At 41.2% G+C, this 144179-nt stretch overlaps 3 protein-coding genes, 1 long non-coding RNA gene and 1 other non-coding gene across 24 annotated transcripts in view; 4 read left to right on the top strand and 1 right to left on the bottom strand.

The window, feature by feature from the left end:
• The window catches only part of tspan6.S (tetraspanin 6 S homeolog), a 21194-nt gene extending 19052 nt beyond the window's left edge, over positions 1 to 2142 (top strand). For both annotated transcript variants that reach the window (XM_041574409.1, XM_018233009.2), the window contains one exon: positions 1 to 2142. This exon is cut by the window's left edge and continues 328 nt beyond it. The gene's annotated coding sequence lies outside the window, so the exon portion shown is untranslated.
• Positions 2143 to 6025: 3883 nt separating this feature from the next.
• On the top strand, positions 6026 to 15631 carry thrsp.S (thyroid hormone responsive S homeolog). 11 transcript variants are annotated; one of them, XM_041574648.1, is made up of 3 exons: positions 6033 to 6129; positions 10734 to 10809; positions 15063 to 15631. In XM_041574648.1, exon 3 carries the CDS (start codon positions 15077 to 15079, stop codon positions 15548 to 15550), a length of 474 nt encoding a protein of 157 aa, XP_041430582.1. In that variant the 5' UTR covers positions 6033 to 6129; positions 10734 to 10809; positions 15063 to 15076; the 3' UTR covers positions 15551 to 15631. The 11 variants fall into 11 exon arrangements, 9 of the variants coding, with proteins under 9 accessions (XP_041430583.1, XP_041430582.1, XP_041430581.1 ...); XR_005963796.1 differs by lacking the exons at positions 6033 to 6129; positions 15063 to 15631 and adding exons at positions 9668 to 10553; positions 13852 to 13892; XM_041574645.1 differs by lacking the exon at positions 6033 to 6129 and adding an exon at positions 10057 to 10298.
• A 24669-nt stretch (positions 15632 to 40300) lies between these two features.
• trnav-uac lies at positions 40301 to 40373 on the bottom strand. The gene has a single exon. It is a non-coding gene; the product is annotated as a tRNA-Val (tRNA).
• A 10253-nt stretch (positions 40374 to 50626) lies between these two features.
• On the top strand, positions 50627 to 52861 carry LOC121397609. The gene is made up of 3 exons (XR_005963798.1): positions 50627 to 50711; positions 51854 to 51906; positions 52716 to 52861. It is a non-coding gene; the product is annotated as an uncharacterized LOC121397609 (long non-coding RNA).
• Positions 52862 to 77305: 24444 nt separating this feature from the next.
• bcorl1.S (BCL6 corepressor like 1 S homeolog) lies at positions 77306 to 131246 on the top strand. 9 transcript variants are annotated; one of them, XM_018233000.2, is made up of 15 exons: positions 90143 to 90575; positions 91470 to 91540; positions 96447 to 96614; positions 96819 to 96909; positions 98716 to 101337; positions 110089 to 110233; positions 113501 to 113581; positions 114924 to 115313; positions 116175 to 116398; positions 119665 to 119892; positions 120297 to 120463; positions 123746 to 123891; positions 125475 to 125552; positions 125715 to 125874; positions 129619 to 131246. In XM_018233000.2, the coding sequence occupies exons 3-15, from the start codon at positions 96529 to 96531 to the stop codon at positions 129887 to 129889; spliced, it is 4689 nt and encodes a 1562-aa protein (XP_018088489.1). In that variant the 5' UTR covers positions 90143 to 90575; positions 91470 to 91540; positions 96447 to 96528; the 3' UTR covers positions 129890 to 131246. The 9 variants fall into 9 exon arrangements, with proteins under 9 accessions (XP_018088493.1, XP_041431200.1, XP_041431201.1 ...); XM_041575268.1 differs by having other exon boundaries at positions 90145 to 90575; positions 96722 to 96909; XM_018233002.2 differs by lacking the exon at positions 90143 to 90575 and adding an exon at positions 90602 to 90779.
• Positions 131247 to 144179: the final 12933 nt, after the last annotated feature.

Raw genomic sequence — 144179 nt, 5'->3', positions numbered from 1 at the left:
TTTACTTGTATATGCTGTTTGGTTGTCGGACAGGACAGGAGTTAGTAAGCCATATGTCACAGTGACAGGTTTGGGAGGTGATGGTAGGTATACAAAAAATAACTGACACATCTGTAAACTGTTAGAATGATGGAATTACCTTGCAACACTAATATAAATTGCAATAGTTTATTACAGTGAGGAAATTGAAGCATTTAAAAAATGTAATGCTCCTTTAAGTAACACTATAGTCACAAGCAAAGATGTTATCAGAGCTAAAAGGACCAAGGATAAACTCCTGACATCATAATGTGTAACTGTCCTAACAGTAGCAGTGTGTCTATTAATGGATAACTTCAGTTCTTCAGTTACCTTTTATGTGTATAGCAGTAGGAGTTACACAATGGCTCATTCTAGATTACATTTGTTGTCAGACTCTTGTTTGAACTGTCAGTGACGCAAGTGTTCACTGTGACTTATTTTTTTTGTTCATAAACAAAAACAGAAAGAGCCGTATCCTAGTCGCACCGTGTGGTGTTATGTGTTAAATGTTCCCCCAGCACAGCACAATGATATTGATGGTGACAGGAACCACTCAGAATCTCCATGGCTTTCTGTACCCGCCTCTCACTACCAGTGTCTACCACAGGCAGCGAGTTTCCACAATTTTATATGTTACAGCTATACTGTATTTCCATGAAAATGAAAATCTTTCCTAAGCAGAAGAACATAAGAGAAGCCTTTCTTTATTTCTCCTGACAACTTCCTTTTGACTACTTGGTGGTCAGACTAGTGGGAAACTGACCAGCAGGTGGTGCTGTTGTATCAAAATTCATTCATATTAACAGTAGATGTATCCCTTAATATCTTGGAATTAAAAGAAAATAAATAATGAATGTAAATTACATGCTTACAATAGCCCCCTCATCAGTTTTACATTCACTTATTTTAAAGGTTTACTTCTCCTTTAAGGGCCTTTAATCAATTTGGCTTTCACAGAGACCACTGCAGCAGTAACAAATCACCACATGTGCTATGAGCCTCTGATAGGGCAGAGGCACACAAGGTGATTTCTGTGGGGGTTTTTTTTTGTTATCTCAGGAGGTAGCACTAGTTTGCCCAAATTCCCTCCAAGTGCTTTTATATACTGGTTTTTATCTTAGAAATGGAGTTTGCCATGTTTCAAGGCAACAGCGACCTGACCAACTCTTGCACTAATGTGTTTAGGTGATTGCCAGAGCAAGCAATAGCGGGGCCATTAGTCTCCATGAGTCTCTATGAGCTGCAAAACTCAAGGCTACCACAGCTCCTGAGACTTCCATAGGTGTAATTTCTCATAGCTCTTTCTATTGCTTTTGGGTCCTGACTGTCCATACGCCCAGAAGAAAAGCTGTCCATCAAGGGAAGTTCGTCTGTAGTTATTGGTGCTGCCTGTTAATTAGGACACAATGTGATGCCATTCAAAGAGATTTGCTTTATACTTTGATGCTATATCCATATAGGGATTCCATATGAAATGAACAAGCATTGTACATTGACTTCACTGGTTGTGTGTGCTTAGCTTTTGTAGCCCATCTCTGATGTGTGAGCAAGGCATCTACCAGATATGAAGCGGTATAAATTTTGAAAAAGGGACACTTTATAAAATAACCCAATATAAGCTAATGCTAAATACTTTTTTATTCTAACAGTTTTTTAATGTCTGTTCATTTTTAGCTAGTGCCTTTATACACTTGACTACCTTAGACTGTACAATCTGTGGTGGTACAATCTTCTGCTGGCCAAGGCCAGAACAAGGGAAAGGTTTATATGTATGTGCAAAACAAGGGAGCTTAGCATTTCTAAAAGCCTAATTGCAGAGGTTAGGTGATCAGCTCCTAATGGTTTAGCAGAATGTTGCCAACTAAATATGAAATTGTGTCTACAGATTTCCTTTTGTTTTTTGTGTATTTTTATGTGATGTATTTTTATGATCTTTTGACTATTTTCTATTTTACAACGGAGATATATATAGTGTTTACCTAGTCAAGCAGGAATGCTTTTCTGACTTGCACGACAAATGGTTTGTCAGTATTATATGCTGCTTTAATGTAATATTTTCTTATTTCTAATATAACAATGAACTCTTGTCTTTATATACAATAAACGTGCCTTTTTCTTCTTCTTTGTGGTTTCATTTTTCAGTATAAATGTCCTGATCTAGTTATTTATATTCATATAGAAGGAAATCTTTTTCTCTGGTTCTTTTTAACTGTGGGAGGAGGAAAGGTAGTTAAAGTTTCCGGTCCAAAAATAAACCCTTAGTATAAAGAGCTCCTCATTGTATGAAAGCCTGGCACAGACCTGTGTGAGAGAAGGGAGGAGTTTGCATATACAGAGTTCATTATGTCTGTTTAAAATTTGGTGGTAGTTATAAAGGCAGTTGTAGGAGAGATGAAAAAGTAAAACAAAACAATTAATGTTTTATAATAAAAAAAGGATATATTGATTCTTATTAGGCAGACTGTTTACATTATTATTACTACATAGCTTCAATTAAGTTTTCAGAGATGGAGCTTTGAAGGTAAAAAGTGGAGGGAATGATAAAGAGCATATGGATACACAGGTTTTGACTGAATTTTTCTTAAAAAAAGTGAAGATTTGATTGTATATCTTATAAAAACAGTACACGTTTAAAGTATATTGGAGATTGGAGGTTTCTTTTTCAGTAGTATGTATCCAAAAAAAGTTTACAATTAATAATATTCATGCCATATTTATATTTATTATCAATTAAGGGTGGGGGGTGGGCACAGACTTCACCTCTTGCTGCCTTTTGCTGAAGAACCTGTTCGCTTGCCAACACAGGTATTTATATCCCCTGACCCCAATCACCCACTCCTGGACCTCACCGGCCAGGCACAAATTTTAGTCGTGTACCTGCTCAGCAGGGTCATCCACCAGCCCATGATTGCTCAGGGGTAATTTCCTGCGCAACACATTATCAGTCATGGTGGGTGACTGGGTGTTTGTCCGGATAACAGTTGTGGTCATAATTCACTGGGTCTGAAATTTTAGTGGTAGAGAAGAAGGTTAAGTATATCTGGATATTGTTGGTAAAGGTATGGAGAGTTAATATTTCAAGACAACCAAATGGTTGAGTCCTCCAGAATACAAAAACTGCAGATGACAACACAGAAAGAAGATGCATGATGAACCTCAACATTAAGCTGAACTAGAGGAGCGGATTTGTTCTCATAAGAGACATAGTAAATGTTTGGTTTGTTTGTGTGCACAGTGAATTGTACGATCCCAGGAGGCGGTCCTTATTTTTTAAAATGGCAATTTTCTATTTATGATCAACCAATGGCACATACTATTAGAAAAGTATATAATGAAAATGGTTTGGTTACATGAAGCAGGGTTTTACATGTGAGCTGTTTCATGCAATATATTTTTAAAGAGACCTACATTGTTTGAGGGGTATTTTCCTTTAAGATCATTTGGAACTTTACTTAAGACTGTCTAGTTAGTGCACAGGCCAAATATCCAATCATTTTGTCTGCACCCAGGCCTGCCAGTGCAGAGACAAAAACGATTGGAGTTCAGTAGAGTAGTAGTGCCTGTTTCTCAGTAGCCTAAAGTTGACCATACAATGAAAGATCCACTTGTTTGGCGACCTGGCCAAACACCTTGAGGTGGGCTGATCCAATCATTTAGCCCTTGGATCACAACAATGGAGATACAGGCCATCGGTGTTTGGACTGCATCAATGAGCTGATATGGCTGTTGCCCAGATCAGATTTTTAAAACTGTCTGGTGAGGTTGGGAAGGCCTGTCAGAGTGCCCCATACACAAACAAGCTGCAGAGACTAAGGGGCACATTTACTTAGCTTGAGTGAAGGATTAGAATGAAAAAAACTTCGAATTTCGAAGTTTTTTTTGGCTACTTCGACCTTCGACTACGACTTCGAATCGAACGATTCAAACTAAAAATCATTTCACTATTTTACCATGCAATAGTCGAAGTACTGTCTCTTTAAAAAAAAAAACTTTGACTACCTACTTCGCCACCTAAAACCTACCAAGCACCAATGTTAGCCTATGGGGACCTTCCCCATAAGCTTTCTAAGCAATTTCTGATCGAAGGAAAATCGTTCGATCGATGGATTAAAATCCTTCGAATCGTTCGATTCGAAGGATTTAATCGTTCGATCCAACGATTTTTCCTTCGATCGTCCGATCGTCGATGTCTGTGCCACCATGCTTCACTGTCTTCCCACAGTACTGTTCACACAAAGTGCTGTACCATTTCTCTTTAGGCCAGTCAATGTGTTTTTCAACAATGGGACTTTGTGAGGGCTTCTTGCTGATAGTTTGGCTTCACATAGACGTCTTCTAATTGCAAACAAGACAGCTGAGTGTATGACTGAACCCTGGGGGCCCACATTGAGGACAGAAATGCTGTGACAGGGAGCCTCACAGAGCCCCACAAGTCAGAGGTGTGACTAATGTAGCCCAGGCCCTGGGGCAGGATAAGTATTCGTCTCCCCCCTTCACTGGACACATGCCGCTTGCACTGCACGCATGCAAAAATGTCCTGCCCTCACGTTTAACTGTCGGTCTACAAAATGCTGCACCAGTCAGTCAATGTGTTTTTTCAACAATGGGACTTTGTGAGGGCTTCTTGCTGATAGTTTGGCTTCACATAGACGTCTTCTAATTGTAACAGTACTGACAGGTAACATTAGACCTTCTTGAAGCTGATCTTTGCCATTTTGACTATTCTTCTGTCCATTTCAATGATAGTTTTCCATTTTCTTCCACATCTTTCAGGTTTTGGTTAAATTCCACACTGCTATTATTTGGAACAAGCCTCAATTAATGATTCAATTACACAGAATCAGCAGCATGCATGTCATGACTGTTGGGTCTGTTGGTTTACTATTACTCTGCTACACCTACTAGTAAATTATTTGCCATGTAGAAATACAATTTCTACCAAAGCAGTGATTGATCAGGTTAGTGATGTCAGACTGAACACAACTGTACCTGTATCTCGTGCCATTTAATTTTACTTGTACTATGGACTTGACTGGGTATCACTAGACACACTAACGGTGTGTGAGCTCTATTCTTACTTTGGTCTTAATCCAGACAAGACAGCTGAGTGTATGACTGAACCCTGGGGGCCCACATTGAGGACAGAAATGCTGTGACAGGGAGCCTCACAGAGCCCCACAAGTCAGAGGTGTAACTAATGTAGCCCAGGCTCTGGGGCAGGATAAGTATTCGTCTCCCCTCTTTCACTGGACACATGCCGCTTGCACTGCACGCATGCAAAAATTCCCTGCCCTCACGTTTTACCTTTTTTGTAGCTCCGGTGGGCTCCATGTGGGTGCAGGCCCAGGTACAATTGAACTGCTAGTAGATACACCTCGGACAGCACTAAGGCAGTAAATGTCCCATGATGGAGATCAGGGTTAGACTGGGCCAGTGTGACACTAAGAAAAAAACCTGATGCAGAAGCCTTGTGGGCTGCTCGCCCCCCTCCCTCTTGTGGGGATGGGGTCCCAGGATCCAATTTTGCATAATTTATGAAAAGGGAAACTGATGTACTACTTTAAAATGAACATCCACCTAACCTGAACAACCTGGAGCAAATCCACTTGTTAGGATGGGCCAAAAATCATTCCAGGGCAATGTTTGTAGTTTGTTACCCTTAAACTCATTTGGAATTTTTTTGGAAATATCTGAGAAACCATGCTTCAGTGTAGAATTTATTTAGTAAAAGAAGAGAATGAGCAAATAGAACCAGAATGCTGTCGTAAGGCGATGTAAGGATTGTTTTTATTTTCACACGGGAGAGGCTCTGGAGCTATGATTACAATGACAAGCATCTAGTATGCCTTTTAACATCAGGATTAGGAAGTAAACATTACAATTAGGACTACTCCTTAATTGACCAGCAGAGGGCGCTCTGAAATCAAGAGTCACGAGCATTGTTCATAAAGTGGACCCTGCCTGTGTGGAGCAATAAGTTTAGGAGGGGTAAAGGTGCGCAGTGTGCTGTCAAGGCTGCATCCTACAGGCTCAGTGTGTGCTCAGCCCAGATGGAGTTGGAATTCTCCCCTGTCCCAGTGAGGCTACATGCGTCTGGCCGCACAAAAGGTAATAGCAGATTAGTGTGCTTCCGCGTCTCTGTACCATAGAAGCAACTTGTTGGTTTATCACTCAGTGGGGGTCACTTATTAAGTTTGTGCAGTGCATATTTATTCGCAAATGGTTGTTTTGCCCTTCCTTTTTCCTGAACGCTAAAATATTTCACTGCTGTGCCCATCTTTCTGTTTTTTGCAAATTCGCATTGGGAAAAAATTTGCAAATGAGATGTGTCTGTGCGTGAGTACAGGCACTTTGCGAGGTTGTTGTGCGCGAAAAAAGCGTTGATAGTAACTTAAATTCGCAATTTGCTGCAACTGTTTTGCGACTATTTTCTTCACCACCAAAGTTGTGACGTAATTCAAACGCAGTGTTTGCATAAATTGCCATATTTAAAAAGCTCTTATAGACATTCGCAGTATGAAAAAAACATTCGCAAATATTTTTGCACACTCTCATTCAACTTTATTAATATAACCAGGCGCAGGGCACATATTTTCAATGTGCGAATCATTCTGCCCTGCGCAAAGTTTATAAATGAGCCCATGTGTGCTTCTGCCAGTGCAGGGCAATGCCGGCCGGGCGCCCCAGACAACCCGGTTGGCCATGTCGTGGGCCTGTCAAAACCCGCTTAACTTTTTCCAGTGGCAGACTAGGGGTAGTTGCTTATGAAGTAGGTACCTTGCCCCAAGCTTTCGAATTTACTTCGACTTTGATTCAAATTAAAAATCATTCGAATATTCAACCATTCGATAATCGAAGTACTGTCTCTTTAAAAAAAACTTTGACTTCATACTTCGCCAAATTAAAGCTACCGAAGTGCAATTCCACAGCACTTTTCTAAGTTTTTTTTATCGAATAGAAATCCTTTGATCGATAAAAATCGTTCGAATCGTTCGATTCAAACTATTAAGTCGTTCGTTCGATCGAACGATTTCTATTCGATCGTTCGATCAATTGAATACGCTAGAAATCTTAAGACTTCCATATTCAAAGTCGAAGGATTTCAATTCGAGGGTCGAATTTCGAAGTTTATTTAAGTTCGAAATTCGACCCTTAGTAAATCTGCCCCATAGTATAAAGAAGAGACTGATGTTCTGAGACAATTTGTAATTGGTTTTAATTTTTTATTTGTGTTTTTTGTGTTATTTAGCTTTTTATTCAGCAGTTCTCCAGTTTGCAGTTTCAGGATTCTTGTTGCTAGGGTCCATATTACCATAGCAACCATGCATTAATTTGAATAAGATACTGGAATATGAATAGGAGAGGATCTGAATAGAAGAATGGGTAAGAAAAAGTAGCAATAACAAATATTCTGTTGTGTTACAGAGCATTTGTTTTTGGAAGGGGTCAGGTCATTTGAAAGCTGGAAAGAGTCAGAAGAAGAAGGCAAATAAAAACTATAAAAAAAATAAATAATGAAAACCAATTGACAAGATGTTTAGAATTGGCCATTCTATACCATACTAAAAGTTAACTTAAAGGTGAAGCACCCATTTAAGTGGTAGACATGCAACGGTATTGGTACTGAAAACAATCATTACATTTTCAGGCTGAAAAGGGCAGTTTCAGCATTGTCATGTTTTTTTTTTTTCTAGTGGGTGATGGTGTCAATTTAGGATGGTGCAATTTAGGATGGTTGTTTGTGCATTAACCACTATATTGGAGGGTTTTTATTGAACCCCCCTCCCCCAGTTATTCTAACCCCAGGCCAGTGCTCCTCTTATATATACCAGGCTGGAGTATGGCATTACACAGCCATAATATTCCAGTTTCCCAGCATCGCCGACCCCACTCGGTTCTGAACATATACAACGCAGAAATTCTTTACCCATTTCAGTATTGCGTAGTGCAAGTGCAGGGGATGCCTAGGACACAATAAAATATGGCAGTGCCTCTATGAGTGTAAAATTAGCCAATGCTGGTGCATTTATCCAGAGGAATACTGGCACAGGGTCAGAAATAAGCAAACCAAATCACTGCGAGGTGCCTATTGTGAAAAAGCTATAATCTAGCATGACAAGGTACAGTATTAAATTATTATGGTTTACTAATTTGCTCCTCCCAAAACTGCGTGATGGAAAACTATACCCCAAAAATGAATACTTAACCAGCTGATTTATTTTATATTAAGTGGCATATTAAAGACTTACCTAATTGAAATATATCTATATGTATATATCAGTAAAGATTGCCCTTTTATATCTCTTTCTTCGAGCCCCCATTTCGTGAGTGTGCTCCCCAAAGATCACCTGATCGGAAACTGTAACAGGAAGAAGTGTGGGAGCAAAACACAGAACATTGTTCATTCATTGGCTCATGTGACCTAACATGTTTGTGTGCCCTTGGTTTGTTTGTGTGCACCATGAATCGTAGGATCCCAGGGGGCGACTCGTTACTTAAAATGTCAATTTTCTATTTAGGATTACCAAATAATACATATTACTAAAAAAGTATATTTTATGAAAAGGTTTCATTTTCAAGAAGCAGGGTTTTACAAATGGGCTGTTTTATGCAATATATTTATAGAGATATAATACACAAGAGCCACGAATATCCTGTAAATTATATCCTTTTAAACGGTGACTAGTGATGTCATCAGTTATAGTGAGTAGTGATGTCATTTTTGTCACATGACTTACTAAAACTTGTGTATTATAATAAGTACCCCTTGTTGGAAAATATGAGGATATTAGAAGTAACCTCGGAATTCCATGACCTGTATAAAAGCACTCAGCCGATGGTCATGGAACTCCTCTGTCACTTATAATATCCTTATATTTTACAATAGGGGGTACTTTATTCACTATATAAAGATCTACATTTTTTGGGGTATAGGGATTCTGTCATGATTTTTAATTTCTAAATTACACTGTTTACACTGCAAATAATTCACTCTACCATATAAAATTTAATTCCTGAACCAGTAAGTGTATTTTTTTTAGTTGGAATATTGGTGTTTAGGCAGCCATCTCAGGTCATTTTGTCTCATCATGTGCTTTCAGAAATGGCCAGCACTTTAGAATGGAACTGCTTTCTGGCAGGCTGTTGTTTCTCCTACTCAATGTAACTCAATGTAACTGAATGTGTTGCAGTAGGACCTGGATTTTTACTATTGTTCTTATATCGACAGGCAGCTGTTATCTTGTGTTAGGTAGCTGTTATCTTGTTACCTTCCCATTGTTCTGCTGATGGGCTGATTGGGGGGGGGGGTGATATCACTCCAACTTGCAATACAGCAGTAAAGAGTGACTGAAGTTTATCAGAGCACAAGTCACATGACTGGGGCAGCTGGAAAAATTACAATATGTCTTGCCCCATGTCAGATTTCAAAATTAAATATAAAAAAATGTGTTTGCTCTTTTGAGAAATGGATTTCAGTGCAGAATTCTGCTGGAGCACGCATATTTTCTGATGCATTTTGAAAAAAAAAACATTTTTCCCCATGAAAGTATACTTTTAAAATAACAGTAAAATCACAGGGGCAGTGGCAATGTTGTACTTTACTAAATAACGTACCATGGTCTGGCTGCTTAATTCATCATTCATCCCTGCTGTTCATTGCACTGAATTTGTGTAAGAGGGCACCAGCTTGGGGTAGAATGTAACCAATTTATGTCACCAGGGGGTGCCTTATTCACCCCCCATGTTTTTTTCTTTCATTCTCTTTAAATGTAAAGGTATATTTAGAACAAAATAAATCCTGTATATTCTGGCTTAGTTTACAACCTGTTTATTTACTCTAGCTGCACTTAGTGGTTTCTGTCTCAGTGAGCATGGCAGCTTTAAATGAGGAAGCATTAAGATCATATTTCCTGATGTTTTCCAGCACATAACACACATCAGTCAATACTAAAACAAACAGGAAATCAGACTGGCACTTTGAAACAGGTCCTTTTGCTTCAGAGTCTATGGTAGAAATGGAGCTGCAGCACAGATATTTTCAGCTTCACAATTATCTCTGGCGATGAGCAAGTTAAGTGAAATGAAGGGCAAGTCCCTGCTGCAGATCAGCCAATAGGAAAGCATATGGCAAGAAGAGATAAAGCTAAGCCATGCACATTTTGCCATAAATAGGCCAGTGCTGGTAGCAGCTGGAGGGAGGAGCAGAAGTTTAGAAAGGTTTGTGCTTAGCAGCTCCTTCTGCAAACTGAAGAGGAAGGAAGGATGAACATCTAATGGTAACACACAGAAACCCAATTGTGAGGGAGGGGTGCAACGTTTATTAGGGGTGAGAGAAAGCGAGACCACTTAGGTGCCTTTTTTCAGCGGAGCTCTTTGTGAAATGTGGTGTGATTTCTAGCAATCCCTCTCATTTTATTTCCTTGCTTCTTGTGACTTGAAGGCGTTTTCTCTTTTAATCTGTTTGGTTGTGTAACCTGCTAGTTGTGTCTTCAGAAAGCAATTTGATCGCTGAACAAGGAAGCAACTATGCTGTAAGTGTACATGTTGGGGGTCACTTTGAGATAGGGTTATTGTATCCAAATTTGCCAGGTATCATTGTGCCAGTTTGGAAGTGATTGTGCCAGTGTAATATTATGTTGGGGTCATTTACTGTCTTGTCTACATGCTCTACAATGCCTGCATTCAATGTTTTTTGTTTAATATATAAACAGGGTAGCACTCCATGGGCGATTTCGGCACAATCCGACGCAAAAGCGCAGGCATCAAGTCGGGTGCAACGGAAATAAGGTAAGCAACAGGAACGTCGGATGGTGTGGCAGCATTCGTCTGACACAACACGACTGACGAATGTAGACGCTGCATGCTGTGTTTGCATCCAACAGTCGTGTCGCGTCCGATGAACGCTGCAACTTCATCCGACATTTCCATCTCTTCCCTTATTTCTGTTGCATCCGACTTGATGGCTGCGTTTTTTTCGTGATGGTCTTAAAACTCAGAATCCAAAACCCCGGCATCTAAAAGCTCTCGAGGTCCTGTATAAGTCAATGGGGAAGGTCCCAGTGTCCATACCGATATCCTATAAGTTTGTGGTTTCTGCGCAAAAAACTCCGAAAACTAAGATTTTTTCATAGATTTATGAGTTTTTTGCGCAGAAACCACAAACAATTCAGAGTTTTCGGGGGAAGGCTCCGAAGTTTGCCCAACCCTATTTTTTCAGGATTTTTACTTTATAAATAAGGTCCATTCAGGCAATCGGAGTTGCTTGGATTTCTAATTTAGAAATATTCTGATAAATTCGGACCTTGATAAATTCGGACCTTGATAAATTCGGACCTTGATAAATTCGGACCTTGTCATCCAAGGGCTCCATGGACTTCTTTGTATAGCATAATTATTCCAATTAAATCTGGCCCTCAGATAACAAATTATCATGCCATACTCTTGCACAGCACTGATGTAGACAATGTTATTCTAAGACAAATTTTTTTATATATATTCCTGTTGTTTTTCAGTTATTCATATGTTTCATATGTTTTATCCTCCATTTTGGAATTAAATTGTTATATGTCAATGTCATGCATGTTGTGTGTTTAAACGCACCAGCCATGGGGATGGCATATGGCCTACAGTAAAGATCCGCTCATTTGGGTGTGCTAATCTGATCATTGGCCCTAGGGCCAAATGATCGGATTACAATTAAGAGTGAGGACTGCATAAACTAGCCATTGCAGTCCTCGATCTGGTGGGAAAAATCAAACCTGCCAATTTTCGACAAGATATTGGTCATATGAGCCTATCAAAGGGCCCTATACACAGATTGTGATGCCACCGGCCCAGCCAAGAATGGGGCCACTATTGCAAATTTACAGGCTAGGTATTAGCCGGTAAATTTGTAAACCACAGCCCATCTCAAAGCTGCCCCCACATCCCTCTCTCAGCTCCCCCAAACCCTGCCTACTCACCTAACCCAAACTGCCTACTCACCTAACCCAGATTCTCAAACTCCTCTCTGGCCCAACCCCACCATGTATGTCACCGGCCAGTAGGGCCAGAAGATAAAGGTGGCACTGGCAGCCCTAATTGTGACTGGTGGCCCTTGGTGCAATAAAGCTGTCTTGAGCTTTTAGCAAAGATGTCTGACTGCTTTCAATAGGGCATGAAGTGTATTTTTGACTGCTGCAGTTCTCCAACTGGTCAAAAAGTCCATAGTCCAAAGAAACACTGCATTACAACTTTATGGTTCATTTGTAGCCCAAATGTACTTAAAGGGATCCTGTCATGGGAAAACATATTTTTTTCAAAACGCATCAGTTAATAGTGCTACTCCAGCAGAATTCTGCACTGAAATCCATTTCTCAAAAGAGCAAACAGATTTTTTTATATTCAATTTTGAAATCTGACATGGTGCTAGACATTTTGTCAATTTCCCAGGCTCCCCTGGTCATGTGACTTGTGCCTGCACTTTAGGAGAGAAATGCTTTCTGGCAGGCTGCTGTTTTTCCTTTTCAATGTAACTGAAGGAGTCTCAGTGGGACATGGCTTTTTACTACTGAGTGTTGTTCTTAGATCTACCAGGCAGCTGTTATCTTGTGTTAGGGAGCTGTTATCTGGTTACCTTCCCATTGTTCTTTTGTTTGGCTGCTGGGGGGAAAAGGGAGGGCGTGATATCAATCCAACTTGCAGTACAGCAGTAAAGAGTGACTGAAGTTTATCAGAGCACAAGTCACATGACTTGGGGCAGCTGGGAAATTGACAATATGTCTATCTATGTCAGATTTCAAAATTGAATATGAAAAAATCTGTTTGCTCTTTTGAGAAATGGATTTCAGTGCAGAATTCTACTGGAGCAGCACTATTAACTGATTCATTTTGAAAAAATGTTTTTTTCCCCATGACAGTATCCCTTTAACTTTTTGGAAAATTTTGGATGAAAGGAAGCCCTGTCTCTAGCTGGGAAAGTCGACATTTAGCCCAGTTGTTATACCTTCAACTATTCTGTTGGGCTTGTTTATGTTCTGGTTCCAGAATATTTTTCCTTGTCTGCATCTCTAAAACAGCTCTATACAAAGGGATTCTGACACCTAGGGGCCTATTTATTATGCTGTGTAAAATTAAATTTGTCAAAAAATGGTGTAAAAAGCTGTGTAAAATAAATACCTGAGGTGGCTCCTCAATATGCCACCCCCCTCGCCGGCTTACCTATCAGGAGGGGAGGCATCCGAGGCAGGAACACTAGTGCGGACTAAAAGTGAATTTCTGGTTTCAAAGCAACTTTCCAACATTTGTTAATGTCCTCTGGTTCTGACTCCTGAAACAACAAGTAGAAGTAATATCTTCTCCAGGGCTGTTAATCAGCGCCTTGCTACATTGTTTTCAGGAGCAGCAGACAATATAATAAGAAAAACACTTCGCTGACAGCTGCATTTTAAACACCACTGCAAATGAATACCTCCCAACATTTTGGAAATAGAAAGAGGGACAAAAAATGTTTTGGGCCACTCCTGTTTTTGTTTGGCAGGTTATGAAAGCTTGAACACATTTCTGTGGTTTTCTGTGTTATTACAGTTTGCTAATAAAGGTTAATTGCCCTTTAAACTGAAAGTCAGTTTCCCCAAGAGACCTGCTTATCTTAAATTGTTACAATTGTTTCTTTGCTTATCTTAAATTGTTACAATTGTTTCTTTGCTTATCTTAAATTGTTACAATTGTTTCTTTGTTTATCTTAAATTGTTACAAATGTATTCAAGTGCACCTGCCACATATTCTGGGCTTTCTGCCAAAAGCCAATTAAGTTTTAGAAATGTATCTTTTTCTGACTGTTCCGTGCAGGAGATCATAGTGAAACTCTGGACATTTCAGTAACAATCTGGGACTGCGGGTTGAGCTGTCAAAATTGGAACTGTCCTGTGGAAAACAGGACAGTTGGGAGGTATGCAGATTTTTTTCAATTACTTTCCATTATATATTTTTTACCATTTTTCCAAAATCTAAGTTTAAAGTTGAATGTCGAAGGATTTCAATTCGGCAGTCGAATATCGAAGGTTAATTAACCCTCGATATTCGACCTTAAGTAAATTTGCCCCCTAAATGTATCCATTTAGAACAGTTTACAGGGTCGTCGACCCCCCCCCCCCCGGAGCTAGTTTAGAAGGTGAAAATTACACTTTACACTTCAATATTAGAAAAACGGTGACACATAGAAAATAGAAAGTAATTGTAAAAAGTCTTTATTGCTGGTGATCTATCTGAAAACAACTAGTTATTTGAAGGTGATCAACCCTTTTAAAATATTTGGGTTTGGAATAATAACAGAATTATTGAGTTACTTTGGATATTCAGTCAAAAGGTGATATGTGTATGCCATTGTGCTCTTAATTTATCTGTGTATATTAAAAATCAATTATTAGTTTACTCACCTAAAGTCTACTTGGCTCTGCTAGAGGTCTATTTGTCTTATCCTCCTAAGATTGATGTCATACTAGATAACTTCCCAGCTGTAATTAAACATGGAGTAATTTTTCCCAGAGTGAGATAATGAGTGAGCAGGTGCACAGATCAAATCCATTATTATTGTAGAAAGATGTAAAGATTATGTGGTTCCAGGTTGGCTGATGGATGTGGCAGTGAAATACATCATCCAACCTGATTTTTTGTTTAGGCAGATACTACAACATCATTAAAAACTGTCCCCATTGGCACTGCGGTGAGTTGATTTCTAGACCTGAAGATGGGGACCTGAAAGCAGCCACAAATACAAACAGCCCATGCTATTAGCTGGTTAGGTACACATAAACAATAATAAAGATTTTTTTGTGTTTTCTAGCACCTGGAGCTATTCTAACTGATGCATTGTTTAAAATGAAAGAAATGTGTATCCATATTGTAAATAATCATAAAAATCATAAAAAATTTGAACTTTCTTTTATTCTGCAGCATGATACAAAACAATAGCTTAGTAATAAACTGATTCAGTTTCATCGCATTAGAAAAAGCCATTTGGGTTCTAGATGTAAAACAGTTTATCCCCATTGATTTTGCAGTTTGAAGAAGACAAATGCACAGAATGGATGTATCTGAGCTTAGCCCTCAGCGGCAGTCTCTGTTGGATGCAATCCATCGCTTTAACACTGCCACAACAATCATGGATGAAACCATCATGGTTCCTAGCATGTTGCGGGATATCTCTCCCGTCAAGGAAGAATGTGGAGAACATTCAGACTCTAACCAAATTGCTGAGCAAAAAAGCCTCTATGAATCCTACCTACTTCTGAAATCTCTCCGGCATGACATGAAATGGGGGATTCACCAGGACAGTAAAGCTACACCAGAACACTACAATGAAAAAGAGGAATCTCCTGAGGATGAAACAAGTGATCTAGTAGACCAATTTCAGAATCACTTGAAGGGACTTTTGTCTGTACTTACCAAACTGACAAAAAAGGCCAATCTACTTACAAACTCTTACAAAAAGCAGATTGGCATTGGTGCTCCAAGTAGTAAGCATTACTCCAGAAGCATGTCTCACTAAGAGCTCTTACAGATGAGCGTTTGAAGCTGCGCTCCATTGCATTCCGTTTTTATGTGTTCAGCCGCAGGGGAGCGCAGGAGTAGATGCATTCAGTTCTTTTCAATGGGGCTGTTCTCACACAGGCGCATGTAGACGCCGAACGCAGGTTGAGACGCAACATGCTGCATTTTTCCTGCGTTCGCCGCCTACATGCACCTGTGAGAGTACAGCTCCATTGAAAAAAACTTTTTGTCTACTCCTGCGCTTCCCTAAGGCTGAATGCATAAAAACGGAACGCTGGGGAGCGCAGCTTCAAACGCTCGTCTATTAGAGCCCTAAATGCCATATTTGACTGCAATACCAACAAAATCACATCCAAATGCTGTCTCTCTCTTCAGGGAATGTTTATGGCACAATTCTTGTGAACTTTTGTATCTTTTCAGGAGTACAATACCATTTTTATTTTGCTATACATACCAGATATTTTCATAGAGATATATAATGATGGTAAATTGAAATTGTAGCTAACATGACAAAAGTAGAAATGGATTTACTAAAAAAAAAACTGAAAACATTGTTCCATACAAATATTACAATCCCCAACATAATGGATGGAATATAAGCTGTTTCTCTGTTTTTAGAAAATATCAGGCACAATTTGACATAATGTTTATATACAAATACCTATTAAACTAACTAGAAAAAAATACTATTAGCATATTGCATGTTTTGGTTTTCCCTCATGCAGCAGAGTTTGTTGCTTGCAGCCAGATGCCGGCAGCACCCCTTCCCCATGCTCATCTTACTTGCATCCAGTAATAATAACAATAATTACAGCACTTGTGCCATCTGCATTAATGGAAACATATACTCTACTTTTTTATATAAGCTCATTTAATTGGATTTATGTAAAAAAGGCTGGTGATTACAGGTGCTGCAAACTTAATCAATTGTTCCCTCAGGCGTCTCACAAAATAATTAGTGTATAACATTCGGTTTTCTTTTAGACACTCACCAAATTAGTTAGATGTTCAGGGTCATTATGGACACGCACGTCACACATTTCTCAGAGGTGGTAAAAATCAACAATGCTTTATTTCACATAGAGTAACAGACACATAACGGGTTTCATGTGTAAACATATCATATGTGTGTGATTACACACGAAACGTGTTAGGTGTCTGTTACTCTATGTGAAATAAAGCATCATTGATTTTTACCGCCTCTGAGAAGTCTGTGAAGTGCGTGTCCATAGTGGAATATTTATGTAAAACAGGCATTTAAATACTATTTAAAATTCCAAAAAAATATACATTTTTTTGTACAGACACCTGATTTCATGGACTGAAAGAAACCCAGTCTGCCTCTGCTTGCAGGATCCATTTCCTTAGTTTCATGTAACCTCCTGCCTAACCCATTGTGAAGTAATGGATTCTGTTTCTCATAGTGGATGGATTCTCTGGAAAATGGGGTGAGCTTTATTTCCAGAATCCATTACTTCACATTGAAAAAAGGTGATTGAGGGGTTGCATTACACTGTGAGTTTATGGGGGTTGGGAAATGGTTCATCGTGCTTTTATACAGGTTATGGAACTCCGAGGTGACTTCTAACATCCTCATATTTTCCAACAAGGGGTACTTTATTTATTATAATACACAAGTTTTAGTGAGTCATTTGACAAATGACATCACTACTCACCGTTTATAACTGATGACATCACAAGTCACCATTTATAAGGATATAATTTACAAGGTATGCATTGCGTTTGTGTATTATATAGTGAATAAAGTATCCCCTCTTGTAAAATATAAGGATATTATAAGTTACAGAGGAGTTTCATGACCATATAAAAACCGGAACTCCAAGGTAACTTCTAATATCCTCATATTTTACAACTGGGGGTACTTTATTAATTGTAATACACAAATTTCAATGAGTCATGTGATAGAAATGACATCAGAACTCACCATTTATAAGAGTATAATTTACAAGATATTCATGGCTTTTGTGTATTATATATATATATATATATATATATATATATATATATATATATATATATATATATATATATATATATATATTTATATATATATATATATATATATATTTTATATATATTTTTGGAAGGTCAGAGTTTATGCACTTTATTTACAAAAGCCAAACTGACTGAGCTCATGTCAAAAAGATGGGTATATTTTAATTTTAAAAGAGCCAAATTTCTGGTAGGGTGGCTGTTTGCCTTACCTGGTGAAGTGACTTTGGGCGAAGACACATCAGTGTGACTTGCGATTTATCACAGGATGGTAGCGGTATGACGATCAAAAGTCGTGGCCACAAATCGCAAGGTGTGTCTCTGCCCCTTTTTGGCAAATTTCTCACCTTGCTTGATGGTATAACTGCCCTTGCTCTACATTTTTGGGCTGTTCAATTCGGGTTCATCCCAACATTATTCCAGTTACAAACAGTAGTGATCATTTTGCTATTTGTAGGCTTTTGGAGTATAACTTTTTACTAGTTTGGCTGGAAGGTATATTTTTTTTCTTCATTTTTTCTTCTTCATTCAAGACGTTTCAAATGGAATAACTTTAAAACAAACCATCTTCCACAAACTGTTGTTTTTATCCAGTATAATGTACCATTCATATTTGCAAGGCAGTGCAGTTATGTCTTTCAGTACGATACAAGTATGGGACCTGATATCCAGAATGCTTGGAACCTGGGGCTTTCTGGATAATGGATCTTTCTGTAATTTGGATCTTTATACCTTAATTCTACTAGACAATCATGTAAACATTAAATAAACCCTATAGGATGGTTTTACTTCCAATAAGAATTAATTGTATCTTAGTTTGGATCAAGTACAAGGTACTGTTTTATTATTACAGAAAAAAAGGAAATATGTTTTAAAAATTTAGATTAATGGGGTCTATGGGAGACAGCCTTTCCGTAATTATGAGCTTTCTGGAAAATGGGTTTCTCGATAACAGATCCCATACTAACTTCTCAATGTATTCTCTTCCAACTGTTAATTAATACTGTATATTTCACAGACTTTGCACATTATTATAATGCTAGAATGCACACAGGAGCATTTATTTATGCCTTTTACCCTTTTATTAAGCAAATTTAAAATGTGAAGGCATCTTCAAAACTGTATAAGAAGTGTGTGTGTGTGTGTGTCCGACAGCAATTTCCTTTTTGTTTAAACACAATATCAATTTTAGCTGACTATTCACAATTGGTTCCTTGGTGTCTGTTTACCCAACAGCAGGAAAGTGCTGCTGTGGCAGAGCAGGACAGGGATGTGTTGCAAAGAGAAGAGGAAGTTCGAATTCTGCCTCTGATCCGCCTAGCAACATCTCTCAGCTCGTAGCTATGGTAATGCTTCCTACTTTCCAATGAATATTCAACTTTTCTAATTAGTTTCCTCTGATTGGCTGCAAACGTCTTGCCATTTCCTTATCAGCTGTAGCCACTCATGTCTAAACTTGGTGTGTTTATGCTGCACGATTATTTTATTAACCCTTTAATATCCCAGACCACACTGTGCAGTCATGCAATGCCATTTTTATCCAGTTGTTTTTAGCTAACGATAGTTAATATGCTGCCAAAAGGGAATTGGACCGGCTTCATATTTCAAAATAAAGTGCAGAGTTTTTAGAATGCTGTGTGTGTTCTGCTCATGGGCAATGGAACCTTTGTACTATTTATCTCATGTTGGAAATGGAAACTTGGAGAATTTTTTTTTCTTTTTTCAGAAATGATCTTATCGTCTGTAGACTGTAACAGCTAATTATTTAAAAGATGTTTGGACAAATACAGCTAGTGCATTTAAGCTTCCTGAGATATGAGATATCAGTTATTGAGAGGAGGGTCACAGTAGGGGATTAATTATTTAGTGAATATTAGGGTTTGATTCTTTTTTCTCCCAGTCTGCATAAGACAGGTCACAGGCTTTTGCTTGGGTTCATCATGTTACTACACGCACTGGTGCATTTTAAAGGAAAACTGTGCCCCTGAACAATGTAGGTCTCTAAAAAAAAAAAATTGCAGCTCATATTTAGAACCCTGCTTTTAACCGTGTTAAAGGGATACTATCATGGGAAAATCATTTTTTTTCAAAATGAATCAGTTAATAGTGCTGATCCAGAATTCTGTACTGAAATCCATTTCTCAAAAGAGCAAACAGATTTTTTTATATTCAATTTTGAAATCTGACATGGGGCTAGACATATTGTCAATTTCCCAGCTGCCCCAAGTCATGTGACTTGTGCTCTGATAAACTTCAGTCACTCTTTACTGCTGTACTGCAAGTTGGAGTGATATCACCCCCCCCCCAGCAGTCAAACAAAAGAACAATGGGAAGGTAACCAGATAACAGCTCCCTAACACAAGATAACAGCTGCTTGGCAGATCTAAGAACAACACTCAATAGTAAAAACCCATGTTCCACTGAGACTCCTTCAGTTACATTGAGAAGGAAAAACAGCAGCCTGCCAGAAAGCATTTCTCTCCTAAAGTACAAGCACTTAGAAGATGTACCAGTCCTGTTAGATCTCATCAGTGCAAGATCTGTGTAAAAGCACAGGCCTAGAAACAGCACCTTCACACGCATACATTTGTGCATGTTTAAGGTTGCCACCTGGTCGGTATATTTGCTCCATGTGTGCGGAGCCCCATACTTCTAGGTTAGCAGTGTCCATCGCACCAGGGGATTATACTGCTAGCATCAGACCATTAAACCATTTGTTAACTGGTTCCCTCGTCTGGGCACCCTGCCAAAAGTAGAATAGGACCTCAAAGAAAAAAAATTTCCAGTGGGCATGCCCATTTCCCAAATTCACTACAGTCATGTTTCATTATGCTAAACCTTGAATATGATCCACCAAAAACTGCCCACTAAACTACACCCCACCCCTGTAAATTGCACTTTCATGTTACTTGCTGCCCCCCCCCGGCCACAGGGCCCCTTGAATACAGTACCCTCTGTGTCCCCTCCCCCACAGCAGCCTTAGGTAATTAAAATAATGATATGTGAATATCTGCTCTTTTAAGAAGACACTTTCAGTATTCTGTTTGATGGTTTGCACTCCTCTAAACAACAAACTTATAATCATCTGGGAAGTGAAAAGTATAGATTAAAGGGGTTGTGCACCTTCAAATACACTTTTCAAGTCAGTTATATTCAGATAGTTCACCATAAATATTTTTTTTTCCAACTTCTTTCTATTCCATATGTATTTGTGACCGTTTTTCTACTATCGAAGGTTTTCATTTTTCAATTAAAAAAATGGCTTAAAGGCGCAGGCGCGCTGACGTCAGTGAATTTCAAATGTATTTAAAGGTACAGTTTTACTTTATGCATTGCCCGTGATAGGATATTGTTTCCTGGTGCTTCTGAGCCTTGTGCTATATTCTGAACCTGTTTGATTCCTGTTTTTGACCCCTGCCTGGCTATTTTGACTATTCTGACTTCTGGATTCTGTCCCTTGCCTGATTACCGACTACCTCCTCTGATTAACCCTCTGATTGACTTCCTGGTTTGACCCTTGCCTGCCTGATAACGTTTATTCTCTGCCTGCCTCGACCCGGCCTTATCTGACTACTCTTTTGCCTAAACGCCTTGTACTACGATCTTCTGTCCAAAGACTTTTGCTTTACTGTCGTGCCCCTCTGCCTATCCAGAACCCTCATCTTGCACCTCTCGTTTAAGTCCAGGTGGCATCCAAGTAAGCCGAGGGCTCCTCCCAAGGCCCAAAGGCGGTCACACTACTGGTGAAGCACGAGCCGAGACCAGGGTGCCTAGTGTTTGTTCTGGTGTTGGGTGCCGACCGTGACATTATCCCGGGCCCAAGATGGACGAAGAAGGTCGAGCTGCAGCTGCTCCGTCCACCACTGAAGCGCTTCTTACCACACTGTTACAGCGCCTGGAAGAACATGAGCAGAGGCAAGATTACCTGATGCAAGGTTTCCACAATTTGACCCGTCGACTGGATGCTTCTGTTCAGTCTCCAGCTCCAGTAGTCACCCCTCCTGTGGCCACTCCTGTGGGTTCTCCTGCTCTGTTGGGTAATGTATCCAAAACCCATGAACCCAAAATTGTGTTTCCTGATAAATTCAATGGGGACAGGTCAAAATTTTTCGTGTTCCAAGAGGCATGTAAATTATACCTCAGCTTTTTCCCCCATTCATTCACTACTGGCGAGGAAAAAGTGAGGTTCGTAATGACCCTATTACAGGGTGATCCCCAAGTTTGGGCTCTCAGATTGCCCCTCTCAGATCCTGCCCGTTTTTCCCTTGATTCATTTTTTAAAACCATGGCTGTACTTTATGATGACCCGGATCGTGCATCTTCTGCCGACTCCGCGATTCGTAAATTGCGCCAGGGGAAACGGGATGCGGAGGTGTATTGCACCGAGTTCCGCCGGTGGGCAGTGGAGACTGGGTGGAACGACATGGCGCTTCGCAGCCAGTTCCGTATTGGGCTGTCTGATTCTGTCAAAGATAGCTTGGTAAATTACCCTTTATATTCCAACCTGGATGATCTCATGTCACTTGCCATCCAGGTAGATAGGAGGCAGAGGGAAAGAAGGGGTGAAAGGGGTTCTCCTTTGCATTCTGGGTTTACCAATGTTAAGTATAACTTTTCTAATATGGTGTCCAATGTTAAGTCCCCTAACCCTTCCATGGTTCAACCTCAGGAGGAACCCATGCAATTGGGCATATCCCATCTAACCCCTGAGGAAAAAGCCCGCAGGCGTTCCCTTGGTCTTTGCATTTACTGTGGGGAAAAGGGTCATTTCCTGAATTTATGTCCTAAGAGGCCGGGAATCTTCCAAGCCTAAATGGAGAAGGGGAGCTCCATTTGGGTGCAGAAGTTTCCTCTCCCCAGTCTACCTCTAGGATTTTGATACCTGTTAAACTCACCTGGCCTACGGGCTCTGTCAGGGTGTCCGCTTTTGTGGATTAAGGGGCGGAGGGAAATTTTCTGGATGCCACCTTTGAGGCAAAATTTGGTATTCCCTTAACCCCCCTAATTCCTCCTATGAGGATTTTGGCAGTTGATAAAAAACCCTTAGGGTCAGGCCTGGTAACTAAAAAATCTGTGTCCCTTTCCATGTGCTCTGATAATCATCACAGTGAGAGATTAGCCCTTTTTATCATTGAGGGTGCGTCTTCTCCTCTTATTTTGGGGTTACCTTGGCTTCAGACCCATAATCCTCATATTGACTGGGTATCGGGGAAGATTCTTCAATGGGGTCTTAAGTGTGGTGGTTCATGTATTCCTCAGGTGGTGGCAACCACTTCTTTAGAAGGTTTACCTGCAGCATATGCTGAATATGCTGACGTATTTTCTAAGAAAGCTGCAGAAACCCTACCTCCACACAGGCAGTATGATTGCTCTATAGATCTAATTCCTGGGTCTATTCCCCCTCGGGGTAGAACATGGCAATGAAAGAGTATATAAAGGACAACCTTGAAAGAGGGTTCATTAGGCCTTCTAATTCCCCTACGGGGGCGGGCTTTTTCTTTGTTGGAAAGAAAGATGGTGGTCTACGCCCCTGTATAGATTATAGGGGTCTCAATAAGATCACCATAAAAAAACGCTATCCCCTCCCGTTAATTTCTGAATTGTTTGACCAGGTTAAGGGTGCTAGGATCTATTCTAAACTAGATCTCAGGGGCGCCTATAATCTCATACGTATTAGGGAAGGGGATGAATAGAAAACTGCATTTAATACCAGGGACGGCCACTACGAATATCTTGTAATGCCCTTTGGTCTCTGTAACGCAGCCGCCGTGTTCCAAGAATTTGTTAACGACATCTTTCGGGACCTGCTGGGGATATTCGTAGTGGTCTATCTTGACGATATTTTAATTTTCTCCTCTAACTTGGGTGAACATAGAAATCATGTTCATCAAGTCATCCAATCATTACGTGCTACCCAAAGGTTCCTGGGGTTTGCAAATTACTATCGTCAGTTTATTAAAAAATGTTCCTTAATTGTGGCCCCCATTACTGATTTGACTAAGAAGGGTGCTGACCCCAGCATCTGGCCTCCTGAAGCGGTACAAGCTTTTGATTTCCTCAAGAAGGAAATCAGTTCTGCCCCCATTCTTCGACACCCCGACACTGCGCTTCCTTTTATAGTAGAGGTAGATGCTATGTGTCCGATAATCAGTCTACATGGTCCGAACTGTTACCCTGGGCGGAATTCGCATACAATAATGCTACCCATTCCTCCTCAAGAGAATCTCCATTCTTTATTGTCAACGGGTTACATCCCAAAGCATTTTCTTTTTCTGGCTCTGATTCCCCTGTACCCTCTGCCAATTCCTCTCTCGTTAAATTTTCGGAAGTTTGGTCCCGGGTGCACAATTCTTTGTCCGCAGCCTCCCTAGCTCAGAAAAGAGCTGCTGATAAATCCCGTAGGGAAGCACCCCAGTACAAGGTGGGGGACTTAGTATGGTTTTCTACAAAGAACATCAAGCTGAAGGTTCCCTCTCCCAAATTGGGTCCCAGGTTCATTGGTCCATACCCCATCATTGGAATAATCAATCCATCCTCTGTACGTCTTCAATTACCTGCTAATTTTAAAATTTCTAACTCCTTCCATGTTTCTCTTTTAAAACCTGCCACTAATCGTTCGTCACTTATCTGTTCCTCACCCAGTGTTGGTTGAAGGTCAGCCTGAATATGAGATCCAAGAGTTCCTCGACTCCCGCCTTGTGCGAGGTAAGCTACAATACCTCACTAGGTGGAAGGGCTTTGGTCCTGAGGAGAACTCTTGGGTCTCAGTTGAAGACATCAAGGCTGACCGCCTCAGGAAACTATTCCACAACAAATTTCCTGTTAAACCTGGGGGTCCAGTGGCCCCCCCTAGAGAGGGGGGTAATGTAATAACTTACCCCGGTAGGGGTGTTGGGGGTCGGCGGGGACGCCCGCCGCACTCCAAGCGGGGACGCTCGCAAGGTTCTTCGGCGCCTAGGGCGCGCGCGACGCGTCCGGTTGCGTCCTAAAGGCGTATGACGTCAGCGCGCAAAGGCGCGAATTTCAAATGTATTTAAAGGTACAGTTTTACTTTATGCATTGCCCGTGATAGGATATTGTTTCCTGGTGCTTCTGAGCCTTGTGCTATATTCTGAACCTGTTTGATTCCTGTTTTTGACCCCTGCCTGGCTATTTTGACTATTCTGACTTCTGGATTCTGACCCTTGCCTGATTACCGACTACCTCCTCTGATTAACCCTCTGATTGACTTCCTGGTTTGACCCTTGCCTGCCTGATAACGTTTATTCTCTGCCTGCCTCGACCCGGCCTGATCTGACTACTCTTTTGCCTAAACGCCTTGTACTACGATCTTCTGTCCAAAGACTTTTGCTTTACTGTCTTGTCCCTCTGCCTATCCAGAACCCTCATCTTGCACCTCTCGTTTAAGTCCAGGTGGCATCCAAGTAAGCCGAGGGCTCCTCCCGAGGCCCAAAGGCGGTCACACTACTGGTGAAGCACGAGCCGAGACCAGGGTGCCTGGTGTTTGTTCTGGTGTTGGGTGCCGACCGTGACACCCTTAGTTGATACATACTGCCATTAAAGGAACAGTAATACCAAAAGATAAAGTGTTTTAAAGGAATTACATTATAATGTATTGTTGCCCTACACTTCTAAAACTGGTGTGTTGCTTCAGAAACACTACCATAGTTTATATAAACAAGATGTTGTGTAGCCATGGGGGTAGCCATTCAAGCATAGAATCCATAGTAGATAACAGATACATTCTGGAAAATCCCATTGTATACTATAGATCTTATCTGTTGCGTATCTTGTGCCTTTTCTCCTTTTTCAGCCTTTAAAGGAGAATTCAACCCTTAACTTAAAAAAACCCTACCCCCCTACCCTACATAGACCCCCCTCCCTCCTCCCCCAAGCCTAAGTGTTACCCCGGGCAAATTCCCCTAACATTTTACTTACCCCTCGGCGCAGATGCAGGCATTGGAGTTCACGGGCACCATCTTCAGCCACTTCGGTACTCTTCATAATGATACCATTGCTTCGCCAATTTTTGTGAGTTTCGGCACATGCACAGTTGTTGCAAAACAGAAAATTGCTCCAACTGCGCATGCATCTCATTCCAAAGATTTCAGAAGAGAAGAAGATGGCGTTCGGTTGGGTCTGGGTCAACAACAAGATATTATATTTTTAATGCATTATATTTTTAATGCATGTTTAAAAATAGGTTTGAGCGCAAATAAATGCATTTGCTAATTGATTCCATTATATTCTGCCTGGTCATACTCATACTCCATTTGTCTTTCAGTGCGTTTGTTTAGATGCAGCATGTGACAGAGGGCTAAGTTTGGAACATAAAAAAACATGTTTAGACGCAATACTTGTGTTATTTTCTGTGCTCAGCATGTGTTTAGAAAATGTAGAGAAACCAACCGTGTGTAAGAACCCTTAGGCATCATGAGTGATTCCTTACATACATAGCTAGTGCATGCCATAGAAAGGCTGTTTCCCAATTATTTGAATAGGTAGCCAAGTGAAAGGAGTTTTGATAACATAGTAGTGATTAAAACAAACCTGGTATCAGGCCTGGACTGGCAATCTGTGGGTTCTGGCAAATGCCAGAGGGGCTGCTGTATGGTTCCATAGAAAGTTACCATATAGGGGCTGTTTGGGCCTCTGTGTACTTTGAATGGCAGGGCCTATTTTGACTCCCAGCCCAGGCCTGCCGGTATGGATTAGGCCTTAAGGTGGCCATAGACGTAGAGATCTGCGTGATGTCGCCAAACGAGCGGATCTCTGCCTGATATGCCCACATTGAAGTGGGAGATATCAGGCTGATCCGATCGTGGACCCAACAATAGGATCATAATGCAGATGAACTGGCGGTTGGATTGCAGGACCACATACACGCAGAGATGCGGCCGCGATCCAACGGGATTTTTTTAGCCCACCCAAACGAGAGCTGCCCGACTTTTGGCCAGATATCGATCGAGGACGCCCGTCGGATGGCCCCACACACGGGCCAATAAGCTGCCGACTCAGTCTGTCAGCAGTCAGCAGCTTTTATTGTCCGTGTACGGGGGCCTTTAGAGATGCAGAACATGGTGGTTAGGAAAGCAAAACCATCATCAAATATAAAGCAATGAATTGATATGTGGACAGTTATGTACATTATCGGTAGGGATGCAACTATTTTGGATTTTGGCCGAATACTGAACCGAATCCTAATTGGCATATGCAAATTAGGGGTGAGAAGGGGAAAACATTTTTACTTCCTTGTCTTATAACAAAAAGTCTCGAGATTTCCCTCCCCATCCCTAATTTGCATATGCAAATTAGGATTCTGATTTGGTTCAGCCTGGCAGAAGAATTCAGACGACTCTGAATCCTTCTGAAAAAGCCAGAATCCTGGCCGAATCCCGAACTGAGTCCTGGACAGGGATGTAGCGAACGTCGGAAAAAAAGTTCGCGAACATATTCGCGAACTTGCGCAAAAATGCGAGCGGTTCGCGAACCCCATAGACTTCAATGGGAAGGCGAACTTTAACATCTAGAAAAGACATTTCTGGCCAGAAAAATGATTTTAAAGTTGTTTAAAGGGTGCAACGACCTGGACAGTGGCATGCCAGAGGGGGATCAAGGGCAAAAATGTATCTGAAAAATCTGCCTGTGTGTGCTTGGAAGAGATAGTGTAGGGGAGAGCTGTTAGTGATTTCAGGACAGATGATAGTAAGTTTGCTGGCTAGTAATCTGCTTGATACTGCTCTGTATTGGAGGGACAGAAGTCTGCAGGGATTTGAGGGACATTTTAGCTTAGGTAGCTTTGCTGGCTAGTAATCTACTGTTCTCTTTAAACAACTGCCATACGTTGACCTTGTAGGCATTGTTTGCCCAGTTTTTTTGGACGCAGCCACTGAAGCACAGTTGCCATAAAAAATATGCCATATAAATGCTGAAAATAGTAATTTTTCGCCATACGTTGACCTTGTAGACATTGTTTGCCCAGTTTTTTTGGTTGCAGCCACTGAAGCACAGTTGCCAGAAAAAATATGCCATATAAATGCTGAAAATAGTCATTTTTTGCCATACGTTGACCTTGTAGGCATTGTTTGCCCAGTTTTTTTGGCCGCAGCCACTGAAGCACAGAGGCCAGAAAAAATATGCCATATAAATGCTGAAAATAGTCATTTTTTTGGTCGCAGCCACTGAAGCACAGTTGCCAGAAAAATTATGCCATATAAATGCTGAAAATATGCATTTTTTGGTTGCAGCCACTGAAGCACAGAGGCCAGAAAAATTATGCCATATAAATGCTGAAAATATAAATTTTTTGGTTGCAGCCACTGAAGCACAGAGGCCAGAAAAATTATGCCATATAAATGCAGAAAATATGCATTTTTTTGGTCGCAGCCACTGAAGCACAGTTGCCAGAAAAATTATGCCATATAAATGCTGAAAATATAAATTTTTTTGGTTGCAGCCACTGAAGCACAGAGGCCAGAAAAATTATGCCATATAAATGCTGAAAATATGCATTTTTTTGGTCGCAGCCACTGAAGCACAGTTGCCAGAAAAATTATGCCATATAAATGCTGAAAATATGCATTTTTTTGGTTGCAGCCACTGAAGCACAGAGGCCAGAAAAATTATGCCATATAAATGCAGAAAATATGCATTTTTTTGGACGCAGCCACTGAAGCACAGTTGCCAGAAAAAATATGCCATATAAATGCTGAAAATAGTCATTTTTTGCCATACGTTGACCTTGTAGACATTGTTTGCCCAGTTTTTTTGGTTGCAGCCACTGAAGCACAGAGGCCAGAAAAAATTAAACCAGTAGGGTTTGCACCCTAGTTTGTAACGGTGGCGGAGGGAGGAGGAGGACGCTAAAGGACAGCTGTGTGTGGAGTCATGAGGCTTGAAGAGAAGGACAGCTGCATAGAAGTCAGAACAAGTCTTCCGGCGTGCAGTAACCCTCCGAGATCCACCCCTCATTCATTTTAATAAAGGTCAGGTAATCGACACTTTTGTGACCTAGGCGAGTTCTCTTCTCAGTTACAATCCCTCCTGCTGCACTGAAGGTCCTTTCTGAGAGCACACTTGAGGCTGGGCAAGACAAGAGGTTCATGGCAAATTGTGACAGCTCTGGCCACAGATCAAGCCTGCGCACCCAGTAGTCCAGGGGTTCATCGCTCCTCAGAGTGTCGATATCTGCAGTTAATGCCAGGTAGTCCGCTACCTGCCGGTCGAGGCGTTCTTTGAGGGTGGATCCAGAAGGGTTGTGGCGCTGCCTTGGACAGAAAAACATTTGCATGTCTGACGTTACAGACTGGCCAAAGGGCTTTGTCCTTGCAGGTGTGCTCGTGGCAGGATTACTGGCACCTCTGCCCCTGGAATGTTGATGAGTTCCTGAAGTGACATCACCCTTAAAAGCATTGTACAACATGTTTTGCAGGCTGGTTTGTAAATGCCGCATCTTTTCGGACTTGTGGTATGTTGGTAACATTTCTGACACTTTATGCTTGTACCGAGGGTCTAGTAGCGTTGCGACCCAGTACAGGTCCTTCTCCTTAAGCCTCTTGATACGGGGGTCCTTCAACAGGCATGACAGCATGAAAGACCCCATTCTCACAAGGTTGGATGCAGAGCTATCCATCTCCGCTTCCTCATTATCAAGGACTGCATCATCCACGGTCTCCTCCCCCCAGCCACGTACAAGACCAGGGGTCCCCAAAAGGTCACCACTAGCCCCCTGGGAAGCCTGCTCCTGTTGGTCCTCCTCCTCCTCCTCCACAAAGCCTCCTTCCTCCTCTGACTCCACTTCTGGCACCTCTCCCTGCGTTGCAGCAGGTGCCTGGGTTCGTTCTGGTGATTCCGACCAGAAATCGTGCGCTTCCAGCTCCTCGTCACGCTGGTCTACAGCCTCATCTGTCACTCGTCGCACGGCACGCTCCAGGAAGAAAGCGAAGGGTATTAGGTCGCTGATGGTGCCTTCGGTGCGACTGACCATATTTGTCACCTCTTCAAAAGGTCGCATGAGCCTGCAGGCATCGCGCATAAGCACCCAGTAACGGGGGAAAAAAATCCCCAGCTGTGCAGATCCAGTCCTACCACCCAGTTCAAAAAGGTACTCGTTGACGGCCCTTTGTTGTTGCAGCAGACGTTCCAACATAAGGAGCGTTGAATTCCAGCGAGTCTGGCTGTCAGAAATCAAACGCCTGACTGGCATGTTGTAGCGCTGCTGAATGTCAGCAAGGCGTGCCATGGCTGTGTAGGAACGTCTGAAATGGGCCGACACCTTTCTGGACTGGGTGAGAACGTCCTGGAATCCTGGGTACTTGGAGACAAAACGTTGGACTATTAAATTTAACACATGTGCCATGCAGGGCACATGTGTTAAATTGCCTAGTCTCAACGCTGCCAACAGATTGCTTCCATTGTCACACACCACTTTTCCGATCTGCAGTTGGTGTGGGGTCAGCCACCGATCGGCCTGTGACTGCAGAGATGACAGGAGTACAGATCCGGTATGGTTTTTGCTTTCCAGGCACGTCATCCCCAAGACAGCGTGACAACGGCGTACCTGGCACGTCGAATAGCCTAGGGGGAGCTGGGGGTGCACAGGTGTGGAGGAGGAGAAGGAGGACCCAGCAGCAGAGTAAGAAGAAGAAGAAGACGAGGTAGAGAGCGATGGAGGAGTAGAGGTGGTGGCAGAACCGCGTGCAATCCGTGGCGGTGACACCAACTCCACTGTTGTTGTTGAGCTACCCATTCCCTGCTTCCCAGCCATTACCAAGTTCACCCAGTGGGCAGTGTAGGTGACATACCTGCCCTGACCATGCTTGGAGGACCATGCGTCAGTAGTCATATGGACCTTTGGCCCAACACTAAGTGACAGAGATGCGGTAACTTGGCTCTGCACATGTTGGTACAGGTGTGGTATTCCCTTTTTAGAAAAAAAATTGCGGCTGGGTACCTTCCACTGCGGTGTCCCAATTGCTACAAATTTGCGGAAGGCCTCAGAGTCCACCAGCTGGTATGGTAAAAGCTGGCGGGCTAAGAGTGCAGACAAGCCAGCTGTCAGACGCCGGGCAAGGGGGTGACAGTCAGACATTGGCTTCTTACGCTCAAACATGGCCTTCACAGAAACTTGGCTGGTGGCAGATGACTGGGAATGGGAACAGGTGGTCAAGGTGGAAGGCGGAGTGGAGGGTGGTTCAGACGGGTCAAGGAGAGCAGAGGTAGAGCAGTAAGATGCTGGACCAGAAGGAGTGTGGCTTTTAGTTTGCCTGTTGCCTTTGAGGTGTTGCTCCCAAAGTGCTTTGTGCTTGCCGCTCATGTGCCTTCGCATAGAAGTTGTACCTATGTGGCTGTTGGGCTTACCAAGGCTCAGTTTCTGACTGCACTCATTGCAAATTACAATGCTTTTGTCAGAGGCACACACATTAAAAAAATCCCACACTGCTGACTTTTTGGAAGTGTGCGATCTGGCGGTAACAGTAGAAGTTGGCGGCATTGGCGGCAATGGCGGGTGCGTTGGCCGGCTGAACACAGGTGCCGATACATGTTGTTGCCCTACTGATCCTGCGGGCTGTCCTCCCTGCTTCTTCTAAGTCTTATTCTCCTACTGCCTCTCTGACTCTCCGTCTCTCCATCTGAACTACCCTCCTCTTGCTCTCTTCTACTAGGCACCCACAAAACATCAATCTCCTCATCATCATTCTCCTCAGATGCATCAATTTCTTCTGACACATCACAGAAGGAAGCAGCAGCGGGGACCTCCTCCTCATCACTCATTATGTCCATCTCTATCGTGTTCTCTGCCAGAATTAAATCTGGTGTAAGGTCCTCATCTCCTTCATCTTCTTCTGGCAATAATGGTTGCGCATTACTCAGTTCAAGAAACTCATGGGAAAATAACTCCTCTGACCCCAGTGAAGAAGGGCACCGGTGGTGGAGGAAGTGTTACGTGGGGTGGCCATAGCAGTGGAGGATGAGGAGGATGTTGTGGTAAAGTTAGAAACGGTAGAGGATGGGGTGTGCTGTGTAAGCCAGTCAACTACCTCTTCAGCATTTTGGGAGTTCAGGGTCATTGGCTTTTTAAAACTGGGCAATTTGCTAGGGCCACAGGATTGCATAGCAGCACGGCCCCTAGCACGGCCTCTGCGTGGCGGCCTGCCTTTGCCTGGCATTATTTTAAAAAAAACAACAACAACAACAAGAACTCAGTTGGTTTTTCTGGAAACGATAATACACACAGCTAGATGGCGGGTTGAAGAAAACAGTGTGCAAATAATGCCTACAAGGTCAACGTATACACTACTACAGCGGTGGATACGGATTACGTAAAATATATGAATGCTGCTTGAAAAAAAGTAACTCAAGTGGTTTTTCTAGAGACGATAATATTATCAATATTTAGACAAAATGTGAACAAGCTCACACAGCTAGATGGCGGGTTGAAGAAAACAGTGTGCAAATAATGCCTACAAGGTCAACGTATACACTACTACAGCGGTGGATACGGATTACGTAAAATATATGAATGCTGCTTGAAAAAAAGTAACTCAAGTGGTTTTTCTAGAGACGATAATATTATCAATATTTAGACAAAATGTGAAACAAGCTCACACAGCTAGATGGCGGGTTGAAGAAAACAGTGTGCAAATAATGCCTACAAGGTCAACGTATACACTACTACAGCGGTGGATACGGATTACGTAAAATATATGAATGCTGCTTGAAAAAAAGTAACTCAAGTGGTTTTTCTAGAGACGATAATATTATCAATATTTAGACAAAATGTGAACAAGCTCACACAGCTAGATGGCGGGTTGAAGAAAACAGTGTGCAAATAATGCCTACAAGGTCAACGTATACACTACTACAGCGGTGGATACGGATTACGTAAAATATATGAATGCTGCTTGAAAAAAAGTAACTCAAGTGGTTTTTCTAGAGACGATAATATTATTAATATTTAGACAAAATGTGAACAAGCTCACACAGCTAGATGGCGGGTTGAAGAAAACAGTGTGCAAATAATGCCTACAAGGTCAACGTATACACTACTACAGCGGTGGATACGGATTACGTAAAATATATGAATGCTGCTTGAAAAAAGTCACTCCGGTGTTTTTTCTGGAGACGGTAATATTATGGATATTTAGACAGAATGTGAACAAGGTCACACAGCTAGATGGCGGGTTGAAGAAAACAGTGTGCAAATAATGCCTACAAGGTCAACGTATACACTACTACAGCGGTGGATACGGATTACGTAAAATATATTATGGCTGCTTGAAAAAAGTCACTCCGGTGTTTTTTCTGGAGACGGTAATATTATGGATATTTAGACAGAATGTGAACAAGGTCACACAGCTAGATGGCGGGTTGAAGAAAACAGTGTGCAAATAATGCCTACAGGGCAAATAATGCCTAAAAGGTCAACTTATACACTACTACAGCGGTAGTAAAATAAAAAAAAGTAAAATAAAAAAAAAATGAATATTAAAAAAAAAAAATTAAAGTTGGTGCTGCTGAACTACTAGGAGCAGCAGATTAGCACACCAGTCCCACTCCCCAACACTGCTAGACTAATAGCACTGGGCTCTTATAGTAGTAGTAGTAGTAGTAGTAAAACAACAAAAAAATAAATAAAAGCAGTCCTTACAAGGACTACTGTTATTGCAGCAGTCAGCAGATGAGATCAGAAGCAGGACAGCTGCCCACTGCAGCTACATACAGAGCACTGCAGTAGAAGGTAGATTACTAGCCAGCAAAGCTACCTAAGCTTAAATGTCCCTCAAACCCCTGCAGACTTCTGTCCCTCCAATAACAGAGCAGTATCAAAACGATTACTAGCCAGCAAACTTTCAACTGTCCCTGAAATCACTAACAGGCAGCAGCTCTCTCCCTACACTATCTCTTCAGCACACACAGGCAGAGTGAAAAAACGCTGCAGGGCTTCGGTTTTTATAGGGAAGGGAGTGGTCCAGGGGAGAGCTTCCTGATTGGCTGCCATGTACCTGCTGGTCTGGGGTGAGAGGGCAAAAAAAAGCGCCAACAATGGCGAACCCAAAATGGCGAACGTCGCGCGACGTTCGCGAACTTCCGGCGAGCGCGAACACCCGATGTTCACGCGAACAAGTTCGCCGGCGAACAGTTCGCGACATCTCTAGTCCTGGATTCGGTGCATCCCTAATTATTGGTGATACTTTTTTGGCAGTTTCTAGCAAATTGGATGAACATACTGAATATTTACACTGATATTGTACACCACAGAAAAAGGAGTATTTTCTTGTTGTGTCAGTTCTAGCTGCAGTTCAGAAGCATGCTGCAATAGATGTAGCTCCTCTGGATTGCTTTATTTTCTACGCTTCTTGTCCAAGTGAGTTTTGTTTATCCTCTTCCCTGAAGGTTTAGCTCCAGGTTTAGCTTAATGACTCCTCATTCCTACTGACTCATTGGCAAACTGGTGCATTGTGGGGCATTCTAGAGGCCTTCAAGACAGCAGATCTGCCGTCTTACGATATGCAGATCTCATGGGAATTCTGCCTGGGAAATTTACTGTGTAGTTAAAAATAAGAACTAGTTGATAAACATAAATATTCTTCTTTGTATGTGGAAACATTGCAGGATAAAGTGTCTATGTTGCCACCTACTGGCCTGGAATCGAAGGAATGTTGCTTTCTCTAAATCTTTCTATTCTAATTAAGGAATGATTGGGGGTAATATTAAAATGTTCAGTAAAGAATTGTGTAAATGGTAATTAGTTTGCAAACTTTCTCTGCCAAGTCACATTATATAGGGCATGTCACACAAGGGTCTGTCTCCTGCTTATTTTAAATTTATAAATATATATTTTATTTTAAAACTGATTTATTATGTGTGTGTGTGATATCAGGATAATGCAGTTCAAAGAATCAATGGACAGGAATAAAGAAACTTACAGACACAATATACAGTATTTACCAATAAAAATGTTATAGCATTCCAGATGCACTGCCAACTACAGTTTGGTTGCTATGCTACAATATTAGTAGTAATCGTTATATAGTCCTACAACCACATGAAGTTTGTCCAGAGCAATCTTCTTGATCAGTTGCACTTTCATTGTATTTGTGTATTTTACTTAGCCTTACTTGATACACAACCTTCTGTGTTTATTTCTGTATTCGAGCATAGTTGCTCTGCAGGTAGAATGGCCAAACTTCCATGTGCTTGTAACGCCCCCCCATTGCCATATTTATATATATAGGCACCCAGAGGGCCTAGGGTGGCAGCCTCAAAGGGGCGGTTCTCGGATGCCTACATAACAAATTAAATATTTTTTGATAAATAAATAATCTCCACAGCCAACTTCCTGGGGGGAGGGGAGTGAGGGGTTTGAGCACATTTTTGTCGCTCGTCATATGAAGTGACATTATAAGATGCGCTTGTGATTTCACACACAGACATCACACAAAAATATTTGCCCAGCAGAGCTGCTTCTGCCTTGAGACAAGAATTTCACCGCAGATTGCATTTTATTATGTGCATATGAACACCCCTGATAATTTTTTTTTAACCAGAAATGTTGCTTTTTTTAATATATCTTAGACTGATGACCCAGTCCTCTCCACTTGGCCCACTGTGATGCACATTATTCCATTGCCGGCTGCTGTGCTCTTTGCCTCCTTACCGGCAAGCATTTACGACCGGCAAGAGTTCCTCGACTCCCGCCTTGTGCGAGGTAAGCTACAATACCTCACTAGGTGGAAGGGCTTTGGTCCTGAGGAGAACTCTTGGGTCTCAGTTGAAGACATCAAGGCTGACCGCCTCAGGAAACTATTCCACAACAAATTTCCTGTTAAACCTGGGGTCCAGTGGCCCCCCTAGAGAGGGGGTAATGTAATAACTTACCCCGGTAGGGGTGTTGGGGGTCGGCGGGACGCCCGCCGCACTCCAAGCGGGGACGCTCGCAAGGTTTTCTTCGGCGCCTAGGGCGCGCGCGACGCGTCCGGTTGCGTCCTAAAGGCGTATGACGTCAGCGCGCAAAGGCGCGAATTTCAAATGTATTTAAAGGTACAGTTTTACTTTATGCATTGCCCGTGATAGGATATTGTTTCCTGGTGCTTCTGAGCCTTGTGCTATATTCTGAACCTGTTTGATTCCTGTTTTTGACCCCTGCCTGGCTATTTTGACTATTCTGACTTCTGGATTCTGACCCTTGCCTGATTACCGACTACCTCCTCTGATTAACCCTCTGATTGACTTCCTGGTTTGACCCTTGCCTGCCTGATAACGTTTATTCTCTGCCTGCCTCGACCCGGCCTGATCTGACTACTCTTTTGCCTAAACGCCTTGTACTACGATCTTCTGTCCAAAGACTTTTGCTTTACTGTCTTGTCCCTCTGCCTATCCAGAACCCTCATCTTGCACCTCTCGTTTAAGTCCAGGTGGCATCCAAGTAAGCCGAGGGCTCCTCCCGAGGCCCAAAGGCGGTCACACTACTGGTGAAGCACGAGCCGAGACCAGGGTGCCTGGTGTTTGTTCTGGTGTTGGGTGCCGACCGTGACACCCTTAGTTGATACATACTGCCGTTAAAGGAACAGTAATAGCAAAAGATAAAGTGTTTTAAAGGAATTACATTATAATGTATTGTTGCCCTACACTTCTAAAACTGGTGTGTTGCTTCAGAAACACTACCATAGTTTATATAAACAAGCTGTTGTGTAGCCATGGGGGTAGCCATTCAAGCATAGAATCCATAGTAGATAACAGATACATTCTGGAAAATCCCATTGTATACTATAGATCTTATCTGTTGCGTATCTTGTGCCTTTTCTCCTTTTTCAGCCTTTAAAGGAGAATTCAACCCTTAACTTAAAAAACCCTACCCCCTACCCTACATAGACCCCCTCCCTCCTCCCCAAGCCTAAGTGTTACCCCGGGCAAATTCCCCTAACATTTTACTTACCCCTCGGCGCAGATGCAGGCATTGGAGTTCACGGGCACCATCTTCAGCCACTTCGGTACTCTTCATAATGAGACCATTGCTTCGCCAATTTTTGTGAGTTTCGGCACATGCACAGTTGTTGCAAAACAGAAAATTGCTCCAACTGCGCATGCATCTCATTCCAAAGATTTCAGAAGAGAAGAAGATGGCGTTCGGTTGGGTCTGGGTCAACAACAAGATATTATATTTTTAATGCATTATATTTTTAATGCATGTTTAAAAATAGGTTTGAGCGCAAATAAATGCATTTGCTAATTGATTCCATTATATTCTGCCTGGTCATACTCATACTCCATTTGTCTTTCAGTGCGTTTGTTTAGATGCAGCATGTGACAGAGGGCTAAGTTTGGAACATAAAAAAACATGTTTAGACGCAATACTATTTTCTGTGCTCAGCATGTGTTTAGAAAATGTAGAGAAACCAACCGTGTGTAAGAACCCTTAGGCATCATGAGTGATTCCTTACATACATAGCTAGTGCATGCCATAGAAAGGCTGTTTCCCAATTATTTGAATAGGTAGCCAAGTGAAAGGAGTTTTGATAACATAGTAGTGATTAAAACAAACCTGGTATCAGGCCTGGACTGGCAATCTGTGGGTTCTGGCAAATGCCAGAGGGGCTGCTGTATGGTTCCATAGAAAGTTACCATATAGGGGGCTGTTTGGGCCTCTGTGTACTTTGAATGGCAGGGCCTATTTTGACTCCCAGCCCAGGCCTGCCGGTATGGATTAGGCCTTAAGGTGGCCATAGACGTAGAGATCTGCGTGATGTCGCCAAACGAGCGGATCTCTGCCTGATATGCCCACATTGAAGTGGGAGATATCAGGCTGATCCGATCGTGGACCCAACAATAGGATCATAATGCAGATGAACTGGCGGTTGGATTGCGGGACCACATACACGCAGAGATGCGGCCGCGATCCAACGGGATTTTTTTAGCCCACCCAAACGAGAGCTGCCCGACTTTTGGCCAGATATCGATCGAGGACGCCCGTCGGATGGCCCCACACACGGGCCAATAAGCTGACGACTCAGTCTGTCAGCAGTCAGCAGCTTTTATTGTCCGTGTACGGGGGCCTTTAGAGATGCAGAACATGGTGGTTAGGAAAGCAAAACCATCATCAAATATAAAGCAATGAATTGATATGTGGACAGTTATGTACATTATCGGTAGGGATGCAACTATTTTGGATTTTGGCCGAATACTGAACCGAATCCTAATTGGCATATGCAAATTAGGGGTGAGAAGGGGAAAACATTTTTACTTCCTTGTCTTGTAACAAAAAGTCTCGAGATTTCCCTCCCCATCCCTAATTTGCATATGCAAATTAGGATTCTGATTTGGTTCAGCCTGGCAGAAGAATTCAGACGACTCTGAATCCTTCTGAAAAAGCCAGAATCCTGGCCGAATCCCGAACTGAGTCCTGGATTCGGTGCATCCCTAATTATTGGTGATCCTTTTTTGGCAGTTTCTAGCAAATTGGATGAACATACTGAATATTTACACTGATATTGTACACCACAGAAAAAGGAGTATTTTCTTGTTGTGTCAGTTCTAGCTGCAGTTCAGAAGCATGCTGCAATAGATGTAGCTCCTCTGGATTGCTCTATTTTCTACGCTTCTTGTCCAAGTGAGTTTTGTTTATCCTCTTCCCTGAAGGTTTAGCTCCAGGTTTAGCTTAATGACTCCTCATTCCTACTGACTCATTGGCAAACTGGTGCATTGTGGGGCATTCTAGAGGCCTTCAAGACAGCAGATCTGCCGTCTTACGATATGCAGATCTCATGGGAATTCTGCCTGGGAAATTTACTGTGTAGTTAAAAATAAGAACTAGTTGATAAACATAAATATTCTTCTTTGTATGTGGAAACATTGCAGGATAAAGTGTCTATGTTGCCACCTACTGGCCTGGAATCGAAGGAATGTTGCTTTCTCTAAATCTTTCTATTCTAATTAAGGAATGATTGGGGGTAATATTAAAATGTTCAGTAAAGAATTGTGTAAATGGTAATTAGTTTGCAAACTTTCTCTGCCAAGTCACATTATATAGGGCATGTCACACAAGGGGTCTGTCTGCTGCTTATTTTAAATTTATAAATATATATTTTATTTTAAAACTGATTTATTATGTGTGTGTGTGATATCAGGATAATGCAGTTCAAAGAATCAATGGACAGGAATAAAGAAACTTACAGACACAATATACAGTATTTACCAATAAAAATGTTATAGCATTCCAGATGCACTGCCAACTACAGTTTGGTTGCTATGCTACAATATTAGTAGTAATCGTTATATAGTCCTACAACCACATGGAAGTTTGTCCAGAGCAATCTTCTTGATCAGTTGCACTTTCATTGTATTTGTGTATTTTACTTAGCCTTACTTGATACACAACCTTCTGTGTTTATTTCTGTATTCGAGCATAGTTGCTCTGCAGGTAGAATGGCCAAACTTCCATGTGCTTGTAACGCCCCCCCCCCATTGCCATATTTATATATATAGGCACCCAGAGGGCCTAGGGTGGCAGCCTCAAAGGGGCGGTTCTCGGATGCCTACATAACAAATTAAATATTTTTTGATAAATAAATAATCTCCACAGCCAACTTCCTGGGGGGAGGGGGAGTGAGGGGGTTTGAGCACATTTTTGTCGCTCGTCATATGAAGTGACATTATAAGATGCGCTTGTGATTTCACACACAGACATCACACAATAATATTTGCCCAGCAGAGCTGCTTCTGCCTTGAGACAAGAATTTCACCGCAGATTGCATTTTATTATGTGCATATGAACACCCCTGATAATTTTTTTTTAACCAGAAATGTTGCTTTTTTAATATATCTTAGACTGATGACCCAGTCGTCTCCACTTGGCCCACTGTGATGCACATTATTCCATTGCCGGCTGCTGTGCTCTTTGCCTCCTTACCGGCAAGCATTTACGATTTCCTCCACATATCAAAGCAAGTGTTAAATAATGTAGTTATACCCATGTGCTCCCACAGGGACAGACAGCAACAGTGAATGGAAAAAAATAAGTGGGGGTAAGCAGGGGCTGATGCTGCTTTCTCGAGTGCAGTCTATTTGTGCTCTCCTACATTACATAACCACATTTTCTGGTAATACAAACTGGAAATTCTGCTTTTAATTTTTTTTTTTTTTGCAACCTCTAAATATGTGTGGCCTCAGGCTTCTCACCTTGTCTCAATGACAGAGCTCATGCGTAAATTTCTCCATTGCTTTCCTCTCTCTGAATGTGTGCACTGACAAGCATGGGATTACATACAGAACATCCCTGCACACTGCGATTGCATCAGCCCAGTGACCTCACCAACAGAATCTTTAGGTATATGACCATCTTAATTCAATCCCAGGACATCAAGGGCATTGATGACCCTAAACAATAAACATGCCTATTTTCATTTAACTCAAAAGTGCCAGCACAATGGAAAATGACACTCTTATGTTTGCTGGCACTTAAGGGGTTAATAATCCAATTTACTCTTAGCCCCTAGGTGAAAAATGTAAAAAATGTGGCAAAAGGGAAAGAAATATAGCCAGCCCCCTGGGAATGCGTAAAGCACTTCTGCTAGTACAACATTATAAAGTCAGCCCTGTATCGTCTGCTGCTTCCAGCCTAATCAAACCATGGCCATGCTTACTCAACTTACTACATACATTGTTCATTTTTAATTTGGCAAGTGAAATGTTGCAATAGTAATCATTTAGCTATTACATAGAAAGAAAAAAAAAAAAGTGGTTCCACTGGGGCTCGAACCCAGGACCTTCTGCGTGTAAAGCAGACGTGATAACCACTACACTATGGAACCAGCTGCATGTATAATTTGTTTTCTGTGGAGTGATGCTTGCTGTATTTGAAAGCCCTTCTCTCCCTAGCAGTGAATGCAGGAACGATGGGAGCGTGAGTCTGGCTCTATATTGTAATGCAGGGAGGGACGCTTCACTAAGTATCACATGACAGGAATAATATTACCATCGCTAAGTTTGCAGGCAGCATGGACAGGCTTCTCCTGTGCCTCACCACATACTTTTGTCAAACGCTCGTGAAACTTCAGGCTGCGACGAAACAAATCGCGCATGTGCTGTAAAGGGTTTCTAATGGGGGCGCACTTTCATGGAACCCAATGGCAGGTGTGTGCTGGCTGTGGAGTAATGACTGCCACCCTGAGTTTTGCATAATGGGAACCAGACTGTTTGTAAGATATACTAATGAAACATTCTTAAACAGCTTTAAAATGATTTTTAATTAAAAGCAGTGATTGGCTGATCTACTGGTTACTTTGCATCCCAGTCTGGGGCAAAAGTCTCAGTTTCTGCCCCGAGGGCAGCCTTGTGTCCTCTCCATCAGATACCAAGCGAAGCACTGCTGGGATTGGAAAACACACTCACTTTGACTACTATTCAAAGTAGCCCAAAGTCGCCTCACAGGGAAACTTTGGGCTACTTCAGGCTATGTATATTTCTCCAGCTGTGAGTCGCATGTTATCCAATGGAGAGAAAACAAGGGATTTTTTTGTCACCCCTTGATAATTACAATACACCCTGTGTGTCATTGCCCTTAGGCTAATGGCACCCATAGCGGATGAACCGCTTTCCACCACCTGTGTATGGATTCACTTCCATGTGCTCATTGACAGCTCCATTGACAGGCACAGTGATGGTCTGTGCGTAGCTAAACTGAGTTGATTTTGGTGCTTAGATCCCTTATTTTGTGTTTTTTGCTGAAACCCACGCAGTATAGTTGCACACAGGCCAAAACTGCGTCTTCACTACATGAAGGAGCTGATGGTGGTCCACACAGGCAAAAAAAAGCGGATCACCCACGTTGAGCTTTGAGAAGGGCCAGGGGCACTCGGCCAATGAGGCAGATTCAGTAACTCGCCTCAGGCGGCAGCACCCCACTAGGTACCAGGGGCTGCAAAAATGCCGCTCCTGGTACTTTAAGAGCCGAATTTCCAGTTTTCAAACCAGAAATTTGTCTCTTCTAGCGCAGAGGGCGCAATTATGCTCTCTATGCTAGCTTCCTGGCCCTCTCTGCCGCCCGTGTGGACCCTCCCAACCAAAAAGGTGAGCGCACCAGGGAGGAGGGGGGGGCGGCAGCAACTTCAAGCTGCCTCAGGCGGCGGAGGGGCCAGGATCGCCCCTGAGAAGGGCTTAGGAATCTGCCACTGCTGGTGCCCAGGTTTTATAGGAAGCCCAGTGGGACACTGATTCATTTTTATACTAAGTATATTTTTATGAAAAATGTTTTCATGCCAATGTTTAGGGGGTCATGAAATGATTTTGCTGCAAGGCTCATTAACCTCTAGTTATGCCACTTTGTCTCCTATGTGGTTTCATAACAAACTGGTGGTTTGTGTAATGGCTTGAAACATGACCCTGATTCCCTTATCTGTACAGTCCAGTTGCGTAACTATACAGGCAGCAATTGTTGAGGGCTGAGGAGATAAACGGGTTTCCCAGGTCCGGATTTACATAGCGGGCACCACTAGGCCCACTGACTTTCGTTGCCCCCACCCCCTCCCTTTTATTCACGCAAATTTTCATTATCGGGACCGGATCAATGAGGATTGACACACGCAAAATGTAAAAAAATATTTTATCTCCTGCACATCCCCAGTGTTTCTTAAGAAATGTGTGTGTGGTTTGGCAGCATGCATTCCGCCCCCTAAAATCCTGCCGTCCTAGGCCCTGCCTTGGTGGCCTTTCCACAAATCCAGGCCTGCTTATTCCCAAAGTTTAGGGGACCTTAAGGCTAGGGCCAGATGGGCCAAAATCAGCCTGCTGAAATTCAAAGGCCGATTTCAGCCCCTCACAATCTCCACTTGCGTCCTAAAGCCTTGCATTGGCTTTAGTGCAAACACATTAGGCCAGGGTTGTCCAAAAGGTAGATTGGGATCTACCAGTAGATCTTTAGCTGGGGATCAGTAGATCTCAAGACACTGTCAACAAACAGCTTGTCTTTATCCGATTTTTTTCCCCCCAAGGCAAATTTTCAGGAAAATGTAATAATAAATAAGCGTAAAAAAAAACCTGAGCATATTTGAACGGAGTTTGTAGCAGAAAACATTGTGATAAATTTATAAATAACCCCCTATAAGTAGACCTCGCATTAGTAAAGTATTGGCCTCTAAGCTGGCATTAATATCCTCTCCTGCCTGCACCCAAACAATTGTGTTGGCCTGGGTGCAGGCATACATGGCTGATTTCTTGTGTTTTTTTGCCAAAGTCAGCCACGTGTGACCGCTCCCGGGTTTCACAATTTTACACCTGGTACAGGCAGGAGAAGATACTAATGCCAGAGTAGGGGCCAATTCTTGCACTCCGTATTCCAGCAAGCCCATTTTCAGCCCCGTCTGGCATTAGCATAAAGCTGGTCACACATGGGCAAAGTTTGACACTGCTCTGTGAACAATCTTACCGTCTAAACAATCCTTTGAACAAACGATTTACCCATCCATGGTAAATAATTTGTTAGGAAAATGTCATATTATCTTTGTCATGTAAGCTACAAGATCTAACATATATTAACCAATGGCTGTCTGTCCCTTTGTTTGCTATCGTAAAAGCCATGGCCACTAACCAATTTCATTTATATCAAAATTTTTAAACCTGGCCGATTGATTGTTGGGACGATTTTGTCAGAACGATAAAATCACTTGTGCCCCAGCGATAAGTAGAAGATTTTATTGGATCGTGCTAAAAACGTAGTTTCACAAGGCAGAATCTAGGCGTGTATGGCCACCTTTTTGTGCCAAGGAACAAAGATTTGTTCTCTGAATGGGAATGCTTGCAGTAGGAGATTTAGAGGGCACAACCGACTCTAATCAGCTTTGGATCACAGTTGTAACTAAATCAAAGCCATGCTGAGAGGAGCATTTTGTTCCGCAGTGATTAGTAGCTTTGCGGGTAGGGGACAAAACACTGAGAATTACACCTCATCAAGTGAGTGCACCCATGCTTGCAGGTTATGGCCATACAAGTGAACAGAGCATGATTGTTATTAGATTGTATGCTCTAATGAGCAGAGAGCTATGTGTACCTTCTATAGTAAGTATTTGTCTGTACTCTATATATTTGTTCAGTGGTGTAACAAGATGTTAATGGGCCCCACAGCAAATAAATTTTAGGGCCCCCAACAGAGGTTGTCCTAATTTACCAATATATATAATTAGATAGTCCATCAAGTTCAACCCCTCCAAATGAAAACCCAGCATCCATTCACACACCCCTCCATACATTTTACACATAAATTATATATACCCATACCTATAGTAACTATAGATTTTAGTATCACAATAGCCTTTGATATTATGTCTGTCCAAGAAATTATCCGAACCACTCTTAAAGGCATTAACAGAATCAGCCATCACAACAACATCCGGCAGTGCATTCCACAACCTCACTGACCTCACTGTGAAGAACCACCTACGTTGCTTCAAATGAAAGTTCTTTTCTTCTAGTCTGAAGGGGAGGCCTCTGGTACGGTGATCCTCTTTATGGGTAAAAAGGTCCCCTGCTATTTGTCTATAATGTCCTCTAATGTACTTGTAAAGTGTAATCATGTCCCCTCGCAAGTGCCTTTTTTCCAGAGAAAACAACCCCAACCTTGACAGTCTACCCTCATAATTTACGTCTTCCATCCCTCTAACCAGTTTAGTTGCACCCTCCCCAGCTCATTTATATCCATTTTAAGGACTGGAGTCCAAAACTGCATTGCATATTTCAGGTGAGGCCTTACCAGGGACCTATAAAGAGGCATAATTATGTTTTCATCCCTTGAGTTAATGCCCTTTTTTATGCAAGACTGAACTATTTGCTTTAGTAGCATAGTATATTAACTATTTGCTTTTATTTGTATATAACTTTCTATTTTACAGCGCTGCAGAATATGTTGATGGTTTATAAACATACTACTAATCAACCGGGTAACAAACTGCCATTGCTCTTTAGGGAAATTGCTGTTTATTATTTCCTAGAAGCTATAGTCAAAATAACCACTGGATATTCATTCTATGATTTCTTTATTTATGTTTGATTTCCCATAGGGAAGAAGCACACCAGAAACTTCGGCAATGCCTTTAAATCATTACTCAGCAGAAAATACCATTTTGTGCTGAATAAATTATTTAAAGGCATTGCTGAAGTTTCTGGTGTGCTTCTTCCCTATAGGAAATGAAGTATGATGACTGGCTTGGAAGTACAGTAGCATGAGGAGTTGAATGCACCGGAAAAAGAAAAAAAAAAGTGATTTGCCGTAAGAAATTGCGTAATCTTTATTTTTATTTCATTCTTCTACTAAAGCAGAAAGCACTTTGATTTTCCTAGAACCCAGCATTTAAAAAGCCCTACTCTTCATAATATTATTTCTGTGAAAAGAAATGATATCCTGGGTCTACCAGATATTTATTCAAATTCACTTAGTGGCTGAAGTGCGTAAAGATGATCATTATAATATATAGCTGAGGGACATTGTTTCATATATAAATTTACAGTTGTATTTTTATAATAAATAAAGTTCTCAGTGCATTTGCTTATTATATAATTTGGCTTGAAGAAGCTGTGATTATTTTCTTTTTAGATTTGAAGCATTTTTGCTGATCACATGTATAGCAGATACTTTGTCACTCCTTTTTAGCAGATTTCCCCATTGAATCCCAAGGCAATGATGTTGCTTGGAGATTCAATTGAGAGGAAGCAGGCAATTTGATTTGTAATTGAATCTCGTATGTCTTTCCAACAGCTACAGCCTGAGCTGCCTTATTAAAATGAGAGGCAGAAAACTGCATTTAAATAAATAGGGTGAGTTCATTGTAGGAAAAAAAGTAACACAGGTTCATTATTAAGGTGAGCTTTTCTCTTGTCTATTTTGCAGTGGGAAAATAAATGTGCAGGCAGCAGGGGGCAAAGTGCAAAAAAAAATAAAAAAGACAGTGGTAAACCTGTCAGGATTGTGAAGGGGATTAAGTGTAGTAGTGATCAATAAGCCCACACAGACACCAAGCTAACCTAATATGAGGAATCCTGTATAGTGGAGATCAGATCAAGGTTGAGGCTGGCATTATCTTAGGTGACAGCAGAGCTACCCTTCTCACTACAATTAATCACCAAAAGCATTATAGAACTCTGACGCAGCACAACCTGGCTAACTGTAAAGAGTTATTGAAAAAAATCTGCATGCTATAAATATAAACAATGCAGAAACTTGAATACCATCCAGTATAGATAGTAAGCCTATGTGAATCTTTAGGTGGTATTTGAAGAAGGTTCATTTGCTAGAGAAACATTCGATGTTGAGCATGGCAAGAATAAGGGTTAACTTACCAAATATGATGGGGGGTCCAGTTGCTCAAGTCCCAAACCTTTAGCTTTGGGAGGAAAACACTATGCAAATATGTAAAGATAGGCTGGCACAAACTGGACCAAAACCATCTCAAGTAGAATTACGCGTTTTGTGCCTTGAAGAAGGTGCTTCAATATATTTCACTTCAAACAAATCTAGAGATATCCTGCATCCACACATGAAGAAACTGCACATTGAGATCGTTTTGCCAGCCAAAAGGTAAGGTACAGGTATGGGACCTATTATCCAGAAAGCTCTGGACATGGGGTTTTCTGGAATTAGGGATCTTTCCTTAATTTAGATCTCTCTACCTTAAATTTACTAGAAAATGATTTAAACATTAAATAAACCCAATAGGCTTGTTTTGCCTTCAATAAGGATTAATTATTTCTAGTTGGGATCAAGTACAATGTACTGTTTATTATTACAGAGAAAAATCACTTTTAAAAATTTGATTATTATTTGATTAAAATGGAGTCTAAAGGCGAGAGCCATCCTGTAATTCGGAACTTTTTGGATAACGGGTTTCCGGATAACGGATCCCATTCTTGTACAACCAAACTTGGAAAAAATCAAATACAGCTTTATTCATCTGTTTAAAAAGCACAAATGGTTGAATCGGGCAGGGGAGAGCAGGGCTTAATGCATTTCGTGACTCATCCGTCACTACTTCAGTGATGTCCTGCACTAGTTCTTGCTGTGTAAGCATAAGGCTAATGCTATGCAGGGCAACATTAGTCATCCAATGTGATTTTTCAGCACTTGCTTCAGTTGAGTGTAAACCTGTTCTTAGCACGTGATTGGGCTTGGCATGGCGTGAGGTTGTCAGGGGGCATGTTGGCAAAGCTCAGTGGCTGATAATTTGGAAATGAGACCTATAGTAATTCCATAGATACTTTGCAGCATTGTATGTCTTTCATATACAGCGACAATGTGTCAAATAAAGCTGACACAAAAATAGCTATTATTTTCGCAGATAGCGTAGTGCTCATGGATTAATGGGTTAATCCCTAGATTGTAAACCATCACATTCAGGGTCCTCAGAATTTATGCTTGTCACATTACATTGTATGGAATAGTTTTATTTCTGTTTTGTCTCATTGTATGTATCCTTCCGCAGTGGACTGTACAGCAGTGTGCACTATAAAGTTAACACCTTTACATTAAAAGTTAAAAAAAGGCTAACTAGGCTATTACCTTTTGTCTGGTAACATGTTCTAAATAATACACACTCTGCCTCCCTGCATTCTTGCTGTTTTAGGCCTTGGACGGACTGACCAGTTTCCCCCAGTTTTGTATACCTCTGTAGACCCTTCTCTCTTTGATACAGGTCCTTTTGTGGATCTTGTGTTAGTCCAGCACATGTGAAACATTGCTCCTTGCATCCACTGTTGCAGAAAACATGTCACAAAATGAACGAACATTATTCAGTAATTGTATTTGACCTTTACTGTGCAATGTATCAATTATTAAGAATTCTGGGGGGGGGGGGGATTTACAGATCATTCTAGTTTGGCCCAGGTTGGCAGACCACCGAATAATTCCTGGTGGGCCCGAATCTAATAGAAATTGCATTCCTTTCTTATTTTAATTTTTTACCATATACTGCTGTTAATATTTGTGTGGGCCCATGACATCAGATTCTCTGGTGGGACCTAGGAGGACCTGTGTGGCTCTGAGTTCATGTTAGCTCAGCATTCTGCAACAAGATTTATTCACATCATATCATTTATCCAAGGCTCAGGATTTTTGAGTGTAACCTCTCTTAGAAAAGATGATGATGAGGTTTGAAAATTGCTGTGAAATGTAAAAGAACCGATCAGATGTGGGTGTCTTTACTGTTAGTAGGAAGAGGGTATTATTTGTTCATGATCCAACTACTCTGTATTCAGGATTCCAAAACTAGGTTAAATCATTAGCATTCCACTGGTTAGCAATAATAATTAGCGGGAGGCTTAACAGTTTTACCTCTTTGCTGCACTGAATTGCTGCATATTATACCATCCGTGTGTAGCAAAGAGGTACAGCAAATGAGGTGGAAGCAGCAGAGGAGGAGGTGTTGGAGATCCTTTTTTTCACAGATAAAGACAGTGGGTTGACATGAGGTTACACTCTGTGATGTCACGACTGTAGGAGGATCACAGCAGTATGACTGTTACTGCTAAAAAGCCATGAAACACAAATGCAGGGTCATGGATGGTCCCTGACAATTGATTCAGCATCCATTCACAGAGGGAAACATTCAAGAATGAGCTGGAGCAGAATGGCTCTTTATATCTTTCAGCTGTATTATTGATAACAAACCCACTGCCTGCCACTGATTCATAGTGGTCTGCAGAACAAACTATAGGAGGGAAAATATACTTGGCACTAACAAGGTGGAAAACAAAACATTTAATTCAAGCTCAGAAAAATACAGCGTAGGTTGTAATTGTGAGCATTTGAATGGCATCTTGTTTTAAACAAGGTTGTTACTACTATGTTTTTCTACAGCACACTAATGATTTTCAGCAGCAATAAGCAACCTGTGGCACTGCAGATGTTGATATATCCAGAAGCTCACTGACAGCAAAACTCTATTAGAGGGTTGTTGCTCAACATGTGTTGGTCTGCAGGGCACTGGTGCCTGCTGTATAGCTGAAAGTTGGCATAATTTATTCCAGCAACTTAACAGTGTGTTTCCATACAACTGGGGCACTTGATCACTTTACAGCTATGAGTTGTCTGCTCCTTGTAAAAACTTTGCATTGATAGTCTAACAATATTTTTAAAAAATGTTAATACTAATGCCACTTTAATATTTCTGAAAATGTTGCACTCTATAATTGTTATAATATATCACGGTTGTTTAAGTCTGCACATAGAATGGTGCTTTGCATTAACTCCCAGTTTTACACCATACTATGCAATAAATTCCAGTATTTTCATTCTGTGCTCATTAGCTCCTACACAAATATGAGTGTGTGGGGGGGGGTACAATAATAAAGCATATTGCTTTTCCCAGAAATCACACTAAGGAGCGTATTTATTATGCTGTGTAAAATGAAATTCCCATTAAGAAAAACAGTGTAAAAAAGTGTGTAAAATAAACAATGAATTTATCAAGGTGTGTTTTATTTTAAAAAGGGATATGTGGAACACTAGTAAAGTAGTAGAGTCACTTAGTAAAGTATTCACGGGCAAGGCAAGCACTTCACCACTTCTTGCTTGTAATTATTCCTTTATTTAAGCCAGTTTTACCACTCAAAGTACAGAATAACGTTTTGGGGGTTTACACCTTCCTTCGTCAGGTTACACAAGTGAGCCAAATTAGTCCTTAAATTCACTCCAAACACACCACCCCTATGAAATCATTTGTGTAGGTTTGTTCAATCCAATTATTGTCCGTTTCAAAGTCCATATATAATTGTATGGGCATTTCATAGAGTTATAATTCAATCATATAAAGCTCACATTTATATCAGTGAAAACTGTAAGAAAGCTATACATTTCCAACAGTGCAAATTATTATTACTCGTACATGGAATGGTAAGCAGTACTGAATACCAAAATAAATACTCAACACCAAATTAAATGGAGGAAAAGGCCGGAGCCTGATTTATTAATCTAACAACAATTCCTTGTTTTAGTCTAAACCCATGAACATTTATGTATCCACCGGCCAGCCTGGGTGCCTAGGTCTCCATAACAAATTATTTAAAGCTTCCGACCTGTCACCTGCCAGAAGCAGTTTACAAAATCATACATAAATCTCTTTCTCAACAGGCTTCTTTAGGCTTCTTTTTTTAATTATAAATTTATGGAAGTGGGGGCAGGTTGATACCTCTTAGCTGCTGCTGCCATAATGGTCGCCATCCTCCACGTTCTTCAGGGACCTCTCAGGGAGTATACCTCCCTAGGGACCTGCTTATATAGGGGCTCCTTGTTGCCACCTGACCTATTTTTACCCCTTTTGTCCAATCATATCGTCCCTGTTTCAATTCTCCCACATGCTAGTTATCACCCCAGGCACCTGTGCTGCCCTAAGCCAATAACAACTAAGGCACCTGTGCATAGGGTTGCCACATGGCCCGGCCTGGCCGGTAGAAGTGATGGTTGATCCCAATGTTATTAATAGGGAAAAAATATAAATATATAGGAAGGCCGGTATTTTTTTCCAGAAAAGGGGGCAACCCTAACTGTGCATTAACTCCTTGACTGGCACCCTGCCATGTATGGTTATGAGCCTATTGAGATTGTCTTGTTTGTCCCATATCTTATTGCACATATAGTGATTAATATCTGGTTTACCATATTAAAAAATGTATCTATAGATGCATTATTCATAGTAGGCATATAAGAACTTTTGATTTTAATTTTATTGGCCAAGACATCTTTTTTGCTTGAGGGTTGCCATATTGCTGTTGATTTGTCCGTGAATAACATTTTCAGTTTTATTGATTTTGAACATTTCTACCTGTACCTTAAAAGGGTCGGGTCTGTACACAGGTACAAACCCCATACCCTTATTAAAGGAACAGTAACACCAAAAAATGTAAGTGTTTTAAAGTAATGAAAATATTATGTAGTGTTGCCCTGCACTGGTAAAACTGATCTATTTGCTTTGTTGGCTTGAAGGAGTTGCAGTGTCCACGCTTGATTACTCTGTGGATGATCTGGTGGATTGTGTTGAGGATCTTTCCGGATCACATGATGCTCCTCTCTCCCTGTATCAGTCACGTGGTCTCTGCTGCGTGATCTGGTAATGGCGGATCCGGAATTTGTTTCTGCCCTCTAAGGCCCAGCTGTACACCTTTTCCTGCAGGTAATCAAACTTGCACACTTGTCTAAAGGACACCACAGACTTAGAACATTAGAACACAGATATATCAAATGAAAATGTAATATTGTGCACTATACATGTCAAAGATCTCTACACTTCAATACCGCATGCAGAGGAGGTGGAAAGTGTGAGGGAATAGTTAACAACACAAACATTGGCTTCACATGAAATTATGTTTACTGTATATGTGACTGTTTGGATTTTGTTCTTAAAAAAAACTTACTTCAGGTTTGATGAGATGGTACAGGGGACCAGTATGTGGCATACATGGCACAGACAGACCTATGCCAACATTTTCATGCACACACTTTAAACGACACACATACTGGCATACCCTTTATTTGCACAATAAATTGTGGAAAAGGTACGTGGACGATATGTTCATGGTTTGGAGCGGTACTGAGGAAGAACTAAAATAATTCCTCACTTTTTGCATGAAACAATAAAATTCACAATGAACCATAATAAAAAAAGTTAACTATTTCAATGCAGAAGCGACCCTTACTGGAAAATCATTTGTAACTAACCTTTACACAAAAAAAACAGATAAAAATAATATGCTGTATAAAACAAGTTTTCATGCACCTGGGGTCACTAAAGGTCTGACATCCGAATAGATAAATTCAGAGAAAGGGGGTACCATAAGGAGGAACTCTTTAAGTAAAAGTGAAATTAGAGAAAAAGATAGGAATAACATATGCCAACCAAAACCAAAAAATGTGGGGGAAGAGAAAATAAAATGTGTCACTATTAGACATAATTCACACTGTCTAAATAAAATAATAAGGAGATACTGCCCAATACTGCAAAAAAAGATAAAGTGTATAGCAAATTGTTTAAAAGTCTTCCCCGTTTTCGTTATAAAAAAGGAAAAAGCGTAGGGGAAGTAGTAATGTGAGCAGATGTACAGAAAAGTATAAAAAAAAAAGAGATCAGCCAGAGGAAGGGGTCATGTCCCAAAATTATTGTTACAAAGAGAAAGTTACTGGATATGGAGGTTGGAAACAGTATATCCAAAAGGTCTAAATGAACATTGGAATTTGATTTGCTTTCTGTGATATGCAATATGTAACAAGGTATTTGATAATTAAACACTTATCTAATTCTTTTAATTTTATTCACAGATAACTGGCTGGGAATTAGATACCTGTACAAGTAATGATAATTTGCCCAGTTGGTAATGTATAGCTTTCTTACAATTTTCACTGATATAAATGTGAGCTTTACACGATTGAACTATATAATGCCCATACAATTATATGTGGACTTTAAAATGGACAATAATTGGATTGAATGATGTCATGGGGCGGGGTTTTGGAGTGAATTTAAGGACTAATTTGGCTCACTTGTGTAACCTGACGAAGGGAGATGTAGACCCCCAAAATGTTGTTCTGTACTTGGAGTGGTAAAACTGGCTTAAATAAAGGAATAATTACACAGCAAGAAGTGGTGAAGTGCTTGCCTTTCCTGTGAATACTTTACTAAGTGTTTTGTTTTAGGCCATGCAAACGCCAGATTTGGTACTTTTATTTTACACTGCTTTAGACCTTTGTAAGTAAGTTTCCATGGAAGTTGCTAAAAGAAAAAATGCATAAAAAACGACGCCATTTTTACACCGTTTTTTGTGTGATGAATTATTCTGCCTTTTTGCACCACTTAACTATCTAAGGGAGACCGGTATAAAATGAATGATCCCAGAAGAATAGCAGGTAATAGGAATGTTTAATGCTACAGTAGTACATACAGACTTCAGTGGCACCGCAAATAAGATGCTAATACGTTTCAAATTCATGTTGTTAAGAAGGGTGTGAAAGAGTGTGAAAACAATCAGAGTTCAGTAAATTCCATTGTTTATAGTAGGATCTATGGCACCAAAGTCTCCATAGCTACACACACATCCTTCTCGCCTCCCTATTGTACATTGTCTCCTTGTCGCCTGTGTTTCCATCTCCCTTGACTGCCTCCTCTGTTTCTTTTCCATTACAGGCAGAAGAAGCAAGTGACTCATACAGGAAGCGGCCTGAATTTTCAGGAGCCTGCTTGGAACCAGGGACACGCAGCAGATGGTGAATTGTGTTACTTGCATAGAGTGCGATGCAGACAGATGAGGCTCATTCATAACTGAGTCCCTCAGGATTGAAAACTGTCAAAAGCAGGGTCCACGATAACAATAAGTTCTAACTTATTTCACTTTTGCCCCAGATATACATGAGAAAAATGCATGTTAATATCAAACATGTGACATTAAGGGGCAAATTTAACAAAGGTCCAGATGAATTTTAGAATTCAAAAAATTTGAATTTCGAGCTATTTTGTGTGTACTTTAACCAGGGTAGTCCAAATTCGATTCTAATTTGAAAAAAATTTGAATATTGAAATTTATCATTTACTGTCTCTTTAAAAATTCGACTTCGACCATTCACCATCTATAACCTGCCGAATTGTTGTTTTAGCCTATGGGGGACCTCCTAGAACCTATTTGGAGTCAATTGGTGGACTTTTCAAAATAAGAGTTTTTTTGGGAAACACTTTGAATCGAATTTGATCGAAAGCGCTATTACTTCGATTTGTATTATTCGAATTTGGCCGAATACGGACTTATTCAATCGAAAATGGACCTATTCAGCCAAAAAAACTTGGACTTAAAGGGATACTGCTACTCCAGCAGAATTCTGCACTGAAATCCATTTCTCAAAAGAGCAAACAGATTTTTTTATATTCAATTTTGAAATCTGACATGAGGCTAGACATTTTGTCAATTTCCCAGCTGCCCCTGGTCATGTGAATTTCGAGCTATTTTGTGTGTACTTCAACCAGGGTATAGTCCAAATTCAATTCTATGCTTGAGAAAGGGGTAGGAACCCCGAAACGTCGCACGTCCGCTTAAATAAAAGTAGCAAGGGGTAACCCTGCTTTTTCAATTGCCCTGTGTGCCAGTGTACCTTTTTGGAAGCCGTCTACAGATTGCCAGTGCAAGCCTGCCCCTTGTCCTCTACTACCTGATTAGCGCATGGGCAATACAGTCTATGCATATGTGTCGATCGGAATGGGAAATCCCGCTCCCCGTTACGTTTCTCTTAAAGGGGATGTAAAGGCAAAAAAATAAAATAAAATTTTTACTTTCTTTAATGAAAAAGAAATCTATCTCTAATATACTTCAAATAAAAAATGTGTACCATTTTTTATAAGAAACCTGATTGAATGCAATGAAACTCTTCCTTTGTTTTACTTCAAACTTCTGCGGATAGGAAACTTCAGACAGTCCCTAACTGCTCTGCAGGGAAACTGATCATATTTTCAACCGTGTAGAGATTTGTATCCGCAGACCCAGTGAAGTCTGCATATTCTGATTATTAATCAGTCTTGCTGAATCGGCTTCTATGGCAGATATTATTTGACTTATATTTGACTTGTTTATATTTAGTATCCAAAATACAGCATTTCTAGCATTATTCTATTTTAGACTTTAATTCCATGACTCATGACCTGCTGCTGTAGACACATGTCCTCAGTTGCCTCTATAGAAAATACAACACTACAGCCAGTCAAATATTAGCTCTTATAAAAGTAAATTCGGATTAGTTGCGAGATATATTACTGTATGTATATATATATATATATATATATATATATATATATATATATATATATATATATTATGTTAGTTAATCTACTTGGTAGTCAGTGTCCCACTAGTCCTTTCAGTAATAGCTGGGTCTGCTCCCACTGTAGTTATACCCCTGCTATAGCAGTTTATAGGCACTGGGCTTCTAACCATGGTCTTTATCATGAGTCATTTAACCTCTAGGTTAGTACTTTTTCTATTTAATCATATTTTAAAGCACTGACAAAGGCTGGGGCCAGCAAAGTACAACAAAAGAGACATGACTCAGACTGTGGTCCCCCACCCCCAATGCTTGGCCTGAAGCATTAGCCAGCCATTCTTTTGCAGAAATACATACAATTTCAGCAATTAGCCAATAGATGGTGTAATAGAGCCAAGAACAAGCATGCAAGGCATATCTTGGTAAAGCCTTCATGTTTTCCATTTCAGGGGCCTGTGCTGAATTTACTTAACAGTTGTGGTATTCAAAAACTCATAGGTTTTGCTTTCGCAGCCAGGCTTTCATTGTAACCTAAGACCCTGCTCTGCTTACTTCTCTGTATATTGTATTTGTATTTGCACTGTACCAGCATGATGCACATAGTATTTTATCCATTGCTTGTTATATGATGCTAAGTAGCATCAGAGATGGTCAGCTACCTGCCCCTCATCAATATAACCCAAACAAATGCACTCAAAGCTATATTCTTCAGGGAAACCAGAGATCTCTGTGTTTTGAAACGGATTGTAGAGACCTATAGCGATTCTTCCACAGGTATAGACAGTTTGCAAAGTGCTCTCTTTGCACCCATTTTTGCACATTGCCCAGGGGTCGTAAATGAACCCTTTAGTTCAGCACCTGTGTGGCTGGAGGTCTGGTGTCTAGGGTACTATTGGACCCAGGGGTGTAACTACAGAGGAAGCAGACCCTGTGGCTGCAGGGGGGCCCAGGAGGTATAGGGGCCCCATGAGGCCCTAATTCATATAGAAGTTAAATAAATATTGGTAAAACAGGTCAACCGCTAGACATTTTGGGGGCTGAACAATAATTTGCTGTGAGACCCATTAATATCTAGCTACTCCACTGATTGGACCCAAATACAGCGTTGGCAGATATAGTCCTGTAACAACCAAGTTCTTTTAACGTTATTTTGGCTGTTGAAAGTTAGATTGTTTGATTTGTTAAAGAGTTTATTTAGCCGAAATAAATTTCTGATAATGATTTTCTGTGTCTAGGATTGTACATAACTTTCTATTGAAATGTTTCAATTATGTAACAGTACCCACTGTTCCATTTTGGGGGGTTATTTATCAAAAATGTCTCACTATTTTCTGAAAACCACTCCGACCAAATCTGCATGGACTCCCCCCCCCCATATTATCAAAAAATAAATAAAATATAATATATAATAAATCAATAAAATCGATATGTCTACTTTTTCGGATTTGATGCCAGAAAACTGCAATATATTACGGATTATTGAACGAAACCCAGAGCAGATCAAGATATCTTCCAACTGTAAACGGGACATCTGTCATTGACTTCTACATGATCTCATCAGGTCTGAGATGGAGTACTTTTTTATTCTGACTTTTAACACCATTGGGGTTAAATAAATCACCAAAAAATATTGTTTTTTCTACAAAAAATATGGTATTTCCACTTTCAAAATCCAACCAGAAAAAAACGGACTTTAATAAATAACCCTCTTAATGTGGTGGTTTAGAAAAGAAGCGTATTCACAACCACCACTCAGTTCTTGTATTTGCCAGACTACTAAAATTGTGACTACTAGTATTAATAGAGTGATAATATCATTAGCATGAAAAATGATAAGGCTAATACAGTTCAGTGTAAGCATTTGCAAAATAAAAAATGTTTGTAATATAGTTAGTTAGTCAAAAGCTAATCTAGATCTTGAAGGGGGGCACATGGGATATTACTGTTCATTTAGTTAGCTTTTGATCCTTAGCACTCAATCAGATTCAAAAGCATGTTATGTCCCATGTGGCCCTCCTTCAAACAACTGATTGGTTACTGACTGGTAAATGACCAACCTAGAATTCTCCAACCATTGTTAAAATACAATGCCAGAGCTGTTTAGGGGTTTCAAGGTGTTATAGTTCTACCATAACAGAATAGCTGATGCCTAAGCATTCCTGTTCTATTGAATACTTCAGAACTTTTGTGTCAACAAAAGCTGCAGCAAACTTGTGATGCCCTGCCGTGGTTTCAGTGTACTTCCAAGTTGCCCTAGACCCCATATCCCTGAATACAGCACATAGGGAAAGTTCCACCACAAAATGAAACACATATACATGTACATATATATTAAAGGGGACCCGTCACCCAAAAAAATGAATCAAAATTCTATTTAATCACATTAGTCAAGCAAAATTAACTTTAATTACACTATATAAATTATTTTCAGTCTGGGAATTCATAATTATAACAAGCAGGCAGGAGCCATTTTGTGGACACTGTTATTAAGACAAGCCTTGCGTCATCTCAAAATCTTTTATGTGCACCAGAATGAGGGACCTGATGTCCATACCCATGCCCTGGCTACACAATTAAATGGTAAAGAGAACAGGGGAATGTGGGGAGAGCAGCTACATCCAGGAAGTGCTGAATGGAAAGTGAAAGCAATTGTCTGCCCAGCCTCTATGCCTAAAGCTAGACGCAAAGATCCGATTGTACAAATCATCGTACGATCGGACATTCCCATCTCCCAGCCTGCCACTAACCATTCCAATCAAATAAAGTACAAAAGAACAGATCAGCCGATGTTCTGGCCCTATCAGCAATCGTGCGAATGTTATGTCCGACCAAAGCTAGTGACAGTCTCCCTCTGAAAATCATACGATTGGCAATACATGCAGAGATATTATCGGCAGCCAACAGAAATCTTTTAACCTGTCCGATTGACCAAACGACCGATCTCTGCCAGACGAAAAATTGTCGGGACTCTCCACATAAGGTCCGAAAATCATACTAATCCTCGATTTGTACGATCTGATCTTTGTGTCTATGGCCAGCTTAAGGCATAGAGGAGGGGCAGACAATATTTGATTTTTTTTTTTTTTTAAATGAGTTTACAACAGCTATAAAAAAAAGAATTTGGATTTTATGTTTAATTTGAAAAGGACTTTATTATACAACTTTTTGTGTCTGGGTGACAGGTCCACTTTAATTAAAATGAAAGTATGCGCCAATCAGAGAAATTAGTTTAGTACATAGTTGATTGCTATGAAAGAACTTTCCTGCTGTATGAAGGGGGATCAATAAAAATATTATATTACCAGTGCAACACTAAAATTATCATAAATAATCGCAGCAAGCACTTTTGCCTAATGTCTAATCAGGTTCTGCTTCCGACCCATTTGGTGTTGCAAGTGGGATTACCCAAGGGATTGCTTTGCTTGATTTACTTTAATATACAGGTGTGGGATCCGTTATCCGGAAACCAGTTATCCAGAAAGTTCCAAATTATGGAAAGGCTGTCTCCCATCCATTTTATTCAAATTATCCAAATTTTTGAAAATAATTTCCTTTTTCTCTGTAATAATAAGAAAAGTACCTTGTACTTGATCCAAACTAAGATATGATTAATCCTTATTGGAAGCAAAACCAGCCTATTGGGTTTATTTAATGTTTACATGATTTTCTGGTAGACTTAAGGCATGAAGATCCAAATTACAGAAGGGCCCATTATCCAGAAAACCCCAGATCCCAAGCATTCTGGATAACAGGTGCCATACCTGTACTTGGTCATTCTAATCTCTGGTAGATCAGAACACATAACACTGATTTCTGTATCTCTTCCCTGAGCTTTAAATAGCACTGTTCTCCTGATCTCTTGCACTAGCAATGCTGCAAAGAATCATTATGTTGAGTCATAGAAATTGGGGAGGAAAATTTGGGTCATAACCCTAAAAGGGTTGCTGATTAGTGATATAATTAGCACAAGTGCATCTGTTAAAATGGCTAAGCCACAAGTGATTGGTCCACCTGTGCTCATAAAGATTTCTGAAGCATGCTGCACTGTAGTAGACTGCAAATTGGCTTAGTGCATTCCTCCCTACCAGACTGTTGGTTCATCTGTCTCTTTGTTGCGATTCTTAAAATAAACCACTGTGCACCATGGATTTGTCTAGAATGTAAATTGCCGGCGGGATGGCACTCAGAGCACTTCGTTTTCCAAGATCGCCCCAAAGTTTCGGGTGACTTCGGAAAACTAAGCAAACCGATGGCCATCCCGCCTGCGATTTACATTCTAGCTGTCGGGAGGCAGTTCAGGGAGATTAGTCGCCCCGAAAAAGAGGAGACTTGTCGATGGCCGACTAATCTCCCCTAATCTGAGCATGTGTCTCTGCCCTAAAGGAGAATTTAAACCCAAGTAATATAATTAATTTAAAATTAATGCATCAGCCTAAAGGTTCTGTATCTCTATAACAGTATTGATCCAAATCCAGTTCTATATGAGTCGACATCTTGGATTTTTTTAGGAGTGTCAGTTGCCCATGAGTGTATTCTGGGTAGCTGCTGAGAATAATCAAGTATAAAATCTTGCAAATAATCAAGCATGAAATGAGGTTCATCTTTCATAGAAGTTGATGCTATAGGGTTAATGATTACATTCTGCTGCTAACTGCACCTGAATCTGAATAAATGTCTTCACTTTTGTATATTAGCATGTATATACTCTATATACAGTATATGGTGAGTCGCTCTCTAAGATCAGTTAATTGACAGCAGCATAGAGCATGTGTTGGGTCACATTCATTGGCACAGAATCCCAAAGTGTAATGACCAGCATTTCTAGACTACTGTACAGAGTTATTCAATACTTTGCTATAATTGTTCAAAACAAAAATTTAAAGGGCACCTAAATGCAGGCAGGGAACACATATGACTCCTGCACTGGGAAGGAACTCCATAGGAGTTCCGACAGCACTCAAGAGTGAGCATTGAAAAAGAATGAGAATGTCATTGTTCTCTGTTATGATGAGAGTTATTTAGTACAGTATAATGTGAATATCCACATCTTATTCCTTGTAATACTAGTAGGGTTGCCACCTGGCCTGTATTTTACCGGCCTGGTCGGTAAAAATGTTGCTTGATGCCAATGTTATTTATAGGGAAAACCCACAAAGGCCGGTAGTGATTTGTAGAACACAAGAGAAAATGTTAGAGAAGATATTGAGCGTAACGGTACCGGAAGTTTTGGATAGGTCGATAAAGCGGATGAGTTTTCAGGCAGAAGTGAAAATAGAGTATAAATAGAAGAGAATGTCTGTCTGTATTTAGTGATGGCAGGCCTCACAGCAAGACTGAGCCCCATTACATAACATAGTAAGTAAGGTTGAAAAAAGACACATGTCCATCGAGTTTTTTTTTATTTATTTTTTTTATTAACTACCTATCTGCCAGTTGATCCAGAGGAAGGCAAAAAAAACCCATCTGAAGCCTCTCCAATTTGCCTTAGAGGGGGGAAAATTCCTTTCTGACTCCAAAATGGCAATCGGACTAGTCCCTGGATCAACTTGGACTATGAGCTATTTCCCATAACCCTGTATTCCCTCACTTGCTAAAAAGCTATCCAACCCCTTCTTAAAGCTATCTAATGTATCAGCCTGTACAACTGATTCAGGGAGAGAATTCCACATCTTCCCAGCTCTCAAAACCCCTTCAGAATATTTAGGCGGAACCTCTTTTCTTCTAATCGGAATGGGTGACCTTGTGTCAGCTGGAAAGACCTACTGGTAAATAAAGCATTCGAGAGATTATTATATGATCCCTCTATACAGTGGAAGAATGACCCCCTCCTCCCTTGACTATATGCCCCTTTTAATACAGCTCAAGACCTTATTTGCCCTTGATGCTGCCGACTGGCTTTGCTTGCTACAGCCAAGTTTATCATCTACAAGGACTCCAAGGTCCTTTTCCATAATGGATTTGCCTAGTGCAGTCCCATTAAGGGTATAAGTGGCTTGGATATATTTACATCCCAGGTGCATGACTTTACATTTATCAACATTGAATCTCATTTGCCACTTAGCTGTCCAGATTGCCAGTTTGTCAAGATCATGTTGCAAGGATGCCACATCCTGGATGGAATTAATTGGGCTGGATAATTTTGTGTCATCTGCAAACACCGATACATTACTTACAACACCCTCCCCTAAGTCATTAATGAACAATTTAAATAAAAGTGGACCCAATACTGAGCCCTGGGGGACCCCACTAAGAACCTTACTCCAAGTAGAGAATGTCCCATTAACAACCACCCTCTGTACCCGATCCTGTAGCCAGTATCCTATCCATGTTATATATTATTTATATAAAAGTGGCATTGTCCAACATATAGAACTACAACTTTCAGAACCACCTGAGTCTTCTACAAAACTGATATGAAGTATTACTTTCAGCCATAATACAGCTAGTATCCCACAGCCCATTTTCAGAAGTTGTTATATGGAGTCTTTGCTGTACTATACTTGCTATTCCACTGTCACAGTTTTTTGCCAGACTCTCTGTCAGCTCCTGCATCCATTTTCTGTTACATAAAAATGGCTTTTTAGATTGTATGGTCTTGCATACAGGACAATTTAATCCTGTGTTATTATTAACACTTGTTTGTTGATTTATTGTATTTGTACAATCCCTGTTACTGGCACTTTATAAATAGATGAATAATGTTGATGATGATAATGAAGGAGGATAAGATTGCGTAGTTAGTGATCTTTCAATTTCTTTAGCAAAGGTAGTTTTTCATCCTGTCAGTAGATGGCATTGTAGTAGAGGTACATATGATTCTCCCATTTGTAGCTAGTATTGTTTGATACGTTATGTCAGCTTAAAGCACAAACATCAGACACTTTCACTGGCTTTATCAAATGGATTCAGAAAAGGGGAGAGTATTTCTTTTAAAATATACTTAGTTCAAGTCTTTAGGTAGAACCTGCTTACTGGAATCAGATTCAGTTGTGGCACACAGGTAAACAGAATTTGCAATGATATTTTAAAGGCATGGGCATTTTCTATTGCATGAATCCATATATCTATGAACAATAGGTATGACTGGATGATCATAAGGCCTGAGTGTAGCCTGGGCAATGGCAGTGGTGTAATTAGATGTAATTACAACATTCCCTACAAACATCAGCTGCTAATTTGTTATTATTATTAGTAATATTATTACTAATTTTAACCGATTGGGAAACAGTGTTTAGGAATGTGTTTTTTAATTAAAGCTGCCCAGCCCTGTTCTAGCTTAATGAATAAGCTTCTATGACTCACTTTAATGCACAAATGCCTACATATTCTAATTTACTGTTTGGTGAAAAGCTTCTATTTATCAGACCATTATTGGCTAGTTTATGTAATCTATTCCAATGTTCTGTGCCAGACACTCTGGTGGCTTCGGAAATAAGTGTACGTGAAGTATACATGCTCAATTTTGAATGTTTGCCAGCACCATATGATTTAGTGTCCCTTGCACTAAAACCAAACCACATTCTACCATTAAACATTATGATACAATTTTGTGCTTGCTGGTTTATTTAGATTAGAGGGCATGTGCTGTTAGCCCCAATAGCTGTCCCATATTGTTAACAGTGCTTTTCAACTCCAGACCGATATAGCATGCCTTTGAAAGAAATGGGTTTGGCCCTATACAAAATTGTTCATTAAAAATGTACACTGACTCATTTACCCTGCAAGCTTGTAAAGTAGTTTATATACATTTACACACAAAATCCAAGGAAGAGAGAATTGTAGGAAGAGTTAAAGTCATTTTTGGCATGTTCCTTTATATGGCTGAAAAATCCAACTATAACAGCTTAACTATGTACTTTAACAAACTCAAAGGTTCCACAGTGGTATGGAAAATGACTGGTCTGAATACTTGGAGTACAAGTGCCTTCACTTTGCCACAGGACATAAAGTCTTTTGACCCTTTGATAAATATGTTCCATATTGCAGCATCAGGTATGGGTTATGTATTTGCTATAAAACATACAACTTTCTTTTTGGCAAAAAAAATGTGCTAGTGTACACCATGGCAATTTAGCTCTTTGTTAGCGTCAGGGTATCGTTCAGATCTCTGCAAACTCTGCTCAACTACAACTCATGAACCAGTCCAGGACCCTATCTCTGTATGAAAATCTAACTCAGCCAGGCATGATCCTTATTGCCTAAAACTCCAGAAAAATTACAGCAGAGTGGTTCATGTTAACTCCTTTGGAAATAAAATCTAACTTGTACCACAATCTCTTGGGACTCTAAAGTATGAGCCTGTCGTACTAATTTTGCTGACTAGAGCATTGCTTCAGTGAAATACTGAGCCCAGAGGTAATCACTATGTGGAAGGTCAGCAATAATGGTAAAATTAATATAAAATATGTCTAGTCCTCCTACTTAACTTCCTCATATGAAAAATGTGTCACATGGAAGGTAACTATAACTCAGAGGTCCCCAGCCTTTTTTACCTGTGAGCCACATTTAATTGTAAAAAGAGTTGGGGAGCAACACAAGCAAAAAAATAGTTCCTGGAGACGCCAAATGAGGTCTGTGATTGGCTGTGATTTGGTAACCCCTATGTGGACTGGCACCCATGGGAGGCTCTGTTTGGCAATACACATGATTTTAATGCAACCAAAACTTGTCTCCAAGCCTGGAATTCAAACATAAGCACCTGCTTTGAGGCCACTGGGAGCAACATAATACCTCTGAAAATAAAAGAAGTACTACATGATAAAGAGACTGTATTACTGTAAAACTGAGTCATCCCTCACCTTTAGCTACTGTATATACAATAATATATATACAATATTTATATATACAATATACAATAAGGCCAGAACTATGGGTAAGCAAAGGAAGTGGCTGCCTATGGAGCAATGTGGTGGGAGCGTAACTGGTGGAGGAGGCAAAAAGCTTTTAACTGGTGGGGAAGGTGAGCAAGCAGTCAACCAGTGGGAAAGAGGTAAACAACTTGTGGGGTGGTCTGGATGGACTGGAGATAGGCCTTAAACTCCTGTAGAGTCATAATCTGTATATTTTGACAAATGACAGGAAGGCTTCTCTAAAATGCCATAGGCCAGTGCTGTCCTCCACTTGTATGGCCCCTCATGAAAGTCTGCCTGCTGTTTCTGCTTACCATGTGTAAACTTGAAAAAAAGGTATCAATACAGAGATTATTTGGACCCTGCATTGTTTACACCTCAAATTCAGACTATAAAATCCTGCATTGTTCACACATTTAATCCCATCTGCATTGTTCACACCTATGACACCTCTATTGTTCACACCCCTAAAACCCTGTACTATTTACACCTAAATTCCAGACTGAAAGTGCCCACATTGTGGACCTGTTCATGCTTCAGACAAACTGCTGAAGGTGCACCAAGTTCTGATAAATTTCCCTGTCTCCTGCTTTATTCTGCCTACCCTATTCTCCCTGTGTTCCATACTCAGCCTGTCTTATGCTGCCTGTGTGTGCAATACTTTGCCTTCTCTGTGCTCCCTGTATGTGCCTTACTCTGTGTCAGGTACTCACCGCAGGACTCAACGATCGGCGCTCTGCGACTCCAGCGTTGTGCGTTCCAGCGTGCGTGTCAGTGACGTCACGATGGGGTGCCACACGGATTCCAGGGAGCCAGGCCGCGCAGCGTGATGACGTAGGCGTCTCCATTTAAGTCTGCACAGAGGGGGATTCCAGTGCTCGGACATCGTGTTTCCTGGCTACTTTTGAGTAAGTTACTCTCTTACATATATTGAACTTGGTTTTTGACTTGCTTCTGCACCCTGACTATTCTATTGAATTAACCCTTGGAACCCTGCTTGGATTTGAATCTCTGTTGCCAACCCTGCTTGCTGTTTGACCATTCTCCTGCATTAACCCCTGGAACTCTGTTTTGGACTTGAACCTCTGTTGCCAACTCTGCTTGCTGCCTGACTATCCCTCTGTGTTAACCCTTGATACTTCGCTTTGGACTGATTATTGTTGCTGACCATGCCTGCTTTCTGACCACTCCGCTACGCTTATCCTTGATACATAAACTGTGATTTACTGTTGCCGACCCTGCTTGTCTGAAGCTTCCACTACTGTTAACCCTTGTTATCCAGCCTTGGGGGCTACTACTCTATCGTTTGGAACGCCTGCCTAATCTCTCCGCGCTGTGAAGTTCGTGATCAATCTTTACTCTGGGCGGATCTTCAACTCTTGTTGGTCTCCACGCCTGAGCCTGTGTTCATCTGACATCAAGGTGCCTTCTAGAACCTTCCCCCGCAACTACAGACCTTCGCTTCCTGTGGCGAACGCCATTAATCCTGTGTTCCTTGTACCTTTGCAGTCACGTTATCCAGCGCCGAAGTCACACTACAGATCGGTGTATCCAGCTAAGATTACAGGCTCCCATAAGTCATCTTCACTGGCCTCCCTCCGTACCTATTTGGGGGTAGATCTGGTGAGGGAGCTGTACGGGTTGTCTTCCTCAACGTCAGTGGTTCCACCTGGATCAGTAAGTCTGACAGTATGTCCGAGCCATATCAACAAGAACCACATGAGGAAGCCAGTATTCTCGAGACTTTGTCCCAGCAAATGGCGGCTCTGACACGAGCGGTCCAAGACTTGCAAGGTGGTTACCAAAGCATTCAAGCCCGTTTAACCGAACTTCCAGTTGATGAAGCCGACAGTTCCTCTGCATCTTCTTCCGGGCGACTTGAACCAAAGATTTGTTTACCAGAAAAATTTGGCGGGGATCGCAAGCAGTTTCGGTCCTTTTGGAACAGCTGCAGGTTACTGTTCTCCATGAAGCCCAAAACTTATGCCGGTGAAAAAGTTAAGGTGGGAACTGTCATTTCTTTTCTTCAAGGGGAACCCCAAACTTGGGCTCATCGTCTGTTGGAGCTAAATAGTCCCCTGCTGAAAGATGTTGAGACTTTCTTTGCAGCCATGGCATCTCTATATGATGATCCGCAGCGTCCGGAGACAGCGGAAGCTGCTTTACATGCCCTCACACAAGGGAAGCGTCCCGTGGAAGATTATGCTGCGGAATTCCGGAGGTGGGCTGTTGACACAAGCTGGAACGAGTCTGCCCTCAGACATCATTATCGAGTCGGCCTGTCAACTCAGTTAAAGGATGAACTAGCCAGAGTGGGGGTTCCTGTTTCCCTGGATGAACTCATTCAACTTACCATCCAGATTGACAGACGCCTGAGGGAGAGACGTACTGAGAAATATTCTGGTCCAGTCTCCTGGGTGGTCCCTAGAGCGCCCATTCCTGGCACCTTACCTGCTCCTGCATCTGTCCCTACCAGTGAACCTGAGCCAATGCAACTTGGTTTAACTCGTCCCAGCCTCAGTCCGGAGGAGAGATCAAGAAGGAGGCGTTTGAATCTCTGCTTATACTGCGGTTCAGCGGACCACTTATTATGGGCTTGCCCTCTTCACCCGGATGGTAATGTTTCCTCCAAAGGGAGTGGGTCGGGAATACCTTTACATCTTGAGAATGCCCATATTTCCCTTTTTCTCTCATTACAGTGGGGAAGAAAGCAGTTGCAAGTAGCAGCGATCATTGATTCAGGAGCCAGTGGCTGTTTCCTCGATTCCTCTTTTGCTCGTTTCCATGGTATTCCATTACGTCCAAGAGCCCAGCCAGTGATGATCAGAATGGCGGACGGTTCACCTTTAAGCTCTAGACCTGTTTCTTTTGAGACCGAACCTTTAAATGTGTTAATAAACAAATCTCATCTTGAAATCATTCGCTTTGACGTGGTCCCTTCGCCTCTGTTTCCACTCATTATTGGGTTACCATGGTTAAGGGTTCACAATCCTATTATTGACTGGGCATCAGGGAAATTATCGTTGTCATCCTCTTATTGTCTTAAAAACTGTTTCAAAGAAAAGTCGCCCGCCTCTCAGCAAGCGTTGGTCTGTGTCTCAGAAGGAGATTCGAGGTTATTGTCTGTGGTCCCAATGGCATATCACGAATTTTTGGATGTCTTCAATGTGAAACGTGCCAAACGTGCCGATGTTCTTCCTCTGCACCGGGCATGTGATTGTCCTATTGACTTACTCCCGGGTTCACCTATTCCGTTTGGGCGTATTTTCCTCTCTCTGAGCCCGAACTCAAGGTTCTACAGGACTATATAGATGAAAATCTGGATAAGGGTTTTATTAGGCCCTCCACGTCTCCAGCAGGGGCAGGAATCTTCTTTGTCGAAAAGAACGACTATTCACTTTGACCCTGTATTGATTATCGTGAGTTAAATAAAATTACCATCAAGAACAGATATCCTCTGCCCTTAATTCATGAACTTTTTCAAAGATTACGTTCAGCGACGATTTTTTCAAAACTTGATCTTAAAGGAGCATACAATCTAATTCGAGTAAGGGAAGGAGATGAGATGAGTGGAAGACCGCTTTTCGCACTCGCTACGGACACTACGAGTATCTTGTCATGCCTTTCGGTTTATGCAACGCACCAGCAACGTTTCAACATTTCATAAACTACATTTTTCGGGACATTTTAGATACCTTTGTGGTGGCCTACTTGGATGACATTCTAGTCTATTCTTCATCATTGGAGGATCACCGGAGACACATGCGGGAGGTATTTTTTCGTCTGCGTTCACACAACTTAGTAGTCAAAGCAGAAAAGTGTGAGTTTGAAAAAGATCAAATTGAATTTTTGGGATTCGTCATCTCTACCAACGGTGTCTTTATGGACTCTAAAAAAGTGTCTTCCATACTTGATTGGCCAGCTCCTAATGACCGCAAGGCGGTGCAAAGATTTATTGGGTTCTCTAATTTTTATCGCAAATTTATTCACAATTTTTCTGGCATTATCAAACCCCTCACTGATTTGACTAAACAAAAGATCAAGTTTAAGTGGTCTATTCCAGCACAAACAGCTTTTGATCAACTAAAGGAAGCTTTCACCACTGCACCTGTCCTTACGCATCCTAAACCATCTTTGCCCTTCATTCTGGAGGTGGATGCTTCGGAGGTCGCTGTTGGGGCTGTTCTCTCTCAACGGTCTGTTCCTCAAGGCTTGTTACACCCAGTTGCTTTTTTTTCCAAGAAATTATCGGAGTCTGAACAGAATTATGATGTTGCAGATAGAGAATTGTTATCAATTAAATTGGCTCTGGAGGAATGGAGACATCTATTAGAGGGTTTGATTCATCCAATATTGGTGCTTACCGATCACAAGAATTTGGAGTATCTTCGCTCGGCCAAAAGACTTAAACCTAGGCAGGCTCGATGGGCCTTGTTCTTTTCTCGTTTCCAGCTCCATATTACTTATCGGCCTGGGGCAAAGAATGTCAAGGCTGATGCCCTGTCCAGGATGTTCTGTCCAGATTCTTCTCGCTCAGAGGGGCCTGATCCTATTTTGCAACCAAGTAATTTTTTGCTTATTCAACCCTCTTTACTACAAAAGATAAGGGAACATAGTACTTCTGACTTCATTCCTGGAAACCCCGTTTTGAGGGCACAAGAGGGCCTTTATTACTTTAAGGACAGACTTTTTGTTCCACCAACACTTAGATCGGAGGCCCTGGCTTATGTCCATGATGCTCCGCTTGCAGGGCACTCCGGTTTACGTAAAACTCTTGATTTGGCCCGTCGTCACTTCTGGTGGCCCACGTTGGGTAGTGATTGTGCAAAGTATATTCGCACCTGTGAGACTTGTGCTAGATGCAAGGGATCTACCACTAAACCTTTTGGTCTACTACATCCATTACCAATACCTAAGCATCCTTGGGGCTCCATTTCCATGGATTTCATTACAGATCTCCCCTCTTCGGAAGGATTCTCCACGATTTATGTTGTAGTTGACCGTCTTACAAAATTGGCTCATTTCATTCCTCTCTGTGGCATTCCTTCTGCCCCTAAATTGGCCAAAACATTTATCCAAGAAATTGTTCGTCTTCATGGTCTACCTGAAAATATCGTTTCAGATATGGGAGTACAATTTACTTCCAAATTTTGGCGGGCCTTGTGTAAAGGTTTGCAAATTGATCTGTCTTTCTCTTCAGGATATCATCCTCAGACTAATGGGCAGACGGAAAGAACGAATCAAACTCTGGAGCAATATTTAAGATGTTTCTCGTCTTTCCTCCAAGATAATTGGACCTCACTTCTTCCAGTGGCGGAGTTTGCCTATAACAATTCAGTGCATTCTTCCACCAAGCAAACTCCCTTCTATGCCAATCTGGGTTTTCATCCAACGATGATTCCAGGAGTACCACAGTTGGTATCGGTTCCTGCGGCACAGGATAGACTGGAGTTTTTAACATCCAACATTTCAACCCTTCGTCAAAATTTGCGTAAGGCTCAGTTGGACTTTAAATATTTTGCTGACAAGAAAAGAGGTCCAGATCCAGAATTTAAGTTGGGGGACAAAGTCTGGCTTTCAACTCTTAATTTAAGGTTTAACTGTCCAACAAAGAAGTTGGCTCAACGTTTTATTGGACCCTTTAAGATCCTACGGAAGATTAATCCTGTGGCTTATGAACTTCTGCTTCCAAAGACATTACGGGTCCACCCAGTTTTTCACTCAGCACTCCTGAAGCCGTTTGTTCCGAATCAGTTTTCTGGTCGAAGGTCCTCGGTCCCTGATCCTATTATCGTCTCTGATCATGAGGAATATGAGGTAGAGTCGATTCTGGATTCCAGGATTAGAAACAGAAAGGTTCAGTATCTCATCAAATGGAAAGGGTTTGGTCCTGAAGAAAATTCGTGGGAACCTACTGCTAATGTTCATGCAACCAAGCTGTTGGAGGAGTTCCATCAGCGGTATCCTAACAAACCCTCACGTCCAGAGGCCGCTCCTAAGGGGGGGGCAATGTCAGGTACTCACCGCAGGACTCGACTATCGGCGCTCTGCGACTCCAGCGTTGTGCGTTCCAGCGTGCGTGTCAGTGACGTCACGATGGGGCGCCGCACGGATTCCAGGGAGCCAGGTGGGGCAGCGTGATGACGTAGGCGTCTCCATTTAAAGGAATAGTTCAGTGTGAAAATAAAATCTGTGTAAATAGATAGGCTGTGCAAAATAAAAAATGTTTCTAATATAGTTAGTTAGCCAAAAATGTAATATATAAAGGCTGGAGTGAACAGATGTCTAATAAAACAGCCAGAATCCAACTTCCTGCTTTTCAGCTCTAGAACTCTGAGTTAGTCAGCGACTTGAAGGGGGGCCACATGGTACATTTCTGTTCAGTGAGTTTGTAATTGATCCTCAGCATTCAGCTCAGATTCAAAATCAACAGATATGACCCATGTGGCCCACCCTCAAGTCTCTGATTGGTTACTGCCTGGTAGCCAGGGTAACCAGTCAGTGTAAACCAAGAGAGCTGAAAAGTCAGAAGTAGTTTCTGACTGACTTGTTATACATCAAATCACTCCAGCCATTATACATTACATATATGGCTAACTAACTATATTAGAAACATTTTTTATTTTGCACAGCCTATCTATTTACACAGTTTTTATTTTTACACTGAACAATTCCTTTAAGTCTGCACAGAGGGGGATTCCAGTGCTCGGACATCGTGTTTCCTGGCTACTTTTGAGTAAATTACTCTCTTACATATATTGAACTTGGTTTTTGACTTGCTTCTGCACCCTGACTATTCTATTGAATTAACCCTTGGAACCCTGCTTGGACTTGAACCTCTGTTGCCAACTCTGCTTGCTGCCTGACTATCCCTCTGTGTTAACCCTTGATACTTCGCTTTGGACTGATTATTGTTGCCGACCTTGGCTGCTTTCTGACCACTCCGCTACGCTTATCCTTGATACATAAACTGTGATTTACTGTTGCCGACCCTGCTTGTCTGAAGCTTCCACTACTGTTAACCCTTGTTATCCAGCCTTGGGGGCTACTACTCTATCGTTTGGAACACCTGCCTAATCTCTTCGCGCTGTGAAGTTCGTGATCAATCTTTACTCTGGGCGGATCTTCAACTCTTGTTGGTCTCCACGCCTGAGCCTGTGTTCATCTGACATCAAGGTGCTTTCTAGAACCTTCCCCCGCAACTACAGACCTTCGCTTCCTGTGGCGACCGCCATTAATCCTGTGTTCTTTGTACCTTTGCAGTCACGTTATCCACCGAAGTCACACTACAGATCGGTGTATCCAGCTAAGATTACAGGCTCCCATACGTCATCTTCACTGGCCTCCCTCCAGACCTATTTGGGGGTAGATCTGGTGAGGGAGCTGTACGGGTTGTCTTCCTCAACGTCAGTGGTTCCACCTGGATCGGTAAGTCTGACACTCTGCCAGTCCTATGCTCCCTGTGTGTGCACTACATGGCCTGTCCTACTCTGTCTGTGTGTGCCATACTCTGCCTGCCCTATGAACCCTGGGTGTGCCATACTCTGCCTGTCCTATGCTGCTTGTGTGTGTCACACTCTGCCTGCCCTGTGCTCCCTGGGTGTGCCATACTCTGCCTACCCTATGCACCCTGTGTGTGCCATACTCTGCCTGTCCTATGCTCCTTGTGTGTGCCATACTCTGCCTGTCCTATGCTCTTTGTGTGTGCCATACTCTGCCTGCCCTATGCTCCCTGTGTGTGCCATACTATGCCTGACCTACTCTGTCTGTGTGTGCCATACTCTGCCTGCCCCATGCTCCCTGTGTGCGCCATACTCTGCCTGCCCTATGCTCCCTTGGTGTGTCATACTCTGCCTGCCCCATGCTCCAGTGAGTGGTCAACATGGTTTCCATTTTCGGCCCTCCATCATGTAGGCCACAAAAAATTCCAGCTCTCTGTACCACAAAAGTAGGATAGCACTGCCATAGACAGTCACTATTTATTGGGTCTTTATCGGAATGATTGGGCCTAGGGCCTAATTTGAACCTTAACATGGACCTGTGAGCCACACTGCACTACCTTTACAGTGGATTGTTACACCCCTGCATCCTGCACTTTTGACACATGCATCAACAAACAGCACACAAGTGAAAACCATGGCCAGACTTAACTTAAGGATAACTGGTGGTCCAGGCACAATATTGTAGAGGATGGAATGACTTAGTCAACTAGAAAGGAGATTGGGTTAAGCACAAATTTGCTACCATGAATACTGTATGCTTTACTAAGCTATGCTTAGGAGTATGTACATACTGTTATATGTTTAATGAAAAAAGGCAGAATTTGGAACAATGTACTGTGTAGCCAACGGGTAGGCACAGTGACTCACTGACATTACATGGCCACTTAACCCTGTGTATAAGGTGATTATCATTATATTTGATTATTTTATTTTTTATAGCACCATCACATGTACACTGTGCTTTACAAAGATTATACATCATTCACATCAGTCCCTGCCCCAGAGGAGCTTACAGTCTGAGGTCCCTATCACATTCACACACACTAGAGATCATTTTAACCTGCCTGTATGTTTTGGGAGTGTTGGAGGAAACTCCAAACAGAGGAACCCAACGAGCCCTAAACCCCAGAACTGGCTTTTACAAGACAAGAAAGATGATTACATTTCCAAATAACTACCCCTTGATAGTAGACTTAAAGGGATGCTGTCATGGGAAAACATGTTTTTTTTCAAAATGCATCAGTTAATTGTGCTGCTCCAGCAGACTTCTGCACTAAAATCAATTTTTCAAAAGAGCAGACGGATTTTTTTTATATTTAATTTTGAAATGTGACATGAGGCTAGACATATTGTCAGTTTGCAGGGTGCCCCAGTCATGTGACTTGTGCTCTGATAAACTTCAGTTACTCTTTACTGCTGCACTGCAAGTTGAAGTGATATCACTCCCTCCCCAGCAGTCTAACAACAGAACAATGGGAAAGTAACCAGATAACAACTCCTTGGTAGATATAAGAGCAGCACTCAACAGTAAAAATCCATTTCCCATTGCAACTCCTTCAGTTACATTCAGGGTCAGACTGGGGGGCCCGGGGCCCACCGGGACTACTGTCCAGGGCCCCTTCTGGCCCCCCCGCCCCCTACTGTGACACGCCGAGTGCGTGCACACCAGCGTGAAGGTGCCTGGCGCATGCGCAGAAGGCGCTGCACTGATGGCGCTGTGGGAAGAAAACTTTTTTATAGAGATCTGGAGAGGTGTCTGGCCCGGCGGGGGCCCATTAAGGGTCGCGCCCACCAGGTATTTTCCTGGTGTCCCGCCGGGCCAGTCCGACACTGGTTACATTGAGTTGGAGAAGCAATATAAACAAATAGTTTAACCAGTATCTACTGTATTTGAAAACATTTTAAATGAGCTTACCGCAGTAACCATTGGGCCCGGGTGCACACGCCCCAGATCTTCAGCAAGGGCAGTCAAACACCAGAAAAACTTCAAAAGAGGCTGGCACAAGCCTGGACCCACGAAGTAGTAAAGCCAGAGTCAAGTTGTAAAAGACTGGTACTGGTAGACACAAAACGCATCAGGCCTGTTTTCTTAATTATGGAAAATAAAATGTAAGCTTTTTTAACTATTTTATAACTTGACTCCAGCTTTACTACTTCGTGGGTCCAGGCTTGTGCCAGCCTCTTTGGGTTTTTTTGGAGAAGCAATAGCCTACCTGAAAGCAGTTCCATCCTGAAGTGCTGGCTCTTTTTGAAAGCATGAGATCAGGCAAAATGACCTAAGATGGCTGCCTACACACCAATATTACAACTAAAAAATACACCAGTTGGGTTAGGAATTACATTTTACATGGTAGAATTAATTATTTGCAGTGCAAACAGTGTAATTTAAAATCTCTTTAACTGCCCTCTCACAAAGACACTTGATTTAAAGAATTTTTTTAACTGTTTAGTATTTGACTGAAGATTTGCCAACAGTGCACCCAACCCCAACCCATCATGTGTGACCAAGCCCACCCAACCCGCATCACTACATCATTACACTGTATCTTTACCCCATATTCCCTGGATGGTTGACAGGTGGTAAATAATATTGGAACACAATTCACTGAACACACATATATGCCTGCATTTACACACCATAAGTTGTCTTTAGACTGCTGTGCTACCTTTGTTAACAACTCCCAAAATTATTAGTTCAGAAAAGGTCTACAAAGGGCAATGGGATAATATATGCAGTACACCTAAATATTTTTGCAAGCCAAGACTATCTATAAACAACAAAAATATAAACAAATAAGGGGTTTATTTTAGGGCTTGCACATACGAGCGTTTCTTAATGCTCTCTAAAGCATTCAGTTGCAGGGGAGCGCAGGATGAAACTCAGCCTATTGATTTCAATGGCCCCATACTAACACAGGCGCATGTAAGTGCATGCTGCATTCCACCTGCGTTTTGCACTTACACACGCCCATGTCAGTACAAGCCCAGTACAAGCCCCTTTATAAGAACTGATTGTATTTCTTTCTGCGCTCCCCTGCGGCTGAACATTTTAGCATCCTGCTAACAATCTGTTATGGAAAGCAAACCCTGCCACTGCTGTTGGGTCCAGTGTTGGACTGGCCCACCGGGATACCAGGAAAACTCCTGGTGGGCCCAGGGGTCTGTGGGCCCTTGTGCTGCTAAACATTTGGCCTATTTCATGACCATTCCCTATTTCTTTGAGAACAAAGAGGATAAATAGATGGAATTACAGATTATAGTATGTAAAGAATAGAGACTAGGAGAATAGAGGTTGAGTGAGGAGAAGAAGAATAATAGTACTGAAAATGGGCGCCTGGTCTATGGTTCTTTGGTGGGCCCCTGGTCTAAGGTTTTTCAGTGGGCCCCTGGTGTCCCAGTCCGACACTGGTTGGGTCCAAGGATACAGATAGATTGATACAGATACATGATTGATGAGTAGCGAAACAGGTGACTATTTTGTTGGACCTTCAACACATGTTGCTGTGGTTACAATAATCACTGTTTAGGCCACTGTATCAGTTTGGAACCCACCTCTCATTGGAACCCACCAGCCATTATATCTATGATTAATTCCTGGTAGTTAATAATAATATTGATGATATGCTAATGATAAGTATTTGGTTATATTGCTTTAGAGCAGATTAGCACTGTGCAAGTTTAGTGTGGGTAGATTGACCTTTAAAAAAAATAAATAAAAACCCTCATATATTTTGCCATTCATCCCCTATTATTAACATTGACATGAAGCACTATTTTTTACCAGCTAAAACAGTAATATGCTGGCCAGGTGGCAACCTGTAATCCTGGTAAATACGCATTGTACTAGAGGGCCCAAGGCCCCCCGGGGCTTTTGCCACAGGTGACCCAATTTCCTACCCCAGACCCCCCTCAGGGCCCCTACCCCAGGCATAATGTCCCTCTGAAACCCTCCCACAAGTACCTGCTCTCTTGCTTTGGCAGCAATCTGGGTCAAAAGGGAGATCAGAGGCAGGTGCAGATTCTCAGATGAGAGCGGGCTTGGGTCAGTGAGGCTCGCTGGGTTTTTTTCCTGATGGCCCAGTCCAACCCTTTACATACTGAAATGGTAATTTACCATTCTTGGGGCGCTAGTCATATAACACAAAAGGGCACAAGATTGCACCCCTTGCCACTCATTGCTTTCTGCACAGTGCACCGGATCAGAAACCTTGTGCTTGGTGCTAAGAGCAGCATCAGGAGGTGAAGCTGAGCCTTGTCCTCAGTCCGTGGTAAGGACAGGGCCCCATTGCGTGCTGTGCCTCATGCTGCTCCCTGACTATTATATCTGAATGATGTCCAAGTTAGAGAATGGGTGGGGTTGGTTGTTGGGGGGACTCCTACATGCCTCCCCCAACAGGTCTTTGCACTCTGAAAATTGGACAAACAGAAGAACACAGTGTGTGTCATAATTACTTTTTTTTTTGCACTTTGCACAATGTGTTCAGCTTTGCAAATCACCCCTTAGGTAATGTGCTGAGGTGGCATAACATCTAAGTGATATTTTTAGGCAGTAAGTTACAGGACACATTTGGTGGGTTTTAGGTATGTTCTGAGCAGGGGTGATTTGTTCCACTAAGCACAATTGTTCTCCCTGCACTAGAAGAGCCAAATTTCCAGTTTAATAACCAACAATTTGGTTTTTAAAGTTACTAGAAGCAGTAAGGTAACTTGTGGGCTGCCGCTGCCTGGGGTGAGTTTCTCAGCTTGCTTCATGGCAGCAGCGCCCCTGGTTCTAGGTGAGATTGTAGGGCTGGCCTGGGTTGGCATCTGTGGATTATGGCACATGCTGTATAATGACAGACAGCAAGCCCGGACTGGCAATCTGTGAGTTCTGGTAAATGCCAGAGGGGCTGCTGTATGGTGTCAAAGAAAGTGACTACTAAGTGGGCTTGTGTAGGCTGTTTGGGCCTCTGTGTACTAGGAATGGCAGGGCCTATTTTGAATCCCAGTCCAGTCCTGTGCCAGACTTTACTACGGGCAAGTGCTTGGTGGGATGGTCAAGCAATACTACAGGAGTAGAGTACTGTGCAGTTCTATTTTCTGATACCCTTAACCAACCCATACCCACTACCTATGACCCGCAACCCAGAATTTTCCAACACTGATCCGCTACCTGAGCCCCAATAGGCCAACTAACCCGGGGGAACACGCAAAACCGGACATGACGTCACATTGGACCTTTTTCAGGTACCCAATCGGGTTACCCATAGACTGCCTGCACTGCCAGGGAACTGGGGAATTTTTGCCTGACCACTTTGAGGGTATTCTGCCGGTACCTGATCCAATGCATGGCTCTATATAGGAGTGTAGGCAGATACAGGGTGCAATAAAAAATTACAGGGCCAGATATGCACTGTTGTAACTATAATGCTTGAAAGTACTGGGTAATATTGGTGGAGTACTGAAAAGTACTGGTACTGGCATCATGCCTGCACTGGCACTCTGTGTATTCTGGCAAAAGCCATAGGGATTGTGAGATGCCTCAGACAGTCACTATTTATTGAGCAGGTGGAGGGCAGTTTGGGCCTCTGTGTACGTGAAACATACCTCCCAACTGTCCCTTTTTCGGAGGGACAGTCCCTCTTTTGACAGCTCAACCCGCAGTCCCTCATTTGTACTGGAAAGTCCCTCTTTTCTCTGCACTGAACAGCCAGAAAAAGAAACAAAGTTTCTCACTTAATTGGCTTTTAGCAGAGAGCCCAGAACAGCTAACAGGTGCAAATAAGATACTTTGTAACAATTTTGAGACACAAAAACACAGTTTAGATAAGGAGAAATATTTTCAAACTTTTCCTAACCTGCCAAATTTTGTAAAACAAACATGGTAATTAGGGGGTGTGGCCACAGAAAGGGGTGTGGTCAAAAAATTGCTGCGCTACTTGCAGAAAAAATTTTTTGTCCCTCTTTTTACTTCCAAAATGTTGGGAGGTATGCGTGAAATGCCAGAGCATATTTTGAATTTCAGTCCTGGGCAGGAAAGTAATGAGAGAGATCGCTGGAGTGTAGATAAGTACTATATAATACAAAAGAGCCATGAATATCCTGTAAATTAAATCCTTATAAATGGTGAGTTCAGATGTCATTTCTGTCACATGACTCACTGGAACTTGTGTATTATAATAAATAAAGTACCCCCAGTTGCACAATATGAGGATATTAGAAGTTACCTCGGAGTTCCATGACCTGTATAAAAACACTCGGCCTTTGGCCTCCTCGGTAACTAATATCCTTATAATTTACAAGAGGGGCTACTTTATTCACTATATATATGTATATATATATATATGTATGTGTATATATATATATATATATATATATATATATATATATATATATATATATATATATATATATAAATAAAATAGTGGTATATGTAAATACAAAAAAATAGTATTGGTAACGCTCGAGTACTGGAAAGCACCTTACTAGCTCGTGCATAGGCACCAGTGCTACATGTGTGGCGATAATCAGCTTGTGATCATGAAGATAAACATGTGGCAGCAGGGGCTGGAGAATGGAGATAGATGCGAGCAATATGGCTGGCGGTCTGGTTCGCACGCTGTTACCCTGGGAAGTGAAAGTCAGTTTGGTTTGGCTGGAGGTAGGTCACCTCAGATCACGGCTACCTCTTTCAAATTCGACTTTACACGTTCTTACTTCAGCCTACTGTAACGCCGCATTTCTTCTCCCACTAGGGAAGGCACAATAAGGTTCCCTCACTGTGTGACTTTATTTCCGAATGAACTTAAAGGCAGGGCGGGGAAGAGCTATCGCTCCGTGTGCCTCGGTGCTGACAGGCTCAGTGATACGGAGAAGAGATTTGTCACACACAGAAGGGAGGGCCACGCACAGGTCACAAAGGAGGGTCTGTGCTTCCCTTTCTGTGCGGCGGGGATCAAGTGCGCAAGCAGGACAGGCAAGGGGTTGGCTTATAGTATTAGCGCTAGAAGTGAATCCCCGCAGCGGTACTTGGTGCATTGCACAGAGCGGTGCAGGCAGAGGATACACCCTTCCACACCCAAGCCCGCCCCTGTCTTTCTATGTACATATCTCTTAAAGCCACAGTACTCGTAGCACGAACAGCCGCTGCTTAGGCCCTATTAGAAAGGTTGTCGGGTCGGCAGAACATCGTGTGTTTTTTATTATACGTTTTAAACAAGATCTTGCATTCACCATCGATTGAAGCAATATAGTGACTTCGCCTTTGTGGTTGTGGTGAAGGTCTTTTCATGTTACTTTTTGCTGTTTATTTTCTTGCTTCTGGTTAATCGCCCTATTTTTATAACTGTTTTATTTGGTTATTCTGTTGGCAGGCCTGTCTTATTATGCACTGATCTCATATATGGTAGCAGCAGACCTCCCTTCTGTTTAGAGCATGTGTGTGTGCACTTAGGGAAGGGTGACCTCCAGCAGAATATACGCATGGCAAGAGGGTATTTTCTGGCGAGATGTAGTAAACACATACGTAAAATTATACATTGTTTTCTGTGCACTAGTAAACTCCCACAGGGGCCATTTAATCTGCTGCTTCATTTGTGAAGGCCTGCCCTGGGCTAGTGTTGCCACCTTTGCTAGTGGCTAAACCTAAATCAAAGGGGTGTGGCTTATGGTATCAGGGGTGGGGCAATGATGCTGGGGGTGGACATAATGATGTCAGGGGTGGAGACAATAACGTGTGGAGTTATGATGCCAGGGTAGGGTAATTGCATCACTTAAAGGGTTAATAAGTAAATATTTCCCTTTTACATGTCTTGCCTGGAACCACCATTTCATGATGGCCTCTGTGTTGCCTCAGAGATCACCTGACCAGAAATACTACAGCTGTAACTATAAAAGGAACCGCAGGGCCGGACCAAGGTATTATCGCAAGGGCTTTAATCAGTGCCCAACCCCACCCATTCCTGCATTACCATTTTCCACCTTACCATTCATATTGCCCCCTGTACCTGTGCCAGCACCTATCATATTGCCCCCATTTGTACCTGTGCTGCCAGTCAATCCCTCAGATGGCCCCCAAGTCCACAATCTGTACCTGTGCCAGCATAAGCTAAAACATCTATTATATTGTTACCCCAATCTGTACCTATGTCAGCAGCAGCCAAAAAAATCCATCATATTGCCCCTAATTTGTACCCGTGCCAGCAGGAGCCAAATATCCATCATATTGCCCCAAACATCTGTGTACCTGGCACCATATTGCCCCATTTACCTGAGCCAGCAGCAGCCAATCCTTCATATTGTCCCCAATCAGTACCTGTGCCAACAGCAGCCAAAAATGTCATCATATTAAAGGCCATGCAAACCACGGTTAAAAAAAATGAAAATCCCTCTAAAAAGTGTGCCTCCCCCATGACTGCGCCCTAGACGGGCACCTACTCTGCCTACCCCTAGTTCCGGGCCCTCAAAGGAAGAAGTGTGGAAGCAAAAGACAGAACTCTGTCTGTTAATTGGTTCATGTGACCTAAAGTATGGTTTGCTTGTGTACACAGTGAATCCTAGGATCCCAGGTAGGGTTGCCATCTTTCTAATCGGTGGAGCCCGTGCAGGGGGCGGACTGTGATGTAAAGAGGCGGGGCCGTGATGTGGAGGGACGGGTGTGATGTCAGGGGGCAGGGCTATGACACAGTGATTGGCCGATTGCTGTGTCAATCATGTTGAATCCTGCCCGGTTTTCCTTATTTGGAAAACCAGCAGGAAGTTTTGATCTGGGCAGCCCTTCAAAATATCGGGCTGTCTGGGTCAAAACCAGACAGGTGGCAACCCTAATCCCAGGGGACAGCACTTGTTTAAAATGGCAATTTTCTATTTATGATTATCCAATGGCACATACTATTAAAAAAGTATATTATTATGAAAATTGTTTGTTTACATGAAGCAGTGTAACATGAGCTGTTTTATGTAATATATATATATTTATAGAGACCTACATTTTTCAGTGGGTATAGTTTCCTTTAAGGGCTTATTTATCATGCTGTGTAAAAAGTGGGGTGAAGCATTACCGGTGACCAGATCAAGGTTGACCAGAACAAGCAATCAGCAATTAGATTTCAGTTACAAAACAATTACAAAACAAAAGCAAAGATAAGATTGTTTGCTATGAGCAATATCACCTTTTATGTTTTACACTTTTTTACACAGCATATTATATAGACCCCCATTGACGCAATTGGCTGGTTTTCCAGCAGTCCAGTTTCTCAATGTTTGAAACCAGACAAAAAGTTTTGAATCGGAAAGCCCTTTAAAAATTTAGATGTCTGGTTCAAAAACAGACAGGTGGCAACCCCTAGCTCTATCTAAATTCTGTGTTGAAAAAAGTGCAGGCACTTCCAAAGACCAATCCTCCAGGCAGACTTGTCAAATCATGAGTAATTTTATTTCGGTATACAAGGATACAGCCTTACGCGTTTCATATCATTCAAATACTTAATCATGAGCCTATAATAATAACATTACATGATGCATCCCACACTCAAGTATGCCTATGTATGTATGTATGTCTATGCTACATGTGTCCATAAAGAATCTGCATGAAAATTTTGGAGGCTGAAAAAACAATTTCATACCTTCCAAAGTCACATCATCTTAGGCTACTCCATTTCCACACCATCCCATTTGTGTGTGTGTCTTATTATCTTATCATATTCTTTTCTTCACTCTCATCTATTTTTTTCCTCTTTTTTCTATCAGTCTCTTTTCTGTCATTTCACTTTTTGTTTTCTCTTTTATTTTCCATTCTACATACTGTCTTACAAAGTTTCTTCTGCTCCCATCTTCATTTTTTTTTCCTTTGTCTCATGCTCTCCCATTCCAGCCCTTTCTCCTTTTCTTCAATTCTCTCAATTCCCTTTTCTCTCCTTTCCTTCTCTTGCCTACTTCTTCCCCGGTAAACCTCCTACTTACCGCCTTAATGTTATGCTTTACTCGTTAATTGCTTTCTAATTGCTTTTTAGAGCACTAGCATATTGGGCAGTGCTGTATTCTATTCTTCATTCTCTCTTAAACGTCATAGTTTTATGTTCTTCTATATTTTTTCTTTTGTAGTCTCACACCTTTTCTTTGTATTAGTCTTTCCATTCTTCATTTTCCTTCTAACCTCTCCCTTCTGGCAGTGTCCCACTTTTCTCATTTTGGGACCTTCTGTCTAATAAAACTGCACAGGGATAGGATACGTTGGACCCTAGTTAGCTGGGCATCAGGGGACCATACTGACTATTAGCAGGGAGGACCAGTAACATCAATTTTTTTTTTAATTCGTTAGTATAAAACAACAAAAAAAAACACAAAGACAAATGAAACTTTGAAATCGCTAAATCTTTATTAAGAAATAACTTACCGAAACTCCGCTTGCGCTCCTCTTCAGAAAAGGCAACAGTGCAACGATCCATTATGCGGTGCTCGATTTCTCCTCCCTGGCTATCTACTATAAGGAAGGATGGGAGGAGAAATCAAGCGCCGCACAATGGATCGTTGCCGGATCGCCTTTTCTGAAGAGGAGCGCAAGCGGAGTTTCGGTAAGTTATTTCTTAATAAAGTTTAATTTGTCTTTGTGGTTTTTTTTTTCGTTGTATACTAACGAAGTTTTTTTAAAAAAATTTTGATATTACTGGTCCTTTAAAGGAACAGTAACACCAAAAAATTAAAGTGTTTTAAAGGAATGACAATATAATGTAGTGTTTCCCTGTACTGGTAAACCTGGTGTGTTTGCTTCAGAAATTCTAATATACTTTATATAAATAAGCTGCTGTGTAGCCATGGGGGCAGCCATTCAAATCTGAAAAAGGAGAAAAGGCACAGGGTACACAGCAGATAAAAATAAGCTCTGTAGTTTACAATGGGATTCTTCTGAACTACTGTAAATTACTGTGTGCCTGTGCTTGAATGTCTGCTCCCATGGCCACACAGCAGCTTGTTTATATAAACTATAGTAGAGTTTCTGAAGTAAACACATCAATTTTACCAGTGCATGGCAACAGTTATCCCTTGTAAACACTTTAATTTTTTGGTGTTAACATTTCAAAACGTTGCCACTTTGTTGGTGAGCTGAATAAATGCTGATCACCTAATCAATTGCATCAGTTGTGCTGCAGGTCTCTTGCTTTGTGATATACAGTTTTGGGCTTTGGGCAGCATAGGGCCCGATACCTGAAGGCACCTGACATCAATCCGGTGGTTCAGACCTGGAGCAGCACTCCATTGTTGGGATCAGGTATAATGATGACACCACCACAATTCAATTATCCCACTGCCTCTCTCCTGCTACCCAGAAAGCTTTGGCTTCCTACCACCCTGGTGTCAGCCCTGTGCAGTTGATGTTGATATCTCTGCAACTCCACACAAGCCTCAGCTGCATTTAGGTTCCTATTAGAAGAATTATGTTCCTGATGGCAATAATATTTGTATTATACAGACATTATAGTCCAGAAATACAATCAAACTAAAATTTGAGGGGTTTGTTGACCTACACAGTTTGCTCTGTTTGCAGTGCGAATACACTGTGAACCCACAACAGCCTTGTATACTCCTGCACTACCATCTGCCTGGCGGCTTACACACTGCTGCTCTCTCACATGGGTACTTATATGTTGATGTCTACTCACATGACCCAAGTAGCATAGAAAAACTATAGACTTGGGTGCATGTGCTGCCTTCTGCACTTGTGTATTATAAACTGTTATAGATTGCCTGGTACCTCTCTGTCAGTCTGTCTGTCTGTATCCCCCAGGGCTGGTTCCCTCCTAGTATTTTTCCTGTCTGCTGACTTTCCAGCTTAGTCACTAATTTCAATGTGTTGAAGTTCTAATTCTTGGATGGCTATCAAAAGGATAAGTTGCAACTGCAATTTAATTGAGCGTATCATATCACACACTAAGGACTCTGAGGCAACTTCAGTAAAGGTCAGTGTGAATGTGAGTGCCTCCACATGACTAGTAGATTTGGAACAGATGTACACTTACAGGGGCTTAGTCCCTCTACAATCAGGCCAGGATTTGTGGAGAGACCACCAAGGCCCGGGCCTAGGGCGGCAGGATTTTAGGGGAGTCAGCATGCTGCCCAACCACACCCACATTGGTTCAGAAACACTGGGGATGCGCAAAAGATAAAATCGTTTTTTAAATTTCCTGTCCGCCAATCCCCATTGCTCCGTTCCTGATGATGAAAAAGGGAGGGGACATGGGCGATGAACGACAGCGGGCCTAGGGGTGCCCACTATGTAAATCTGGCCCTGTCTGCAATCAGGCCAAAGACTAGCATCAGTGACATAACAGTTGAGCCAGCAGATAGGCTAAGAGAAAGGAGAGAAGAGTTGTTTTTATGGCAATTGGTATGCAACTGCTGCCTGGAAACTAGGATTGCCACACAGGCCAGGAGGACTGAGATTCAAAAGAGAACCTGGCATTTTGACTACACAAAGGCATAAACTACCCCCATATGCCCAATAAATAGTGACTGTGATCCCCAACCAGTAGCTCGTGAGCAACATGTTGCTCTACAACCCCTTGGATGTTGCTCCCAGTGGCCTCAATGCTTATTATTGAATTCCAGGCTTGGAGACAGATTTTGGTTGTATAAAAACCAGGTGCACTGCCAAACAGAATCTCAATGTAGGTTTACAATCCACATAGGGGCTACCAAATGGCCAATCACAGCACTTATTGGGCACCCGAAGGACAATTTCTATGCTCGTGTTGCGCCTTTTACTTCTGAATGTTGCTCACGGGTTCAAAAGGTTGGGGATCCCTGGTCTATAGTATCTTACCACAGCCCCTCTGGCTTGTACAGGAATCTACAGACCAAGTGACAATCGCATTAGTGAGTGCTGCTAATTGCCACAGAAGCAAGTGCTGGGCAATTTTAGTTCCAGTTAGTGGGGAGACAAAACACTCCTGAGCCATTGCCCTATGTGTGAGATGTGTTTAAATGATGCTTTGGGTCAAGTAGAGATATACCTGCAAGTATAGGCGTGGAAAGTATCTTAATGGAGTGCTACAATGGCATGGGGACAGTGGGATTTATTATATGTCGCCCAACAACAGCTGAAAGAGCCACACAAATTGGACACCTCTCGCAGCGTTTGCGCTTGCAATTTAACAGACTGATGCTGAAGTTGTGTGAGGTACGTCGCGTCTCGCACACACGCACTGCTCACTGAAGGGCACATCCGAGCCCCTTTTTTGCCTGCCCCATATTGTAGGGAGGTGACATTGCTACATGTCCTCGCACCTCCTCCTCTCGGCTGCTTTTCTACGGTCTCTGCGGCCTGAGGCAGCTCTGTAAAGCTGAAGGAGGAGGCTGCTCAGCGCTGAACCACAGCAGAGTGAAGAAGGGAGGGGGACTCCTTGGTGAGTGCAGCAGGTCTCTGGCAGAGAGGCAACAGCCGGATCATTGAGAGACAGGGGCCCAGGTTATGTGAGAGGCACTGAGAAAGAGGCCCATGGGAAGTCCCAGGCAGATTCCTTGCCAGTGACAGTCCAATACTGAAAGACTAGAAGTCGGGAAAACATGAGGCCGGCTTAGGGTCCATTTAGCGAGTCAGGCAGGATCTACCATTGGAAAGGCACGAGCAAGAGAAACCGAGTCAGTATGGGATGTTGAGGGCAGTAAGAGATTGGACTCGGGGCACTGAGAATACGATCGGAGCGCGGCTGTCGCACTCAGTGGAAGGTTAGAATGAAACTTAAGGCCTCTCTGTGTTAGGGATAGCAGCGCTCCAGTTACAAGACTCCGCTTCCGTTAATTAACAGGAATGGGGGCACTAAGAGTAGAGAAACGACCAAAACCGTATATTTCCAATTCCTGTTGCAAAACAAAGAGTACTCAGTCCTTGAAATATGATGGCTACGTTTTCACCGAAGAAAAAAAAGTTTGTATCAGGGCAACTCTTTTTATTCTATGTGGCTAGGATTGCATCCCTATACAGTCATGTGACTGGGAAGGCATTTTGAATACGGATGAACTGAATCCAGGGTTTGACCCAATCACTGCACTTTTTGAAGGATTTAGGCAAATCCCAACTGTTGAGCCAAACAAATAATTCTGGACCAATAGATAATGCAACTTTTGGATTTTTCTAAAATTTCTCTAAGCTCAGTCATATCTGTGCTATAGTAGGTGTAGAATTGTGTATGTGGAATAAGTGTGCTTATAGAACATAAGCTTGGCATAAACATAGCTGTTATGTAGGAAAGATACTGAGGGGCTGATTGATTCTCAAGGTAACCATTCATGGGTTGATAGAAGTTTCTGACTAAGTCCTTCCAGGACTAGTCGCCAGCTTATGACCCATGTATGAGGACTTGATGATGGTCTGTGTGTCTAATATCTGTCTGAAAATCTGCCAGATATCTATTGGGTATCCCACTTGCTCCCCATGGATCTTTTTAGGGCCCAGTATAATCTAATTTGATAGACATGAATTGGCCCAGTGTGGGTTCCAAATCTGATCAACGACTGCTCATTAGGCACCACTGCAGCATATAAATAGCTTTTCTGCTGAAAGATCCGAACATTATCTGATGTTTCTTATATGTAGTTGGTAGAGATGTGCAACCCGAGTAAAATCCTTGTGCTTGAAGGGTAACATGGAGCTAGAGGTGGGCTGGGCATTTCATTGGTGTGGAACACCCAGCAAAAACTACAGCATCTGTGTCAGGGCACTGAGAAGGTACTCTGGGTTAGAATAAAGATTGTATTCTGCAGATTTTCCTATGTCCCCAATTATCTCCCAATAGCGATAGGCTTGAGTATGGTTGGGGGGTCGGCACCTCTCCCAATATCCCTATAAGAAGAAAATACCAAACTCCAAAGGCAGTGTAGCGGGGGGAACCCCTGCGTATTTATTAGTCACTTGATGTAACGTGTCGGGGGCGTGCCCCTTCGTCAAACATGACATGATTTCGACGAAGGGGCACGCCCACGAAACGTTACATCAGGTGACTAATAAACACGCAGGGGTTCCCCCCGCTACACTGGCTTTGGAGTTTGGTATTTTCTTCGTATTAGAATAAAGATTGGACATGGTAAGTTGGCTCTTAGCACTAACAGAGTTTTATATGAAGTTGCCAGTTTTAAAAATGGCACGTATTGTCTGTGGCCAGTAGGTCTGTGTGTGCCAGATACAGGTTCTGTATTCTTCCTATGGTCCAATGTACCCTCATTCATTGTTTGCATAGGCTGCCTATTAACTGCTAATTTAAGATGCAGCTGCCACCTATAGGAAGTCACCTAAACATTGGTAAATAAATATCCTTTGCTGCACTGCTTTTATGCAGTTAGAAGCAGTACTTATAACAGATGTAAGGTTACATGCTCAGATAAGCTACTGACTCGGACAGAAGGGGCCAAATATGCAGCTTAAATCTGCCTTGTATGGCCAACTTTAGACATAGACATTGGGTCATTTTGTCCTTTATATCACTGTTGAGCTGTTGTGTGCTCAATGAGAACCATGAATTAAAGGTCTTGCTAGAATAGTAAATAAAAGTTTGCCCCAGGTTGAGTAACAGCAAGCCCCTTGCTTACTGGTGCTTGTGGTTTACATAAACTGTTGACAGGGATGCAACACAAGGCAAATAGGACCCACATACTCCGTGATATTTCACATGTTACCTGGCCTACCAGATAAATATTTACAGCACTTTGATGTAGGCACAGTATCAAGAACGTTGTTCTCTGTGTTCTTGAGCAAGCACCATCTGGCAGCATTTGCTTTTATAACAAAAAGCAAGATCATGGATTGGTAATTGTATATCTGACCAATAAAAACAAGAAATAGGAACATGTAATTATGCAGCTTACATGTCGGTGAGATCTATATAGAGAGCACTGATAACTGGGTAACAGATATGTACAGATAGGTTCGTAGGAATGACAGCGTTTGGAGCTGAAGTACCAGCCCAGAGTGGACATGACTGTGCTTGTGGTATTTCACATACTGTATGTGGATCACAGCTATGCAAATAATGTATTTACTAATGGACTTTAATTTTATTAGACAGTCTTGGCCTAATCCAAGTAAATGTTTGTTCATTATTTAAACCACTTAAAAAATAGTTTCAGTGTCATAACATTGGAAATTAATGACGGTATTAGTAAATTTCAATTAGTATATAAAGTTAAGCATCCAAAGGCCTAGTAATAGGGTTGCGTTCTGCTGTACCCACTAGACCAAGTCTCTTGTGATAGGCTTAATGTTGCCTGTCCAGCAACAAGCCCTCCAGCTTTTGGGAATTGTAAAATAAACTGTTAAATGGTATATCGAGCAATAAATATGTTTACTGTACACATATCTAGCTTTGCAATTGTAAAAGCATGGCAGCATTCCCCCCCCCCCATAAATAGACTTTAAGTAAGCTTGTGGACTCATTACTGTTTGTAAGGGTTTCCTAAAAATTGAGCCTATGGTGTTTAAGTTGGGTCATGACCCTCTGTAGTATGTCAAATGTATTTAAACTAAATAAATGAAGTTCATAAATTATTCTAGACAAATTCCTGTGTCCTGGAGATGATCTCCTGAGACAAACCTGCTTTGTATCTGAGAATCAATCTGATCACATTCAGTATTTACATTGAAGGGGGTGTTCACCTTCCAAACACTTTTTTCAATTCAATTGTTTTCAGATTGTTCCCCCTCAAAAAAATACTTTTTTTCAATAACTTTTTCATGTCATTACTTTTTTTTACCGGTTTTTCAAAATCCGAATTTAAAGTTTAATGTTCCGGTCTCTGGTGTTTCAATCTGGTAGCTCAGTAATTCAGGTGCAGACTCTGAAATGTTACACTTTTGCAACATTTAGTTGATACATTTCTCTGCAGCATTTCTGGAGTATTAGCAACCATTGTATCAATTCAAACAGCTCCCATTAATGAAACTCGGATTCTGCTCAGCAGGGACAAAAATAAGAAATGTATCTACTAAATATATCAATTTTAAAAAGGGTCTGCGACCCCCTTTCCAGAGCTGCTTTAGAAGGTGAAAAATGAAACGTTATACTTCAATATTAGAAAAACTGTCACACATAGAAAATATAAAGTGGTTGATAAAAGTCTTTATTTCTGGTGAACAATCTGAAACCAACTGAACTGGAAAAATTGTTGGAAGGTGAACAACCCCTTTAATTATGGCTCACTGTAGGTTTGCTCAGACCAGAGCAGTTGAAGCTCCATGGGAACATATAAGATCACATGATAAGGGGTGTGAAGGGGCCATTTCACATTATCACCTGTCAGAGTTGTGACTTACGAATGGACAGGGGTCACCTATTAAGAAATAGTTATTAGAATTATTGGTGTTTGGAGGCCATAGGCATCACATTTTACATTATGGCCAGTGATGATTTGTTGGGATTCTTTTTAAAATCACCAAGTGTATTAGGCCTAAGGGGAATGTGTGTGTTGCTGGAACTTGTTCTGCTAGTGCTGATTACTGTGAATCGCTGGTAAGGAGGTTCTTGGGTCTTCCTTGCTTATGGAAAACTGCAGGGTAATAAGTTAGTTTTGGTTTAGGTAGATTGTACTGATTTGTTCTTGGTGTAAACTATAGTCAAGTGAATCTTGCTTGTCCTAACATTATTAGCACATTCACCATATTATTCATCATTAAGATGACAAATCAAGTCCTGCAACAGGAATATTCCACTGCAATGTTTTTTTTTTGGTTTATGGACATTGGTCTCTGTGTGAAGAATGTTATGTGGCCAATTTAATTGAGCAACAAAGATTGCATATTCACCATTCTATAATTACTGTGAACTACAGCATGTTTGGGATCTCTCCCATTCAAAGGACCAGTAACACCAAAAAATTGAAAGTGTTTTAAAGGAATGACACTATAATTTACTGCTGCCCTGCATAGTAAAACTTGGTTCAAAGACTCTACAATAGGTTATATAAACAAGCTGTTTTGTAATGGGGGCAGCCATTCAAAGGTGAAAGAAGAGAAAAGACACAGGATACACAGTAGAAAACACAGATACGATCTGTAGTATACAATGGGATTCTTCAGAACTTTTCTGTTATCTACTGTGTATCCTGTGCTTTAATGGTTGCCCCCATGGCTACACATGAGCTTGATGATATAAACCAGGTATCTCCAAGCTTTTTTTCTAAAAAAAGCACTAAACATGGTTTTTATGCAACCAAAACCAGGAATTCAAAAATAAGCACCTGCTATGAGGCCACTGGGAGTAACATCCAAGGGATTGGTGGATAACATGTTGATTACGAGCCACTGGTTGGGGATTACTGATATAAACTATAGTTGTGTTTCTGAAGCAAACTTTCCAGACACCAGTGAAGGCCAACATTACATTTTATTTTAATTATTTGAATACACTTTAATTTTTTGGTGTTACTGTTCCCTTAATTTCAATGGCAAACTTCAGTAAATAATTGTTATTAATAATAATCAGAATTGGTTAAGGGTCTGAATATTTTTGCAAGATATGTACTATATGTATAATGGTTTGAGACATATGTTTTATTACAAAACCTATATCTGGGAATCTCTCGAACATTCTGGTCACAGCCATTGTCATTTTCAGTTCCAAAAATTAGAACTAAAAACATCATCCATCGAAAATTTTGTAGAGGTGGCAAAATCCAAAAATAATGAATCTAGTGCATCCAGAATAGTGTAGTACTTCATACTTGTTACTATGACCTTTTCATATGAAGGGTGCCTCTTGTACTGAGGGGCTTACTGTATAATGGATGTTAACTGCACTGAATAGGTTCTATTCTGTATGATCCTCAATCATGGGGCTGCAATATAATAGGGCCTGCTGTGCGGTGGGCTTTTCCAAAAGGACTTGATGGGAAGGAGTCTAATGTACCAGGGAATTTCAATATGATGATGATGATTATATTGCATAAGCTTTAGGGGTTTCATGAAAACATTAGTGTGGGGCTAGGTAACTTCTTTTTACCACACAAGTTACCACAGGTAACACATTTGGCCTGTGACAAGTTTGTGGTATTTATGATTAGCATAGAATAATTACTAGCTGCCTGCCCCACTAATACTGAGTGAATATTGAGGGATTCACAGTATTGTCCTTTTGCAACAATGACCTTTATTTGAGCTGTAGCAGGTATATCCACCTGTGGCCCTTCAGCCCCCGAAAGTTGAAAAATGTGAGGGGGTGCTGAGGGCCACAGGTAGCGTGCCTGCTGAAAGACCAGAAGCCATTTTATTGGCACCTAATCCCACATTGGCTTTCTGTGGCTGCCGATGTTTGGCTGTCACACATTCACTAAAGGGTTCCGGGTGACGTGCAAGGCACGGGGCTTGCGGGTTGGGGTCACTTTGCTACTAATATGGCATCTGTGCCCTTTGCTTAGGGTACCGCAATATGTGTGTGGGTCGTATATAACATCTGTGCAGTTGCGCTCTGCTTATTGGCTCTTCAGAGCCCCAGGCTTTATAAGCGGCATCATTAGTTTCGCGGGCAGGCGGAGTAGTTTCGCTGACGGGATGTGTAGTTGCGCTGTATGTATATAGTGTGTCACACAGAGATGCCCTGTCCTTCTCCTCCCTCTCTGTGTCTCCCTGGGATGGATATGTATGTGTGTGTGCTTCTCTCCCCCGGCCCCGGCCTGGCACGTCGGGAGTTGTAGTTCCCCTTTGGACTCGCCCCCATTGGCGACAGTGGTGGGCGGCGCGGTGCCCGGACTACACTTCCCGTCACGCCCCGCGCGGCCTGGCTCGCCGCTCTCGCTCGCTCCCTGCCAGTGTCTCCGCCGAAGCTTCTTCTTCTTGTCCGGGCGCACGGATAGCAGCGGGCACTGAGCTTTCCCCGAGGCAGCTGCCGGTGGCCCCCAGCCCTTTCCGTCTGGAGTTGGATCCCGAAACAGGTGCGTCGCTTTTCCCAACCTCTCTTACCCCTCTCCCCCTCCTCTTCCTCTCCCCGGGTGTCCCCGACGCTCCGGACATTTAAACCCCCCCACCGGGCTGCCCATCAAACAGCCGGCCACTCCATGCGGGGCAGGGCGCCTGAGTCCATGTATGGGGTCGGGGGAGAGGACCCAGCTGATCGCCATCTCTTACCACTACGCCTCGTAAGCTCCATTGGGCAAAGGCAAAACATTTGGGGTGTAACCTCACCGGGCTAGGGTGAGAGGGCGTGGGTTGCCCTAGTAACAGACGGGGGTGTTAGCCTGAGCGGCGGGCCCCGTACCAAGTGCTTATTTACCTGTGCGGATCGGGTGCGGTGCGTACATCAGTAGTCGGGGCTGTCCCACCAGGTATTGAACCCCTTCGCTTCCGTGCGGCTGTTCCGCTGGGATGCGACGTGCCGCAGGAGTTCAGCGACCCCACGAGCTACCATCGGCAATCGCTTAACTTGTTCGGTGCGGGAGGGGGTGAGCCCGAGCTGCACCTCTCCCCTCCTGCCCCGAACTACTGTGGGTGGGACGCGACCTCCCGGGCGGCTGTCGCGATAGTGGCGAATCCTTCAGCACCACAGCCGGTCTAGATGCAGATAGGATAGCGATCAGCGCACGGGACACATTGTAGTTGCACTGTGACATGTATGTGACTATAAATATAGTGCAAATGGCATGTGTATGAAGTTGAAATAAGTGCGTACCGGAATATAGTGTTTGTGTATGTTTGGGTTACTATAAGTAATCCTGTAGCACACATGGATTTTCAGATGTGAATTCTGCTGCATACTTGCTAGGCTTTTACATGTACCAAAGCTATTCTTTATCTTTATGTACTAATTCTTTAATTTATGTTCATTTAAGTGGATGGGCATAGATACCTATTTAGGTGCAGAAGATTATATATAAAGGATCGTCATGGACTCTGCTGATGGGTAAGAGTGATTTATGATACTCTCAAGGGATGATGAGTTGGAGAAGGAACAGTGATTAAAACTTGAGGCCCTCCAGCTGATGCTGAATTACAGCTCACCCCCTCTTCTGATAGCTGGTGAATGCCTACAATTGCAGTTTAGTGTCAGCTGGACTACCACAAGCTGCATATATCTGTATTTAATTAACTAGGGAAGTTATCTTAGCATTTCAGGTTGTACCCACATTTGGTTTAGTTTTTATGAAAAAAGAAGCTGGATTGTCTCCTCCGTTAAGCACTTCTACACCTGTGAATTTGTTCTTTTATATACAATCCATCAGTATTGGACTGGGACATATACGACCGCAAGGGCCACCTTATGACATCAAGGCCTCTCTGTGGTGGTGGTACCACCACCTATGTTTACAGTACCACAGTAAGCGGGCCTGCATAATGGCAGCCCAGTCCTGCTCTGCTATTTATAATCAACATTCATGTCATACATAATGGCAGTGGCCAAAGTCTCCAGCCAAATATCACCTAAGAAATGCTTTCAGAAGTGCTTTTAAGATATTACAATACAAAGTGATGGCAGGCCCTTTCAAATTGCCATTTAGACAAAGTCTTTAGTTTAACATATTAATTTCTAGGTTCTTTGGCAAAGGTAAGAATTGTTAGATTAAGGGGTTGGATCTAGCCCTCCAAGAGGTTTAATTCCCTTCAAAATCTGGTCATACCAGGGCCATGTTCACTTAACCAATTGGCACCATCGATCCATTCATTTAATATTTTGTAGAGGTGTGGACACATCATAATTTAGGTTAGTTAAACATCACTATACATGTGTGGATAGGGGTCCCTGGCCAACACCATTTACTGTTTTAACTGAACAAGTCCAGTGAAAACCTCATCAGAGTACCAGTGTTCAAAATGCCTGTTTGGATGTGCCATGTACAACCATCTTTGTCTGAACACTGTTTTAAAGAATCAGCATTTGTCTTACATTGAGCTAGAGGAAATGTAAAGTTTCTCAAACTGCAGAGAATGCACTAAAATGTAACAGTTATTTCTCTTTAAAAATATAACATCCATTGAATTTTTAAGGAACAGTAACACCAAAAATAAAATGAAACTATTTTAAAGTAATTAAAATATAATGTATGGTTTTTCTTCACTGGTACAACTATTGTTTGCTTCAGAATCCCTAATATCGTTTATATAAACAAGCTGCTGTGTAGCCATGGGGGCAGCCATTCAAAGAACAGGTTACATAGCAGATACCAGATGCATTCTGTAGAATCATATGTGTTCTATTACAGAGCTTTTCTGTTATCTGTTAATTAACCTGTCCCTTTTCTAATTTTTTAGCTTGAATGGCTACCTCCATGGCTACACAATAGCCTGTTTCATAAACTATAGTAGACTTTCTAAAGCAAACACATATATTTTACCTATGCATTGCAACAGTACAATATATTTTAATAACTTTAAACTCTTTTATTTTTTGGTGTTACTGTTCCTTTAAATTATCTCCTACTTTCCACTGTCCTCAGATTTATATCTTGGGCCAAGTTCAGTAAGGGCCCATATAAAAGGTTAATATATCATTATATGAGAAACTGAATTACATCTTTATTTACTGGACCAGCTGCAAGCCTGACCTTGTGGCACCCAGTGTAACCTGCAATCCATAGGGGGCAAGTGCTGTGCAACATAGCTATACCTAACTGAAATGCTTGAATTTGGATCTAATGTTTATTCTCATCTAGCCTTAGATGTAAGTAGTTGGCGTCACTAATAGTTGACTCTGATGCTTCATTGTCACAAGTAGTACAGAGTTACCTGTCCCTGTGGGAAACTGTAGTTGACAGTTGGGTGGCTTGTTTCATGAAGTACAATGTTTGTGGCTTGTAGAACAGTAATAGTTAAATGCAGAACATGAGAGGAATGAGTGTAATTGTGTGTGTTTTTACATCATCGCAGCAAGCTGTATCCTTCCAGCACCCATTGTCAGACAGCTTTTTCAGTTTAAGGGCAGCTGTAAGGCCATACTGCTTTACATGGTCTTGTATTGTACACATAGAGGATGCATGCAGATGAAACTAGTGACGTTTCAAAAGTGTCACATGTTTGTTTAGATCTCATAGCAGCTGGGAGGGTGTCTTGAAGTTGTTTTCTGATGCCTGGCTGCACCTTTGGCTAGGATGTCACTGAGCACTATTACTGTTTCCATACATTTCTTTTCCACAGATAACTTCCTACACAGTTAAAACAACGATGATCTCTTCAGCTATTACCTAAACAACACATGCTCTCTGCACATTCCTTCCTGTATAGAAACCTCATATTTGTCTACAGCTCATTTGCCTGTCCTATTTATCTTCTTTTTATATATATGTAGCTATAGTGCCCCTGGTCACGCGTGTTGGTGTCACTGTGATGCGATTTGATTATATGCAGGAATGTTGCTTTGCATGGTATGTCCCACAAACATAAGGCACAACAGCTGGATTAACCCTATGGGCTGTTTTCAGGTGAAAACTTATATCCAACTCTTCAAAGTTGGTTTGATTATGTTAGACTGTCTTGGAGGGTATTTCTTTACAGTGGAAAATGGGTCTGATATTGTACAGTTGGTTATGGATTATCTGTTACTGGTCAATGTTAAGCCTTAGAATTTTTTTAAGAATCCCTCTTTTGATTTACATTGGGGACTGCTAAATATTCACCAACGTAACTGCTTTAGGTTTAAGATTTACAGTTACTATCTTAGTGTTGCTGGAGTTTTGAAGTCTCACAGTAAGCCCGTTTTGGCATCAGTGTGTACATGGAGCGAACTCTGGGTATATTTAAGGGATACCACGTGCTACAATGATTTGTGTGAAATTAGCAAAATCTGCTTTCAGTTTATGAGCAGTAGGTGGTGCCGAAGCAATGTTGTGTCAGTAAGATAAGGAGGGAGGAGAGCAGGCGTATTTCCAGCTCAGGATCTCACAAGGCAGAAGATAGTTGGAGACATTGAGTGTGCTTGCTCCTGCGTTCTTATGCTCCAGGCTCCTTATACCTTACCATTTTCAAAATGTCTTGCAAGCACCTGAGTGCTGTTCTAAAATCTGAGGCAGTCAGCCTGTGGGGGGAAATAAACTGCTGACCAGCTCTTGGCATTGGGAAATAGCTTATTTGGGCCCTACAAAGAACAAGATTAATATTTTTTAGTTTTTCAGTTTATACAGTTTGGCATGTAATGGCAAACATTTTAGTCCTGTCTTTGTTAACAATTGATCTGAAATATTATGGGACCCGTTATCCAGAAAGCTCCCATAGACTCCATTTTATCCAGATAATCCAAATTTTAAAAAAAATGATTTCCTTTTTCTCTGTAATAATAAATCAGTTCCTTGTACTTGATCCAAACTAAGATACAATTAAAGGAGAATTCAACCCTAAAGTTAAAAAACCCATACCCTACATTGACCCCCCTCCTTCCTCCACCCATCCTAAGTGTTACCCCGGGCAAATGCCCCTAAGTCTTTACTTAGCCCTCTGTGTAGATTCTGTCCAGCAGAGTTCACGGGAGCCATCTTCAGCATCTTCGGAATGAGACCGGTACTTTGACAATTATCGTGAGTTTCGGCGCATTCGCAGTAGTTGTGAAACAGAAAATTGCTCTAACTGCACATGCGCCGATACGGCAGTTCCTGAAGATTAGCAAAGAGAAGAAGATGGTGCCCGTGAACTCTGCTGGACAGAATCTGCACAGAGAGGTAAGTAAAGACTTAGGGGCATTTGCCCGGGTAACACTTAGGCTGGGGGGGAGGAGGGAGGGTGGTCTATGTAGGGGAAGGGGGTTAGGGATTTTTTAACTTTAGGGTTTAGTTCTCCTTTAATCCTTGTTGGACGCAAAACCAGCCTATTGGGTTTATTTAATGTTTAAAGGATTTTCTAGTAGACTTAAGGTATGAAGATCCAAATTACAGACAGATACATTATCCGGAAGACCCCAGGTCCTAAGCATTCTGGATAACAGGTTCCTTTTCTGTACTTGTTTGGGAGCTTCTTGTTGTAAACACACTGTAAGTTGCATGAAAAATGCTGGAAAAAGTTATAGTGTAGTACCAAAATATTGGTATATAGTGTAGTACCAAAATCTGAATATCAAAATATCAATAGCAATGGAAAAATCAACCCAGTAAGGCTCTACAGTATAGCACTACCACAACAGATTTGGTCTAAATCAATGGATTATAAACACATTTATGAACCTGTCAATTTTTAAATGTTGTGTTCAGTGGAAAAAAATGTATTTGTACTATAATTTCTTGAGAAAGAGAAAATGAAGGTAACCGCTATAGTGAGAGAATGCTGTATATGAAATAATCTTTGGTAATACACAGTAGAATATAATGTGGTTGTGCTATGTTATGACACACAATACACAGGCAAGATGCTGTGTTTGCAGAAGCTGAATTGGCAGCCAAGAAATGTCATATGAACTATTTTCATTTTGGGCTCCCTACATACCTGTAGGGAGGTGCTGAGGGGGTGCTGAAATGCACAGCAGTGCCCAGTTTGCTTTGCACTACACAGAACTCTGTTGCTGCACTGTAAACAGCATGTTAAGTTCCTAGTTTAAATTAGGAAGGACCGACACCACAGCCTGTTCATGTGATCCTACAGATCCTACAAAGTTGTATAATAATGACCTGTCTGAAACATTCTTGAACCTTTATCATATTTTTTTCCTGGTGCCAAGATATCCCTAGCCCAATTAGTAACAGAGATTGAAGGCAATTTTGTATGCAAATGACTGCCTTCATTGATAATATGTCATTAATTCTGAGCAGTAGATCATACGGGCTGTAGACAGCAGATGTATTTGTATAAATACTAGACTTTGAGTGATTGCCATGTATTCTGTTTGCCACCAGGTAAATCTCCTATAGGACACACAAGACACAGCCAGAAGATCTGTGGTCACCTCCCATAGCTCCTAGGGCGTGAGCGCCTGCCATGCTATCGGCCGCCCCGCTTTACAGCGGTGTGCACAACTGGACCAGTGTGGACCGTGTGCGCATGTGCGGCATTAACGAGGACAGGTAACATTCCTTATTAAATTTAAAAATATAAGTACATAAATGAGAGTAAGGTATGTGTAATTGAATACAAATAATATAAGTATAACTATACCTTTAATTAATTCTAGCTTTGCAATGCCATGAAGCTGAGCACTTCTGTACTGGATGAAGTCCAGTTACTCAGCCAACACCCAGACTATAATTCTTTGCCTTCCCTTTGGACAGGAGAACATCACTGTCTGATGAGGAGTCTAAAACTAATAGTTCCCAACTCCGGGGGTCTGAAGATCATTGTGTAAACAGCTTGTTATCCAAGGTGAGCAGAAACCTTGTCGACCTATATCAGATCTAAGCAGTTTGTGAGGTTAAGCACAGCCTCCCTGTTATGTCAATTGAGGTCAATTTAGGAACTATGCAGTTACATGCTTCTATGTATACTTTTAGATAAAACGTTCTGCATTTCAGTCCTAGATTCAGCCTTGAAGAGACATAGGACAGAATACGACTTGAATATCCTCATAGACATTTCTTAAGCCTAAGGGTCAGGGCACACAGGCAGATTTGGGGAGATTAGTTGCCCAGCGACAAATCTCCTCTTCTTTGGGGCAAATAATCTCTCCGAACTGCCTCCCCTGCCTTCCCGCCGGCTAAAATGTAAATCGCAGGCGGGATGGCACTCTAAACGTTTTGTTTTCCAAAGTTGCCCGAAGTTTCCTTGTGATGCATACATGATATGTTTGTGTGCCCTGATCCTTAAGGTGGCCATACTCGGGCCGATTAAAGCTGCCAACTTGGTTTTATTGGCCCACACATGACTCTTTGCGACAGATTTTGACACTATCCTTAAAGGATAAGTAAATCTTTAAAACAAGTGAATGTGAATTTAACGAGAGTGCTATTCTAAGAACTTGTGCAATATACATTCATTATTTATTTTGTTTTAATTCCTAGATATTAAGGGTTACATGTACTGTTAATATGAATGAATTTTGTTAGAACAGTGCCACCTGCTGGTCAGTTTCTGACCAGGTAGTCAAGGAAGTTGTCAGGAGAGAGTGCTCTGATGTTCTTCTGCTTAGAAAAGATTTGAAGGAGGTTTCTAATTTTTATTCCAAAGCAGAACTTCAGAGCAGCCTCTTTCTTTCTCCTGACAACCTCCTTGACTACTTGGTGGTCAGACTGGGGGGAAACTGACCAGCAGGTGGGGCTGTTGCAACAAAAGTCATTCATATTAACAGTAAGGTGGCCATAGACGTAACTATTATGATCTTTTCTGCAACCACTGGTCTTGGGAAAGATCGTTGCATTTCAATACAGGTGTGTTAGAGCTGAATCATCAGATGTAGAGGTATAAAAAATAGAATTCTACCTGAATCTGACAGATCAGCAATGACAGTGGCTGATGCTCAGGTGCCTTTAAATTTTCCAGCTGGCCCAATCAACAAGCTAACCGATATCCAAATTTTCTGCTGATATCGGTCGGGCTCATCTCCTGCCATACACGCACAGTATATAGTACAAAAGGTATTATCAGTGCCTGTATGGCCACTGTATGGCTCTCTGGCTTTAATTTCATCTATGTAGTATTCTTTGTAGCATATTTTCAACCCCAGAATTACAACCTTCATATTACGAGAACTGCAATTTTTAATGTGGATGGCAGGATGGCATAATGACATTTTAATGCCATAACAACAGAAAATTATTCTGGATGTCAAATTCCATTATGCCTGTAAACTCTTAATTAATGGATCTTCTCCTTATCCCCTGAAACAAACCCATTAATTAGCATGTAGCAGGGAATAGAGTTTATTGTAAGTATTCCTACTACAGGTGTCCTCACTAAGCATGAATAACCTCAATCAGTGATTCGTGTGCAGTCACATAGTCATATGCCATTTTTTAGATTACAGCCCCCTGAGGTAACTTTCTGACTTCCTGTTGGGTTTATGGTGCTTTCCGATGGTTCATAACTCATGGGCTCATGATTGGGTCCATACCAGACCTGGTATTTCTTGTTCTTTTATAGCCACTTAGGTATCTTCTCTACTTAACTACTGGAGGGACATAGCCTTATATTTTTTGTGTAAACACTGACAAGAGTGTTTTTTATATTCTTAAGGTGGAGTTCACGTCAGGAGCCAAACAAAGTGATGCTCTGATGCTTCAGGAAGATGGTGCGGTGTTGGAAATTGGGCAGAGTCTAGAGGAGAAGCCCCCAGATCCCATATTAGCATCAGGAGACACAGTGGTACCCAAGGTCCGTGACAATACTTTGCCATCAGACAGCAAGCAAGTTACCAACATGTTGGATATCTCCATCCAATCAACTCCAGACAGTAAAAAAACAGAGTTTGCCAGGGCTCCTGTTCCAGAGAAACCTTTTTTATGTGCTGATAAAGATCATTCTGTGATGCAAAAAAATGTTCTGGCTGCTGGCTTACAATCAGTAGGTCAGCAAATGGAAGCTTCGCACACTGTTGTTTCTTCTAGTTTTGGCACCCTGACACCTTTTGCTATGAGTAGAATATGTTTCTCTACCACTCAGGTCCCTAATGTGCAGAAACTTCCGCTGTCCTTTCCACCTGGAGCAGTCCTATCTCCAACCCAACCCTTGGTTTACATCCCCCCTTCAAACTGTGGGCAACCTCTTGGTCCAACTACATTTGGAGTAACATCGACATTGACTCTTCCCATGCTGCCACCCTGCCTTCAGGAAAGATGCCTACCTAGTATTATAGCACCTACAGAACTGCATGCACATGCTTTTACTTCTCCTTTGGGGAGGCCGTTAACCACTGATCCAAAAGTGACTTTAACAGAGTTAAATAAGTCAGCCAGCACAACAGCTTCCATTTCTGCCACTGACCGTCATAGCGTTACCACAGCTGTAGACGGTTCATCCATCTGCACTGATCCTACATCAACATCAATATCAACTTTACAGACCTTATCTTCCCATTCCTCACACCCAATGGTAAGTGTAAGCCCTGTAACCCTTGCCCCTTACAGCAGAACACTTGAACAGCAAAATGATAGTGTGTCTTCCTCTATTTCTCCATTGAAATCGCCCCCACAGCTTGAGAGGGAGATGATTTCCCCACAGGACTCTTGTGAAATGCCTTTAGATCTGTCATCTAAATCACATCGTCATAAACATACCCCTTCAAACCAACGAAAAACTCCACCTATGCCAGTGTTAACTCCAGTACACACCAGTGGAAAAGCATCCTTAACCACTGTGTTGTCCAGGTCAGACTGTAACACTCAACGTCCCACTCCAAACAGCTTTACCAGCAGCAGTGTTAACCAGAGTCTTCGTGCAGCTCCCCCTTTAGTCATGTTTCCAGATTTTTTGAGAAATGGAGACCCTGGATCCTCACAATTATTGGGAGCTACAGGGTCTTGGATCAAAAACTCAGCTGCTCTTATAAGCACTATACCTGGTACATATGTAGGGGTGGCCAACCCAGTGCCTGCCTCTGTGTTGCTGAACAAAGACTCTAACATGAGCCTTAGCACAGACTCCCGACATATGGCCAAACAGGAGCCAATCTCAATCATTGACCAGGGAGAGCCAAAGAACTCAGGGCCATGTGGCAAGAAAGCTAACCAGAACAGTGTTGATGGACATCAGTCCACAACAAAGAGATACCCTCATGGACATGTTGCATCTGTGGCCTCCTTATGTCCATCCAAGGAGTGGACCTTGGGACATGGGGGTATTCACCCAAAGTGTCCCTTAAATGGGAAGCCCACCAATGCTCAGGTTATGCCCGTCAGCTGGTCTCCATACCATCAGGCTTCATTACTTTCAATTGGTGTATCAACCACAGGAACAATTAATGCAAATCAATGTGCTACTCACAGACTTCCCATTTCAGAGTACACTTTATTCCCTAGCATTCTTCCAGCTGACACCAATGTAACTCTTCAAAAAACTGGCAATGAAAACCATTCTGATACAAAGAAGATAAATACTGGAGCCACTGCCCCTGAGCATGAGCAAATTGCAAGGGGGATAACAGGTGATGCTTTCTCCAAGCCTATTAAATCTATTGCCAAGAAAACACTTGCACCAAAACCAGCAGCAGGGAACTCTGTTCTACATCTTCGGCAAACTGCAAATGAGAGAACTAATATCACTGATAATTTAAAAGGGGCAAATAACAGCATTACTTTAAAAAAGGTTTCTGACAAACAGAACGGCAAGAATGAAAAGATATGCCCTAAGCTGACCTACAATAGAAAACCTTTTGGAGATACCAAGCCGAAAAATAAAGTGTTGGCTACCTATATGACTCCTGACCAAACATTTACTCAGCAAAAAGACTCTCTTAGTCTTTCATTAAATGAGCAAGGCTGTAGTAAGGATACTTCAGGGGCAGATGTTTCATGCGATCAACAGGCACCTGCTAAGCAGAGCCACAAGAGAGGACCTAAAGTAGAAACTCTTCTGTGTGTCCAGGAAGTAGACTTGAGTAAAGTGAAAATTGAAAGAGTGGAAGATGATGAGAACTTTGGGCATATTTCTACTTGTAATAATCTATCCTGGTCACCTGTGGCCATACCAGCCATAACTAAAATCAAGACACGAATTAAGAAAGAGCCTGGTTTACGGTGCCATTCCAAGTGCTTGGAAGAGCTGACACCATCCAAGCCAGCCCAACAGAAGTCCAAACACAAAATCAAACGAAAGGAAGAAGAGTCTAACAAGATTGGGCAAGATACTCCCAAAAGGAAGGTGAGTGTGAGAGGATCATTACAGTATTTTAAGCATTAGCTAAAAGATTAAATTCTGTGCTTTATATGTCCTATATCTATACAGGTTACGGTGGATAGATTTGGATTGTTTTTTTATTTTATTAAAAAAATATATTACAAAAGAAAAGGATAATGGTCCAGATATAGAGCCAATTCTGCATATTGATTGTAAATTGCCTCTTAATTTATCCCCCAAAACAGTAGGACAATTTGCCAATGAAAATGGTCATGTGGGCCAAATATGATTTTTTTAATGAGATCTGGATGGCAACAGGGTAGTAGGTTGACTCTGGAGTTTTGCATTATTTTCCAACACAAGTTGAAGCCCTAGCTCAGTGTGACTTGCAACTCCAGCACCTGCATACTAAGAGTTCCAGAGCCTGACATACAAAAATATTGCTGACTTTGTGGGATGGTAATAAAGAGTGATAACATTACTTTAAAAGTATACTGTCATGGGAAAACAATTTTTTTTTTCCAAAACGCATCCATTAATAGTGATGCTCCAGTAGAATTCTGCACTGAAATCCATTTCTCAAAAGAGCAAACAGATTTTTTTATATTTAATTTTGAAATTTGACATGGGGCTAGACATATTGTCCATTTCCAAGCTGCCCCAGTCACGTGACTTGTGCTCTTATAAACTTCAGTCACTCTTTACTGCTTTACTGCATCTTCATAACACAAAATAACAGCTGTCTGGTAGATCTAAGAACAGCACTCAATAGTAAGAATCCAGGTCCCACTGTGACATATTAAGTTACATTGAGTAGGAGAAACAACAGCCTGCCAGAAAAGCAGTTCCATCCTAAAGTGCTGGCGCTGTCTGAAAGTACAAGACCGGGCAAAATGACCTGAGATGGCTGCATACACACCAATATTATTTCTAACAAAAAATACACTTGCTGGTTCAGGAATGAAATTTTATATTGTTGATTGCATTATTTGCAGTGTAAACAGTGTAATTTAGAAATAAAAACAACATCATAAAAATCATGACAGAAGCCCTTTATTGCAGTGGTTCCCAAACTGTGTGGCTATTGGAAGGGGGTAATTTTTCAGTAATGATGGGTTTGAATACTTATTTGCTGTCTTTGATATGCTGAAAACCGAGGGTTACTATAATGATTCTGCATTGGATGCTTTCCATCCCTATTAGGTTACTGTGCTGGGCTCTGGAGAAATAGAACATCTTCCCTGTCCCCAAAATAGTGCTCTCACTGCTTTAACAATACCCAAATCAGGTGGTATTTCGTGTGAGCAAGTGTAAGGATGTGATTCATGCAATAAGGTACATCACAAAAGAGTTCTTTTTACGGTGCACATAATTGTAGGTATCTTTAAAATCCACTGCCAGTTAGATGACAAACATTTCTCAGGATATGGTATATTTTAGAGCACCCACTTTTGCATGCAGAAAGAATGGGTGCTTCACACTTTTTTTTAAAATTTAAATTAGAAAATTTTTCACAATCAGCTTTTCTTTTTTTGTTCGTCTTGTTTTGAAGGGGAACGACTCAATGTAGTTTTAATTTTTTTCACCTTATAGTTTCTTTATAGCAGTTAGGAGCACTTTAACTTTTGTAATGGTTATACAATCAAGCCCCACTTTCAACTCTTCTTTTTTTTTTAAATAGGTGTTCTTTTTATTGATTTTGTTTTAACAGAGGGGGTACAGAAGAGAAGAGGGGGGGAAGGGGAAAAAAAGAGGGGGGGTTACAGCACCAGTAATATCAACACATTCTTGTGTACATCTTGTTACATAGTACACAATATGTTCATGGTAAGGTTAGCAGGTGAGTCTATATATTTTCAAACTTGTCAGGCTGTCCCCTGGCCTCGTAGGTCAACTTAATTAGCAGGAGCATCTTGTTAACATAGACAAACCAATTAGCTTTTTTTGGGGGGAATGGGGGCCATCCATTGCATTACTATTGTTTTCTTTGCATAGAAAAGTAGGGATCTCGTTAAGACTCTGGTGTTATTAGCAGGTATTATGTCACCCATTAGGCCCAGTAGACATATTTCAGGAACCTTCAGTGGGGGTAATGCCAGGGTATTCACTGTGTGTGTGGTGACTTTCTCCCAGTACCTAGATACGATAGGGCACATCCATACCATATGCCAAAACGATCCATCCCTTTCTCCACACCTTTTAAATATGGGGGAGGGCATTTTCCCCATTTTGTGGAGTCTGTTAGTGGTAAGGTAAATCTTTGTCAAAAATTTGTACTGTACTCTTAAGCTTATCAGAAATTTGTAGAGTCTGTCGGTTGTCTCCTCCCATTGATCTTCACTCAGGTTGGGTATGTCTATCTGCCACTGTCTATAGACCGACTGGAATGGGGGGGGGGTTGTTGTGCAAAGAGATGGGAAACCATTTTGGTAGGATCCTCTTTTCTTAATTGCGTTAGCAGCCCTGGCTCTCCCATCTCCAGCTTACCCAACCCAAATTGTGCCATATAGATGTGCCTCAACTGTAGGTGCCGGTACATGGGTAAATCTGGGGTTTCATATTAACATAGTAAGTAAGGTTGAAAAAAGAATGTCCATTGAGTTCAACCTTTTTTTTTTTTTTTTTTTTATTAACTACCTATCTGCCAGTTGGCAAAAAACCGATCTGAAGCCTCTCCAATTTGCCTCAGAGGGGGAAAAATTCCTTCCTGACTCCAAAATGGCAATCGGACTAGTCCCTGGATCAACTTGTACTATGAGCTATCTACCATAACCCTGTATCCCCTTACTTGCTAAAAAGCTATCCAACCCCTTCTTAAAGCTATCTAATGTATCAGCCTGTACAACTGATTCAGGGAGAATCAGTTGTACAGGCTGATACATTTCAATCTTATACCTTAGCATGACCATGTCTATAAACCATGAGTTTAGTATTATGTCTCCCAGATATTTAATATTTTTCGAAGTCCAGAACCAGATGGTCTCTGATTTGTAAAAATGTTGCAGATGGGAATTTCTCCATAGAGGTAACCCTGGGGAAATGATAGGGGGTTTACTTTTGGTTAGTTTCATACCCAGGCCCTTGCAGGGAGGCATTGGGGGGTAGACTTTCGGTTTTCTAAAAAGATAGTTGCCCAGGGCTTCTAATGACCCAACCAACTGGGCTTGCAGAATCACGTTTGCATTGTTTAGGTCCTGTGATAGCCTCCAGTTGATAAAGCTGAGTTGAGCGGCTATATAGTAGACATAGAAACTAGGTAAGCTCAACCCCCCTCTAGCGTATGTGGCCATCAGTTTGGCCGAGGAAAGTCTGGCACCTTTGTTGTTCCATAGGAATGGTACTATCATGGCTTGTATAGCATTGCAGGTCTGTTTAAATATTGTTTTGGTGAATTATGAAATAGGTACAGGTATTTGGGTAGGTATACAATTTTTACTATGTTTATCCTGCCCCATAGCGTCAGAGGGAGAGTGGCCCAGGCCTGTATAATGTTGGCCAGTGGTTGGTTGATTGGGGATATATTCAGGGTAACAAATTGGTCAGGATCTAGATGTACGTTAATCCCCAGATACTTAAAATTTGTGACCCATGTGAGGCATGGGTCTGCTGTCTGTTGTTGGTCAAAGTTGGGCTCCAAGGGAAATATCACTGATTTAGACCAGTTGATTCGGAGGCCAGCATATAGGAAGGGCCCGGATCCGCCAGATAGAATAGGACATTGTCTGTGTACAGATATATCCTCTTTTCTATTTGGGCCGTATGTCAGACCAGTCAGGTTGGGGGATAGGTGGAATAGCGTGGCCAATGGCTCTAATGCTAGAGCAAAAAGAGAGGCGACAAGGAGCAGCCCTGCCGCGTTCCCTTGCCCAGTGGAAAGGTCGGTGTAATGAAGTCATTCACTAGCACTTTAGCCGTGGGGTTGCTATATAAGCGCTTGATCCACTTAATAAATTGATTGCCAAAGCCAAAGCATTCTAATACTGCCCACAGATATGGCCAATCAACCAAATCGGAATCCAGGCAGACAACCACCCTGGATCCCGGATTGTCATGTGGGCAGGCCTGGACTGGCAATCTGTGGGTTCTGGCAAATGCCAGAGGGGCTGCTATAAGGTCCCATAGAAATTCAGTATTTAGTGGGCTGGTGGGAGCTGTTTGGGCCTCTATGTGGGCTGATTGGGCTTCTCTGTACCTGAAATGCCAGGGCCTATTTTAATTCTCAGTCCGGCCCTGCATGTGGAACCTGTATGTTGTAATATAGCTTTCTCAAATTGACATGTGTGGACCTCTTGGGCATGAATCTCATCTGGTCAGGCTGGATTAACTGTGTAATTACCTGTTGTAGTCTGACTGCCAGTTCCCTTGCCTATATTTTGGCGTCTACATTTATCAGGGAAATGGGGCGATAGGATCCACATTGTGCTGGATCTTTCCCCTCCTTATGAATCAAGACAAGGGTGGCAGTCTTTATTTTATTGTGTCAGAATTTCGTATATTGTACCTGCTGCCTTTTCCCCAAATGCTCGGTACCACTCTATGGGTAGGCCATCTGGACCTGGGGCCTTGGCAGGGGCCATAGATGTGATTGCCTGTCGTATCTCTGCCGCTGTAATTGGGCTATCTAGCATTGCTGCATGGGAATAGGCAATGGAATATTTTGCAGAAAATCTGATAGCTGGGAGGTAGTATAATTTGCCTGTGAGCGGTATAGGTTGGCATAATAGTCGGCAAATACAAATGCTATTTGTTTGGGGTCTTTAATTGGTTCCCCAGTGTCAGATATCACCCTGTGGATGATTGTCCATGGGGTGGTGATTTTAGATAGGCCACCAGCTTGCCTGTTTTGTCCCCTTGTTCAAAGCCTCTCTGAGAGGCGTATAGTAGTTTTTTTGGGGTAATTTCTGTCATTTTGCATTTCAGTTTGGTTTGGGCAAGAGTTGGTGAGATTAAGGAGAGGGTGCCATTTTGGCCTCCTTCATTTCAATTGTTACTTGTCTAACCTCTCTTTTAGTCCTGCCTCTTACTATGTTAATTGATTGGGACCAGAGCACCTCTATAGACCGTATTAAAGGCATCCTATAGCATGGCGGGGGAGGTGGTTCCCTGTTTTTTCCCCCAGTAGTTTTCAGCTGTCAGTTGTACCTTTTCTGCCACCTCTTTTTGAGCTAGCCACAAAGGACTAAACCTCCACCGTCTGGTACCTGCACATTCATAGGGCTGTATAGTAGAGATTAATGGTGAGTGGTCTGATATCGACCTGACTCCATATTGGATATGGCTAATTCTAGTGGCCATTTCTGAGGATACTAGGGCCAGGTCCATTCTGGATTATACCTGGTGAGTACTAGAGTGGCAGGAGTAAACCTGTGTTCTGGGGTACCTGACTCTCCACACATCTTGAAGTCCCATTGACTCTGCCCACAACTTAATTTAGTTTAGTTGACTTATTGTCAGCTGATTTGAGCTTATCTAACGCGGGGTTCATTCCACTGTTTAAGTCTCCAGCCCAGCATTGTGGCCCCACGGGTAGTGCAGCCACCTTTTGCAGTATATTGCCCAGCAGGTGTAAACGGTGGAGGCATAAAAAGGTTAATAGTATAAACTCCAAAGAGAAGAGAGTACAGTGCACAATGATATATCTACCATAATGTTCGGCATTAATTTGATGCAGAGTAAAAATGGAGGCCTTTTTTTATTTTTTTTTATTTAAAGTTTTATTTTTATTTGCAGATAAAAAGACAAAGAAAAGAATTGTACACAAACGTGGTTCTAGATTTGTAGTCACTGGGAGTATCCCAGCCTACAGAACTGCTTAGACACATAATACTTACACATTGCCATCCGAACCGTACAATTAACAACAATAAACAGTTTTAAATGGAGGCCTTTTTTAACTAAGATGGAGACCCCTCTCACATGATTGGAGAATGTGGCTTGGTACGCTTGTGCTAACCCACCCCTTTTTAGTGCTATGAACTTTTGGCCTGTTAAATGGAGGTATACAATTGAATAAAAGGGCCCACTTGAACTTGTCATTAAGGCCTCGAATATTCCATGATATCAGGTTTACCATGGCCCTGTTTGATTATGGAGAACTTTTGCTGCTTTATTGTTTCACTGCTGTGTGTATGGGGAAGGAATTGGTTTTGGAAGGGGGAAAATTATGGGTAAATCCACGCCAATGCCCTAACCCACCCTGCCCAACCTGAGAACTGGGGTGGGCCTTCACCCTTAGGCTAGGGCCACACGGCGCGATTTTGCCGCGATTCTGCGCTGGGCGAGTTGCGAGTCGCTGCGGTTTTTAAGCCGAAATAGCTTTGTTAACTTTGGCGCTGGCGTCAATGCAAATCGCGGCGAAATCGCTGCGCTAATTCACACGCGGCGATTTGTTTTCTATTGTCGCCCGAAGTTGCCTCGCTGGGCGTTTCCGGGCGACAGTAGAAAAAGAATCGCCGCGTGTGAATTAGCGCAGCGATTTCGCCGCGATTTGCATTGACGCCAGCGCCAAAGTTAACAAAGCTATTTCGGCTTAAAAACCGCAGCGACTCGTAACTCGCAACTCGCCCAGCGCAGAATCGCGGCAAAATCGCGCCGTGTGGCCCTAGCCTAAACAAAACGTTTATAGCCACCGCATGGGACATGGTAACCAAAATATAAACACTTTTAACTATATACATCAGTTATGGTATAACTACACACACTGTTCATCCGGGTTTAAAATTGACCTTGCATTGACGGGAGACCATTTTAGCTAGTGAGTAATCCATAGTCAAAAAGGAGAGTCAGTTTCAGAATATTGCAGGGGTGCATACTCACAAATCCATTGAACAAAGACAACGCAGCTGCGGGAGATCTAGACTCTGCTGGATTTCCTGATTTCCTTATGGAGCCAGGAATGTGACTTTTGTTGGATTATCGTCTTTCCAGCCAGCCCAGTACTTCATGCGGTGTCACAAAGAATCTGGTGTTTCCCTCCACCACAAGTTTCGCTGGGAACACTGTCAAGTAGATGATGCCTCTTTCTCATAGTTTCTTCCTGATTTCCGCATATTTGGGCCTTTGCCTTTGTACCTCCATGGTGTAGTCAGGGTAGAACATGATCTTGGCATCGATTGTCGGGTCCCCTTTGGTCCGCATCAGTCGCAGAATGGCGTCTCGATCTCTGTAATTAAGGATTTTTGCAATCATGGTGCACAGGGGGGGCTCCGAGGGGAGGCTAGCGTGTCGCGATATGGTGTGCCCGTTCAATGAGAAACATTTGGGATATTTGGCACCTAGATGATTCTTTTTTTTTTAAATTCTTTATTTATACTTTATATAAAGGGAGGGAGAGGGTACAGAAAGCAAGAGGGTGGGTGGGGGGGTAAGGATCGATACATTAACACAATATTACTAGTATTTATTACAGTAAAGTAAGCATAATAACAATAAGTCATAACTTAATGTTTAATAATGTTAACAAAATGAATCATTTCAAATATTTCAGTAAGTGTTTAAGATCTTTTCAGTAAGGTACCTAGATGATTCCGACGAATAATTCTGGAACAGTGCCTTATTGTCTTTCTGGCACCCCGACAATGCGAATGTTATGGTGCCTCTGTCTCCCCACCAAGTGGTCTGACCATGTGTTGCACAATTTCAGCTGGTTCTGGAGTTCAGTGATGGTCTGTGGTTCCTCTCTCGTGGTATCCTCCAGATCTGATATTCTGCTTTCCGACTCAGTGGTTCTTTCATGCAATATTTGCAGGTCTTGGCGGAGTAGCGCCAGATCGATCTTCACCTCCTCCACTCTTGTGTCTATCTTTACCTCCACTGCTGTTCTCGTGTCCCGGATTGCCTGGAGAACCTTCTGGAGTGTCGGTTCTGGCGTTAGCTGAGATGCAGGTAGAGCAGGATCGGGAGGTTGTGGAGGTGGCGGACCAGGCCTAATCGAGTGGGTGCCATCTTGGTTTTGCTGTCGCACATATTTGTCCAGCTTACTAGCAGCTGAGTCTGTTTCTTTCTTGTGGCCTTCCATCAGTTACTTTATGTGGGTGATCAAGTACCTTTTGAGGTTGGTTTGTGCCCGTGGGGTTCACAGGAGCCTCTGTATCGGATCCTGTGCCGGAGCTCTGGAGAAGCGTGTCTCTCTACATTGTGGTTAGGCAACGTCCCCACTTTCAACTCTTCTTAGGGATCTTTACTTTGATCAATTGTTGTTTGTGTTGATGGTTTTCCAGGAACAGGTAACTGCAGTGGCTTTCTGGGCTTAGTTGGTAGGCTTATAGACAAATTACAAATTTTAAAAAAAATGGCTAAGAGATGTGAACAACCAAATCTTGCATGTACAGCCTGTGTTGGGCCAGGATTCTGTTTGTGGGTGACTAAAGCACACATTCCAGATGGCCAGATGCTATTAATTGATGTCCTTATTTTACTTATTTACTGTGATGCTGGTTGGGATGTCCACAGTGAATTCCTATAAGCACAACATTTTCCACATCTTAGTTTGCAGTCAGTCAGATTAAACTCTAGTCTGACTAAGTCTGATTAGAATCACATTGTATAATGTTATATGATACTTATATGGTACTGTTGGAGTACAGTTGCAGCATACAGATAAATAAAACAATAGAAGTGGTATTGAATTATAGAATTTTGCTGATTGGCTAATATTGAATTGGCTGTATATTTCAGATTGTAAATACAGTGGCAGCACACCTGTATCCTGTATTTCAGAAGACTTTCATTAATCCATTTAAGTAGTTGTGATATGCCCTTGTCTTTTTTTTGCAGTGGAAAATAAGATCAGCAGCAACACACGCAATAGTTGAGAAAAAAGACGGCAAGAAACCAGGTAAAGAGAAGACAGGTATACGGCCAAAGAGACGCAAAAGGAAGCACATAAAGAGTGAGCCCTTTGATCCAGAGCTTGATGAAGGTAATGAGCAGTCTGTCGACATGCCAAGATGTGCTTCTCACATGGAATCCTGGTGACAAAACACCACAGGGAGGGGACAGTGGGTGAAATTGAGCAAGAAAAAACGGGTGTGTTTTTTTTATATATATAACGATAATGCAGATGATACCCGCACTCCTTCACAACATATCGTTTTTCCGGGTGCTTGGTCAAAATGGTATATAAAATTGTAGAAAGGACCAGCACAGATGTTTATTAGAAAAAGAACAACAAACGTTTCGGCTATCACTCTAGCCTTTCTCAAAGTTTTTTCTAATAAACATCTTTATATTTTTTGAAAGACCTGTGAGTGCGAGCTTTTACTTAAGTTATTGCCTGTTTAATAAAACACAGTGTTGCTATGGATATCATGCAGTTCAGGGATTGGGCAGAAAATTTAATCTGTAAACACACCATGTGAGTTTGTTCACAACGAAACAATTTTACATCCTCCAAACTCCGGAATAGGGATTTTTAGGTATGCGAGTCCGTTTTTACCCCCCCCCAACAGCTGCTGGAACACAGTCAGTATAGCTTTGCTACATTATAACCTGCTGTTTGGCTTCAGATATAGAGTAAACAGTGTGACTATTGTGCCTTAAAAGATATTTGTGAATGGCGTTGTAGCTCTGCTTGTACTCTTGGGGTCCTGAGTCTGATTCAGATTTTGGAACTATTTATAAGAAGGGTTCTAGGCTCCCCATGCGTCTGTGTGAAGTTTTGCAATGTACTCTGGTTTCCTCTTACACTCCAAAAAACATACAGGCAGAAGAAATTAATCTTAGCTGGGCTAATGTGAATGATGACCATTATAACACGCTACTCAAATAAGATAATATAGATACTAATAGAGCCGGCAATTTTAAACTCCTATTTTGTATGCCCACAACGAGCGCTTCTCACAGCATGCTTATTGTGGACATTAGCATGACATTATATGCATGTGCAAAACAAACAAATGTTGTGGTACAATTCTTTGTGCTACAACATGGCCACTCGCACTAGGAGCTCCCTCCCAAAACGGTTGTTCCCCCCAACCTGGGTGCAGGCTCAATTAGCCCGCACCTCTGGTGGGGAAAACTATTTTAGTGTGACAAGTGCCCTTTAAAAAAACATGCCAACAGGTTGCCAAGTTACCATGAATACATTTTACTTACCATGCAATAAGCTATAGACAGAGTATTATTTTATATAATGTATGGCTTTCATTACAACCTCTTTGGTCTATAATTTTCCAGTTTGTCATTTTATATTTGGGAATACAGGGTTATGGAAGATAGCTCATAGTACAAGTTGATCCAGGGACTAGTCCGATTGGCATTTTGGAGTCAGAAAGGATTTTTTCCCCCTCTGAGGTAAACTTACTATGTTATGTGTTACATGGTTGCTACAGTTACTCCTCTTAGCAACTAGCTAGTGGTTGCTGAACGTTGAAGAGGAGTAGGCTCAAAAAGAAAGTAGACTTTTCCAGAAGTAGCTTGTTTGGACTATAATGAGTTAGTGTCACTCTCCACGAACAGTGCAGCAACATTTCCTCAGTTCCACATACTAGTGACCTGGAAAACTTCATACTGTACCAGCCTGTGACCTGTACTGTACATGAAATATGGAGGCTCACCTCCCATGCACTAACTCAGTGCTAATTTCTACAAATAAGAAAAACAGCACAGACTGCAAATAATACATGAATAGCAAGAGAAATATTCCTTTTTTCGAGCCTTGCCAGGTTACATTAACCAGGCTGTGTTACAGCAGTTGTGATTAACTGAGGGATCTCTCTATAGAACCTCCTCTTCTCTGATGGGCTGCAAGTAAATATGACACCCCTTCTGTAAAGCCACTAATTCCAGCCTCATTAGAAAGGAGTTCTGTGTGACGACACTATTCTCAGACAGCAGGATATTACATAACAAACTGAAGTCAGTGGCCGGCATTTAACAGAGCTTCCTGTGTCCACATTCACACATCCTGCTTGAGAAGATATTCTGTTTAATCCACTATAGAATGTCTGTGCATTTTTGCATTACTTGCAAGATTATCTACTGCTTCATTGTCATTTTTAAAGAACCATTATAAAAACTATAATGTGCAGATGGGACATTATTCTATGTGCCATTTTCATTTTGTTATATCTAAATTCCAGTTTCCTGATCTTGATAGATTGATTTTTTTTCCTAAAACAAACAGTTTAAAGAGCAAAAATTTAGTGTTATTTCTGTGTATTGCTTTTTCTTTTTTTCAAATTCGCATTTCTTTGTACAGCCCCACCGATCTGCTTCCTGCACTTTTACTACTGGAGCTTACAAACAGGAAGTTTACTTTCAGAACAGGAACTGAAGAGTGCAGCTTGAATTTGCTCCCATTTCTAGAAGAAGCTGCTTTATCAGATCCTTTCAAACAAGGACAGTTTAGAAACTAGAAGAAGCAGCTTACAGCATAATCTATTTAGACGAGATCAACAGTGAATGCTTTGAAAAACCTGTGCTTCTCCTAAGTTTTAATGGAAAGTAGTTGCCTGATTATTTGGTTAACCTATGGAGAAAACATACAGGACCTACACATATAATTTGTATTGGTGTTTTGGTAAAATAACATGTAGGGACTAGGAATCTGACAGAATGTTGTGCTTCTGTAAGCAGATGTTTAAAAAAATTGGCTCATTTTGCCTTGTCATTTCTGTGTTCTTATTGCCATTGGGGATCACTGTGTATATAACTTTCAGTTAGGGAACAGAAAGAAAAAATCTACATAGTAAATATATTTACTTACGGAACATGGATACAGCTACAGTGTTTGTTTATTTTTTTTTTAGTTTAATACAGGTGTGTAATATAGATATGTGGAGCTATCTTTTCAGGCATAACTGCTAAACATTGTACTAGTGCAGCAGATTTTACTCAGCATCTGACTCACAATGTATCAAATTTATTTCACTGGAAAATGGTGTAGGTGTGTCAAAATGTTTTAATTCTGCTTTCATTTTATTCATCTATTTGCTGAGCATACAGCTTTCTTTAAAATCTCCTGCTCATAAAAAAGGTTGTAGGTGTGTATAGGTTAAAGAACCTGCTACTGTGCAGTGGTTGAGAGCTGGCAGTTGCACCTCACGTAAGCTGGAGAACTACAGTCAAAGGGTTCTTGGGCCTTCTGGGTGCAGTCACAAACATATAAATAAACATAATTAACTGTGTGTTTATGTTAAAAATGACATCCTTGGTATTTTTGTAACTGTGTTTTCTTTCTTACCAGACATAACAGAGAAAAGGTTTAAGAACAGTTTCAGAGACTTTATTCCTGTGGTCTTAAAAAGCAGAACCCGCAGCCAGACAGGTAAAGCACTACAGTCTCATTCATACCTGCCAACTGTCCTGTTTGTTACTGAAATGTTCCGACTTTCTATTAGATTTACTGCACTGAACAGCCTGGAAAGTTTCTAAAACTTAATTGGCTTTTGGCAGAGAGACCAGAATATGTGGCAGGAAATATCTGTAACAATTTAACATAAGAAAATAAACAATTGTAACAATTTAAGATAAGCAGGTATCTTGGGGAAGCTGACTTGCAGCTTAAAGGAGAAGGAAACCCTTTTGCAAGAAAAACCCCACCCCCCACCCCACATAGACCCTCCTCCCCCCAGGCTAACTACCCCCCGGGGAAATGCCTCATACTCCATACTTACCCCTCGGCGAAGATTCTTCCAGCGGAGTTCAACACATCCATCTTACGCGTCCTCGGTAAACTGACTGGGAGATTGGCAATTTCCGTGTAATTCTGCACATGCGCAGTTTTCGCAAACGGGCAAACTGCCTGTCAGCTTACAGAGGACACGGAAGATAGATGCGTGGAACTCCGCTGGAAGAATCTGCGGCGAGAGGTAAGTATGGAGTATGTGGCATTTCCCAGGTGGGGGGGGGGGTAGTTAGCCTGGGGGGGAGGAGGGGTACGGTTTTTTTGTGTGAAAGGGTTTCATTCTCCTTTAAAGGGCAATTCACCTTCATTAGCAACTGTAATAGCACATAAAATACCACAGAAATGTGTTCAAACTTTCATAACCTGCCAAAATTTGTAAAATTAGCATGTTAATAGGTGTGTGGCCACAAAAACAGGTGTGGTTCAAATCTTTTTATCTCTTTCTGTTTCCAAAATGTTGGGAGGTATTGTCTAATGTATACTAGTGATTGTTGGGGAGGTTTGGTCGCTTGGCGACTAATCGCCTCCTTTTTGCGGCGACCAATCTCCCCAAACGCCATCCCTGAATCTGCGCCGGCTAAAGTGAAATAAAAATGCCGGCGCTAATCACTCGCAGTGATTCGTTTTCCGAAGTTTCCTCGTAAGAAACTTCTGGCGACTTCGGAAAACGAATCGCCGCGTGTGATTAGCGCCGGCGGTTTTTCATTTTAGCCGGCGCAGATTCAGGGAAGGCGTTTGGGGAGATTGGTCGCCGCAAAAACAAGCCGATTAGTCGCCAGGCGACCTAATCTCCCCAAAATGCCCTGTGTGGCCTGACCCTAAAGCTGCTTTATTACCATTTATTTTATTTATTCTGCTGTTTGTTTGTTTAATGGGTTTTTGACACAGATAAATCTGGGCTAAGAAAAGTGTTCTTTTCATGTGGATTTATTAATACATCGGCTATATTAACCAAGGTGTAATTTTTGTATTCTAATCTCAGGGAACAGTGGTTCAGATGTTGCCAGCTCCTTTGCAGACACCTATGCAGGTGTGCAGGAAGAGGAGCATGATGTGCCTTGCAAGAGTCGAAAGTGGAGAAAGATCCATAAAGCATGCAGACACGGCAAATTTACGGCTGCCAAAAAGGAACCTCAGCTGGAACCCATCACTCCTGTTTTACAAGGCTCCTGGGATTTATCCAACAGAGTGTCAGATGCAGGAAAATCATGGCCATTGTTAGAGGAGGATGACGAAGCTGATGAAGATGGTCCATTTCAGAGGAGAAAGAGAAGGCGTCAGAAAAATCGGAAGTATCAGAATGGGGAGTACCTAACCGAGAAGGAGGAAGAAGAAGTGTCTCACTGCTACAGGAGGCGGAAAGTCAGAGCAGGTGTGCTTTGTATACTTTGTCAGTTTTGCTGCACATAATTAGGCCAATGGTTTCCCTGGTGCCAAAGTCCTTGGTTTTTATGCATTCTTTTATCTAGAAACCGTGTTTTCCTTTATATTGCTAAAACTGAAGTTATAGGCTTTATGTTGCTATTTAGGCGGTAAGATTGCAAAAGTTGTCAGTGGTGTGAATTTTTTTCAAGTTTGTTTTGCAACCTTGTGCATTTCCCCCCCCCACTTCTCTTGGTGACAAGCAACCATAGTAGTGATGTGAGAAAAACTCGTCCCACACCTGACCCTAACCCATGCCCACCTGTATCCGGCTTCCCCCCTCCATTTATAGACCTGTGCCGCCGTGCTGAAGATGTCACAAAAGGGGTGGGGCAGGGGTGCGTCTATAAAACCGAAAGTTGGAAGCCGGCAGTGTAAGGTCGCAAGTGGTGGGACAAGTTCGGCCCGTCTCAGGTTATATGGATGAGGTTTATAGGTGAAATGTTCATTTCTGCAAATTATTTTGAGAATCTCTTACAAGTTCTTTCAATGTAGTCTCATGGGTCAAAATATAATGGGAATGATACAAAAATCTGATGTCTAAATTGCATGGAAGATTTGCCATCTGACTCACCGCGTCTCTAAAATGTGAATGCTGCATTTTCATCCGACAATGGTGTCTGACAGACCTTTTCTTCTCATTGAAATACATTGAATGTCTATCTAATATTATTTTACATTACAGCTATGGGGATTGAATCCTACAAAATCTTATCAAAATCCTTTGTGTGGTTTAACCCTAATATTTTAAAACTGAAGAAGAATAATGAGTAGTCACTGTTATATCTTCTAAACAACATTTTCATTTCAGATTTACATAAAAGGAAGCACTCTCCATCTGACAAACCAATCAAAACATGTAGAAACAAGCTGTCTACATCTTCCCGAGAATCCCCGAAACAAAGTAATGCAAAAAATTGTTCTCACAAGGAAAGCCCTGAAGAATTTCCAACTTCCATGAACACAGAGAAACCATCTGGAAAACGCAAATTCAAAACCAAGCATCTTGGGGGCAGTATAGATGGGGAAGTGAAGGTACATCTTTTATCATTAGATGTATGTTAATGTATGATATCTTGTGATGTTAGGTGCATCACTGTATTATAATATGACACAAGCCATACTGGGTTCAAACTACAGATAATTTTAAATTGAAACCACAGTTTTTTTTTAGATATTGTGCATATTTTCAAAATTGCTTTTAGTATTTTGAGTGATGTGACTTGATTTGAATAACCTCGGTTATTTGAAAAATATATTACAACGATATAATATTACACCAAAAAGAAACGTGCCTCACTGGAAGAAAAAGGTGTGTTTAGAGAACAGCTTCTTAGGTTGCAAAGTCATCTTTATTTGCAGTAATAAAAACACAGAATACCCCTACAAAAAACTATATAAAATGATCCTTACACATTTCGTGGCATTAAGCCATTTCTGCTTCTGAAGTAGTGGCTTGATGGGATAAATATATGTTTTTTTGATGTCCTTTTTTGTATGGGTACTACTTGTTTCTACTATGGCAAATAGGGCTAACTTTAACTTAAGAAGCTGTTCTCTGTGACAAACAGTTTTTCATTGGCTAAGGATGGCTTTGGGGACTGCTTTACCTGTTGCAGTGCAGAGGATGACTGCTTGTCTGAAACACCTTGAGAAAATCCTCCCAAGCATTTCTCTGTTGTTTATTTTATAGCCCACCTGCACATTGAACCATAGAAACTCTACTCAGAAGCACAACACACATTGATGAATTCCCCAATAAATACCATTAGAATCTAGAAAAAATCTTTTGATTAGTACAGTCTATCACAAGGTATAAAAATGCATCCTGTGAGTCTAATAAATAGTTATTGTCACTTGGATATTATACAATAGTTTTATTTTACTGCAAAAATCATTAGTTTTCCAATAATCACTGCACATTGGCAAACCACATCTGAAGCTGTCACTGTCCCTTGAGTGTCTTATCAAGTATCCAAAGGTACATTTAGATCTGGGGGCCATTAATGATATTAAATTTACAACAGGAAGTGTCAGGCGCTTGTAAGAGTCACTCAATTTCCTAAAGGAACTGCAGCATCCCGATGGACCGCTGGTCAGTTTCTCTGCCAACACATTTTGTTAAAATGTGGAATTGCCATGCTACTGGCAAAATCTAATAGAGTAATGAGGCTTAGGCTTCCCAAAACCACATAGAGGTCATTACAGAACATTAGCTGCATCATCTGCATGGTTAGTGTGATTAATCCCACATCAGCTTTATAGTAAGCCTCTTTCCCATCACGGATAACTCAATAAAAAGAAGGCTCTATGATATTACGTTAGTTGTTTATCATCACTAAAATGGCCATTTTACTAACTGAATTTTCCTGCAGAACTGTGCTTCATAAAAAGAAATATCTATGCTGGCACAGTTATATATTATATTAATCAACTTGGGAGTAGAAAACATCAATGTTAGCATGCCGGAGACCTCTAGTGACCAAACAGAGGCACAACCATGTATACTTAAATAATTTTCCAGAACATGCTTTTGAATAAAAAAGTTACGTTTATTACATCAGTTTGTTAAAAAAACAATAGAAAATCCCCTTATATCGCCTAACGCATTTCATGCTTACCTAGCACTTAGTCATAGGCAAAATCTAATAGAAAATAGAAAATGCCTATGACTAAGTGCTAGGTAAGCATGAAACGCGTTAGGCGATATAAGGGGATTTTCTATTGTTTTTTAACAAACTGATGTAATAAACGTAACTTTTTTATTCAAAAGCATGTTCTGGAAAATTATTTAAGTATACACAGTTATATATTAGCCTTCTACTGCTTTTGGAAAACCAAATCCTTCTGCTCAGACTTTGGGAAAACCAAATGTGTTTTTTTAGCTTTGAAGAGGTCCATTTGGCTCACTACACCTCAGTAACATCATTACTTCTTTATGACATATATAAGATAATCATTAAGCTGAGGGTGGTGATACAAAAGAATAGTGGTGTGCTAACCTGGATGACAATAGCTGCGTAGGCTGTGCTAAAACTACAACCTTATTCAGTAAAGCTGGCTGCCCAGAGCCTCTATGTGACGCAGTTGTTGTCCAGGGGGCCAGACAATTAGATTAGTCAGATTTTGCCCATGTGGATATCCACTTCCAGCAAATCTTTATTTGTTCAGTACGATATAGTAAGATACTTCTAAAAAAAGGTGTACTGGGGACAGGAGCAGGTCATGGTAATATATATATATATATATATATATATATATATATATATATATATATATATATATATATATATATTTTTTTTTTTTTTACCTCTTCATAGTTCTATCAAACAAATCCATAACAGAGAAGTAATACCTATGACATTTTCACTAGTAGGAACCTGACCTAACTGAGTAGTGAGTAGTGTATATGAAAGCTGCTTTCTCTAGCCTGCTGACCGATATCTAGGCTGCATTTATGATCTGAACTTTGGCCCGAGGGCCAAAGGATCAGTTAAGCCTGATATCACCTTCCTCAAGGTACAACATTTTACCTTGTATGGCCACCTTAAAGGGCACCTATCACAGCCAAAATCAAACACATATTAACAATCTGACCAGTACAACCTAAACACGTTTAATCAAACTACATATATATATATAGTTTTTTGAAAAAACTGCAGGCTTTAAAGAATGCCTTACTTTGTCAAATGGGTTCTTTCACTGAGGGAGAAGGGAGTCCATACAGTGACTATAACAGTGACTATAACATGCAAAGTTCAGGAGCATTGCCTTGAGTATTCTACCCATAATGCCTAGTTTTAGTAAACTCCTCCACTAGAAGTATCCTGAGATTTCCCTTTCTTGTCCCCTGCTGGTGATGTCATTATGCAAATGAAGGGCACACACTAACTTCCAGACTGGTGGCAGCACTACTGAACAGCAGCTAAATTTGGCAGATTTGAAAATAGCTTAGAATGGTTGCAACCAAGGCAATTCAAATGAGCATGTGCGAGTTTTCAGAGCTGCAGTTGGCTGTGAAGCTATAGGTAGGAGGAGCCTGTGAAATCCAAGATGCCTGCCTCAGTTAGAACTCCAGTGGAGATAGGGGAGATCTTGCAGAAGGTATAGTGAGCTGATGATTTATATTATACAAACAATTCTAAGTGTTTTAAAAATCAGATTTCTTGAACTTTCATAGTGTCTTTACTTAGTAAATGATTTTAGTTGTGATTGGTGCCCTTTATTTGGAGAAAACTGCCTATATTAATAGATATTATTGTCGTCGTCGTCCCTCACACTGTTGCTTTTCAACCTTTCAGGGAAAGACCAAGCGGAATAGCCAGTCCCCAAAGAGCTCTCCATTGAAATCCCCATCTTCCAAGAAGAGCAGAGATCCAGATACACCTTGCCGATCTCGTCGTACCAGCACACATGGCTCCTCAGACACACCTAGCACCCAGCACATCCCTCCCGAGACTCGAAGACTGATTGTGAACAAAAATGCTGGGGAAACCCTACTGCAGAGGGCAGCTCGTCTTGGCTACAAAGTAAAAACATTTTGTTGCAGAGAAAGCTTTCGAAGTTTCTATATTCTTTCTCCCCTGTAGATTAGTGTTATAGACGTGCTGTTGTTTACTATTTTAATCTTGGTAAATACCTGTTGATGCGAGGCAGAAACCTTCCAGTTCAATATATCTTATTGAAAACAGCACATTTATGGGGAGATGTTTAAAGTACTTTTACTGCCGCACTATCTGGCATTGTATGGATGCATTAGGAGGGATCTAAAGGAACAGACCAGGACTATTTGGCTATCCTGTTGAAATAAAATATCTGCTTTGTTTTAAGGTGCTAATAGATTTTAATAATTTATTAAGGTACCTTATGTTGAGAAACAACTCTTCCATTGTTAAGATATTGCTGGTTAAATAGCTGTTTTTTTATTTTATAGGATGTTGTGTTATACTGCTTGCAGCGAGATCTGGGAGACATAAACCATAGGGATAATGCTGGTTACACTGCACTGCACGAAGCTTGCGCTCGAGGCTGGACTGATATTTTACAAATCCTTCTAGATAATGGAGCCAATGTCAATTGTAGTGCACAGGATGGCACCAGGTAATTCAGGACATCCATTATTGCTGCGATAGTAAACGTTAAAGGGCAAGTTAACCCCCCAAAAAAATTGCCTAATAAAAGAAAACATAGTTTTAAGCAACTTTCCAAAATGTATTTATTAAGAAATGTCAACAATTGCTATTGAAAAGTGTCTCCTGGTTGTTGTTTTTTAAACAAGTGTTCAAAAGTCTTAGTTCCCCAGGTCTGTTAAACAGCTGGCTTGTCTTACATTTGCCAGAATATCACAGCCCCCCACAAATATTTTAGCTACGTTATATACTGACTCAATCTGAATCCTGAATATATTTCCAAAATGTGAGCAAATTTCCCCCACAATTGTATCATCTGAAACAAGATTGCTGCCATCAGCTGTCCTTTGCTTTAATGTCATGCATAACTTTAAAGGGGTTATAAACCCAAAAAATTAAAATTTGCCTAATGAAAAAAAGTGTAAACTTAAAATTACAATAATATACACAAAGGGGCAGATTTATCAAGGGTTGAATTTGAATTTGAATTCCCTATTCGAATGTAAATTCGAATGTGCGATTTATCACACTTGGATACGGGAAACTGTCCTAATTTGAATATTCGCCACCTAAAACCTGTCGAGTTCATGTACAAGTCAATGGCAGAGGTCCGCTGAGCCATTTGGAGATGGATATAGCCTTCCTGACATTCAAATTTTTTTTTCTGAGAAAAACTCGATTCATACGAATCTAATATGAATGAAATATGATGCGAATATTCGGGTCTCAACCATTCTATCGAATATGAGACATCAATTTTTTTCTTAAATAACCTCCCAGTCGAATTGTGAGTATATTCAAATTAAAAAAATTCACATGAATTTGAAATTCGACCTTTGATAAATGGGCCTCGAAGTTGAACGTTTTAATGGTTATCAAGTTATTTGTAGATGTAATGTATTTGTACAGGTATGGGATCCATATCTGGAAACTCATTATCCAGAAAGCTCCAAATTACAGAAAGGCCATATCCTATAGAATCCATTTTATCCAAATAATCAAAAATTTTAAAAATAATAATGTTCGCCTAATAATAATTTTCTCTGTAATAATAAAGCAGTCCCTTATATTTAATCCAAACTAAGATATAATTAATCCTTAAAGGACCAGTAACATCAAATTATTTTTAAAAAAGATTTGTTAGTATACTTTGAAAAAAAAAAAAAAAACCACAGAGATAAATTAAACGTTAAAATCGCAAAGCCTTTATTAAGAAATAACTTACCAAAACTCTGCTTCCACTCTTCTTCAGAAAAGGTGACAGGGCGACGATCCGTTGTGCGGTGCTTAATCATGATCATCATCATTTATTTATATAGCGCTGTCAAGACACGCAGTGCTTTACTGCAGTTATAGCAAACAGGGAATGAATGGTGGATAACAGACAAGGATTACAGAATACAATAGGGTTTACAAACTAAAAGGTTAGGGTACAATTGAGACATTAGGATTGTATAAACAATTTGTCATTTTTGATACAGCACTGATTAATTAAGGTACATTGAATAGGCCTCTTTAAACAGATGGGTCTTTAAGGAGCGCTTGAAATTTTGGAAGGAAGGAGAAAGTCTGACAGCTTGTGGCAGAGAGTTCCAGAGAAAAGCAGAAGCCCGAGAGAAGTTTTGTAGACGAGAATGGGCAGAAGTGACCAGAGGAGAAGTGAGGTGAAGATCAGAAGCAGAGCGTAGGTTTCGTGAAGGAGTGTATTTGGAGATTAGAGATGAAATATAGGGAGCGGTTTCATTATTAAGGGCCTTGAATGTGAGTGTAAGTAATTTGAATTTGATTCTAGAAGAGATTGGGAGCCAGTGAAGGGACATACATATGGGAGCAGCTGATGTTGAGCGGCGAGCTAGATGAATGAGTCTAGCGGCCGCGTTTAGAATAGATTGGAGTTGTGAAAGGTGACTTGTTAGAATACCTGTGAGGAGTAAGTTGCAGTAATCAAGGCGGGGATGAGAGACTGAATCAGTGTTTTAGTTGATTCTGAACTGAGATATGGTCGTATTCGAGCAATGTTGCGCAGTTGAATACGGCAAGATTTTGCAAGTGTTTGAATGTGTGGCGAAAAAGACAGATGAGAGTCTAAGATGACTCCTAGGCAGCGTGCCTGTGTGGTGGAATGAAAGGTGTTGTTGTTTACGGTGAGTGATATCTGAGGGACAGGGGAAGATCTTGGAGGAAATATGATGAGTTCTGTTTTAGAAAGGTTCAGTTTCAGGTGGCGCTGTGACATCCAGGAGGCGACAGCAGATAGACAGTCTGTGACTTGGGAAAGGACAGAATTAGAAAGATCAGGAGTAGACAAGTAGAGTTGGGTGTCGTCAGCATAAAGGTGATACTGAAGTCCAAATGACTGAATGAGTTTTCCTAGTGAAGTTGTATAGAGTGAGAACAGCAGGGGGCCAAGAACAGAGCCTTGAGGAACTCCAACAGAGAGTGGGAAAGTAGTAGAAGTAGAGTTAGAGAAGGAAACTTTAAAGGAACTTTAATGTCTCCTGCTTGGCCATCTCCGCACAATGGATCGCAGTTGCCTTTTCTGAAGAGGAGCGCATGCGGAGTTTCAGTAAGTTATTTCTTAATAAAGACTTTGCAATTATAACGTTTAATTTGTCTTGGTGTTTTTTTTTTAATGTTTACTAACTATTTTTTTTAAAAAACATTTTGATGTTACTGGTCCTTTAATGGATGCAAAATCAACCCATTGGTTTATTTAATTTTTACATGATTTTCTAATGAATTTAAGGTATTCAAATTATGGAAAGATCCATTATCTGGAAACCCCCAGATCCTGTGTATTCTGGATAACAGGTCCCATACCTGTATTTGAAATCTAGCAGAAGCCTCCTACCACCTACTGTAGGGGTATTCATTGGGAAGCCACAGGGCTCTGAACTTCAAAACACAGAGGCCTGTAGTAATTTTTTTCCATTTCATAATTTATTAAGTCTACTTTTGTTATGTTAACCAAGCTGTATTTATCTGATTATCAAATTGTATCATTTTGGGGGTATTATGCAATGCAGTGGAAGGGTTTGGAGAGTGTAAACACCTTTTTTAAACTGAGATCTTGACTATTAATCTTGGTCTGTCAGTCTTTTTACTACAGATTCAAATACATAAATACAAAAATCAAATACAAAGTACGCACTGCTAAACTTTGAAATTCATGCAGCGGGTCCCTACAAAGATATGACTGTGATTACTCCTGTGGCATGAATTTGCTTTGTAACAGTTTCTTTTCCACCAACAGACCTATTCATGATGCAGTTGTGAATGATAACCTGGAAACTGTGTGGCTTCTTTTGTCATACGGTGCTGATCCCACGCTGGCCACGTACTCTGGACAGACGCCTATGAAGCTTGCCAGTAGTGAAATCATGAGAAAATTTCTAAGCAGTAAGTTCTGATTCATTATTTCAGTTGGGTACTGGGTGCCCATGTCTCTTTTCCATTTTAATCAAGACCAGGGGCATGCTGTTTAGCTATCTAAAGATGAACTAACAACTAAAATGCAAAGTATCTAAGATTGCATTCTCCCCCATTATATTGCACTCATTACAATGATTAAAATCACAGTATGCTTCTCTGTCCTAGTTCAGCCGAGTGACAGTCTCTATTTCACCATGAGTTGATATAAATTAGTCACTGATTTGTCTCTTTTCTACAATCTCCATACTTGCAAACGTCCAGGACCTTGCATCAGACTTGTTCATTTCCAGTGCATTTGGACATTCACTGCACTTCTGCTATGGTTTGTCCAACCATGGGACAGTCAAGCTTGCTAGCTGCTTAGCTAGTTGGCGAGCTCATAGGTGCTCTTCCTTGATATAAACATTATCTATCTATCCATAGTTCTAGTCCTGCTTTTATGACAAGCCCTATGTTGCAAGCAGCCCAGCTCCCCTTTTATTAAAGCATACATGCACGCTTTTTATACATTAGTTATACCTTTCATATAGTGATAAGAACATCCTAAGATGTAAATATTTATGAGCTACTTCAATTTTTTTATTAAAGTAGTACTTTTTCTTTAAGGAACAGTAGCACCAAAAAACTAAAGCATTTTATAGGAATGACAATATATTGTACTGTTGCCCTGCACTGGTAAAACTGGTGTGTTTGCTTCAGAAACACGACTATGGTTCATTTAAACAAGTTGCTGTGTAGCCAGGAGACAGCCATTCAAAGCTGAAAAAGGAGAAAAGGCACAGGATACACAACAGATAACAGATACGCTCTGTAGCCATTTAAGCAACAGATAACAGATAAGTTCTGAAGAATCCCATTGTATACTGCAATGTGGAATGGCTGCCCCCATGACTACACAGCAGCTTGTTTATTTAAATTATTGTAGAGTTTCTGAAGCAAACACACCATTTTTACCAGTGCAGCAGGACAATACATTTTATGTTCATTACTTTAAAGTACTTCCATTTTTTTGATGTTACCATTCCTTTAAATTTCTTTCAATATAAATACCAGTATAGGCTTTATACAGAGTTGTATATTCAGAGAAAGAAGTTCAGGAATAATTTGAGCAGCGGTTCCTTAAAATCAAAAAGCTTTATTCCAGGTTGCATTTAAAAACAGTGGACAGGACTTCACAAGAATGTTAGGCACCCCCAAGTGTGAAACGACTTTCCTTCTCTTTCCTGTATTTACTTACCTGAAACCCTGGCCCGGTGCTCCTATAATCAGAAAACTGCAGTGAGCACCATGGAGCAATCCTCTTCCTGCTTCTTCTTTCTTCTCGCAGCTGCGCGTGTGAATTAGAGTGAAAAGCCGAACTCTAACTAAAATGATGGCTATTTCATTCTACTGCGCATGCGTCTGCCCCAGGAAATTTGAAGAAAGAAGAAGCCGGAAGAGTATTGCTCCATGGTGGTGCCTAACATTTGGCACCCCCAAGTGTGAAACGACTTTCCTTCTCTTTTAGAATAAACTGGTACTGAGCTAATTTTATGCCTTTTTATTTCTAGATTATCTTGGTGATCTCCGAGGGCATTCTGATGGAGACCCTAATGCATCTTGGGACTTTTACAGCAGCTCTGTATTGGGTAAGCTGTAACTAGGACTGGTTTATTTGTCTATAATTTTATAGAAAAACCAATGCAAATGCAGGCAGGTGGGAAGGCACAGGTTGTTCTGTTGTACCTCTCAGATGCAAGCATTGGCACATTTTTATGTAAATTTCAAATCCCTAAACTGTATTTTGTCAGATGGGAAGGATGAAGTTGGCTACAACATTCTCCTTGATACATCTAATATCTCAGAGGAGGAGCCGGGGGAAGACAAAGATCTAAAGGACAACTTCTTGTTTGAGTTTTCCGATAAACCTCTCCTCTACTGCCACAATCTGCATGTGTCTCTCTCTAGTGGGTAAGTAAACTTAAGGACCATAGGGCTCATTTACATCTACAAGTTCAGTGAGCAAAGTTAAATTTCAAGCTTAAGATCCATGTTTCCAATTTCAAGCTTAATACAGTTTTTTCCCCAAATTCCAGCATTGTTGTGGCCACAAGGGGACATGGCACAGTTTCGGGCAGAGTGTCAAAATTGCTTGCACTTTGCTGTAAGTCAGAAGCAACTTTATACGTTTTACGTGTAACTGTCTGAAGGGGAATTTGCGCAAAACAACTGTGCTTGTGGTCGTAAAAGATAACTCGTATGTTTATGCACATTTCATGCACCAAGTGGTCCTTGTTCCACATATAGTTTCTACAATATTTTGTAAAACAAATAGATGTTGTTTCTAAAAGGACATTTAGGGGGTGATTTATCAAGGTTCGAATTAGAATTTTTGCCACAATTTACATTTTTTTTTGCACAAAAACTCACAAATTCGAATTATATTTTCAAAAACTCGAATGTAAAATTAAGCATTTATTAAGCAAAAAAACCCCAAAAACTTGGATGTCAAAAATCTGCATCTAAAAGCTGGTGAGGTCATGTAAAAATCAATGTGAATTGTCCCAGGCAAAATTCAAGCCATTTTTTAAAATTTAAGATTTTCGAGTTGCTAAACTCACAGATTTGAGTTTTTAAAGCTGGTAAACTTGACATATTCGATGTATTCCAGTTTTTTAGCTTATAAACTTGACAATTTTTTATTTTTTTATTTTCACGGTTGTATTCAAGTTGTTTGGATTTTGGATTTTTTCATAAATTAGCTAACATTCTAATATTAAAGTGTGTTTATTCGAAGTAGAAAAACTCAGATTCATTTTTGATAAAAAAGCCCATAAGTGTATTATTCTGAGAAAGAGTCATGGTATCCTCTGAATCTCACCCTAGCTATGACTATGTACTAAATTTTTTTTAAAAATTTAAACATTAAACAAGGGCCTTGCTCAGTATATACAATAGGACAGTGATCGAAAAGGTAAAAATTATCTTTTTTAGATAAATAAATTAAGCCTAACATATTTTGTGCCGAATGTGCGCACACATATATATTTCTTTTTAAAGGAGCTGTGACCAGAACAGAGTATTTAACTATTTGCTGTTTTATGTTTACACTACTAAAAAGTGCTAAAACAAATAAATGCAAATAAAACTGTGCCACATTGACTTTGTTTTGATTGCAATATGTGTAAATTGTGCTTGCACCTGTGAGTCCAGTACAATATTAAATGACAGTACTACACTTAGGGGGTTATTTACTAAAATCTGAAAAATTCTCATTATTTTAGTAAACCCACTTAGACCAAACTCTCATCCACAATTTTACTTTATTTATCAATAAATTAACTCAAAAAAATCTTGTGCGGGAAAATACTTTTTTTTCCGGATTTGAAGTCCGAAAACTCAGACTTTTTTGGAATAACGCCCAAAAACCACAAATCCATCGGTATTTTGTACAAATCCCAGCTCAAATCATGATATCTTCCATTTGTAAAAAAGGACATCTCCCATTGACTTCTACATGACCTTAGCAGGTTTGAGATAAAGTACTTTTTTATTCTGACTTTTCGCAGCCTCTTTGTTTAATAAATCTCGAAAAATTAAAAAGTTTTTCTACAAAAATTGTTTTTCCCCTTTAAAATTCCAACTAGAAATTAGTAAATAACCATCCTACACTCTATATATCTCTTTTTTAAGCTTTATGTGCAAAGCTGTAATCCCCTTGGCACATGGTAGAAAGTCATACAAAGCTCCTGTCCTGGGAATTGCTGGTGTCCTAAATTATGTACACCAATATATAATTAAAAAAATGAAAATATTTCACACTTAAAGGAAAACTATACCCCCCAAACAATGTAGGTCTCTATAAAAAGATATTGCATAAAACAACTCATATGTAAAACCCTGCATCATGTAAATAAACCATTTTCATAATGATATACTTTTCTAGTAGTATGTGCCATTGGGTAATCATAAATAGAAAATTGCCATTTTAAAAAATAAGGGCTACCCCCTGGGATCGTAGGATTCACTGTACTCACAAACATACCAACAAACCATATATGTTAGGTCACATGAGCCAATTAACAGACAGAGTTGTGTCTTTTGCTTCCACACTTCTTCCTGTTACAGTTAGAGTTGAAGTATTTCTGGTCAGGTGATCTCTGAGGCAGCACACAGACCATTACAAAATGGTGGCTCAAGGCAAGAGATGTAAAAGGGCAATATTTACTTAAATATATATTCCAGTTTGGTAAGATTCTTTAATATGTCACTTAATATGATATAAACTATCTGTTGCTTAAGTGTTCATTTTGGGGGTATAGTTTTCCTTTAACCTCTTAGGGGGTGCTGGGAAATGTGTCTCGCAATTTGGAAGTGAGACTTGTGGACTTAATTATCAAAAATCTGATTTGGGAGTTTTTTTTTCTACTAAACTCACAATTTAAAAAAACTTTAATGTTTGCATATGAAAAAAATCTAAAAATCTCGATTGAATACGAAAAGTTTATAGGCTTAAAAAACCTTGAATACCTCAAGTGCTGCTGGAATATTCTTTGCTTGCATCTATTGGTGTTAGTGATACACTGATTTACTGAAAGGTTTTTGATTGGTGGTTAGGTCATGTGTACACATTAGTCTATAAGTAGGTGCCCCATCAGACATGAAATTTGCAAGGCTTATCCTCATGTCCTAAGAAAGATAATTTTTACCTTTTATATCACTGATAAATTGTATGTGTTGAGAAAGGCCCTTGCTTTATGTTTACATGTATTGATCAATAAACCCTTCTGTCTTTACAGAGCAGTGGTCTCTGTAAAAATTGATATTGAAATTTTCTGTATTATATTTTAGGGATGCACCGAATCCACTATTTTGGATTCGGCCAAACCCCTGAATCCTTCACGAAAGATTTGTCCGAATACCGAACCAAATCCTAATTTGCATATGCTAATTAGTGGTGGGAAGGGGAAAACATTTTTTACTTCCTTGTTTTGTAACAAAAAGTCACAGGATTTCCATCCTCATTGCTAAATTGCATATGCAAATTAGGATTCGGATTCGGTTCGGCCTGGGGCAGAAGGATTCGGCCGAATCCCGAACCGTATCCTGGATTCGGTGCATCCCTATTATATTTACATGGTAACATTGAGTAAGAATGTATCTTATACAATTATACTTGCTACATAAGTTAGCATACAAGCATACTACTTGAATTGTTCTATTTTCTATGCAATTTTAATTCACAGCATATTTACAAACTCTGTTTTGTATAGCAATGGGCAATGTAAAGGAATGCAGAAATACAGCTTTAGAAATGTGGCCCAAAGTGTTGCCCTGTTTGAGGTGCAGTAGATTGCTAGTTTAGTTACAGATCCAGGAAAGTCTGTTAAACCTCATTGCTAAGTAGGATATGCTGCACTTAGATATTTTGCATTCAAGGTGTAACTTTGCCTTCATTTCTCAACCACAAGCAAGTGTTGCTAGGGAAACACTCACTTCAACTTTCATGGGGTGCCACCTGCTGGTACATTTAGCAACTTTCTTCCCGTAAATTCCCATAAAAAGTGTCTCATCTGTTCCTTGAATTTTATACATACAAGGTATATAATTTCAGCTCAGCATCAAACATGTAGTATATTTGTTTCTAAATGTCCCTATTTGTATTAGCATGCCACCACAAATTGTACTAATTCAATAATGTTTTCTTCTCTACAGGCCAAGTAACTGGTTGCTCTTTTCTGATGTGCTGAAGCGTCTAAAACTTTCCTCTCGGATATTCCAAGCAAGGTACCCGAACTTTGAAGTTGCCAGCATGCAAAAGAAAGAATTCACCAAGCAGGTGCTCACAAGCCAGCTTTTGACACCTACGGAAAGTTTAGACTTGTGGCCACAGGACATGGGGGACATTGTAGAGCTGGTGAAATATGAGCCAGAGCTGCTTCAACTTTTGGGCTCATCTATAGAATTCCAGGGTGTTAGCAGCTGACAAGTAAATGGCACTTGTGTGTGGGACCTGCCCGCTGCAAGAGAGGCAATAAACTGACCAAGAAAAGGCGGCCTTAGCAATGCCAGCACTGATGAATGGATTTCATGGTTTTATCATTTCTTTCCATTCTGTCTTTTTTTTTTATGTGGATCTTTTCAATCTTTGGATGATCTGTTTGGTCACGGAAAAACCACAATTAGTTCTTCCTACATGTAATAGAAACGAGTTTTTGTTTTGCTGCTGGTGACCACTCGACATTCTCTCGAGTTTCTGAGCAGATTGCTGAAGATATAGTAATGAATTGTGGTAAACGGAATATTTGAAGGAAAACAAAATTTACCCTATTTTTTCCATCATATTTCTGTACTCCCTAGTGATCCTATTTAAAATGTTGAGTGAAAATCTTTGTGATCTCTTTTCTGTCTTTGTGGCCCATTTCTGTCCTTTTTGTGACCTGTTTCAGTCAGTCTTCATTTGTGGCAAATGTTTTGTTGTTTTGAGGTTTATGGGGAGGAAAAAGTACACGAAGCACCAGTTCATATTTGAAACAATATGGATTATTGGTCAATCCATAAAGAATTTGGAACAGGAAGACGACAATCATGGTTCTTTGTGTTAAGAACCTTCAGATAAATGAGAACTAGAAGGCCACTGAACTGAACTTCATAAGGTCTCCTTTGATCACTCTTTATCTTGTAATGAGAAGGTCTTTAAAGGAATGAAATACGGAGTGACATTTGCCGACATTGAAGCCAGGCCAAAGCAACACAACTTCTAGAAACATGGTTTGTGGCCTAGAAGAATCCACTCTACAGATATAAGCCCAAGTGGTTGTGTGCCCTCCTACTGATAACATTCAAATCAAGTCATGGTTTGGTTGTTTGCTTGGGTTTCCAAGGACATTTTGACAGCCTGAGCCAGCAACATAACTGCACACTCTTGAATATGTGCATTAATGATGCAGATATGATATGGCAGGCCTTGCCTACACCACTCGAAATGCTTCTGCCCTGCTTTCTTCAGTGGACACAGCAAATCCATAAGCAGCATGGCTAGAGACTGGGGAGAAGGAAAGTGTGTGAATGTGCTCAGGGCTCTTCTTCCCACCTAATCCAATGCTTCTTACTTTTTCTAGTACATGCTAATTTTAAAGCAGTTTGGAGTGAAAGGAACTTGTGTGACTGCTTCCACCAAGGAAAGGAAATGACAGTGCCCCTTGCACAGGGCTGGCCGTGTGTTGTTCCACGTTATATACACGGCACTTTAACTTCTTTTGAACTGAGAGTTTTCTTTTTATTGTAAATGGTACAGTTTTATTGTACGGGTGCTAAAAAATACAAAAAATATTAATTTAAAAGTCTGGACAATCCAGTTATTTAAAGTGTTGGTGGTGGATAAGTGGTTGGGGTCTGGGTAAGAAAGGAAAGGAGCAGATAAGCAGGTGCTTCCAAACAGCAGTTATATGGTACAAAAGTCTACCGCTGATTCATTAGCTATAGCAGATGATTAAACTCCTTTTAGCTGAATGGACACTGTTTTTTTAATCTAGCAGTCTGGTACACTGTATATTAATTGGTAACCATACACATGCTGAGAAATATATATATATATATATATATATATATATATATATATATATCTATATCTATCTATATATCTATATATATCTATATATATCTATATATATATATATATATATATATATATATATATCTATATATAGTGAATAAAGTACCCCCTCTTGTAAAATATAAGGATATTATTAGTTACCGAGGAGTTTCATGACCATATAAAAACACGAGGCCGAAGGCCGAGTGTTTTTATACAGGTCATGGAACTCCGAGGTAACTTCTAATATCCTCATATTTTACAACTGGGGGTACTTTATTTATTATAATACACAAATTTTAGTAAGTCATGTGACAGAAATGACATCACTACTCACCGTTTATAACTGATGACATCACTACTCACCGTTTATAAGGATATAATTTACAGGATATTCATGGCTTTTGTGTATTATATATATATATATATACACACACACACTACTTTGCATGTTTAGGGGGCCATACAGGTCCAGCTGGACAGCCCAGCAGTAAATGATAAATGTATTAGAAGGCACTAATGCGTTTTGTGACCTGTAATCTTTTATAACACACAATAAGAAAACTGTAGAATATTGTTAAATTTGTCAGTGGTGTTCTATCACATGCCTCATTGAAACATATAAATTATAGGAGGTAATGTAAACCCTGTTGGAAAATAGGAAGAAGTTGCCTCAAATCCATGACCTGTATAAAAGCTCTTGTAAAGAGCAAGTAAGGTTCAAAAGAAGTCAGTGGGGATTATCTCCAACAACTTTATTTATTTTCCCAGTTCATTTAAACATTTGAGCTTTGAATTCACGGAATCCTGCATGAAAAATTCAGGATTTCTCAGATTTTGAAATTTTGTATTTTCTATAACTGTACAGGGGTTTCCAATTAAACACTACAGAATGCAGAGAAGTTCCTGGCAGTTCCCATAAAAACTCTCCTCTCCCTTCGGTTTGCCAAAATCATCTACCAGGTTCAGCTCAGGGTCAATTTGGCTTTTTAATCAAATATGGTTGGGGCCAGAACACAGGGCATTGCTTCCTATTACCTCATATTGGGCACTTTCATACTCATTGGGAAGCTGTGTTGAAAGATGATTATGTATTACAATATAGCCGAGGGCTGTGAAAAAGAGAAACACACACTAACTACTGTCAGTCATATGAAAAAGTTTGGGAACCCTTCTTAATTCTTAGGAGTTTTGTTTATCATTGGCTGAGCTTTCAAAGTAGCAAATTCCTTTTAATATACAGTGGTGTGAAAAACTATTTGCCCCCTTCCTGATTTCTTATTCTTTTGCATGTTTTTTCACACAAAATGTTTCTGATCATCAAACACATTTAACTATTAGTCAAAGATAACACAAAACAAACACAAAGTAAACACAAAATGCAGCTTTTAAATGAGGGTTTTTATTATTTAGGGAGAAAAGAAATCCAAACCTGTGTGAAAAAGTAATTGCCCCCTGAACCTAATAACTGGTTGGGCCACCCTTAGCAGCAATAACTGCAATCAAGCGTTTGCGATAACTTGCAACGAGTCTTTTACAGCGCTCTGGAGGAATTTTGGCCCACTCATCTTTCCAGAATTGTTGTAATTCAGCTTTATTTGAGGGTTTTCTAGCATGAACCGCCTTTTTAAGGTCATGCCACAACATCTCAATAGGATTCAGGTCAGGACTTTGACTAGGCCACTCCAAAGTCTTCATTTTGTTTTTCTTCAGCTATTCAGAGGTGGATTTGCTGGTGTGTTTTGGGTCATTGTCCTGCTGCAGCACCCAAGACCGCTTCAGCTTGAGTTGACGAACAGATGGCCGGACATTCTCCTTCAGGATTTTTTGGTAGACAGTAGAATTCATGGTTCCATCTATCACAGCAAGTCTTCCAGGTCCTGAAGCAGCAAAACAACCCCAGACCATCACACTACCACCACCATATTTTACTGTTGGTATGATGTTCTTTTTCTGAAATGCTGTGTTACTTTTACGCCAGATGTAACGGGACGCGCACCTTCCAAAAAGTTCAACTTTTGTCTCGTCAGTCCACAAGGTATTTTCCCAAAAGTCTTGGCAATCATTGAGATGTTTTTTAGCAAAATTGAGACGAGCCTTAATGTTCTTTTTGCTTAAAAGTGGTTTGCGCCTTGGAAATGTGCCATGCAGGCCGTTTTTGCCCAGTCTCTTTCTTATGGTGGAGTCGTGAACACTGACCTTAATTGAGGCAAGTGAGGCCTGCAGTTCTTTAGATGTTGTCCTGGGGTCTTTTGTGGCCTCTCGGATGAGTTGTCTCTGCGCTCTTGGGGTAATTTTGGTCGGCCGGCCACTCCTGGGAAGGTTCACCACTGTTCCATGTTTTTGCCATTTGTGGATAATGGCTCTCACTGTGGTTCGCTGGAGTCCCAAAGCTTTAGAAATGGCTTTATAACCTTTGAAATTGAACTCAGGTGTGATAAACCACAGTTAAATATTTTTTAACAAGGGGGGCAATCACTTTTTCACACAGGCCCATGTAGATTTGGAGTTTTTTTTCTCCCTTAATAACGTAAACCTTCATTTAAAAACTGCATTTTGTGTTCAATTATGTTATCTTTGACTAATAGTTAATGGTTTTTGATGAGCAGAAACATTTAAGTGTGACAAACATGCAAAAGAATAAGAAATCAGGAAGGGGGCAAATAGTTTTTCACACCACTGTATAACATGCCTTTTGGAAACAGCAGTATTTTAGCAGTGACATAAAGTTTATTAGATTAACAGAAAATATGTAATATGCATCATAACAAAATTAGACCGGTGCATATATTTGGGCACCCCAACAGAGATTTTACATCAATACTTAGTTGAGCCTTTTGCCTTATGTAACAGCCTCTGCACGCCTCCTATAGCCTTTGATGAGTGTCTTGATTCTGAATGGCGGTATTTTTGACCATTTGTCCATACAATATCTCTCCAGTTCAGTTAAAACAGCAACTTTAACTTTGTGACTGATGCTTGAACATTATCCTGAAGAATTTGTTGATATTGGGTGGAATTCAACGGACTGTCGACTTTAACAAGGGCCCTTGTCCCTGAACTAGCCACACAGCCCCACAGCATGATGGAACCTCCACCAAATTTGACAGTAGATAGCAGTTGTTTTTCTTGGAATGCGGTGTTCTTCTTCCGCCATGCAAAGTGCTTTTTGTTACGACAAAAAATAATTACATTTTTGTCTCATCAGTCCAAAGCACTTTGTTCCAAAATTACTGTGGCCCGTCTAAATGAGCTTTTGCCTACAACAAGCGACTCTGTTTGTGGTGTGAGTGCAGAAAGGGCTTCTTTCGCATCACCCTGTCATACAGATGTTCTTTGTGCAAATTGCACTGAATTGTAGATAGATGTACAGGTACACCATCTGCAGCAAGATGTTCTTGCAGGTCTTTGGGTTGTCTGTAACCATTCTCACAATCCTCCGCATATGCCGCTCCTGTATTTTTTCTTGGCCTGCCAGACCTGGGTTTTACAGCAACTGTGCCTGTGGCCTTCCATTTCCTAATTAAATTCCTTACAGTTGAAACTGCCAGTTTAAACCTCTGAGATAGCTTTTTGTAGCCTTCCCCTAAACCATGATACTGAACAATCTTTGTTTTCAGATCTTTTGAGAGTTGCTTTGAGGATCCCATGCTCCTATGGAGAGTCAAACAGAAGCACAGCTTGCAATTGGCCACCTTAAAAACCTTTTCTCATGATTGGACACACCTGCCTATGATGTTCAAGGTTTAACAAGCTAATCCAACCAATTTTGTGTTTCCAGTAATCAGTATTGAGCAGTTACACATGCATTCAAATTAGAAAAATTAAAAGGGTACCCAAATTTTTACACAGCCAGTTTTTCACATTTGATTTAATTTCATACAACTGAATACTGCTTCACTAAAAATATCTGTTCAGAAAACACCCCAGAATGTGGTATGTCTTTCAGAAATGAAAGACATCACTGTAAATAAGTAAATAATTATGAGGAGTTCCCAAACTTTTTCATATGACTGTATTATATTAAAAGATATAAAAAGCAACATCGAAAACCTCTAATGCCTTAAATTGTTTTTTTTTGCAATTTCTAGCGAACCGTCCCCCTGAAAACCTCTAAAGAAAAATGGTACAATTAGATAAGGACTTCTAAATGACCTCGATAGCTTTTGTATTAGAGATTTTTTTTGTGGTTTTAACGCTTAATAAATTACATATTTTTTCCTGCTGTAATTAGTATAGTTTTAACTCTAAAAAATACCATTTGGGGAAAAGAATAAAATACGAATGTTAGTAAATAGTACACCCATTGCTGACGCAGGTGTATAAATTAATTACACAGCCATAAAATATCCAACAATAAACAGCAGTAGAATGGAAAAGCTCAGTGACTGTTAGCATGTCCTTTCCAACAAGTCATTTTCTCAAATTTATGCCCTGCTTAGAACTTCCCTGGTCAAATGTAAGTGAAAACTTCTAGTAGTTTTAAGATACCAACTAAATTGACAGTGAAGACAAGTGGCATCCCTATAACTTGTACTGAGAGCTATAGCGAATAGCAACCTGATCCCATTATGCAGAGGGAGCAATTCGTAATGGGATAACATCAACAGAACATTATACAGTAGAGTAATTAGTAAGAGGATCTTTAGCAGAGTAAACCGTAAAAAACATGATAAAATGTACTTTTAATAAAAAAAGATACAATTGGTAGTAACACCACAGACACAGTATGTAACATTTCATTTAGACTTGATTACAGAAAATTTGGTAAGTGAAATAATGTCCTAAATTCATGCAATGTACTGAATTCATGCATTATTCATCCAAAACACATGGTAGGATAAATTCAGTGCAAATTTAAATGCATAATGCCTCAAGAATACATGACAGCTTATTGCAGTTCCAATTTCATGTATAATATTCCAGTGCACATGGTAAAACATTGTGTCAGTTTCCTCTATTATACCCCAGAATCCTGATCTCTCAATACATTGTTAATAGGGGCCTATTTATTATGCTGTGCAGAATTAAACTGGCAGAAAATCGTGTTGAAAAACTGTGAAGTTGCTCAAAGATAGCATGTAAAAAATGACTCAGTTTTTATGCCATTTTTTACACAGCGATGCCCAGTGATGTGTGACTTATTATTCCACATTTTTTGCACTGCATAATAAATTTGCCTCCAAGTGTCCAATGCTCTGAAGAGTCATTTGCTTATCTGAACAGAAGAGCCTCTGTGATTCATTTGCTGGTCTTAAACCAGCAAATTAATTTGCTACTTGTCTTAAACAGGAGCAAAAGAGAAATTCAAAGTGTGTGACTTGTTCACTACTACCTGTGTAAACAATGTGTTGTCTAGCACCTAGTAGTGGGGAGCCTGATGATGGGGTGAAGAGAACATGGTAGGTACCTTCAGCAAACACAGGAGTGCTATACATACCAGCAGACTATGGGGCAAATTTACTAAAGGGAAAATTCGCCAGCGTGACGTCATTTCGGCGAATTTTCACTCTGGCGAATGGACATAACTAAGCAAATTAACTAAGATGTGGACTTTAATGAATGTTACCTCTTGCGCCAGACTCGCCACCTCAGACCAGGGAAGTACAATAGAGTAGATAGGAGTTCCTCAAAAAAAAGTTGAAAACGCTGGCGTCTTTTACTTTTTACAGGGTGATAGGCTGAAAAAGATAAGGGAAAATTGCTACATACTTACCGTGATTTTCCTTTCCTGGTACCTCTCCATATCAGCACTCATCGGGTTAGCTCCTCCCTCACCTCATTGAAGAACCACTCCCACAAGTAATAAATATCCCGCCAAGGAACCTACCCGTGTCTAGTGGATAGCTTTAACCGGATAATACTTAGGGAGGGAACCTGCTGATATGGAGAGGTACCAGGAAAGGAAAATCACGGTAAGTATGTAGCAATTTTCCCTTTTCCCTGGCCCTCTCCATATCAGCACTCATCGGGATTTAGCAAGCTTCCCGAAAGAAGGGTGGGCCACACAGCATATGCCAGGATAATTTATCTTTATTCATTTTAAAATGCCGTTAATGGGCAAAGGAGACTGTGGAAAGGACTTTACGTCCAAATTGAGCACAGTTTGCCGAGGCCACGTCTAGACGATAGTGTGAGGCAAAAGTATTGGGAGATGCCCAGGAAGCCGCTCTGCAGATTACTTCCAATGGTGTACCAACTTCTGCTGCCCATGAAGCTGATTGGCCTCTGGTTGAGTGAGCTGAAGTTGAAGGGGCTTGTAATCCTCTGGAAGAGTAAGCCTTTGAGATGACCGATCTGATCCACTTGGAGATAGTTGATTTGGAAGCAGCTTCTCCTTTCCTATTACCTCCAGGGAGAAGAAATAATCTGTTGGATTTTCTAAAATCTTGAGTCGCTGAGCAGTATGTGTTCACTGCTCTTCCGACGTCCAGAGAATGCAGAGGGTGTTCTCCCTCTTGTTGATCATGGATCCGGAAGGAAGGAAGGGACAACTCGTCCCTAATGTGGAAGTTGGTTACCACCTTAGGTTTGAAGGATGGAACAAACTTCAAAATGACTCTTTCCTGAAGGAAAACTGGACTGTCTTCCCCAAACTTCAAGGCCTGTAGCTCACCAACTCTTTTTGCTGATGAGATTGCTACGAGAAAGACTGTTTTTAAAGTCAGTAGTCCAATAGGGATTTCCTGAATTGGCTCATACGGGTGTTCGGATAAAGATTGTAGAACCAGTGGTAGGTCCCATACCGGACAAGAGGGCCTTTTAGCGGGTGATATTCTGATTGCTGCTTTAAAGAATCTTATTACTAGTGGATGGAGGGCCCACCGGATTCCCGAAAAGGCTGAGATGGCTGAAACATGCGTTTTTAGTGTGTTGGCTTTTAATCCGCTGTCCAGACCTTGTTGGAGGAATTCAAGGAGTTCTGCCACCGAGACTGAGGATGAAGATGGATCATAATCTTTCTTTTTTTCATTAAAAGCCTTCCAAATACCGCAATACCTCGAGTTGGTTGTGGGTTTTCTTGAGTTCATGAGAACCTCAACGACTTTTTTGGAAAGCCCCTGAGCCTCTAGACCTTTCCGCTCAATCTCCAGGCCGTCAGGGCCAGACGGCCTGGGTCCGGGTGGACAAATGGTCCCTGGATCAGGAGATCCCTTGACAATGGCAGCTTCCATGGAGACTGTACTGATAGTCTGAGGAGTGTTGGAAACCAAGGTCTCCTTGGCCAGGCCGGGGCAATGCAGATAACTTCTGCTCTGCACTCCATCACCTTCCTCAGAATCCTCGGGATTAGAGGAAGAGGAGGAAAGATGTAACATAAATCCTTTGGCCACTGTTGTGTTAGAGCATCCACTGCGGAGGCTTTCGGTTCCTGCCTTCTGGAAAAATAAATCATGCATTTGGCATTGTTTGCTGATGCCATCAAGTCCATACAAGGGTGTCCCCATATTTTTATCAGTTGATTGAAGATCCTCTGATGTAACTGCCATTCGTGCGGATCTAGGGAATTCCGACTTAAGAAGTCGGCTTCCCTGTTGAGATTTCCTGGAATGTGAACTGCCGTTAATTCGGAGACATGTTTTTCTGCCCAAAGAAACACTGGTTCTGTTTCTGACAGCATTGCCAGACTCCTGGTCCCCCCCTGCCTTTTGATGTATGCGACTGCCGTAGTATTGTCGCTTCTGATTTTTATTCTGCTTCCCAGAAGGTTGTCCTCGAAAAAGATGAGCGCCTCTAAGATGGCTCTGATTTCTAAAACATTTGAGGGCATGTCTGATGAGAGTCTTTGCCACCAGCCTTGTGCTGCTTTGCCTTCTAGGACCGCGCCCCAACCCGATCCTGATGCGTCGGTAGTCAAGGTGACCCATTTTTTTGGAAATAACGGAACACCTGTAGACAGTCTGTGTGGCTGGAGCCACCATTGTATGGCTTCTTTCATGGGTTGATCGATTTGTATAAGGATTTCTGGATCGACAATTCCCCCCGTCTTGATCAATTGGTACTGGAGGAATCTCATGTGCCAATGTGCCCAGGCCACCAACCGGATTGAGGATGACATCATTCCTAGTAGTCGTGATAACAGTGCTGATGGCACCTGGGCTGTCGACAGGATCCAGGACCCTAGTAGTTGAAGATCCTGTTGTCTCTGAGTAGACAGTTTCACCACCCCTGACTGGGTATTTAGAACTGCCCCCAAGAAAATGACCTCCTGAGCTGGTTCTAACTGACTTTTTGACCAGTTTAGATACCAACCATGGTCTATTAAGACTTTGATGACCCTGTCCCTGTGTATAATTGCTTGGGATTTTGATGATGCCAAGAGAATAAGGTCGTCCAGGTAGTGAAAGATTCTCACGCCCTGCCACCTCAGAAAGGCCACCAGTGATACTAGAACCTTGGAGAACACTCGTGGGGCTGTGGCGATCCCGAAGGGGAGACAAGTAAATTGAAGGTGCTGATTGTGTATGCAGAACCTCAGGAACCTCTGGTGAATTTCTGCCACTGGAATATGGTGGTAGGCATCCTGAATGTCCAGTGTACACATCCAATCTTCTGGACACACTTCTGCTCTTACTGATTCTAATGATTCCATTCGAAATCTCTGAATCTGTAGGGTTCGGTTCACCCCTTTTAGGTTCAGGATTGGACGCCAGGTTCCTGATTGTTTCTGTACAAGGAAGAAGTGAGAGTAGACCCCCTTCCCCCGCTCCTGAGGAGGTACCGTGGTAATAACTTTCTGAGCTAATAACCGATGGAGACAGACTAGTAAGGCTTCTCTTTTTTCCTTTTGTTTTGGCAGAGGGGATATCATCCATCTTGGAGCAGGAGGACGATCTTGAAATTCCAATAGATATCCTTTCCTTATGATTTCTAGCACCCACTGGTCGTCTGTGGATTTTTCCCAGGTGGCCAGAGAATGATGTAATCTTCCTCCTATTTCCGGCCCCTGGGGACCCTGTCTTTCAGAAGGGTTTTCTGGAGAAGGAAGTAGAGGGAGTTCTGGGACCGGAACCGGGCTGTCGAAAGGATTGAGACTGTCCCCCTTGCCAGTTACTAGATTCGAAGGATCTTTTCTTGTTCCTGAAACCTTTGGACTCCTGGTTCTCAGGAGTTCTGGATTTAAACGGGAACTTGCTGCGAAAGAACCTTTTTGAGCGCTGTTTACGTTTCTTTTGTGGTAGAAACTGGCTTTTGCCTCCAGTTGCTTTGGAAATCAATTCCTCTAGTCCTTTTCCGAACAGGAGTTGTCCCTGGAAGGGAAGAGAACAAAGTTCTGACTTGGAGGTGGTGTCTGCCTCCCAAGACCTTAGCCACAGAGCCCTTCGTGCGGAGACTGAGAGAGCTACTGATCTGGAGGCCAGTCGTGTGATGTCAATGGAGGCATTCAGGATAAAGGAGGTGCCGATTCTGAGTTCAGACAATCCTTCCAGAATGTCATTTTTGTCCCGTCCCTCCTTGATGGCAGTTTCCACGTTATCTAACCAGATTTCCATGGCTTTGGCCACTGAAATGCTAGCTACTGCCGGCTTAACTGTTTCCCCTGCCAGGATGAATGATCTTTTCAGCTCTGAATCGACCTTTCTGTCCATGGGATCCTTCAGCGTTGCTGAATCTTCCACTGGTAGAAGGGTGTTTTTGGCAAGATTGATAACTGGAGCATCAACTGAAGGCATGGTCCATAAATCTTTCAAAGTTTCCTGTTTGAAGGGATACAGTCTGCCAAATTTTGTTTGAGCTTTAAGCTTTCTTGAGATTACTTCCCATTCGCTTTTGATGAGCTCACAAACTTCCTGGTGTAATGGAAAAGTTTGACTTTTCTTTTTTAACCCCGGAAGAAAGGAAGTAGAAGGTGTCTGGTCGTTTTCATCCAAACGTAGAGACCTTTTAACAGCTTTGATTAAGGGTGGGACCATGGAAAAGTCAAAGGAAGATATGTCCTCATTTTCTGACTCAGTATCCGAAGAAGAATCAGGAGGCTGTCCTGCTTCTTCACCCTCTATCTCAATATCTGGCTGGAGGCATCTGGATGCGGCTGAAGATACCTCCTGGGAGACCGCCTGTTTAATCCAAGATATTACCTCTGATTGTGAGAATGAAGTTCCTGCTGCTGAATTCAAACAGGACTGGCATAGTCTCTTATCAGGGAGTGACGGTTCTCCACATGCTGTGCAAGACTCTGATACTGTCGTAGCTGTAGTTAGTCTTGACGATGAGTCCTTGTCCCCCGAGTTGGTTTTGGAAGACTTCATCACTGAAAGAACAAATCTTGTTAGATGAGAGTTTTTTTTTTTTTTTTTTTTTTTTTTTTTATATATGTGTGTACCTCAACCTGAGAGCAGACTTTTGAGGGTGGCAGCTGGTGACCCGGAAAGAGCCTACAAGGAAAAAAAAATTAATGTGGCTCCTGCTTGAGGCATAAGGTCCAAGGTCACCCTACTATGGAACTGCAGGGACATAGGGAAGCGGCTGGGCAGTAAGATGCCAGACGCTATGTAGTTGCGAAATTATGTTTTTCCCATAACCCAGTGCCACCTGCTTACTGTAGAACTGCAGGGGCGGTAGGGAAGCGGCTGGGCTGTCAAGGCACAGGCGCTATAATGGGTTCCATGTATCTGCATCCCTATGTAGCCCCAGGTCACCTGCTTCTCTTGAATAGCAGGTACGCAGAGGAGCGTCAGGGCAGACAAGGCTGGATTGCCGAGTATAGGCATTACCCGTATCGCTCCACTTACTTTCAGTCTGCAGGGCCAACAGGAAGCGGCTGGGCAGTCCAAAGGCATCGTGCGCCTGTGAGGTAGGTCTCTTATACGCCTTACCTGACGCGCGTCAGTTCCTGGATCCACTGACCTTCTGCCACCCTCCCCGCCCGGCAAAATGGATGCGCTCACCTGGCGTGAACCGGAAGTAGAATTCCGCCGCGCTCTGCCGACAGTAGCATTACCGCATACTGGGAAGGCCGCCGGACGGGGGAACTTGAGACTCTATCGGAGCGCTAATGCTGGAGCCAGCACTGCCGCATCTGACTCCTGCAACTGTCACCATTAGTCGGAAATGGGAGGACAGCGGACTCATGCAGTAGAGGTCCCAACGAGGAAAAGGAATAGTTCCAAAAACCCCGGTTCCAAGACCGCATTACCGCAGGCCTTATGCTACCCTCAGGTAAAAATAAGAAGACTCCTTGCAAAGGAGTAGGTGAAGAAGAACCAAAAAAAGACACGGGTAGGTTCCTTGGCGGGATATTTATTACTTGTGGGAGTGGTTCTTCAATGAGGTGAGGGAGGAGCTAACCCGATGAGTGCTGATATGGAGAGGGCCAGGGAAAGTATATTCTTTTTTGGGTTCCCTCCTTTCCCCCTACAATTCCCAACATATGACACCTAAACTATACAGTGGGCACATGTTTAGGGCAAAATAACAACTCTATTTTATTTTATTAAGGTTCCCTGGCCTTGTGTAGTGTAATGTAGTTACTACAACATATACGTCCATTATACTTTAACTTTGCTCCGTGTGGTAATTAGGCATCGCTAGCGTAACTTCGAACTGTTTATCATATTATCGCTAGCGCAACTTCCCAAGCATTCAGAACCCTGGACGCAACTTCTGGATTTTCGTGAATTAGTGTTGTCCTGGCGAAACTACGCCTGGTGAAGTGTTGCGATGTCAGCGAAGCCGGCGCAATTTCAGGTAAGTAAATTTGCCCCTATGGGTCTAGAGCTCTTGACCTAGTGACATGCTTTTGGGGGGTACTTTTTGGCATATTAATATCCAGCCCTCACTTACGTTTATTGAGAAAACACTCTGATGAAGAGTATAAGAATGGTGCAGGGGTAATGTTTATCCTGGTTAATGATTTTACAACAAGCTGTGGTGTCAAGCACAAGTGTCAGGCAGACAGAGGGGAGTGTAGAGGCCACATTGAAATAGAATCTCCTTCCTGCTTATACCCCTGTTTCTCTTGCTAGATGATGCAATGTACACAAGTCAGGTGGCTATCTGTTCCCTCAGAGTATTGGGTCCAGGGTCCCTGATCATTCTTATTATATTCAACCACCGAATGACTAATTGCTTTGGGGCTTTGCCAACTAATATATGTTCTACATATTCAGTGATATCTCTCTCTCTCTATCCCAATATGTACTGTAGACACTTTCTTAGAGGAGATAGTACAGGCTTTGCCCTAGTGTTTAAATGATGCCACCAATTTTTTTGTTGAGGTTCTACAACTTGGCTTCTGTAAAACATAACCTCCTTTTATTCAATATATATGTACAACCCCATCCAATACAACGGGAGGAAGGGATGGCATACATAAAAGAAAAGTTACCTCAAGAAAATATACCGCATGCCAAAATATACTTTTTGCTAGACTTTGTATCCCTAGTTTAAATAGTGTGAATAGCAAAGTAGAGTACATCACAGACTCTCACAAAGGACATAAGATTCCGATTAACCAGTTATATACATGCAATTCAGATTTGTGCAATCAATAAATTGAAATGTCAACCAGAGTACACTTGCTGCATTATGACTTCCATTTAAGAAATCTCTAGTGGGTGTGGTTTTTGTTGTTTTTGGATTAAATAAAGTTATAGATCAGAAACTGTTCTTTGTTGGACAGGCCTCTCATTCTGTGATTCAGGATTTGGGCGCGTAAATGATCTATAACTTAATTAACCAT

The sequence above is a fragment of the Xenopus laevis genome, chromosome 8S (genome assembly GCF_017654675.1).
Source record: "Xenopus laevis strain J_2021 chromosome 8S, Xenopus_laevis_v10.1, whole genome shotgun sequence".
NCBI classification, from domain to species: Eukaryota; Metazoa; Chordata; class Amphibia; order Anura; family Pipidae; genus Xenopus; species Xenopus laevis.
Note: the sequence above shows the minus strand (reverse complement) of the source record. Positions and strands in the feature narration are given on the sequence as shown.

Excerpts from the sequence above, each read along its gene's own strand:
- thrsp.S (XM_041574649.1), top strand. The coding sequence starts at position 15,077 with ATGCACAGAATGGATGTATCTGAGCTTAGCCCTCAGCGGCAGTCTCTG.
- bcorl1.S (XM_018233004.2), top strand. The coding sequence starts at position 96,529 with ATGCTATCGGCCGCCCCGCTTTACAGCGGTGTGCACAACTGGACCAGT. Across the intron at positions 116,399-119,664 it reads GTATAGATGGGGAAGTGAAG|GGAAAGACCAAGCGGAATAG; the intron begins GTACATCTTTTA and ends TCAACCTTTCAG. Across the intron at positions 125,553-125,714 it reads TTACAGCAGCTCTGTATTGG|ATGGGAAGGATGAAGTTGGC; the intron begins GTAAGCTGTAAC and ends GTATTTTGTCAG.